This window comes from Oncorhynchus keta, chromosome 14 (genome assembly GCF_023373465.1).
Source record: "Oncorhynchus keta strain PuntledgeMale-10-30-2019 chromosome 14, Oket_V2, whole genome shotgun sequence".
NCBI classification, from domain to species: Eukaryota; Metazoa; Chordata; class Actinopteri; order Salmoniformes; family Salmonidae; genus Oncorhynchus; species Oncorhynchus keta.
The window spans coordinates 67,219,561-67,363,739 of record NC_068434.1 but is presented as its reverse complement, the minus strand read 5'-3'; the positions used below and the strand labels follow the sequence as shown (position 1 = coordinate 67,363,739).

The 144,179-nt window shown below is 41.9% G+C and overlaps 1 protein-coding gene across 1 annotated transcript; it reads right to left on the bottom strand.

Moving 5' to 3' along the window:
- Positions 1 to 27,079: 27,079 nt before the first annotated feature.
- LOC118393834 (polypeptide N-acetylgalactosaminyltransferase 18-like) lies at positions 27,080 to 110,549 on the bottom strand. The gene is made up of 11 exons (XM_035786949.2): positions 109,886 to 110,549; positions 68,274 to 68,469; positions 67,369 to 67,535; positions 58,868 to 59,051; positions 56,211 to 56,408; positions 55,612 to 55,726; positions 47,022 to 47,207; positions 44,066 to 44,203; positions 41,936 to 42,031; positions 31,586 to 31,750; positions 27,080 to 27,783 (listed from the first exon to the last, which is right to left on the bottom strand). Exons 1-11 carry the CDS (start codon positions 110,121 to 110,123, stop codon positions 27,637 to 27,639), a joined length of 1,830 nt encoding a protein of 609 aa, XP_035642842.1. The 5' UTR covers positions 110,124 to 110,549; the 3' UTR covers positions 27,080 to 27,636.
- Positions 110,550 to 144,179: the final 33,630 nt, after the last annotated feature.

The following is a 144,179-nucleotide window of genomic DNA, read 5'->3' as shown; positions in this document are numbered from 1 at the left end:
TTAAACCAGCATGGCTACCACAACATTCTGCAACAATATGCCATTCCATTCCATCGCATCCGCTACAAGACCATGGTGCTTGCCTACGGAGCTGTGAGGGGAACGGCACCTCAGTACCTCCAGGCTCTGATCAGGCCCTACACCCAAACAAGGGCACTGCGTTCATCCACCTCTGGCCTGCTCGCCTCCCTACCACTGAGGAAGTACAGTTCCCGCTCAGCCCAGTCAAAACTGTTCGCTGCTCTGGCTCCCCAATGGTGGAACACACTCCCTCACGACGCCAGGACAGCGGAGTCAATCACCACCTTCCGGAGACACCTGAAACCCCACCTCTTTAAGGAATACCTAGGATAGGATAAAGTAATCCTTCTCACCCCCCCCTTAAAAGATTTAGATGCACTATTGTAAAGTGGCTGTTCCACTGGATGTCATAAGGTGAATGCACCAATTTGTAAGTCGCTCTGGATAAGAGCGTCTGCTAAATGACTTAAATGTAATGTAAATGTAATCTGGTTTGTGCTGAGTGTGACTATATTTTATTTTTCAACAGGACAATGACCCAACACACCTCCAGGCTGTGTAAGGGCTATTTGACCAAGAAGGAGAGTGATGGAGTGCTGCATCAGATAACCTGGCCTCCGCAATCACCCGACCTCAATCCAATTGAGATGGTTTGGGATGAGTTGGACCACAGAGTGAAGGAAAACAAGTGCTCAGCATATGTGGGAACTCCTTCATGACTGTTGGAAAAGCATTCCAGGTGAAGCTGGCTGAGAGAATTCCAAGTGTGTACAAAGATGTCATCAAGGCAAAATGGTTTTGATGTCTTCACAATTATTCTACAATGTAGAAAATAGTCAAAATAAAGAAAACCCTTTAATCAGTAGGTGTGCCCAAACTTTTGACTGGTACTGTATGTTTTCCTAGAAAAAAAGGATTGCTCAACTTGCCCCTATGTTATAAATAATATTTCCTTCCAATCTTTCAAATTAATAATTACACGATGTTGATGTAAGCTAAATTAAGTCCAACTAAATTAGTTGAAAATGTGTCATTTAATGAGTATGAATGCAATACATATTTTAATATTTATGATTGAATATGTTTACCATAAGGAGGTTGTGCCTTGGAAAAGAACTAGGATATTAACCGCAGTGGGCAAAATCAGTGTTTATTGGTAGTCTTAAATAGATCAACTTGGAAACAAAAGTATACACCTCACACACATGGTTACGGGCTTAATTAAAATAAGATAGTTGTACCATGTCAAATAGAGTTGAAATGTATTCAATTTTCAGTTTGCATGCCAATATTTCACTTTATAAACATCACAGAAGACTGAAATTGTTTGACATAGAAACACCAGATTGTCAGCGTAAAAAATGAATGTTTATTCATTATGAAATTATGAAAAATATTAGTAACATTCCACCCATGAGGCCACTAGGTCATTTGACTGCAGGAAAGGGCTATTATTGTTCTCACATGGACAAGTGTGCCAAGCCAAATGCACCCTCATTCTCTAGATTACAGACACTGTAATCTCCCAGCATGCTCCATGGCTTTAGTGATCACCTCAGCATCTGGAAAGGATACAACAACAGGTATGATCTGAGTGAACCAAGCCAATTGATCAACAGTGATTTGATTTACAGTGAACTCTGCCGCTGAACTGACAAAGACTGTGACATGCTCTGTTTCCTGGTGATTATAGTGTCTCCAGAAAGTATTCGTACCCATTGACTTATTGCATATTTTGTTGGGTTACAGGCTGAATTCAAAATTGATTAAATATATATTTTTCTCACCCATCTACACACAATTCACCATAATGACAAAATGAAAACATGTTTTTAGAATGTTTTCTAAATTAAATATAGAAATACAGCATTTACATACAGTTGAAGTCAGAAGTTTACATACACTTAGTGTCACATCCTGACCGTAGTTCATTTTGTATGTTTCTATTTTAGGTTGGTCAGGGTGTGAGTTGGGGTGGGCATTCGATGTTTTTGTTCTACGTTTGGTATTTCTATGTGTTTGGCCGGGTATGGGTCCCAATCAGAGGCAGCTGTCAATCGTTGTCTCTGATTGAGAACCATACTTAGGTAGCCTGTTTTCCCACTCTTGTTTGTGGGTGGTTATTTTCTGTTTAGTGTGTCTTGCACCTGACGGAGCTGTTTCGGTTGTTTCTTGTTGTATTTACATTTACATTTACATTTAAGTCATTTAGCGGACGCTCTTATCCAGAGCGACTTACAAATTGGTGCATACACCTTATGACATCCAGTGGAACAGCCACTTTACAATAGTGCATCTAAATCTTTTAGGGGGTGAGAAGGATTACTTACCCTATCCTAGGTATTCCTTGAAGAGGTGGGGTTTCAGGTGTCTCCGGAAGGTGGTGATTGACTCCGCTGTCCTGGCGTCGTGAGGGAGTTTGTTCCACCATTGGGGGCCAGAGCAGCGAACAGTTTTGACTGGGCTGAGCGGGAACTGTACTTCCTCAGTGGTAGGGAGGCGAGCAGGCCAGAGGTGGATGAACGCAGTGCCCTTGTTTGGGTGTAGGGCCTGATCAGAGCCTGGAGGTACTGAGGTGCCGTTCCCCTCACAGCTCCGTAGGCGAGCACCATGGTCTTGTAGCGGATGCGAGCTTCAACTGGAAGCCAGTGGAGAGAGCGGAGGAGCGGGGTGACGTGAGAGAACTTGGGAAGGTTGAACACCAGACGGGCTGCGGCGTTCTGGATGAGTTGTAGGGGTTTAATGGCACAGGCAGGGAGCCCAGCCAACAGCGAGTTGCAGTAATCAAGACGGGAGATGACAAGTGCCTGGATTAGGACCTGCGCCGCTTCCTGTGTGAGGCAGGGTCGTACTCTGCGGATGTTGTAGAGCATGAACCTACAGGAACGGGACACCGCCTTGATGTTAGTTGAGAACGACAGGGTGTTAACCTGAAGTTAACCTAAGTTGGCTGTGCATTAAACAGTTTGAAAAATTCCAGAAAATTATGTCATGGCTTTAGAAGCTTGGCATGCTAAGCTGTCTGCCATCCAGGACCTCTACACCAGGCGGTGTCAGAGGAAGGCCCTAAAAATGGTCAAAGACCCCAGCCACCCCAGTCATAGACTGTTCTCTCTACTACCATATGGCAAGCAGTACCGGATTGCCAAGTCTAGGACAAAAAGGCTTCTCAACAGTTTTTACCCCCAAGCCATAAGACTGCAGAACAGGTATTCAAATGGATACCTGGACTATTTGCATTGTGTGCCCCCCCCCAACCCCTCTTTTACACTGCTGCTACTCTTTGTTAATAATATATGCATAGTCACTTTAACTATACATTCATGTACATACTACCTCAATTGTCCGGACCAACCAGTGCCCCCGCACTTTGCCTAACCAGGCCATCTGCATTGCGTCCCGCCACCCGCCACCCGCCAACCCCTCTTTTACGCTGCTGCTACTTTCTGTTTATCATATATGCATAGTCACTTTAACCATATATACATGTACATACTACCTCAATCAGCCCGACTAACCGGTGTCTGTATATAGCCTCGCTACCGTTATTTTTCACTATCTGTTTACTGTTGTTTTAATTTCTTTACTTACCTATTGTTCACCTAATACCTTTTTTTGCACTATTGGCTAGAGCCTGTAAGTAAGCATATCACTGTAAGGAACAATTGCAATCAATCTGTGTATATATATATATATTTACGCTCAGTGTGTCGTCTTGATAGCTGTTAAAGTTTTTATTTTGTAGAATTTTGAAAGATAGAAATTAAAAGAGCTTTCCCCTTAACACTCTTCTTTTATTGAAATATCTTTTTCACTCCCCCTATTGTATTCGGCGCACGTGACAAATAAACTTTGATTTGATTCTGACAGGCTAATTCACTTAATTTGAGTCAATTGGAGGTGTACCTGTGGATGTATTTCAAGGCCTACGTTCAAACTCAGTGCTTCTTTGCTTGACATCATGGGAAAATCAAAAGAAATCAGCCACGACCTCAGAAAAAAATTGTAGACCTCCACAAGTCTGTTTCATCCCTGGGAGCAATTTCTAAACGCCTGAAGGTACTACGTTCATCTATACAAACAATAGTATGCAAGTATAAACACCATGGGACCACGCATCCATCATACCACTCGGGAAGGAAACGCGTTCTGTCTCCTAGAGTTTGACCCAAGTTAAACAATTGAAAGAAAATGCTACCAAATACTAATTGAGTGTATGTAAACTTCTGACCCACTGGGAATGTGATGAAAGAAATAAAGTAAATAATTATCTCTACTATTATTCTGACATTTCACATTCTTAAAATAAAGTGGTGATCCTAACTGACCTAAGAAAGGGATTTTTTTACTAGGATTAAATGGCAGGAATTGTGAAAAACTGAGTTTAAATGTATTTGGCTAAGGTGTATGTAAACTTCCGAACTTCAACTGTATATACAAAGATTTTTTAAAGTGACAAGGATTGCACACTAAATTATTATTTCCATTGTGGTCCCCTTTTTTTTTACAAGAATACATAAACATTTACACAGATACAGACAGACACATTACATTGATAGAGATAAGAAATGCTCAACCTTTAGATGAGTATGAGGGGGAAGGTTAAGTCAAATTCTTACAATCATGTTTTGCTGGTAGCTTATTCTTTATACGTTTGGGGCTGCTGGTGAACCATGATGTGACGGCATAATAAAAGTTACACTGGACTTGCACACTTGCCAGTGTTTTTAGGATGTCTATAGCTAGGTTTCCATCCAATTGGTGACAGATTTTCATGTAAATAAATGTAATTTCAGATTTTCCTTTAGGACAATTTGCTGCTTGACAACATGAAAGGGAAGATTTTAATGTACTGGACATTTAAGAAATTTAACGGCCTTCCATATGCATTCAGAGCCAACCTGGCACAGCCAGCGGCGTCAATAAATAAGGGATGTTGGCCAATTAAGCAACATTTACATGTCCTTAAAAATAGCCTTTCTAATATTACAAAATTATGTGTAGCATATGCTAAACTTAATAGCCAATTTTTTTTCCATCTCATGGTTAAGCTGTCAGAGATTAGAGTACTAAATGTATCAGGACATTGCATGCAAAGGCTTAGGTGTCCACCGAATGCACTCTATATAAAGAAAGAGAAGCTCAGCCTAACCCCAGAGAGATAGAGATATACAGGTGGCATGCTATGGCATTGACATGCACTTCTTTATGTCATGACTACTGCGTCTGCTATACAGATATAGACGTACAGAGGGAGGGTAATTCTTACATTTTCGATTTGAATATTTTGTATGAACACAAGCATTATATTGTTAGGTTATAGGAATCACTCTCGTAGGCCTGAAACAGCCTTCCTCACCTCAAGTTCAACTGTCGGAGTCAACTGTTGCACTGCCTTCACGTCATTGCAGTGCTACTGTAGCTGTGCCACTAGAGATCCTGGGTTTGAGTCCAGGATCTGTCGCACCCTGCTGCGACCGGGAGACCCATGGGACGCATACAATTGGCTCAGCATCATCCGGGTTTGGCGAGGGTTTGGCCAGCATGAATGATCTTGTCCCATTGCGCACTAGCGACTCCTGTGGCGGGCCAGGCGCAGTGCACGTTAACATGGTAGTCAGGTGCACAGTGTTTCCTCCGACACATTGGTGCAGCTGGCTTCTGGGTTAAGCGAGCATTGTGTCAAGAAGCAGTGCGGCTTGGTTGGGTTGTGTTTCGGAGGACGCACGGCTCTCGACCTTCGCCTCTCCCGAGTCCATGCGGGAGTTGCAGCGATGGGACAAGATTGTAACTACCAATTGGATACCACAAAGTTGGGGAGAAAAAGGGCAAAAAATAAATAAAAATAAATAAATCATAGGCCTGCAATAGCTAAAGCTTAATAATAGCCAAACCATACCAAACCCTCACAAAAGTTTCTAAACTATATTTGGGTAATATCAAAAGTAAGTCAGGCCATTGTTTATACGGAAAATACGAGCAGAAGAGCAAATGTAAACCAGGGTAAAAACACACTACCCTACCCAGTTCCCCCCAAAAAACCACACAACCCTCCACAAAGCAAAAAGTACAACCCTCCCCAGTAAATTTGAATATGTCCTTTAGAATTACCTTTGACAGTGATTACAGCTGTGAGTCTTTCTTGGTTAGTCTCTAAGAGCTTTGCACACCTGGATTGTACAATATTTTCACATGGTTATTTAAAACATTTATCTATTTCAGTCAAATTGCTGGTTGAACATTCAATGTCATCCTGTTTAAAAAAAATACATGTTGACCTTTATTTGGTAAGCAACTCCAGTGTATATTTGGCCTTGCATTTTATGTTATTTTTTAGGTCATTTTAGGTACATTTGTCTCCTCGTGTCAGTTGGAAAGCAGACTGAACCAGGTTTTCCTCTATGATTTTGCCTGTGCTTAGCTCAATTCCATTTATTTTTATCCTAAGAGACTCCCTAGTCCTTGCCGATGACAAGCACACCCATAACATGATGCAGCCATCAACATGCTTGAAAATATTAAAGAGTGGTACTCAGTCATGTGTTGTGTTGGATTTGCCTCAAACATAACGCTTTGTATTCAGGACATAAAGTTCATTTCTTTGCCACCTTTTTTGCAGTTTTACTTTAGTGCCTTATTGCAAGCAGGATGCATGTTTTGGAATAATTTTATTCTGTACAGGCTTTCTTCTTTTCACTCTGTAATTTAGGATAGTATTGTGGAGTAACTACAAGGTTGTTGATCCATCCTCAGTTTTTTCCTATCACAGCCATTAAACACTGTAACTGGTTTAAAGTCACCATTGGCCTCATGGTGAAATCCCTGAGCGGTATCCTTCCTCCCTGGTAAATTAGTTAGGAAGGACACCTGTATCTTTGTAGTGACTGGGTGTATTGATACACCATCCAAAAATTAATGGAATATTCAATGTCTGCTTTTTTTTCTTCCATCTACTGATCGGTGCCCTTCTTTGTAAGGCATTGAAAGCGGTTGAATCTGTGTTTGAAATTCACTGCTTGACTGAGCCACCTTACAGATCATTGTTTGTATGGGGTGCAGAGATGAGGTTGTCAAAAATCATGTTAAACACTATTATTATGCACAGTGTGAGTTCATGCAACTTATTATGTGACTTGTTAAGCACATTCTTACTCCTGAACGTATTTAGGCTTGTCATAACAAAGGGATTAATACACATTGACTCAAGACATTTCAGCTTTTCAAATCCACTTTGACATTATGTGTAGGCCAGTGACACAAAATCTCAATTGAATACATTTTTAATTCAGGCCGTAACACAACAAAATGTGGAAAAAGTCCAAGTTTGAGAACACTTTCTGAAGGCACTCTATTTCAGTAAGGGACTAAACCACTCAGGCTGAACTAATCCTGATGGAGACAGACATTTTCCAACAGCGATGATATTTCAGGCCAAGAAAGGCTTTTGTTCATTGCTCTCTTTCACTTTTCCTCCCTTTCTTTCTCTCACTTCTGAGTTGATTGTCTCATCCTCCATGGTCGCTTCCCCCAATTACATAATATTAATCTACCACACTGTACAGATAAGAATCCTCAATACTGCTGATACCAGAATATACTCTGAATTGAAATAGTTTGCATTTCATTTTGAGTAATTTGATAAATCAGCATGTAACTATTCCCATACCATTACCCAATACCACTTTCATAGGTCGGTTGCCCTGCCCAGTAATTGACTACCACCTGATACATCTCAAAAAGGGAACAATTAGATTGATTCCATAATCATTCAATCATTTTCTCACATTCAAATATATTTTCTCACACTGTGCCATTTCAATTCACTGAGCCAGAGTTGATGGTTGATGCTGGAATCCGTAATTGTGAAACTGCCATGTCTGTTTGGGATATTAAAACAATAAAAAAGTTATTGCAAACAACAAACACAGTTTTTTCCCTCTCAGACATCTATTACAAGCGCAATAGAACAGCAGAATATGTACAGAGTTTTTAAAACATGCTGTTCACTTCCATCAGGATGCTCCTCACCTCTGTTTAGTCAACATAACAAAAAAAATCACAATCACCTTTTGTGGATCCCAGCTTTAAATAGTTATATATATATATATTCAGTATTGATCATGACACACAGAGATTTACAATGTTGGGCACGCATGTTTATCAAGGTTATCTGAATGAGCTGAAGTTTATTCATCGTAATTATCCAGAATCAGTAAGCACTAAGACTACGTTGTTTCCCAATCTCTCTTCTGCATGAATTCACACAGCATCTCAAAGACTTGGCAAGCAGAACTGTCTCTCAAAACATAAACCTTCTAATAATGTATTACATTTCCTAATTAGTCTATTTTGATCCCCTTCTCGTCTCAAAGATCAGAGTTTGAATTAGTAGGCAGGAGGACCCTCCGACCTTGCTGTAAAGGCACCACCTCAGATAGCAATGTTTGCCAAATACTCAGAGGAAAACTAAGCAATTTAGCTCGATTTCTTTTCCTTTTTATCCTAAAAGACTCTCTAGTCCTTGCCGATGACGAGCATACCCATAACCTCTTTCGGTTAAACCTGATGTCCTCTGCCGTTTAATGACTGTAAAGTAAACACATCTTCAGTAATAAACTTGAGTTAATTAAATTGACATTTCATATCTAATCTCAGTAATGAATTAATAGAAAAAGAACACTGTTTGACCCTACTCTCACCTTTCTGGATAATAAAGAGATATACAAATAAATAATTTGATGCTTTCTTGTTAATTCCTCCATTCCTTTCAATCATCTCTCTCTCTAATTCAGCAAAGTGACTACATCACTACAGGCAACCTGACCTGCCTCACATCATAAAAGTGAAGTCAAATTCAAATTTTTCTACCCCACAATACCAAACAACGACTGTAACTTCCTGATGAGTCAAGAAGTTACAAAAACATAAAAACTAAATCAAGGGAAAGTCTGGTAAGACTACTTTCAGTTTGACGGAATTCATCTCAGGTAGAGCTATAATGAAATATACATATCAGAAATGTTTACTCCCCATACTATTCCTTTAAGGCTATGACAGCTCCGTGTCAAATGATTTCCTGTCATAATTAATTGGTTGAGTTATCAAGGCCAAATACAGCTTGAGTAATGGATAATCAAAGAGATGAGGAGGCTCTGACAATCAAATCAAACCCACATCTTCAGATACTGAGACGGTTCCACTCCCTGCCTGCTGGAAAAGGCTGCTTTGAAGTTCACTGTGGTTGGGCTGTGCCGATCCAATATCCGGGAATGAGAAGTAGAGGAGAGGCGCTTGCTTAATTATTTCCTTTAGTACCATAACTCACTGTCGAGACAGGAGAGCTGAAGTTCCAGTTAAACATCGCTTGGTGAGAAAAACATTCTAATAAATCACAGGTGGTGTTAACACAGAAAGTATGAGACTGAGAACACAAAGGCAATTGGTCTGCTGAATGTTCAGTGTCAACCTTTTCTAAACAGAGGAAGTAAAAAAAACTTTTGGTCAAGTACCCCTCGCTCTGTGTGGTGTTCCGTTGTCTCTGTACTCTGAAACTGTGATTACAGCTCCTGTCAGGCTGGGCCGGTGATATTCTTGAACTACAATGTCTATTTATCTCTTGCTTTTCAAAGTAATACGGTAAAACAAGGTAAAACAACCATGCAGGCAGTGTGAAACAAACAATTGTTGCCAACAGGGGCGCAACTTTCACTGGAGACGGGGGAGACATGACCCCCACCCACATTCTGAAATTGTATTTTTGTCACCCCCCAGTTTTATCATTGCAATATGATACAAAAAGCTGTATCCGTGTGCTTTAGGACCATGCGGACGCCGCAGAGCGGTCGGGTTTCATCCCTCTTGACTGAAGTTCTGTCTGAAGTGAATGAACGAGCTAGCTAGCGAGCACAGCCAGTTCAGCTCCAGCATCTAGCTATCTGTCAGGTAGGAGTATCTAACAGCTGTTGTGTATATGGAAATGTTTTGTAGACTTTGTTTGTCCCATTTCAACAGAAGTAAATTTACTTGGCTCTTTTTTGCCAGTTGATATACCATTAGAGCTAGCCAAAAGTTGGCTAACGTTAGCTATTATTTATGCCTCAATAACACTCGACCTGAATCAAACGATGAAACCAGCGGCCAAATGATTGAAGACCGATATTCAGATGGTTTTTGACAGCGCAATGTGAGTTTTTGGTGGGTCGGTATAGCAATGTAATGTTATTGATCTGTCAGTTTCCCAAGCTAATTCCCTACTTTTCACACTGACACGGTCTAAACAGCTCTACAGGCTTCACTGTCATGGTGCACAGTTAGTACACAACACTATGCTCATCATGTCTTAGCAGGATCAGATGATGACAGGTATTCCCAGCCGGGTCAGACAGCCAGTGAAGACCAGTCTATGGAGCAGAATTTTGCAGTATATTATAACAATCAGTGAATGGATACAGAGTTCCATCTTGAGTTGATGGGTAGGCTACAGTCTGGAATCTGGGAATAATGGACATTTCAATTGTTGAACCATTGATTCTATTCCTGGATAATATAATGTATAAATGTACACCAAAGTAATTTTTGTCATGCCTCAAAGATTGAAACTATTTTAAGGCAGTCTGACAAACCTCTAAAGTTTCCAAACTGTATCAAGGGTTGATATATACTTTTACCAATAACACAAAACATGTCAAATAAACATGTAAAGAAGACCTGGTATAAGCTATTAATGATGATGAATGGATGCAGATATGTTAGAATGCCAAGTCATGTTCATATAATCACAGACATACATTACTGCAGTTTAAGACCACCCATAGAACATACTATATGCCAGTGAAACTGAATATCATGCACTCAGAAATGTTATTCCTCTGCTGGAGGTGTAAAACACAAAAGGGACATATTTGCATGTTATGCTCTTGTGAAGGCTGGCTGAATTCTGGCAAAGGGTATGTTGTTTTATCTCAGCATATCTACAGAGTCTCCCTTCTCCCTGTATCTGTTTGTTTGGAAATGTTGATACTGGAGACTAGTAGAAACTGTGTAACCTAGCATTTATAGCGGCTAAGAAATTCATTGCCATTAATTGGAAGGTTGATTATCCTCCCACAATGTCACAATGGATGGCAGAAATGGCAACATTCATAAGGTCTGGATGCCCTATATGGAATACTGTACGACAAAAATAGTCTGCATTGAAAACATGCCCACGTCAGGTGAGATACCTATTTAGGCAATCCCTAGCTGCTGGGCTCCTCAGTCCTGGCCCTGGGGGTCTGTCATACTGTTGGTTTGTCATACTGTTGGTTGCCACTCTGCCCTTGGCCTAACACACCTGAAACCAATAATGAATGTTTCACTCACTAAGATCCTAAAGCTGAGTGGGGTGTGTTGGGTTGGGGTGCTGTAGTGTGGTGGACCCCTTAGGGTGGGGTAGCCTAATGGTTAGAGCTTTGGACTAGTAACTGAAAGGTTGCAAGATCGACCCCCTGAGCTGACAAGGTACAAATCTGCTGTTCTGTCCCTGAACAAGGCATAACCCACTATTCCTAGGCTGTCATTGAAAATAAGAATTTGTTCTTAACTGACTTGCCTAGTTAAATAAAGGTTACGCATAATATAAATAAATAACATACTCACTCATCATTATTAACAATTAATTTGTTTTTGTTTTTGTATTTAACCAGGTAGGCTAGTTGAGAACAAGTTCTCATTTACAACTGCGACCTGGCCCAGATAAAGCATAGTAGTGTAAACAGACAACAACACAGAGTTACACATGGAGTAAACAATAAACAAGTCAATAACACAGTAGAAAAAAGAAAGAGTCTTGATACATTGTGTGCAAAAGGCATGAGGAGGTAGGCGAATAATTACAATTTAGAAGATTAACCCTGGAGTGATAAATGGTGAGATGGTCATGTGCAGGTAGAGATACTGGTGTGCAAAAGTTCAGAAAAGTAAATAAATAAAAACAGTATGGGGATGAGGTAGGCAAATTGGGTGGGCTATTTACCGATGGACTATGTAAAGCTGCAGCGATCGTTTAGCTGCTCAGATAGCAGATGTTTAAAGTTGGTAAGGGAGATAAGTCTCCCTTACAACTGATTCCATTGAGGAAAACATATAGACTTGATGTCGGAAGTTTACGTACACCTTTGCCAAATACATTTAAACTCAGTTTTTCACAATTTATGCCATTTAATCCAAATAAAAATTCCCTGTCTTAGGTCAGTTAGGATCACCACTTTATTTTAAGAATGTGAAATGTCAGAATAATAGTAGAGACAATGATTTATTTCAGCTTTTATTTCTTTCATCACATTCCCAGTGTGTCAGAAGATTACATACACCCAAGTAGTATTTGGTAGCATTGCCTTTAAATTGTTTAACTTCGGTCAAACGTTTCGGTTAGCCTTCCACAAGCTTCCCACAAAAAGTTGGGTGAATTTTGTCCCATTCGCCCTGACAGAGCTGGTGTAACTGAGTCAGGTTTGTAGGCCTCCTTGCTCGCACACACTTTTTCAGTTCAGCGCACAAATATTCTATGGGATTGAGGTCAGGGCTTTGTGATGGCCACTCCAATGCCTTAACTTTGTTGTCCTTAAGCCATTTTGCCACAACTTTGGAAGTCTGCTTGGCATCATTGTCTATTTGGAAGACCAATTTGCGACCAAGCTTTAAAACTTCTTATGTATTGAGTAGCTTGGATGAAAAGGTGCCCATTGTAAAACGGCCAGCTCCTCAGTCTCAGTTGCTAATATATGCATATTATTATTAGTATTGGATAGAAAACACTCTAAAGTTTCCAAAACTGTGAAAATATTGTCTGTGATTATAACAGAACTGATATTGCAGGCGAAACCCTGAGGAAAATCAAAACAGGAAGTGGCTTCTATTTTGAAAACTCCATGTTCCATAGTCTCCCTGCTGGATTTAAAGGGATATGAACCAGATTTCTTTTCCTATCTCTTCCTCAAGATGTCAACAGTTTCAGGCTTTTATTTTGAAAAATAAGCTAGAACGATAACATCGCGTCAAGTGGTCACATGAGTTTTGCTCGCGCAACAGAATTTGGATAGGTATTGCTTTTCCCTCTCTTACTGTGAAAGACATTTGCGGTTGATATATTATCGATTATATATTTTAAGGATTGATTATAAAAAACTTTTGACATGTTTCTGTGGACATTATGGAAACAAATTTTTGTCTGCGTTGTCGTGACCGCTCTTTCCTGTGGATATCTGAACATAACGCGACAAACAAACTGAGGTATTTTGGATTTAAAAATAATCTTCATGGAACAAAAGGAACATTTGTTGTGTAACTGGGAGTCTCGTGAGTGAAAACATCCGAAGATCATCAAAGGTAAACGATTCATTTGATTGCTTTTCTGATTTTCGTGACTGAGCCACCTGATGCTAAGTGTACTTAATGTTTATCGTGTGATCGATAAATTTACACAAATGCTTGGATTGCTTTCGTGGATTAACTAAAGGCTAATCTGTGTTTTCCTATATTGCACTTGTGATTTCATGAATATAAATATTTATAGTAATATTTATTGTATGTAGCACTACGCTATTCAGCGGTTGTTGATGACACTTATCCCGATATCGGGATTGCAGCCATAACAAGTTAAAGGAATCGATATAACAACAGCCAGTGAAAGTACAAGGCGCCAAATTCAAATTACAGATATCTCATAATTCAAATTCCTCAAACAGAAGTATTTTACACCATTTTAAAGTTAACCCTGTTGTTAATCCCACCACAGTGTCCGATTTCAAAAAGGTTTTACAGCAAAAGCACACCAAACGATTATGTTAGGTCTGCACCTTTGTCACAGAAAAACACAGCCATTTTTCCAGCCAAAGCGAGGAGTCACAAAAAGCAGAAATAGAGATGAAATTAATCACTAACCTTTGATGATCTTCATCAGATGACACTCATAGGACTTCATGATACACAATACATGTTTGTTTTGTTCGATAAAGTGCAGATTTTTATCCAAAAATCTCAGTTTACATCGGTGCGTTACGTTCAGTAATGTTTTGCTTCCAAAACATGCAGTGATTTTGCAGAGAGCCACATCAATTTACAGAAACAGTCATCATAAACTTTAATATAAGATACAAGAGTTATGCACAGAATTAGAGACATACTTCTCCTTAATGCAACCGCTGTGTCAGATTTTTAAAAAACTTTACGGAAAACATAAACCATGCAATAATCTGAGTACGGCGCTCAGTCAAGAAATCAAGCCATACAGATGTCCGCCATGTTGGAGTCAACAGAAGTCAGAAATAGCGTTATAAATATTCACTTACCTTTGATGATCTTCATCAGCATGCAATCCCAGGAATCCCAGTTCCACAATAAATGTTTGATTTGTTCGATAAAGTCCATCATTTATGTCCAAATATCTCCTTTTGTTAGCGCGTTCAGTTCACAAATCCAAACTCATGACGCACAGGCAGGTCCAGGCGAAAGTTCTGAAGAAAAGTCATATTACAGTTCGTAGAAACATGTCAAACGATGTATAGAATCAATCTTTAGGATGTTTTTATCATACATTTTCAATGGTGTTCCAACCGGAGAATTCCTTTGTCTTCAGAAATGCAATGGAACACAAGCTAACTCTCACGTGAATGCGCATGACCAGCTCATGACACTCTGCCAGACCACTGACTCATTCAGCTCCCATTCCCCCCTCCTTCACAGTAGAAGCATCAAACAAGCTTCTAAAGACATCTAGTGGAAGCCGTAGGAAGTGCAATATGACCCCATAGACAATGTATATTCGATAGGCAATGAGTTGAAAAACTACAAACCTCAGATTTCCCACATCCTGGTTGGATTTTTCTCCGATTTTTGCCTGCCATATGAGTTCTATTATACTAACAGACATAATTCAAACAGTTTTAGAAACTTCAGAGTGTTTTCTATCCAAATCTACTAATAATATGCATATATTAGCAACAGGGCCTGAGTAGCAGGCACCTTATTCATCCAAGCTATTCAATACTGCCCCCAGCCATAAGAAGTTTTAACTTCCTGACTGATGTCTTGAGGTGTTGCTTCAATATTTCCACATATTTTTTTTCCCTCATGATGCCATCTATTTTATGAAGTGCACCAGTCCCTCATGCAGCCTAGCACCTCCACAACATGATGCTGCCACCCCCATGCCTCACGGTTGGGATGGTGTTCTTCAGCTTGCAAGCCACCCCCTTCCCCTCCAAACATAACGATACTCATTATGGCCAAACAGTTCTATTTTTGTTTCATCAGACCAGAGGACATTTCTCCAAAAAGTACGATCTTTGTCCTCATGTGCAGTTGCAAACCGTAGTCTGGCTTTTATATGTCGGTTTCGGAGCAGTGGCTTCTTCCTTGCTTAGCGGCCTTTCAGGTTATGTCGATGGACTTGTTTTACTGTGGATATAGATACCTTTGAACCTGTTCCCTCCAGCATCTGGGATTGATTTGCACTTTTCGCACCAAAATATGTTCATCTCTTGGAGACAGAATACGTCTCCTCCCTGAGCAGTATGACAGCTGCGTGGTCCCATGGTGTTTATACTTGCGTACTATTGTTTGTACAGATGAACGTGGTAGCTTCAGTTATTTGGAAAAAGCTTCCAAGAATGAACCAGACTTGTGGAGGTCTACAACTTTTTTTCTGAGGTCTTGGCTGATTTCTTTTGATTTCCCATGATGTCATGCAAACAGGCACTTAGTTTGAAGGTAAGACCTTGAAATACATCCGCACGTACACCTTCAATTGACTCAAATGATGTCAATTAGCCTATCAGAAGATTCTAAAGCTATGACATCATTTTCTGGAATTTTCCAAGCTGTTTAAAGGCACAGTCAACTTAGTGTATGTAAACTTCTGACCCACTGGAATTGTGATCCAGTGAATTATAAGTGAAATAATCTGTCTGTAAACTATTGTTGGAAAAACGACTTGTGTCATGCACGAAGTAGATGTCCTAACCGACTTGCCAACACTATAGTTTGTTTGCAAGAAATTTAGGGAGTGGTTGGAAAACGAGTTTTAATAACTCCAACCTAAGCGTATGTAAACTTCCGACTTCAACTGCAGGCTTCTTTATGGAAGATTATGTGCATAAAACAGAATGCAAATGAATTAGTATCCCCTCCAAGTAGGTACCTGAACAATCAGAGCAATGGTTACCAAGGGACCATAGATTGCTATCCAGCATAGCAGGAACCCAGGAGGCCAAGCTTGCTTGGTGCATCTAAAGACTGGATACCGTGTTTCTGCGTTAGAGAGTTACATTGCATTTCAAATATTATTACGAGAAGCAGGAGTTCTTGGTTTTGGGTTTTCGTCATTAATTATTTGGAGAATCAGGATTGGGCGAAGACAGTGCTTAAACTGGTGCAGTGATTTTCAAGCCTGTGTATGGATAATAAATGCTTTCCACTAAATGTCACAGCCACACAGCCAAGTCAAAATTGGATATATTGTAAAAATTCATGAAAACAAACATTTCCATTTTGACCATGATAAATGCAGATGAAATTAGCGGAAGTAGGGGTTTGGCCGAGAGTTTCCGTTTGCGAGGGAGGAGACTTCGCTTCCTTCCTTAACACAAAGGTAATCCCAATTGTTAACGGCATTCCCCCCAGAAGTAAAACTGGAAATGACAAACTTTTGCGAGAGAATATTAGGTTAATTCTAATTCTCCTCTCATGTTTATATTTTCATTAACATGTTTCTCCCCCCTGTTGCCTGAGTAATAAAGTGATCCCAATATTCCCTCATCTCACAATGCTGGGGTAACATAGACATCACTATCTTAAATCCAATTATAATGAAGAATACACAGACTGTGTAATGGCAAATGTGTAAACATAGTAATCTAGTGGCTAACTCCTCTATCTAGTGGCCATCAGCTGACATTTCAGGGATGCATTAAAATAAAAAATGGAATAAAGCAATTTCTTGGTAGATATGTTGAAATTCATATTCCCAATTCGATGTGGAAAACATTTGAGATTTGACCTAATTCCTTATCTAATGAAGTCAATTACAAATCTGCACACTCTGATTCGGGCACCTTACTCACAGTCAGAGACATCTATAACACTTTAAACATGTATCCAGTTTGGTGAAGTACTATGTAAGAGAAACAAGGCTTTAAGACAATTTACCACCCCTCCTTCCTCTGGTTCAATTTGCTTTGCCCAGTTCCTATTGATTTTGTTTCCTCAAGATTGAGACTGATGGGCTCTAAAGTTACATTCAAATGAGATTCCAGAGGAGAAGTGTGGAAAGTTTTGCAGACTCATTCCCTGGGTGGCTTGTCTCTCACTTTCTTCTGAGCTCTGTGCAGTCACTGTATAATTAATTTTGCTCAGTGCGTTAGTCACTAGGAAACAATTTACTGCGGCTTAGGCTTTTTTCAACAACAAATAAGTGACTTTTCTCGTGTCATTAAATATATGGTTTCAGATAGTATTTTGAGTGACGCCTGGATAATAAAAAAACCAATACATTGCAGTAGGGAACTAATGTTTTAAGCAAATGTGAATTGAAAAGGAAGCATATAATGACAAGGCTCATGCTGTTAAACTGAAGAAGAGTAGAGGAGGGATGAATAAAGTGTTAAAATACACTTTAGTCTACCCTAATATAGGATACTCTGTGCACGGAGTGATACTGTGTGTATGTACCTAACTCTACTCAGAAGAAAACCCCAGGCCTCCCGAGTGGCGCAGTGGTTAAGGGTGCTGTACTGCAGCTCCAGCTGTGCCACCAGAGATTCTGGGTTCGTGCCCAGGCTCTGTTGTAACTGGCCGCGACCGGGAGGTCTGTGGGGTGACACACAATTGACCTGGCGTCGTCAGGGTTAGGGAGGGTCTGGCCAGTAGGGAAATCCTTGTCTCATTGCGCACCAGTGACTCCTGTGGCGGGCTGGGCACAGTGCGTGCTAACCAAGGTTGTCAGGTGCACGGTGTTTCCTCCGACACATTGGTGCGGCTGGCTTCCGGGTCGGATGGCGCTGTGTTAAGAAGCAGTGCGGCTTGGTTGGGTTGTGTATCGGAGGACACGTGACTTTCAACCTTCGTCTCTCCCGAGCCTGTACGGGAGTTGTAGCGATGAGACAAGATAGTAGCTACTAAACAATTGGATGAAAAAGGGGTAAAATTTTGTTTTTTTTTAATTAAAAGAAAAATACAATTTAAAAAAAGAAAACCTCTGAGATGTGTCTGTTACAGTACCTTGATTATTACTCAACTCAAAACATTCCAAAAGTCACACCCATATATCGCATATTAGAGTTCATTCAAGTACAACACACAGATTGTTTGACAGAATAAGACATTTTCAGATGTGGTGTCATGCTGTTGGAGTGGTGTGTCACTGAGCTGTCATCCCCCTGGCAGTGGCCTAATTCTCTGGGTGCTCCATTCCTGTAGACAGACAGGCGGTGTAGGAGGCAGACGCAGAGGGACCACCGTGTCTGTCTGCCTCTTCAAACAGCCACTTCACACACACACACACACACACACACACACACACACACACACACACACACACACACACACACACACACACACACACACACACACACACACACAACACACTTTGTTTGTCAAGGCTGGTGATGCCTGTCACTATATCTATCTCACAATACTAAAAAGGGCAAGGAAATAATCCTGGCCATCCAAACGAGCTCTCTCATGAGATGTGGCAAGGGCACAATGTGCAGCTCAATACGTGGCTCAATGATCAATATGTTTGATATACTGCTGGAGCACTCAGAAAGTTGATAGTCTGACTTCATCAGGCTGTCACTGTGAGCACCACTCTGAATGACCTCACAGCACTTGGCCTTGCACTTCATCCTTCCCTGGCTGGCACTCCTTGTGTGGTCATTCCACAGTCCTAACTTCAAGGGCTTCCATTACTGTGTCTTAGCGCTGATATGAGCACATCGTCCCAAATGAATTACAGTAATGACTTCTTATTTTCTCCTCTCTCTCTCTCGCTCTCCCCCGTCTTGTTCTTTCTGTCTCACACATTCTTTGTCTCTCTGGGTAGAGTGCTGGCATGGATCAATATATTGTACTTGCACATTGGTGTGTGTGTGTGTGTGTGTGACCTTGCCCACTGGTGTGCAGTAGCAAACACCCTCCTCTGCTTACAGTTTTCTCCTGACAGATATCATTAGCATATCAAACTATCTCAGCATCTGTCGCATCCCTTGTTCCTGCCAAGGAAACAACATCACAGCTGCTCAATGTGAATGACTCTTGTTTCATGCTACTCAGGTCAAATGGTTTCAGTGGGGAAGGAGGAGTGAGAGGCATATTAAATCTATGCCTAGTGTTTGGTTTTGACCTAGAGACTCTAACTCTATTCTTCTACCCAACAAACTCAACACTAATATGATCAGCATGTCTGTAAATGAATGTTTATCCCTTAGAGAGTGCAATTATTGGTTTCTTTAACAGTATCAAACCATAAATCCTTTTCATAATCAATACAATTGCATTGTTAACCCTGAGTGCAGCAGTACATTTCCAATATATACTGTATGTTTAGTTTAGCGGAGGTAATAAAACACAATCTCACACACTGACAATCTCAATAGCTATTATATTCTATAATCTAATTGTATTTATGGGTAACAATGGGCAACAAATAGTTTAATACCTGAACCCTTTTTTGTCGTATCAAAAGCTATCATCTTCTGGCTTGTGGGCAATTTGCTCCCTGGGAAACTGCGAATCTGAAACAATGTGTCAGAGGGCAGGTTTGTCTGCAGGCAGCTTAATCAGTTCTGCAGCCAGGTTGCATTAGAGGGATGAGGAGGATAAAACCTGCACCGCAGAGGGTAATACTGCAGCATCTATGAGGCATGGAGCTGTTGTTATCACACACAGTTCTATCAGCATATTAATACAAAGGTAACACTCCTTCCTCTATGCCCCAGTTTCCCCTATTGTGTTTTGTATCGCAGCCATCAGACAATCATCGAAAGTAAGGAGAAGGGATGAAAGAGAACCTGGGGTGATCACATGTGAAAATACACATATACAGTATCCACTTACTCATACCACACACCTCCTGGATCCTACTGAGGCATCTGTCTATGTGGAAATGTTCATATTGTTTGACAATACAAACCACAATATGAATGTGATTAATGCTGTGGTGAGGTTTGGTCCTGTGTCTAGCGTACAGAGTGAGCATGATTACTCAGGTTGCAATATCTGTCCAAGATGAAACCTAAATCAAATCATATCACACATACAGTACAAGGCAGACCATTTATATTGTGGGCCAAGTGTCTAACCTCTGTTTAAATATTTTGGCGCCCGGTCTGGTCAGCCTCAGAAGGCCAGCCGAGTAGGATGCCTCATTTAGTGTTGCCTTCTGTTTGTATCTATTCACCCCATGTCACTGTTATGTGATCCCTACTTGACACAAGCATGGGGATGTGCTGACAAATGTATTCCTGGCATATCCCTATTCATTTTCCAATTACAGCAAACCTTAGCTCAGCTGTATGAAAACACTGCCCCAGTGATTGAGCTGACCTGCCCCCCCCCCCCACCACTGAGAAATGTCAGTCTTCTAATGGGGGGCTAGACCTCCCCTGTACTCTGAATGTATAAACTAATGGATTTCTTCAAAGTTGCAGTATATTGCTTTCAGTTATCATCTATCCATGATAAAGGCCTGTTTTTCATTCCCTCGTAAATTGCAGGTTGACGTCTACTTTCATGAGTCTTGTCCTGGAGGCAGAACTGAGCGATTTCCACCAGATGGGCCAGCTGCTAAAATGTGCTTTTGTTCCTAATTTAAGGTTAGGGTTAGGCATTAGGGTTAGTAGAGTGGTTAAGGTTAGGGTTAGGTTTAAAATCAGATTTTATGACATTGTGGCTGTAGTGACCACTCTGCAGAACTGCTTCCAAAACAAGATTCATGATGAACGCTAAAAACGCTAACCTGCTCATAAATTAGGTTATGTCAAAGTGTCTCTAACTGTAAGAATTACAGCTCAAGTGAGAAGATTACTGATCATGCAAAGGCAGAGACGTAGATAAAGAAATAAATATTGTCATTGCATGAACTTTTACTTTAGAGGAAGATTAGTAGCCTACATAAAAGGTCAACCTAGCCTATAAAGGAGAAGTTCATCTATCATATGTAGATGATTTAATTACACAGACCGGTAAAGCGCACGGAAAACAAAGTTGAGCTGAGATGTTGATCAAAAGTATATTAACTAAACTAGGAACGGCAGGGGAACAGAAAGCTTCTGGTCGTGCCTCTGTTTTTGCAGACTTCAAGGATGAGGTTCACATTAAAACCCTGACAATTCTAAATGACTCAGACGTTTATAAATCATTGTACAAACTAGGACTCTAAACCCAATATGTATCGCCAGGAATCACATTATGTGTTTCAATGCCATAAGCAATGTATTTTATGAAGCTGAGTCACAAGGCCATTCAGAAGTATTGATGGGTTTCCTACTGCAATATACAGAGGATTAAGGCTTATTGTATTGTGTGCACCGCCGAGAGAAGTTCACCACCAGGTGGTCATAAAATGGGTCTTTATCCCTGTAAAGTAAACACCATTGAAATATTGAACTGCAACTTGAAAGGTGCTGTTTGCCTAACAGGCGATCTATGATTAATTTTGAATATAAGTCAGCATATTTGATTGCACTTTTTAAGATCAAACATTCAGTACAGCACCGAAATCTCAAGGTATTTTGCATGAAATATTCCTACACACTAATTGCAGTTGATATTTGGTTGTGTTGAGAGGTTTTCTGAGCTGTGTGCATGTCTATTTATTTCAATAAAGATCCACTCACTCTTTATATTGCCTCCCCGGATAGTCTCTCCAAGTGATGAGCTCATGCTGAACAGAGAAACGCTGACTCTTCAAAAGGTTCTCTCTCCTCTCAGTATGTAATGAATTCATTTGCAGACTTGCTCCAAATCTGTCTGCTTCATGACGCCAAGATACCTGTGTAATTTTCAGCTTGATTTATTCACGCAGAGCTTAACAGAGGGTGTGGTTATATACAAGAGAAAAGTAATTTCACAACAGTCCACAGGAGGGTTTGGTGCAATTGGAGGGCTGGTATAATAACTATAGAAATGTATACAGTAAGACTTGGCAAAAGAACAAAAGCAAAACGCACTGGTATAAAAAGATGAGACAACCTTTATTTAGAGGATTGGAACTCTTTATTCAAACACCATTCCATTGGGCAATGGCACAATCCGTCACTGCAGGCGCCGTCATACAACCAAATGTTCTTAGGCAGTAATTGAGGTGAACAGACATACTGTATATGCCTTGTGTTAATGTACACTGTCATCCAGCATACTGCTGTAATCCATAAGCATCAAGAAAGTGAGGCCCAGGAAATGAGCCTTATGATTTATCAAGGCTCCTTCTGCCTCTCTGTGAGGATCCAGAAGTTTGACAAATACAGAAAGCCGTACTATTCAGCTTCATTGCTCTATCTGGAGCAGAGAAGCGAACACCGACTGCTTCAACAACATGTATCGATCTACTGACAGACAGTCCACCTGACATTTGCTTTGGAGGAGCTTTGAAGTTGCACTAGTGGATGTCCAATCGAAACGAGCACTGTGAAAACAGTGAGGAAATGGGAAAGGACTAAAATAATACTTTCAGAGTAGTTTAGGGATGAGTTGTATGGCTTCAATTCACTTCAGATATGGTTTGAGTTTGGTCTGAGATGTACAAGGGGCCTAACCTAAAAAAAGCTGATGGTACTGCGTGCTATTGTGGTTGCCTTTTTAATACATGTGAACCTCTGGAAAGCTATCCATCCGTGCACAGCACACCTCGTGAATGTTCTTTTTTCCTCATGTCCCCTTTGTACCACACACAGACCACAATATACGCAGATATGTTTGTCAGTCAGTTCCTGTGCATAGCTCAAGGCATTCAAGGATAGTATTAAAAGGTCAGAGAAGAATCTTGTATCAGCAGGACATGTAGATTTGTCGTGTTTGTATGTTCACCTCTGGTGTGACGACTTGGGATCTAAAACTAAGGTGACTTAAATGAAGCATCCTCAAAGAGACGGTGTGGATAAAAATGCACTTTCGATTTGGAAAACAACTAACAGGGACATTTTACTATGCAAGTGAGTTAAGAACAAATTCTTATTTTCAATGACTGCCTGAACACGGGGTTATCTTGCCTTGTTCGGGGGCAGAACGACAGATTTGCACCTTGTCAGCTCGGGGATCCAATCTCGCAACCTTTCGGTTACTAGTCCAATGCTCTAACCACTAGGCTATGCTGCCACCCCTATGTGTTGGATGTATGTCCACACTAAACCAGTGTAAAGCTATGACTATAAATCAGTCTCTTTTACAGCTCAGCAGGCTTGAAATATATATGCAATATAGAGATGACAAATTACTTTACTTTGAGCAAGATTTAATTGAATTTTCAATTGAAAGTTGGCTCCCCATCGCCAGCCCCAGTTCTAATATGTCTCTCGTATCCCCTGGGCCCTCCTGCGGTGGCTCTTCTGCTTCACTTAGCCACCTGTATCTTACCTGCAGGATCCACAACTGATAAACTCTCTCCTCCAGCGAGTCCTGTGGGACATTTATTCATTCTCAATTCAGACAAGGTGCCGACTCCCTCCATTTGCTACCCAAACCTTTTTCTGATTCCCCCGATCACAGTGGGCTTGTTTTGTGCCGAGAATATATCTCTTCTCACTCTTTTTTTTATTGCGTCTGTGTCAGAGGCAGCCGTAACTGCAAGTGTGCATGATTATCGCTGTGCGCTCTCTCATTGCCTTTCTCCCAAGAGGCAGAAACCTGAATTATAAATGTGGGTAAGGGTAATGGGACTGTCTCACGCACACAGACCAAATACACCACTGCTTTACTGGGTTAGGAATTCTAGATTTCTCAGAAAGCTCTGGTTTTCAGATGAAAAAAAACAAAAAACAAGAAGCGATGCCATTCATAGAATCAAACCCGAATTTCAGATATTGGAAAAAATGTTCAGTTGTCAAAGCAAGATGGTCATTACTCAGTGACATATCCAGGAATGAAATCAGTATCTTTATGTAAAGTTTGTACAATGTCTGTAAAAAAAATATACACTGCTCAAAAAAATAAAGGGAACACTTAAACACAATGTAACTCCAAGTCAATCACACTTCTGTGAAATCAAACTGTCCACTTAGGAAGCAACAATTATTGACAATAAATTTCACATGCTGTTGTGCAAATGGAATAGACAACAGGTGGAAATTATAGGCAATTAGCAAGACACCCTCAATAAAGGAGTGCTTCTGCAGGTGATAACCACAGACCACTTCTCAGTTCCTATGCTTCCTGGCTGATGTTTTGGTCACTTTTGAATGCTGGCGGTGCATTCACTCTAGTGGTAGCATGCGATGGAGTCTACAACCCACACAAATGGCTCAGGTAGTGCAGCTCATCCAGGATGGCTCATCAATGCGAGCTGTGGCAAGAAGGTTTGCTGTGTCTGTCAGCGTAGTGTCCAGAGCATGGAGGCGCTACCAGGAGACAGGCCAGTACATCAGGAGACATGGAGGCCGTAGGAGGGCAACAACCCAGCAGCAGGACCGCCAACTCCGCCTTTGTGCAAGGAGGAGCACTGCCAGAGCCCTGCAAAATTACCTCCAGCAGGCCACAAATGTGCATGTGTCTGCTCAAACGGTCAGAAAGAGACTCCATGAGGGTGGTATGAGGGCCCGACGTCCACAGGTGGGGGTTGTGCTTACAGCCCAACACCGTGCAGGACGTTTGGCATTTGCCAGAGAACACCAAGATTACCAAATTCGCCACTGGCGCCCTGTGCTCTTCACAGATAAAAGCAGGTTCACACTGAGCACATGTGACAGACGTGACAGTCTGGAGACGCCGTGGAGAATGTTCTGCTGCCTGCAACATCCTCCAGCATGACCGGTTTGGCGGTGGGTCAGTAATGGTGTGGGGTGGCATTTCTTTGGGGGGCCGTATAGCCCTCCATGTGCTCGCCAGAGGTAGCCTGACTGCCATTAGGTACCGAGATGAGATCCTCAGATCCCTCGTGAGACCATATGCTGGTACGGTTGGACCTGGGTTCCTCCTAATGCAAGACAATGCTAGACCTCATGTGGCTGGAGTGTGTCAGCAGTTCCTGCAAGGGGAAGGCATTGATGCTATGGACTGGCCTGCCCGTTCCCCAGACCTGAATCCAATTGAGCACATCTGGGACATCATGTCTCACTCCATCCACCAACGGCACGTTGCACCACAGACTGTCCAGGAGTTGGCGGATGCTTTAGTCCAGGTCTGGGAGGAGATCCCTCAAGACACCATTCGCCACCTCATCAGGAGCATGCCCAGGCATTGTAGGGAGGTCATACAGGCACATGGAGGCCACACACACACTACTGAGCCTCACTGACTTGTTTTAAGGACATTACATCAAAGTTGGATCAGCCTGTAGTGTGGATTTCCACTTTAATTTTGAGTGACTCCAAATCCATACCTCCAAGGGTTGATAAATTTGATTTCCATTGATAATGTGTGATTTTGTTGTCAGCACATTCAACTATGTAAAGAAAAAAGTATTTAATAAGAATCTCTCATTCATTCAGATCTAGGATGTGTTATTTTAGTGTTCCCTTTATTTTTTTGAGCAGTGTATATAAAATGTAATACTATTTCTCATATGATGCACATGCTTTTTTAGGCATCTTAGAATCACAGTTACTGGGATTGATTGAACAGGTCCATGTTGTCATCATGTAATAAGTCACACTTACATTTCTCACGGTATGTGAATCCTAATGCTTTTACGGTCAGTCTAAAGAGGACATTTCAAAGCAGGTGCTCTCATCATTATGCCCATCTGAAAGGTTTTAAAGATTCACGATTAACATTATGCAAAAAGGCCACCTACTCTATGCGTTAACAAGAGCTCCAGTGTCATAAATAACTCAATGTCACACCGATTCAAAGATTTGAATATCTCACTGAACGTGAGATTTGTTTGAAGAGTTCACTGTGTGGTTCTGCATTATTTTATGAATTTAGAGCAATACAACTACTGTGGAAAAATTTGAGTTGATGAATATGGTTTTCCACATGAGGTTTGTGCATATCATTTCGCAACCTTTGGAAAATCAATTCCATTTTGAATTTGAGAACGCAAAAAAAATATTTTCCTGATTTAAATCTGTTGGCGAAGGAAGCTCTGATGAAAGTGGGTTTACATGTATATTTAATGGCACGCCTCCCCTGGCCCAGCATGAATGTGGATGTTAATGAGGACTGGCATGTTGAAAACGGAATGTGCCACTCCTCTCCTCCCCGGGTACACACAACAGTCAGAATAGAAAGGCTTCGACAGAAACAAGCCCTGATTCTAGACTGCTGTCTGCTTCTACTGATATCACTGAGAAACTGACAAGATGTAATTTCTCCAATTTTCTCCGTGTATAGTATGCATGTATGCATGTATGTATGCGTGTATGCGTGTGTGCGTACGCAAAATGTTTGATACATTATTGCACAAAACCATAAGAGTATACAGATGTAGGATATTATTTTGAAAATAATCCTGCAGCAACAGGAAATGTGAATTATTATGTGGATCATTTTTCATTAGGGCAAATCAAGTCTGACATTTGAAAGTGGAAATGTGACACTGCAGAAGACTTCTTAAACCTTGAATACGCTACAAGTTCCTGCTGCTCAACAACAAAAGAGTGATCACATAAAGATCCTACATCTGTATGTGATCATTAATAGAATTTGTGTAATCCGCATCCATTAAAAAAGTGAACAATGATTCACTTCTGTATGTTGAGAGAGCTATAACCTTAAAGGCATGAGCGTAAAGACACATTGATTACATGACATTTGCCTTGTGTCACATGGGACAGACGCACATACGGAACAGCTGGTGGCAGTTTACATGGAAAGGGCACACTCAACATTGTACCATTGGGAGAAAAAAAACACTGCAACACATTCATATAGCATCAGTACTTTTACTGGCATATATTATAAATATTTTGAATATTTACACTTAGAAAATAGTATATTATTTCCATATATATATTCCAACATGTTGGCAATTCCCCAAAACTGTACAGCTTAATCGCATAATAAACTTATCCTACGAACCTGAGACACTAGAAGAAAAGAAAACAGCAGAGAACTTTTCGTAATGCTTGCTACACGGTAGCAGTTATTTACCAAGTACAACAATGAACATATAGAACCCAGTACAACCTTCAAGTCAACAGAAAACCGACTACACTCTTAACAAAATATGTTTCATAACATTGTAGTATCTCATAATGCACAATATCAACCATCTATGGCTGATCCATAGGAGAAAGAAAATGTTTAACATTTATCATGTGATGTCAACTGGTGAACAAAAGACATCATGGTCCTCCAATGCCTGTCATTAACCATACACCATTCTCCTTTATCCACAACAGAAAGTCCATAGGAGCAACAGAATAAGCACCCCACCCAGTCCAGTGAGCTACAGTATATCCAGTGTTCTCTCAGAGGAGCCCATCATAGGGCACTGCCAGGCAGTGTGTTTGTGATGGACCATTTCTGTCCCGTGCATTTTTGAAGGGCCAGCTGGTACCCGAACTCGTTGTCATTGCTGGCCACCAGCTCAAGGCATCGCTTCGATTTCCTGTTCTGAATGGAACCTCCCTGAAAGGAAAATCGGGTAGATCAAATTACAGTGGGATGCGACAGCATCATTAGTGTGCATGTCGTTGATTGCTATGTCACCTTAACCCCACAGTGCTATGAATTAATGGATGGGGTTGATGTGTATAGCTTAACAAGCACCCGCAGCTCTGTTTTGTATGGATTTCCCTTTGGCGCCAGCACTGGGGCCTTCCCAGATAGCATCAGCATGCTCATGAAGCAAGAACAACACTATCTCTCATTATAGTCAGTAGCACTCAGTAGGAATGCCAAGATTATGTGATAACAGAAGAAGACAGCATTAGATGAGAAGAAAACATTTTCACACGTCACCTGAGGAAAAAAAACCTTACACTTTACACCTTCACTCTTTGTCACCTAAGGAATCATGTGCTTCGAAGTGTCTCTCCATCTCATCTCTCTTTGCCATCTGTTAGAGCGGAGAGTCTCTCACATGTATTGGAGGCCTTAAAGCTTTGGGTTGGACTCAACTGTTGGGACCAGTGCGATGGGAGTAACTGCACAGATCAGATACATTCCCTATCTATGTGTAGCTTCAGGGCCTGGGATCAGAAAATCTCCCGTCACCTCTCAGTCAGGAAGAAGGATGACAAACTGGAAAGGCAACCGTTTTAAAATGGGCTTTCGTTTTGGTTCAAGTTTAGATGCTCTAATAAGAAAGAGGCTAGGGCATGTTAAGGTTCAGAAATTCAGACCAATACACATCCTTAAGATTTGCACTTACCAATTAATAATTAAGAGGACATTGATGAGGGATTAATATTTATACGCAGAGTCAACAACCACCTCTAAGCGATCTCATTGTCAACTTGTCATTAATGTTTTGTTGCACATACAGCATACTGAGGATTTGGTCAGGTTAATTTGAAAGTGAATTAATCAAAATGACAGTCTAGTTGATGTCACTGATTCAGGATATGATAGGTTTTCATTAGAATAGAATACTGTCTGTTTAGTTAAGAGTGCTTGTCAGGTCTTGCATGCCTAAAAGCTATGGAATGAAACAATTATCTGCTTGAGTGCATTCTGTCAAATACATGGGGGACGGATACAGTTTACATATTCACTAATAGTCTTTCATCAGTAATCAACATCTCCACATGTAGTACTGGTTATCAGATGTACAGTAGCATGAAATATAACATGGTGGATTCCATATGTTCAACCAAATGAAAAAAACATTAGCCATTAGATACACCTCATTGGCCACATGGTGCATATAGCCTGGAATGAGTCCAAGGAAAACAACATTACCTGCAAATAAGATATGACAAAGAAAACTAATTGAGCTACACCAATGCAGTAGAACCAAAAAGTCCCATATGAAAAAAGTTGTGCATGTACATTTTTCTTATCATTGCTGCTGTATTTATTTCAGCTCATCAATTGTTAAGACTGTGTTTAGACATCTCAAGTTCTTTCAAAATATAAAACAATAATAAATTCATTTTTCATTCCGTCATTATCATACTTTGCCAGAGGCACTTCCTGAAATATTTACGAGGTGTCTACCAAACTGCTAAAACACGCATTTATTTACAGAAAATATTCATAATTTCATCCTGATTCTACTCATATTTGCAAGATTACCATCTTGCAGCATGAGGCCTGCCAAGTTACCCCAGGGCTTCGGCATAATGTTCTTGACCTGATGTTTTGGCTATACATGGCTAAATAGCAAATATTTTCTGAGGCAGTTGAATTCAAGTGAGTCACTGAACACTTCAGAACAATTTCACACGACAAAAATATCAGCATTACTCAGCCTTTCTCTATCTGGGAAGTCAACATCAAAAGATTCTAAACACCAATAACCATTATAACCTTCAGGGTGCTTAAAAAGCCTGAGGTTGAATTCTGTACTGGCAGAGGACCAGTCCTGTTTGCTCCCTGTGCTTGATCCCTTGGGCTGCTGCAAAACCAACATATTGATTTGCTATAGAGAGTGAACCAGCGAGTCAGAATGATAATGGTCCTGGGTTCACAAGCAGGGGTAAAAGGTTAACCAACTCTCCTGTGTTCTTTCATCTAATTGATTATTTTTGAGTAAACAGTTTGGGAGTCTGTGTGTGCATGCGTTTGTGTGTTGCATAAGGAGGACGTATTTACAATGGGTAGGCCAACATGAGAGGCAGAATATACACCATGTAGTAGAAAAGCACAAAGGATAGTAGAAAACAGAAGCACTTGTCATCGAGTCAGTGAAAGCACTGAGGATGAACAGAAAGCTAATTAGATGTGTTTAATCAGCGTGTTAAGACTGTCTCCCAAGCAGGGCTCTTTACACCTAAACCCTCTGTGTCTCCATACTTCAGCCCACGCTGCAGCCACCTTAACTGCTGACAAAATCTTTACAAATACAAAAACACCCACTTCTTTTCTTCTGCTTCCCAAGATACATCACAATTATTTCACTTGTTGAATTTCCACCAAGGCTCTAAAGCGAAGAAAAGTCACACAATTGTCAGGCACATTCAACCACAGAGAGAGGCATAGATTGCTGCTCTTCTCCTCCTCCTCCTCTCCATCTCGTAGAATTTAAGTGTGGTAATGCTTAAGCTAGAATGGGAACATTTCTCCTCGCTACAGCACCGTACAACCCTATGCTTGAGTTGTATCGATGCATCCTACTTCCTTTTGAGGTAAAACACATTTCACACTATGTCTAGCAGAAATGTGATCAATAATGCATGGTGTCTGACTCCATTCCTTCTTGAATAATACAAAACCAAGAAACCACCTACAGAAGAGTCATGTAGATAGCATTCAAATAATTTTACATCGCAGAGCTACCTATACTTCAGTGAAACCAGGTCGGTACATTCTAACTAAGAATTTGACACAGTTCCATCAACAATGATCTCTCCAACATAATCAAAGAAAATTTGCATTAAGATGTAAAACTGTGCTTAGCAGCATTTCAATGAAAACCTTTGAACGGAACATACAACAGGATTTCCTTCTCAGCGAGTTCACAAGATATCACACTAATGTCAAAACTATAGACGCAAATAGGTTGAATCCAATATTGACAATACCTTGACTTTTAGGCGTTTTAGTGCTAGAGGTTCAACCAGTCCAGGCATTTGACATACAGTACATACTACTGTATAGTATGTTTTCAATGTCTCACTCCTTATAATGTTTTGGGGGGATAAGGTACAGAACCTACAAGTTTGTAACTTGTGTGGGCATCCACCCAAAATAAATAAGCGATCCCCCAATGGAGAAAAAAAACATCTTTATCTGTAAACACAATTCCCAGAAGTTGAATTCAAGGTTAGCACCCCACTATTGAGGGGATATTTTGAGTGCATACATTATGACGACACTGAACATGATCAGAACGGTTTTAATTGCACCTTCAAAACTTCAGTACTCTTCAGGCCATGTTGATGTGGCCCTCATTACAGGCCACTGTGCTCAGTGAGCCAGTCCAATAATGAAGACAGAGAGAGTCATTATGATGTATTTACTGTTCACGTCTAAATGGTTTGGAGGAATGTGGAGAGGTCTATGGACCGTAAATCTCTTATTCCTGTGATACTCCTTAATGAGACCAACCCAACCACACCGAGCACAGAGCCATGGACTTCTGTGAATATTACACCCTAAAATGTACCCAAGATATCTACCTCCATTTGTGCCACATTTACTAATGATCCAAATCCCTTGCAACAAAGTATTAATTTAGATCATTGACCTGCCATTTTTGATCACTTGCTGGTCTATATTCAGTGAGCAGTCTGAGTGTGTTGGTCAGGTCTGTATGGTTTCTTACCTGAGTAAATAGCCAGTGGAGCTTCATGCGCTTGGCTGTGGCGTAGCTACACTCGATGAGGCGCGGTCGGCTGTTCACATCCACCAGGCACTTGTTGTCATCGTCGTCGATGGTGGGACTGAGCACCCCTACATGTAACTGCTGAGTGCTGGTGTAGTACACATTCTGGAATGACAGAAGAGACAGCACATACATAAGCTACTGAGAGCTGGAAGGCATTCAAGCATTTCACAAAATGTTGATTTGTTTTAGGCTTTTCACTCGGACTTACATCACCCATATGGCATGTCTATTCATGCAGCTAACCTCGCTGGACTGGAGCACAGGGCAGGAAATCGCAGTGTGGGAAATGGCTTATTGTTTATGGAGAGGAGCGCTCTCCATCAACAGTTCTAATCGACCAGCTAGTCCAAACACTTCTAATTACACTCTCTGATGCGGTCTTCCAGACCGTATTTTCCAAGGGCACTTGAGTGCCCATATTTAGCCAACAGGCCGTAAAACACCAGTGGCAGGAAAAAGCATCTGTTTGAACTGAGAGGAGCAGCAGAGTTAGTTGTGTGTGCTACAGATGGCAGCTACATCTGTGCTCTGACGCCATCGCAGTGCATATGAGGGATGAGGAGGCTTGTCTGCACATGTGGTGTAGCTAGACATGTTGGGTAGCTAGAACCCTGGGAGAGGCGGGGGAATGTAACAGCTGGAGGGGAGGGAGGACATCACAGCTGGATCGGGGTGTGGATGAAGGTGGTAGGTAGCACAGGATTACATTAGGAGGGGTTTACAGTTGTCATAAACACACTGTATGTTTGAAAACTATCCCATCAATCTTACAGGTAGAATAAATCTCTATAGAATGACATTGCTGCCAAAGTTCATATTTATTTTTTGGTAATACCAATTACCCCACCACCGACATTCTTTAAAAAAGCATACCTGGTCGTAGAATAAAAATTAAAAAGTGTTACCTCTTCCTAAGTCAGAGGGTGGTTTAAACCTTCCAGACTCGGGATTGTATCAACTCGCCACCCAAGGCTTTTACTTGCCACATATAGTTAAATGCACTAAAGAGGAAGAATGTGTACATATTGAAGATGCACATGCTCATCCCCAGAATCGTTTTACTTGTCTATTTTCCAAGGATAAAGCTAAGAACATGAACAACTTCATAGTTAAGAACACTATAATGATATGGAAGAAAATTAAACATTTTACAAGAACCAATATCACTCTAGAAACACAACCTTATGGAACAATCCTTGGATAGCTTTTCAGAATTCATCGTAAAATAGGCCCACATGGAAAACTAAAGGAAGAGAAACCGTAAATGACTTGGTAACAGGAAATACATTTATTTCCATGACAGAATTTAAAAGTAATTTTGCACTGACAAATGTAGATAGTTTCAAATAAATGCATCACTTTATTGTCTACATTTTGATGCAAAACAGATCTTCGTCAGGTCAAACAGATTGAGTGCTGACAACCCTATCATCCAATACATTTGCATACGCAGGATCTGTAGTACACAGAGTGACTATGACAAATAAGCCGACTGTCTGGACGAACTTTTCAGACAGCAGGGTTACCTGGTTACCTGAGGAATAGCTGCATGGCGCAAGGCATGATAAAAAAAAGGACCCAGAATGACATCCTCACACCCAAACCACCCTGCCCGCCTTGACCAACGAGTTCAGAGTTTCCTTCAATACTCCCCACTTAGCAAACAGTTTGACCATATCATTAAAAAAAAAACACTGGCACATCTTCAGCCCTGATTCACAACTGGAAAATACGCTTTTTAGAACCCCTGTGGGTAGTCTTTCGACCCCTCCTCAACATCCGTCAAATGGTGGTGACGTCTGATCTTCCACCGGTGCCACGGAGCACCTTCCTAGACAATGTGCTGGACGGTAATTACAGATGTGGCCGATGTACCCAGTGTAACTTTACGAACAATGCAGAATGTTCAATGACATGTCATGGCCAAGGCCATTAAGATGAAGGGCTGGTGTTCCACCATGAAACAGGGATAGCAGAACACAATAGTAATATCAGGACTCTTGATCAGAGAAACACTGTGGCTGTGGATTTCATGTAGTGCTCTCAGATACATTGGTATTGAACATGTTAAAACTCTTAGGGGGGAGGGGAATTGTGATAATCTATTACTATGAAGAGAATTGTATTGGATTCACTATTTGTCGGCCAGGTCTCCTAAAGGTCTGAACCAAGAGTAATGTATTAGACCATTACTTACATGAATATGTCACGTTGATTTGTTCTGGCATATTGGTCTCAACTTGGTCATTTTGTACGTAATTTAATATCAGTAGTTACAAGAAAATCTATTAGAGGTACACAAGTTGCTTTTGAAATAGGTCACTAATTTTATCTATGGCCACTGCTCGTTCCGCGTGTAATGGTTAAATGCGCTGGTAACAGTTTCCAACGTAATCTCATTACTGTTGCCTAGGTTTGAACTTGGACCCTTTTGTATGTATATACTACTTTATGTACAGTACCTATGTGATTAATTATGATGGACTATGTGCAAAAGTGAATTTAAATGGTTTCCACACCAAACATGCATCATGTGTGTAACGGTCATGTGAGGTGAAATGTGTATGTTTTTGGATGTGAGCACTCAGTCTGTTTGACCTGACGAAGATCAGTTTGAGATCGAAACAGTCTAAGCCGTGAATTGGGAGCAGAAAGTGTGCGGGCCTTCAGGTTTTATACTGGACGATTACTTTATCATCACTCATCTTGAAAAAATGTATACTATAAACTTCGAAGTCAATCAATCAATCTGCCATCTTTGACACAATGGAAAAAAATAAACATTTATTATTGAAATAGCATGGGTGACCAAGAAAAACGAATTGGTACAATTTAAGGCCATTTGGCAAACAATAATGCAGGTACTAGGAATGGAGGTATGGGCATGCGGATCTCGATAGAAAAGATGGCGCCATCGTTTGTGTGCGCCTGTAAGTTGATGATCGTATGTATAAGTTCGTTAAAAAAGTTTTTAAAAAGGGAAAATATAACAAAAAAATGAAAACTATCATTCAGTCCCTCACCATCAGTGGGAGGTAAAGCAGGAAGAAAACGGCATCCGTAGTGGTGTGAAATGAAACGGGATTCTAAAAAGAGTAACAGCACCGTAACCCGACAACTATTCAACAGAGACATCTGAACAGATTTCTAACATTAATGAGTTCTTAAATTAGCCTGCTCTCGGGATGTGAGATTTAGTGTCATGTTTTCTCTGAAGTTATTTGTTAAGAAAAGTGTGCAAGGCATCTTGGGAAAGATCAGCTCTGACTGTCTTTCTTGTAAGAGATCACAGGAGATTCCTCCAGAGCTATAATTTGCAAACCAGCGTAAACATCAATACAGGTGCAATGAGTGTGAATGGTTTACCATGGAGATGTTTGAATAGGCAAGGATGATAGTGGATGCAACTTTTAGGCTTCACTTTCAAGGATTAGACCACTTTTTACTACACATCTGACTAAAAGATTACTGTAGCTCTGTCGGCATAACTTTTATAAATAACGTTGACACCTTTTGGAAACAGAAGATACTCTACAGGAATGACAGAGTCCATCCAAATCATCTTGGTGCTTGGACCCTGTCCTCCCATTTCAAGGCTGCGTTGAGACAATGATTTATCAGTGACCCAAGCCCTGCTTAAATAATCCCTACCATTGTGTTGCTGAGATGTCGTAGTGCTGCTGCAAATGTACAGTTTCCCAAGAGAGTTATCAGTCATAATGTAAGTAACCTAATTTATGTTCCTCTAACTCCCCTGAATGCCTCCGTCAATCGGACAGCAATTGTCAGCAGTAATCATGCGCTTATGAAAACAGAGTTATACTGTTACCACTGATACGGTTTGCTCTAGTAGGAAGCCCACTGTGAGTAGTTCACCTGCACTCTCAGCTCAAATATAAATATCACTGTCATGTCTACCTCTGATAAACCTCCCAGTAAAGCAATAAAAACAATAACACAGAAAAGTGTCGAATTAGCCCACATTACCATACTGTATGTAGCCAAAGAAACAAGGTTGATGAAATCAATATTTTGCTAGTAACAGATAGCCAGTATATTAATGTTATCTCTGAAACTCACTTAGCTAATTCCTTTGATGATACAGTGGTAGCAATACTTGGCTATAAAACATACATTAGAGGCAGGAATACCAATGGGGGAGGTGTTGCTGTTTATATTTAGTCATATTCCTTTAAAACTTAGAGAGAATCTCATTTCAAATGCTGTTGAAGTAATATGGCTACAGGTTCACTTGCCTCACCTAATGCCTATTCTTGTGGGAAGTTGCCATAGATCACAAAGTACTAACGGTCAGTATCTGGATAATGTGTGTGATATCAACAGAGATATATTTTTGGGGTGACCTAAATACTGACTTTCATCAAGCTGTCCACTCAAAAAAAGCTTCAAACGGTAACCAGTGCCTGCAACCTGGTTTAGGCCGTCAGTCAACCTACCAGGGTATTTACAGAAATCCGCTCTAAACTGGATGTAGTGATCATAGTAGCCCTATCTAAGAACACCAACATGTGGGCATAATATAGTGTTTAAGAGCTCATACAAGAGGTTTTGTACTGATCTTATGTTGAAGATGTAAATAGTATTCACTGGTCGGTGTCTTTTATTGAGGGCCAACCAGACACTGAACTTTAATAATTTCTGAAATTGTTTATTCCAGTTACTAATAAGCATGCACCCATTAAGAAATTACTGTAAAAACTGTTAAATACCCATAAATTGATGTGGAATTTAAAAATTGTATGGTTGACAGGGAAGAGACATAAGCAATTGCCAAATTGGCAAACGTACTGTAAATTGAGAAATCGTGTGACTAAAATGAACAAACTGTACCATGAAATAAAGATAAAAAGGATGATAGTAAAAAGCTTTGGAGCACCTTAAATACAATTTTGGGCAAAAAGGCGAACCATTCATTGAATCAGATGGCCCAATCATCACAAAAACCCACTGATATTGCCAACTTCTTCAATGATTTTTTCACTGGCAAGATCAGCAAAATTAGGCATGTCATGCCAACAAAAAAACTCTAATCCTACACATCCATGCATAACTGACAAATTAATGAAAGACTTAGAGAATGGCGTTGGAGGGGATGGCTGCCGTTTTACAGACCATTAACCAACTGTGCTATTTTTGTTTTTTTCACATTGTTTGAAACTTTCATACATAATGTTGCTGCTACCATCTCTTATGACCAAAAAGAGCTTCAGATAATAACAGCGATTACACAAACTGGACAAAGATTTTTTCTTTAATGAATCCGAAGTGAAGGATACACTTTCTCCGAGACCAGGCCCAAATCCCAGTAATTTGCGTGAAGAAAAGACGGAGGTACAAGGGGCGGTAATCGGAGTGCCTTATGAGAATTTTTTGGTGAGTGGATAACCCACCTCTACCATCTGTTCTATTGGCCAAAGTGCAATCACTGGAGAATAAATTGGATGAGCTCCGTTCGAGACTATCCTACCAACGGGACATTAAAAACTGCAATCTCTCATGTTTCACAGAGTCGAGGCTGAACGACAACAGGGTTAATATACAGTTGGCTGGGTTTTCTGTGCATCGACAGGACAGAACAACTACATCCAGTAAGACGAGGGTTGGTGGTGTGTCTACTTGTCAATAACAGCTAGTGCACTGTGTTTAATATTATGGAAGTCTCGAGGTATTGCTCGCCTGAGGTAGGGTACCTCATGATAAGCTGTACTATCTACCAACAGAGTTTATCTATATTTTTCGTAGCCGTCTATTTACCACCACAAACTGATGCTGGTACTAAGACCGCACTCAAAGAGCTGTATAAGGCCATAAGCAAACAAGAAAATGCTCATTCAGAAGTGGCACTCCTAGTGGCTGGGGACTTAAATGCAGGCAAACTTAAATCCGTTTTACCTCATTTGTAGAGGGGGAAAAAAGACCACCTTTACTCCACACACAGGCGCATACAAAACTCTCCCACACCCTTCATTTGTTAAACCTGACCATAATTCTATCCTCCTGCTTACAAGCAGGAAGTACCAGTGACTTACTCAATACAAAAGTGGATGCCACACTACAGGACTGTTTTGCTAGCACAGACTGGAATAAGTTCTGGGATTCATCCAATAGCATTGAGGAGTATACCACCTCAGTCAATAGCTTCATCAATAAGTGTATCGATGACGTCATTCCCACAGTGACCGTACATACAGTTGAAGTCGGAAGTTTACATACACCTTAGCCAAATACATTTAAAGTCAGTTTTTCACAATTCCAGATATTTAATCCTCGTAAAATGTCCCTGTCTTAGGTCAGTCAGGACCAACACTTTATTTTAAGAATGTGAAATGTCAGAAAAATAGTAGAGAATTATTTCATCACATTCCCAGTGGGTCAGAAGTTTACATACACTCAATCAGTTGCATTTCCATTAAATTGTTTAACTTAGGTCAAACGTTTCAGGTAGCCATCCACAAGATTTCCACAATAAGTTGGATTAATTTTGGCCCATTCCTCCTGACAGAGCTGGTGTAACTGGGTCAGGTTTGTATAGGCCTCCTTGCTCGCACACACTTTTTCAGTTCTGTCCACAAATATTCTATAGGATCGAGGTCAGGGCTTTGTGATGGCCACTCCAATAGCTTAACTTTGATAATCTTCAGCCATTTTGCCACAACTTTGCTAGTATAATTGGGGTCATTGTCCAGTTGGCAGACCCATTCTCGACCAAGTTTTAACTTCCTGACTGATGTCTTGAGATGTTGCTTCAATATATCCACATAATTTCCCTTCCTCGTGATGCCATCTATTTTGTGAAGTGCACCAGTCCCTCCTGCAGCAAAGAAACCCCACAACATGATGCTGCCACCCCCGTGCTTCACGGTTGGGATGGTGTTCTTCGGCTTGCAAGCATCCCCCTTTTCCGCCAAACATAAATGGTCATTATGGCCAAAATGTTCTATTATTTTTGTTTCATCAGACCAGAGGACATTTCTCCAAAAAGTGTGATCTTTGTCCCCATGTGCAGTTGCAAACTGTATTCTGGCTTTTTTAATGGCGGTTTTGGAGCGGAGGCTTCTTCCTTGCTGAGCGGCCTTTCAGGTTATGTCGATATAGGACTCGTTTTACTGTGGATATAGATACTTTTGTACCCATTTCCTCCAGCATCTTCACAAGGTCCTTTGCTGTTGTTCTGGGAGTGATTTGCACTTTTCGCACCCAAGTGCGTTCATCTCTAGGAGACAGAACACATCTCCTTCCTGAGTGGTATAATGGCTGCATGGTCCCATGGTGTTATTACTTGTGTCCTATTGTTTGTACAGATGAATGTGGTATCTTCAGGCATTTGGAAATTGCTCCCAAGGATGAACCATACTTGTCGATGTCTACAATTTTATTTCTGAGGTCTTGGCTGATTTCTTTTGATCTTCCCATTATGTCAAGCAAAGAGGCACTGAGTTTGAAGGTAGGCCTTGAAATACATCCACAAGTATACTTCCAATTGACTCAAATGATGTCAATTAGCGTTTTCAGAAGCTTCTAAAGCCATTAAATAATTTTCTGGAATTTTCCAAGCTGTTTAAAAGGCACAGTCAACTCAGTGTATGTAAACTTCTGACCCACTGGAATTGTGATACAGTGAATTATAAGTTAAATAATCTGTCTGTAAACAATTGTTGGAAAGATTACTTGTGTCATGCACAAAGTAGACTTGCCTAACCGACTTGCCAAAACTATAGTTTGTTAAACAAGACATTTGTGGAGTGGTCTAAAAACTAGTTTTAATGACTCCAACCTAAGTGTAGTGGTGTAATAATGTGCTGTATGATGTACTGTTTTTGTGTGATGCAAATGCTTTAATCTCGTTTGGATCCCATTGGCTCATGGCAAAAACTTGACCTTATTCAAACAATTTGTTTTGTTGTTGTCCGTTTTAGTCAGTTACAAAACTACATTTAAGAAAAGTACACCATGTCTAAAGATTACTTTTAAATATTGCCTGCTCCCTAGTGTTCTCACTACTTAGAAAAAGTACTCACTACTTCTCTCAAGCCCCTTTTAATGACGGTGCTAGCAGCCACTAGTGCTAGCTAGCTACTGTAGCTGGCTACCGACCGAAACATTAAGCTAGCCAAGACCAACACCACAAACAAATAGACTATACAGCTACAAGTAGTGAGTGGAATTAACAAGCAGACTGTACTTATAAAGTTAAATGTCTTACCTGTGATTAAATGTTTTTTACACACATTGCTACGTGTAGCCTACTTGGACACCGCGTCCCCACATTTCCCACTCACCCACACCGAATAGCCTGAAGCCACAGGGCTCTTCTCGCAGGCACCATTTCCCTACGTGGGAGAATTACGAACCATAAATTGTGATTTTTGACCTGGCTACATGTACATTGAGCAATACAGCAGCTTTTCAGCATGTTTTGTTATTCATGTATAACAGAAAATAAATACAAATAGATTTCGAAGTTGCCTCTCTTACAATGGGGGTCAATAGAAAATAACGTGGTCGAGGGGAATTCCTTATTACGTGAATACCAACTGGGGATCATTAAAAAAATACAAATTCTAGTCTGGTTAAGGATCACATAAACATCTCAAGGCATTGTTCTTAGCCCCTGGCTAGCTAAACCACAGGCTAGTCTGGCCCTGGGCTAACTTAGCATGTGTTCACGCAAGCATTTGTTAACCCTGGGCTAATCTTGAGCCTCGGGCTAAGGATTCACACTTGTATTCCAAAGCCCTGGGCTAACAGACAAACACAACATGCAACCAACATTATATCTATGTCATGCGACCAATGTTATAAGCAATAAGACATTTATTAGCACATGATTTCCTCTTGCTTCTAGTCGATCATTTGATTTCCAACAGTGATGGTTTGTATAAAGCTTGCTGTCTGCCTGTCTAACCTCGGAAACCATGTTTTAATTTTGAAATTCGATCTTGCCCCTGTAGGTCTACACAGAGAATGCTGTGCATGAACAAAAATCAATAACTTTGATCCAGGCCAAATTATGCAACAATATTATTATCATCATGGATATATCAAATTAATTGTCAATACAAAACATATAAAAAGGCGAAGAAAATTAAGCAAATGCTGCCCTTCCAGCTGTAGTTTGTAGCTTTAGTTGGCTCAGTGAGAAGACATTAACCAGCCTGCATAGCAACCATTCCTTTGACATAGCAACCAAATATATCTATTTTTCCCTCAGATGGAAGGTTGAAATAGTATGAATTTACTAAATGTGTAGAATGCATTAGAGGCATCATCACAAGAATATGTAAATTAAGTGACCGTGCAGCTTTTGTGATTGGACAGTGAGCATTCCAGGCATTGTTCTTGACCCTGTTTCACACTGCCTATTTTGGTTGGCTATTCTGGAGCTAGCCCCGAAAAAGTCGATGCTAACCCTGCTCCGGAACAGGACCAGCTACAGTTGGCCTGGGCTAAGGTTGGTGCTAGCCGACTTTAGTATATGCAAGTATAAACACTCACCCTGGCCTAAAATCTCACCTTCTGCAAACTTGAGAGAAGTAAATTCAGAAACAATAGAACCAAAGCTCTAATAAGAAATTACTGCTGTGCATATTTATGGCAAAAAAGTATACAACTAGGTAGCCGTTGTAGAAAGTTGAGTTTCAATTTTTGTTTTAACATTTACATAGTCCATGGTTTCTCAGTTTTCACAACATTATGGAAATTTTTAGAGGTGAGATCGTGCAGAGACAGCAGTTGTGCTGAAATATGGCTGTATCATTCTGCCAGCCTGACCCAGATAGAAACAGTGTCAGGGGATGCTCTCCATCTCAACAGCACTGTAGTGGCTTCCTGGAATTAACTGCTAATGCCTGTCTGGAGACCGGGAAAGTATACCTTTTATAAACACTTTTGGATTATTTATTTATACTCTCTCTCTCTCTCTCAGATTGAATGAAGTTCAGATATAAATCCCATGGTGGATGTGGGGGCCCTTAGCAGTGTGGTGAATGATAAGTAGAGTCCTGCTGGTCAGCTGGTAGATCACAGGTGCTGCCCTTACTAAGCCATAAAAGAGACCAGACACATGTTTCATACAATAATAGCTCTTCAAAGGGACCAATCGTACTGTAGCAGAGTCGTGAATTTCACTGATAAGCCTTACGGAAGATAAGAAAGGGTCAAAAGGAGGGATAAGAAAAGGCAGGCTATACACGTGGGAGATTTGACACAGAGACAGATTTGATGATGTAGTGATGTGGGCTGAAGAGGGCTCGAGGGGGATCTAACCTGAGGTGTCATCCCATGACAGAGGTACAGGATGGGGACATTGTCGGTGTCCGGTCCCTGGTCCAGACACAGGTCACTCTTCAGAGAGTTCTTCAGCTGAGGGAGGAAATGATCACAAAGGGAGTCATAATTTGACATGTCACTCAATCGGCTAGTTCAGGGAGAGGTTAGCTGTGTGACAGAGAATCGATGAGACCTTGAAACGATTCAAATATTCCTGCCATCACAGCTCCCTATTCAATCAAACCAGAGAGCAGGTTTCCGCTATAACTTCAAAACAACATGGAGGGAACTATTTTCTGTTCTTAGCAGAACAACATGACATAGAACATAAATGGAACTTGTAATTCAATCATGAAGCCTGGTGTTTGCACAGTTATTTCAATATGTAGCAGTATTTATTTTACAGATATAGTCAACAGGTTTTTGTGAGGAGAGGGGAGGTACTCTGGAGGCAGGGATTGGTGGCTGGGCGGATTAAGATGTGTTTGCCTTGCTCTCCGTGAGGACAGGATTAGGTACGGATATGACATTACAAGGACACAGTCAGAGACTGTGCCTGTCAACTCCCCACTGGCACAGGATATGTCTCATTCTGTCAGCTGATCATTAAAATGCCAGGCAGCACCTGGGATACTTGTCAGGGACTGAACATGATGGAATAAAGTCTGACAGACAACATCTAACCATTCTACTCAGGTTCCATGAAATGAAAAAAACTATAACGTGCAAGGTTCATGCATGAGTGAATAAAACCTGGGGCTGCTTGTCAGTGTGGGGTGTAGCATGACCTTTGACCTCAAATGCTGTGCTGAACAAAGTCTGCATTCTCGATAATGAATTCTCTGACAAAAATGATTGACAAGTTCATAAAATGCACCTAGCAAATGCAGAGTAATGAGGACATTCTATTTTTGAACCCACTTACTACTTGAATTAATTTTAATAAGGCTGACCTATTTTCCTCTCGGTCTTACTACTTTTCATAATAATATGGAAATACAGAGAAAGAAACCAACCATGAAATGAAGACCGTACTCCAATGAGACTGATTTTTGGGTGTGTCACTGTAGATTCAGGCATATTGCACTAATGCACTGTGGCCCAACAGAAATAAAGCTGTTTGTGTTGAACATGAATTGCTAATATGAATACTGCCAGCGTGGCCTCATGGCCAGAATACAAATTCAGAAACATTTGTCTAGCATTGCTGAGAATTCCACACAGGCAGATCTCTGTGAGAGGAGGCGACATAAAACAAGCTCTGCTCACCAGCCCCACCACTGCACAACAATATGTGCATACTCAATGGTATAACCTTTTGGTGGTGGAACATTCTTGATACACACAGGAAACCTTTGAGCGTCAAAAATCCAGCAGTGTTGCAGTTGTTGACACAAGCCGGTGAACATGGCACCTACTACCTACCATACCCCGTTCAAAGGCACTTAAATATTTTGTCTTGCCAATTCATCCTCTAAATGGCATGCATACACAATCTAATAAAAATCTTTATTTTACCTGTCTCATCCTGTTCATCTGCACTGATTGAAGTGGATTTAACACGTGACATCAATAAGGGATCATAGCTTTCGCCTGGATTCACCTGGTCAGTCTATGTCATGGAAAGAGCAGGTGTTCTTAATGTTCTGTATACTCAGTGTATGTGCATACTATACAATGGTTTGTCTCTTACTGTATGCATGTGGAAACAATAGACTCTACTCTATGTGCATACACAATGGACAGATTCCTCTGAGTAGACTGGAAAAGTAAACCTTTAACACTTGGGCAGGTCTGTGTACTGTATAATCTCCAGCAAGTCTTCTGTCTTCTCCTGGAGTCTGAGTTCCTGCACCTTTTTCACATCATGCCCACATTGCCCAAGCTCAAGCATGCCACCCTGGCAGTACACACAAAGACTGAGGCTATGGTAGGCCTGTCCACGTGTTTTAGAGCCAAGCTGCCACAGAAATGCATCCCTCTGTGAAATGAATGTATTCCTAACTGCAGTCATCCAAATCGTAACTCAATGGATGATGATTATTTGTTCAGGCATGGACCGCATGTTTTTTTCTGTGGAGGCTTTACTTGACATCCCAATTCTTTTGCAGAGACCATGTTGCTTACCACTCCATATGCAATGGTGTCTGTGTACATCCTCATCTCTGGGTAGATGTTGACCAGGTACCACCGAAACGTCTTACACTGGAGCCTCTTCCTAAGGGCCTTCCTCTCAGAGATATCTCCAATGTCTATTCCTGAGTCCTACACACACACAAACAGAGATAAACAGATTGACCTTGATTGCTGTAAAGATACAAATTCATAAAGATATCATGCATAGGAAAGATTATATGTGCCAAGCTCTTAGGTGGAAAGAGGAATCACATTCCCAGTTTCACTGATTTCAGAGAGGCAATGTGACATAACTCCTCCATGTTCCTTGTATATAGAACCGCAGGACTCAGTGACTGACATCATTTAACATCATCTGCCATTTCCTCTGAGTCCTCACGCTGCAACAGTCACGCTCTGGCCCAGCCTTCCTTCTGCAGCAAGCTGCCGCTCCTGTCCACTCTACCCCAATTATCTTAATTGCTGCCTCACTGACAAAACTTAAAAGCTGAAGCAGACCTGATAGATCCAACATCAACTGCAATTGAGGAAACTTGCATCCTTCTGAGATACAATAAACGGACTAACGAGAGTCTAATAGACAAAACAGCAACAGCTGTGACTTGAAATGGAATAGGTTTCTAATACGTTTGGACATAATAAATTCATGAGGCTAATCCTGAGGCCACATTTCCCTCCAAGCTTGTTGAGTAGAATAGCAGAACTCAGTGTATCGATATCAATTTAGAGATTGCCTGCTGATGCTCATCCATTTGAAAGGAGTTTTTACATAATTGTGAGTATTGAGTGCAAATAGGAAAACTATAAAGCATCTAATCAACTCAGCCTTTGTTCAAAGAAAAACCAGGCATCTCTGCTAATATTTATATATAGTTGAAGTCGGAAGTCTACATACACCTAGGTGGCAGTCATTAAAACTTGTTTTTCAACCACTCCACAAATGTCTTGTTAACAAACTATAGTTTTGGCAAGTCGGTTAGGACATTTACTTTGTGCATGACAAGTCATTTTTCCAACAATTGTTTACAGACAGATTATTTCACTGTATCACAATTCCAGTGGGTCAGAAGTTTACATACAGTCAATTTACTGTGCCTATAAGTTAAACAGCTTGGAAATTCCAGAAAATGACGTCATGGCTTTAGAAGCTTCTGATAGGCTAATTGACATAATTTGAGTCAATTGAAGTTGTACCTGTGAATGCATTTCAAGGCCTACCTTCAAACTCAGTTCCTCTTTGCTTGACATCATGGGAAAATCAAAAGAAATCAGCGAAGACCTCAGAAAAAAAATTGTAGACATCGACAAGTCTGGTTCATCCTTGGGTGCAATTTCCAAATGCCTGAAGCTACCACGTTCATCTGTACAAACAACAGTACGCAAGTACAAACACCATGGGACGACACAGCAGTCATACTGCTCAGGAAGGAGATACATTGTGTCTCCTAGAGAAGAACGTAATTTGGTGCGAAAAGTGCAAATCGATTCCAGAACAGCATCAAAGGACCTTGTGAAGATGCTGGAGAAAATGGATACAAAAGTATCTATATCCACAGTAAAACAAGTCCTATATCGACATAACCTGAAAGGCCACTCAGCAAGAATGAAACCACTGCTTCAAAACCGCCATAAAAAAGCCAGACTACGGTTTGCAACTGCACATGGGGACAAAGATCGTACTTTTTGTCCTCTGGTCTGACGAAACAAAAATAATACTGTTTGGCCATAATGACCATTGTTGGAGGACAAATGGGGAGGCTTGCAAGCTGAAGAACACCATCCCAGCCCTGAAGCAAGGGGGTGGCAGCATCATGTTGTGGAGGTGCTTTTGCTGCAGGACGGACTGGTGCACTTCACAAAATAGATGGCATTATGAGGTAGGGTAAATTATGTGGATATATTGAAGCAACATCTCAAGACATAAGTTAAAGCTTAGTCACAAATGGGTCTTTCAAGTGGACAATGACCCAAAGCATACTACCAAAGTTGTGGCAAAATGGCTTAAGGACAACAAAGTCAAGGTATTGGAGTGGCCATCACAAAGCCCTGACCTCCATCCTATAGAAAATGTGTGGGCAGAACTGAAAAAGCATGTGAGAGCAAGGAGGCCTACAAACCTGACTCAGTTACACCAGCTCTGTCAGCAGGAATGGGTCAAAAAATTCAACTTCGTGGGAAGCTTGTGGATGGCTACCCAAAACGTTTGACCCAAGTTAAACAATTTAAAGGCCATGCTACTAATTGAGTGTATGTAAACTTCTGACCCACTGGGAATGTGATGAAAGAAATAAAAGCTTAAATAAATAACTCTACTATTATTCTGACATTTCACATTCTCAAAATAAAGTGGTGATCCTAACTGACCTAAGACAGGGAATTTTTACTAGGATTAAATGTCAGTAATTGTGAAACTGAGTTTAAAATGTATTTGGCTAAGGTGTATGTTAACTTCAACTGTATATATACACACACACAATGCCATATACAATTGGGATCTACAAAAATAACTTTAGTAACAGTTCTTTTCACAATACAGGTGTAGGATCTTAATTTGAGCCAGTTTGCCACAGCAGAAAATTAAAATGTCCTGTTGCAGCAGGATAATTTATGTTGATTATAATACATGCACATTTCTTTTAGGGGCTGACACATTTTTCATAAGGGAAAATTAAGTCTTACATTTCAAAGTGGAATTTACAAACGTCAGAAGCCTTTTTAAACCTCAGATACTCTACAAGTTTCAAATGTCCTGCATTGTATGAACATTCTCCTGCAACAGGGTGATCAAATGAAGATCCTAAACCTGTACACTAACATATTACACTATACATCACTCTTTATTTACAAATCCCCACTAGCGAGACAATATTCCTACCCTGACCTCTTGCCCACCCTCCATTAGACATGGTTCAGTAGCCCTGGTTCAGTTAGCAGCTGACAAACTCACCTCCTGAGGGATGTTCCAGGCCATATACACATGGCTCTTAAACTCATCCATCCAGACCTCCGCAACCCTCAGGGCATTCCGTCTCACGTGAGACGTCAGGTCCTCAGTGTAGGGCTTGTGGGCACGTTCTATATGGGCGATACGGGCACAGGGCAGGACTTCCACACTGCCCCCACACTGCCACACCTGGTATTACATATAAAAAGACAGAGCAGAGCTTGGTTAATCATGTTGCCGGGCAGGAAAAGACCTAGAGCAGATCTAGAGCTCCAGAGGGTGCTCCAGTAGAAAGACAGATCAGAAGCCTCTTACTCTGAGGCTGACAGGGCTACATGAGCTCCACCTGATCCAAAAAGCCTGTCAAATGCAGCCAGGAAGAGGAGAACCTGGAGACTCCTTCATCCAGATCGTACTGTGAGGTGTTGAGGGTGCCAGAAGCCTCATCAAAAAGGAGCACCATGTCTTCACTGACATCTGACATGCTGTGTCTGGCTTAGTAGTCTAACAGTTTTAATTGCTGATATGTGATGACATTTGGAGTCCCAGTGCCTTATGCTTAACGTCATGATTAATGGCTGCTAGGCATGTGAGAGAGAGCGACAGCAAGAGCGAGAGAGAGGGGAAGAGGAAGCGAGAGAGAGAGAGAGAGAGTGTTTGCGAATGAGAAAAAGGGAGTGGGAGAATTCAGCATGTCAGTAACAACATTCCTACAATATGGCCATATCTCCTGTTCTTTCTTAGACGTAGTGTAATGCTGTGATTCACAGTGTTGTGATAAAACTCTGCTCTTTGTCCCCTGTGGCTCTGTGCTTTGCCTGTTTTTATCTCTGGCCCTGAAGAGCTCATAGCCTCTCGGCTCCCTCCACAGCACAGCACTAACTGACATCTAACCGGGCTTCAACGGGCTAACATTCCATCCTGAGAATTCCTGCACACCGACATTCATTCCACATCTCCTCTTATCAGGTCCTATGTGCAAACATGTACTTCAAAGCTCTGATGTTGTTCCAGAGTTCTGATAGATTTTCTGGAAAGGTAATGCTCATTCCATAATGTTATCATTTCCTACATTGCTGCCCACAGCACTGCATGAACTGGCATGGAGAGTAGATCAGCTCCCGCTGTCTGCAAGGAGTTTACCTTCCTGTCTACTTATAGCACTCAGGGACAGCCACAGAAATCTCTAAGTCGTCTATCAGGGGATACGAAACAGGACACACACACACAGAGAGAGAAACAAGTGCACACAGTTACAGACCACAACAGTCAGACTACAGTGTTATAGGAGTGATACAGCTCAATGACGCAAGTCATGTAATTGATGATGTCTGTGACTGCTGTGCTGTGATCTATTTCCAAGGACGAGGCACTCTGTCACTTTCTCTCACAGAGGCGTTCAGTCTTGCTTTCCAGAGTCACCTCCTCGCCTCTGCTGTGCTCATTTCTCCATGGCAAACTAACCAATTGGCAATGTCAACACCCACAGTCCCATTGCCCCATCTGGAGATTCTACTAAACAAAGTGAAGGTGCAAAACAGGCATCTGTGAAAAAGTCACGTACATGTATGTCGATCTTTTCCCCTGACCTGAGTGAACTGGTGTTAATACACTACAGACAGAACTCTTCATCACTCTTTGATTGGAGAGGTGAAGTAAAGGTCCTCAGAAACTGCTCTCATCATCATTATCATCCTCTGATCTCTCAGCCCTTACGGCATTGTGCAGAGTATGGACACGCCAGATACAGAGAGATGATGACCTCAGACAGACAGATTACAGACACATGACCTCAGGTGAACCTTCAGGAAAACCATTTCACAACCCACTTATTCTCTCTCCTACATGTCAAGTTTGCATTTCATGCTACAGGAGCTGTGTATACTGTGTGTTATGACAGTTTCAGCCATTGGCTTATTGCGTCAACATTGTGAATAGGATGTTCACAACATACAGCGTGTAAGTGCCTTTGGAATCTATGGAATATTTCCTGCCTACAATAACTAATATAGTAAAACAGTCTTTTACCTGATGTTCAGTAAATTACTTCTGTGTGACACATAGGCTACATTAATATTCATTCTGTGCAGTATGTGTTGATTTTCCTAAATGTGCAGGTGTTAAAGAATATGTATGCAAAGCCATACATTCTCAATGGGGTTGAATGGGGGGGAACCCGGTTACCGGTGAATTATAATAAATAATTCATGTGAACAGCATGAAATGGAACTGTTAAATTATATGCAATGTCTAAACCTGGTTTCTCTACGGCCTCTGCATGGTAAATAAACACTCAGGGTGTGGACAGACAGGTCTACACGCATTGTGAGATGCGCTATCATTTCATCATAACTTTTTTTCTTATGACAGGAAGGCCTACAGTTGCTGCTGCATAGTCTATGCTACAGCAATATAGAGACAGAATGCATATCTAATTTACACATCTCCACCAGGCTTCAAATCGCATCCAAAATATAGTAGCTAATTCTGTTAGATAGATATATGTATGTATATATACTATATCTACAGTGCATCAGGAAAGTATTCAGACCCTTTGACTATTTACACATTTTGTTTAAGACAACCTTATTCTAAAATGGATAAATACAGGTTTTCCTCATTCATCTACACACAATACCCCATAACGACAAAGTGAACAGGTTTTTAGATTTGTTTTGCAAAGTAATAATAAAAACAACAAATACCTAATTTACACAAGTATTCAGACCCTTTGCTATGAGACTTGAAATTGACCTCACGTGCATGCCGTTTCCATTGATCATCCTTGAGATGTTTCTACAACCTGATTGGAGTCCACTGTAGTAAATTAAATTGGACATGATTTGGAAAGGCACACACCTGTCTGTATAAGGTCCCCCAGTTGAAAAGCCAAGGCATGTGGTCTAAGGAATTGTCCGTAAAGCTCCGAGACAGGATTGTGTCGAGGCACAGATCTGGGAAGGGCACCAAAAAAAGTCTGCAGCATTGAAGGTCCCCAAGAACAGTGGCCTCCATCCTTTTTAAATGGAAGAAGTTTGGAACCCCTAAGAGTCTTTCTAGAGCTGGCCATATGGCCAAACTGAGCAATTGGGGGAGAAGGGCCTTGGTCAGGGAGGGGACCAAGAACCCGCTGGTCACGCTGACAGAGCTCCAGAATATCTCTGTGGAGTTGGGAGAACCTTCAAGAAGGACAACCATCTCCGACAGCACTCCACCAATCAGGTCTTTATGGAAGAATGGCCAGGTGGAAGACACATGACAGCCCGCTTGGAGTTTGCCAAAAGGGACCTAAAGAATCTCAGACCATGAGTAACAAGATTCCCTGGTCTGATGAAACCAAGATTGAACTCTTTGGACTGAATACCAAGTGTCACATCTGGAGGAAACTTGGCACCATCCCTACGGTGAAGCATGGTGGTGGCAGCATCATGCTGTGGGGATGTTTTTCAGTGGCAGGGACTGGGAGACTAGTCAGGATCAAGGGAAAGATGAATGGAGTCAAAGTACAGAGAGATCCTTGATGAAAACCTGCTCCAGAGCAAAGGTTCAGCTTCCAACAGGACAACAACCCTAAGCACATAGCCAAAGCAACACAGGAGTGGCTTCAGGACAAGTCTCTGAATGTCCTTGAGTGGCCCAGCCAGAGCCCGGACTTGAACATCTCTGAAGAGACCTGAAAATAGCTGTGCAGTGACGCTCCCCACACAACCCGACAGAGCTTGAAAGGATCTGCAGAGAATAATAGGAGAAACTCACCAAATACAGGTGTGCCAAGCTTGAAGAGTCATACCCAAGAAGACTCGAGGCTGTAATCCCTGCCTAGGTGCTTCAACAAAGTACTGCGTAAAGGGTCTGAATACTTATGTAAATGTGATATTTCAGTTATATATTTTTTAAATTAGCAAACATTTCTAAAAATCTATTTTTGCTTTGTCATTATGGAGTACTGTGTGTAGATTGATTAGGATTAAAAAAATATTTTAGAATAAAGCTGTAACCTAACAAAACGTGGGGGGAAAAAATCAAGGGGTCTCAATACTTTCCAAAGATGTCATAGCCTACATCTTCGGGTAATACATTCAATGCAGTATTAGCCTTATATTTAGCTAATTAATGCTGGATTATGCATAATAAGCTTCTAATTTATAGCATCTGTCTCTTGCGCGATACACACATACCTGTGCTCGCTGGTCTCTCCTTAAAAAAATGCTCCTTAGCTCTTGGAGTTCCCTGCAGGAAAATCTAGACTAGAATAGTTTGCTGGATTAGCTTTTCTTATACCAATAGACTATTCAAAGAGGGACAGAAGCTCGTTTGCGGAATGTTAAATATAGCAGCCAGAAGAGTGAACACAATATGGTGGTAGGTTATAGCAGTTATTTATTCAGACTCATAATCATTCAATCTTCGTGAAGAGAAGTGAAAGCCTTCTGCATCTAATTCTGTCAATAGAATGATGAAGAAAAACAAAACTTATTTCATGTAACTGTTAGAAGTGAGGAAGGAATGAAGCAAAAATAGAGAGAAATAGGAGTTAGACTAATGACATTAAGGGGAAATATTATGCAAGGAATATACAGTGGGGCAAAAAAGTATTTTAGTCAGCAACCAATTGTGCAAGTTCTCCCGCTTAAAAAGATGAGGCCTGTAATTTTCATCATAGGTACACTTCAACTATGACAGACAAAATGAGAAAAAGAACATCCATACAATCACATTGTAGGATTTTTAATGAATTTATTTGCAAATTATGGTGGAAAATAAGTATTTGGTCACCTACAAACAAGCAAGACTTCTGGCTCTCACAGACCTGTGACAACTTATTTAAGAGGCTCCTCTGCCCTCCACTCGTTACCTGTATTAATGGCACCTGTTTGAACTTGTTATCAGTATAAAAGACCTGTCCACGACCTCAAACAGTCACACTCCAAACTCCACTATGGCCAAGACCAAAGAGCTATCAAAGGTCACCAGAAACAAAACTGTAGACCTGCACCAGGCTGGGAAGACTGAATCTGCAATAGGTAAGCAGCTTGGTTTGAAGAAATCAACTGTGGGAGCAATTATTAGGAAGTGGAAGACATACAAGACCACTGATAATCTCCCTCGATCTGGGGCAAGATCTCACCCCGTGGGGCTAAAATTATCATAAGAACGGTGAGCAAAAATCCCAGAACCACACGGGGGGACCTAGTGAATGACCTGCAGAGAGCTGGGACCAAAGTAACAAAGCCTACCATCAGTAACACACTACGCCGCCAGGGACTCAAATCCTGCAGTGCCAGACATGTCCCCCTGCTTAAGCCAGTATATGTCCAGGCCCGTCTGAAGTTTGCTAGAGAGCATTTGGATGATCCAGAAGAAGATTGGGAGAATGTCATATGGTCAGATGAAACTAAAATAGAGCTTTTTGGTAAAAACTCAACTCGTCATGTTTGGAGGACAAAGAATGCTGAGTTGCATCCAAAGAACACCATACCTACTGTGAAGCATGGGGGTGGAAACATCATGCTTCGGGGCTGTTTTTCTGCAAAGGGACCAGGACGACTGATCCGTGTAAAGGAAAGAATTAATGGGGCCATGTATCGTGAGATTTTGAGTGAAAACCTCCTTCCATCAGCAAGGGCATTGAAGATGAAACGTGGCTGGGTCTTTCAGCATGACAATGATCCCAAACACACTGCCCGGGCAATGAAGGAGTGGCTTCGTAAGAAGCATTTCAAGGTCCTGGAGTGGCCTAGCCAGTCTCCAGATCTCAACCCCATAGAAAATCTTTGGAGGGAGTTGAAAGTCCGTGTTGCCCAGCAACAGCCCCAAAAAAATCACTGCTCTAGAAATCTGCATGGAGGAATGGGCCAAAAATACCAGCAACAGTGTGTGAAAACCTTGAAGACTTACAGAAAACGTTTGACCTCTGTCATTGCCAACAAAGGGTATATAACAAAGTATTGAGAAACTTTTGTTATTGACCAAATACTTATTTTCCACCATAATTTGCAAATAAATTCATTAAAAATCCTACAATGTGATTTTCTGGATTTTTTTTCTCATTTTGTCTGTCATAGTTGAAGTGTACCTATGATGAAAATTACAGGCCTCTCATCTTTTTAAGTGGGTGAACTTGCACAATTGGTGGCTGACTAAATACTTTTTTGCCCCACTGTACAATTGATCAGAAATACAGTGTAGACATTGTTAATGTTGTAAATGACTAGTGTAGCTGGAAACAGCAGATCATTTATGGAATATCTACATAGACATACATAGGACCATTATCAGCAACCATCACTCCCGTGTTCCAATGGCACGTTGTGTTAGCTTATCCAGTTTATCATTTTAAAAAGGCTAATTGATCATTAGAAAACCCTTTTGCAATTATGTTAGCACAGCTGAAAACTGTTGTTCTAATTAAAGAAGCAATAAAATTGTCCTTCTTTAGAAGAGTTGAGTATCTGGAGCATCAGCATTTGTGCAGTGACAAATAACTTTCTTCTGAAACTTGTCAGTCTATTCTTGTTCTGAGAAATGATGGCTATTCCATGCGAGAAATTGCCAAAAAACTGAACGGCACACCCATTTGGGCTTTTTTGGGCATGGGCTCATTAAATGTCTTTAATGTAGGGCTCATAAAATTGATTTAATGGCTCAGGCTTGAATTCTTCGATCAAAGCTCTAATCAAATGCAGACATAGGCGAATTTATATACTTTATAATGCTTTTGAATGACACTCCCGGTTTTGGCGGGACAATCAAGGTTACCCGGGTGAAAAGTGATTTATGCTCAAGAAGTGACCCCTCATTTGTAAAATATTGGGAAAATATAAAACCCTAATTCTCACCATCTAGCACAACAAAGTACATTTCTGCTTTGTATTTAATTACCAAATTAAATTTGAGGGATTATCTTTCAGAAAAATAATTTAGATTTGGCCGCCATCTACAGCTGGGTTTTTCATCAGAAAGGACAGAAACATGTCGTACCCTCTAGCTCCTCTATTTCCATTCCCTAGCAACACATTCTGCAAGCTAAAGCAGCACACAGGGGACGATTACGTTAAGACTGACACATACAATAAATAAATGAACACCATTCATTGTAAATGCCATTCATATGACATTTCATGATCCTTGAATATTTTCTTCCAGTGACAGAATGTGAACATGGTGCAGCTGTCATCCTGATACACCCAGGACATCCCCCTACAGATTAAGCCCAAGCCTAGACCAGAGAGGTCACCTGCACTGTGCAGCAGTGTTGGCCTTGTGTGTGAGTATCTCTGTGAATGTCCCTTAGCGCTGTTCTGCTGTCAGCCCGAGTGTGTGCAGGCAGGTGGTCTGCAGGCAGGACCAATATGCTGCACGAGGCCGGCCCTGATGGAGCTCAGTGCGCTTGCTGATCTGGGATCAGTTCCAGGGAATCTATGGGCTCCAGTCCTGCAGCTCTCAATTCACTGCATCTCCTTCTGTCAGACCAATGCCTCCCATCAGTCCACACATCCAGGACACAGACAAGGGCTGCAAGCTACACCACATTAACCCTCCATCCAAGGAACAGGGGTCACTTCCTATAGGACTCAGTCCAGATAGACCCCAGCCATTAAAACAGCACAGGGTTCAAGCAGCACATCTGGAGGCACAGATTTCCCTTGTCTCTATTTTTAGAGGTAGTTACCTGAAATTATTCATCAACTGTTTGTACATAGCAGTATGCAGAACACTGATGTATTATGTAGGTGATAAAACTCACCAACATTTTCAGCAGAAAGCAATCAGCGGGGCCATTATCAAGCCCCAAATCTTAAAAGCATGTAATTTTTTGGAGGAAAATGACTTATGGGACTAATCTCCCTCCTCTTTCCTAAAAAGTGACTGATGATTACATCTGTCATTACAGAGGATGGATATTTCCCCACTTTGGCATCAACTCTCTCTCACTCTCTCTCTCTCTCTACTGTCATCTAAAAAGGTACAGCTGGAGGAAGACTGTTTGTCCCGTCTCTGGGTGTTATTGTTGGAGTTGATTGCGGTTTTAGTGGCAGTATGTGTACAGTGAGTATAGCAGGGTTATTATTAGACCTCCCTGGGGAAGTCGTGCCTCCTCTGGCCCATCTGCTCATTGTACTGCTGAGATCACACTGAGTCTGCCTCGGAGACAGAGCTGAGCAGGGGAATGGACCATCACTCACACATACAGGGAATATACTTGACTGGAGGTATGCTCGACAGTCTGGAAATATGACGTAAGATTAACACAAAGAAATATAACTGGCACAACCCAAAGCAGTCTTTGAAGTGTATAAAAGGTGTTGATTTAAATCTGACATTTTTCTTTGCTAGGAAATAAGGGGGCCTTTAAAGACTGAAATAGGAAAAAATGTAAATGAGTTTGGTGGTATAACTCCTCCTAGTCCTCTTACTATACATTGTTAATGTGTTCTAATTACAGACCGCACAACGCTTTGAGCCAGAGGACACTTTACATAAAAAGGTAGGGCTGCCAAAAACAGTGTGGATTATTATCGTTGTTAATTCTCCAGGATCAGAGCCATTACCTAAATGAACAATGCCCTGTGCCTGCGGCGTTATTACTCACCCTGACACCCAGCTCCACGTTCTCGCCCCCATACACCTCCATCCCCTCGTCAAGCAGGCCAATCTCCTCAAAGTACAGCCTGTCCACCACGAAGCAGCCAATCAGAGAAGGGCTCCTACACCATCACACATGGAATAGATACATGTATTTACATGTGTTAGTCGACCTACTGGATACTTTGCTGAACTAAAAAAAATAATAACTTGGAGGCATAAACAAATTAAATCAATCAATGTATATTTCAATGTGTATATCCTGTTTTTGTCCAACAAGAGGAAATAAGTGTTTTTACGCTTTCACGTGTCATCCTCTCGGTATCTTGTACTTAAATACTGTATTTTTTCATTTGTGCAAACTGTTACCCCAAATAAAATGTATATATCTATCAAAATAATATTGTGTTCCCATTACTTACAGTATATTCTAATATACCTGGATACTTAATTGGCATGTATACTGTATGTATGCATTTGCCTTGTAAATCAGAAAACACACTGCATGTTTTAACAGGTGTTATGAAACAACGCAACCATCACATTCTGCCTGCATACAAAAGAGCTGAAAGAATATATATTCATAAGTCTCATATTTCTACCCACCTAATTGGAGCACTGTTGTTGGCCTGGTGCCACCAGGACTTGGGTGGGTTGAGGTAGCGGCACCACAGCTCCCAGTCGAAGCCCTGAGCAGACAGTGGGTACTCTTCAATCTCAAACGTGTCGTATTTGATGTTATCAAACGACGGAGAGATTATGCGTGTTCTGTCCTCCTGAATTCTCATGAGAACAGGCTCAGCCCTTCAAACACATAGTAGAATGCAATTAAGTTAGAGTACATGAGAAGATCAATTACCTACCCTACACATGCACATGAGGACCATGTGCAATAAATAAAAACTCTGCAATTAACTTTCTGTAACAACCCCTAAAAAAGATCCAGGGTCCATTGTAACTATGGATCCAAAAATGTAAAATATAAACATGTGTATTATCCTACTAGCACTGACTTTGCTGATAACTACTTTAGAGGGAAAATGTATTTGTAATGACTAATATGTGGTTGTCTCACCCAGCTAGCTTAAGATGAATGCACTAATTATAAGTCGCTCTGGATAGGAGCGTCTGCTAAATGACTAAAATGTATATGTAAAGTTTAAGCCACTGGAAAAAAAGAAATGTGAGAATAGAGCATAGATGTGTTAATGATTCACTTCTCCAAATGAGCACAAAAAAACAAATGCAAACAGTATACAATAGTTGTGCAATCATGCTCAGTAAAGGCTTGGATTAGCTACATACCAATAGTTACAAGTAGAGACAGGGTGGCAGGTAGCCTAGCGGTTAGAGCATTGGGCCAGTAAATGAAAGGTTGCTGGTTCCAATACTTGAGCCAAGAAAGTGAACAATCTGTTGATGTGCCCTTGAGCAAGGCATTTAACCCTAGTTTGCTCCAGGGATGCTGTACTACTATGGCTGGCCCTGTAAAACAACACATTTCACTGCACCCATCTAGTGTGTGACACTAAAAACAGATTCTTTTGTAGAAGCTGATTTGGAAAATGAATCTATTGTATTCTGAACAAACCATGTGCGTAGGCACACCTGCCAAGTATTCAGACTGAAACAATGAATCGGCCTGTAGCAAGTGCACATCTAGGTAAAAGCATTCCTGAGGGATGCCATTTGTGCTATGTAGGTTTAATACCGAATCAGTACAGATTAAAAACAGAAATATTTTGGATGCTGTTCAAACGGCCCTGACAGATTTGGGTCAGGCTGTTGAGACCACAATTCGACGGTATGAGAACTCTGTCAGAGCAATGATCGCTGTACCCCAGGGAAGTATGTGTAGGGCCTACAGTAGGCATCGCACACTTCCTGCCACACTGTCATCATAGACATGTCATGCCACCACACTGGCAACTCTTACCTATACCTCAGGAGGCAAAAGTAAAATGAAATGCATGCTCTTCAACCGATCGCTGCCCGCACCCGCCTGCCCGACTAGCATCACTACTCTGGACGGTTCGAACTTAGAATATGTGGACAACTATAAATACCTAGGTGTCTGGCTAGACTGTAAACTCTCCTTCCAGACTCACATTAAGCATCTCCAATCAAAAATGTTATCTAGAATCAGCTTCCTATTTCGCAACAAAGCCTCCTCCACACACGCTGCCAAACATACCCTCATAAAACTGACCATCCTACAGATCCTTGACTTCGGCGATGTCATTTACAAAATAGCCTCCAACACTCTACTCAGCAAATTGGATTGCAGTCCATCACGGTGCCATCCGTTTTGTCACCAAAGCCCCTTATACTACCCACCACTGCGACCTGTATGCTCTCGTTGGCTGGTCCTCGTTCACTTATAGATGACCTCCTTCAGGTCATCTAGAAGTCTTTGCTAGGTAAAGCTCTGCCTTATCTCAGCTCACTGGTCACCATAGCAACACCCACCCGTAGCACACGCTCCAGCAGGTATATTTCACTGGTAATCCCCAAAGCCAACACCTGCTTTGGCCGCCTTCCCTTACAGTTCTCTGCTGCCAATGACTGGAACAAATTGCCAAAAAAATAAAATTAAAATAAATAAATCACAACAAAAAAAAACACAAAAAAAATAATAATAAATCACAGAAGTTGGAGACATTATCTCCCTAACTAACTTTACGTGTCAGAGCAGCTCACCGATCGTTGCAACTGTACACAGCCCATCTGTAAATAGCCCAACCAACCACCTACCTACCTCATCCCCATATTTGTTTTTGTTTTTCTGCTCTTTTGCCCACCAGTATTTCCACTTGCACATCCTAATCTGCACATACATCACTCCAGTGTAAATTGCTAAATTGTAATTATTTCAGCACTATTGGCCTATTGATTGCCTGCCTTCATTTCCACACACTGTATACAGATTTTTGTTATTGACTGTACGACTGTTTATCCCATATGTAACTTTGTGTGGTTTTTGTCGCACTGGTTTGCTTCATCTTGGCCAGGTCGCAGTTGTAAATGATAACTTTTTCTCAACTGGCCTACCTGGTTAAATAAAAAGGTGAATATTTTTATTTTTTTTATTAAAAAAAAGTATTCGATCAAATGTGGCTTTGAGCATGGCCATAGAGTGCTGTAGCTGAGAACCCATATGCTTCACAAATCAGTGTAAGGAAGTGTGTTAATGTACTGTGTGTGTGTGTGTGTGTGTGTGTGTGTGTGTGTGTGTGTGTGTGTGTGTGTGTGATGTGACTCACCAGCCTATGTTGAACTCCACGTGGGCGTCGAACAGGGCCACAACCGGAGCGGTGGCCGCCCTCCACCCACTCACCCTGGAGCGGATCAGACCCTCCTGTTTATCATGGCGCACCACCTTGATGAAGCCGGGACGCTGGCTGTTGGTCTCAGACACAAAGTCCTGTAGCTTCTCCTTCAGCTCATCTAAAAAGGAGACACACAGACACAAGGCATGAATGCGCACACACACACACACACACACACACACACACACACACACACACACACACACACACAATAATGTGTTAAACCTAGAGTTTCCTCAATCTCTGCTGAGGTAAGTAAGAAAGGCTACTGATGATACATAGCCTACACCACATCCAATAGACTCCATCTTCTCCACCTTGGGGTATTTAAGGGTAGGGGGAGGCAGCCAAAAAGCACTCATGCTCCACTGCTTTGATCACTAGACCAAAGAACTTGCCTCCAGTTGTAGGGCTCCATAGGGCTCGCTGTGCTTGAGGGGATATTGCAATCCTGAAGAATCAAACCGCAATTCTATCAAAAGAGTGAAAGTAAAAGCAGGAATTGGGCACAGTTGGTGCTTTTGGCCTCAGTAGAGTATTTAACTTTTCGACAAACCAACAAGTCACTACATCATCAGTTCAACATTAGGCTTGAGTCACACAAACTGTAGGTTTATGGAAATGAATGGGCCTAAATAAAGATGGTGGCATAGTGCCACAGCTTGTAAAGTGTTGCTATAGAGGTCAACCAAAGACTGTTTTTCTCTAACCCCTTACACTCATGGGTATTGGCCTATAGGGCCAAATTAAAATGTTCCTTACAGAAGAAACATGGAAAGCATACTGTATGCATAACCATGGTAGCATTTAAAAGGGAACAATTTGGAGATTATGGGGAAATTAGTGTTAGCCACTAAAGGTGAGGACACAACAGTTCACCTGACACAAGACTCAATACAAACATTACTGTTGATTTTATTTACTGTACTTTTTGCCACATTTGTTAATAACAAAATCTGTAAATACATTCAGTAATATGATAAGAATATTCATGGGAAATTTGGGGTAGATGCAACATAATTACAAGGGTTTGGGTAAGAGGTCTATCTGGTGTCTCAAAATGGCCACACACACACACACACACCTCTCCAAACTCTGCACAGTTCCTAAGTTATTTCAATGCACTTTTATGACTCAAAGAAGAGTCTTCAACTACAAGGTGCTTTTTATTGCTCTCCTAGATGTGCCATTGATGAACTTGAGCAAGCACACTTGGGGATGCAGGTCTGTGTTCCAAACAAAACTACGCCATCACACAAATAGTGCTGCTGTTTACTCAATTCAAAAACAATCCATTACAAATCAGAAGCTGAGTTAGGGTGGGCATAATTTGAAAGCTTGTTCTATTGCCAGCATGACTAGCTAAATTATAACACATGATCTTACAGTGTTAGGCTTTCACAAGGCAATTCAGAGAAGCAGATTGTCATTTGTGTGCGCATAGAATGGAGTCATAAGTGCATGACTCCATTCTGTGTGTGGTTCTGTGTGTGGTTCTGTGTGTGGTTCTGTGTGTGGTTCTGTGGAAAAAATGTATTCACAATACAACAAACATAAGCTCATTCTGTTTAGGACACCCCAGTGTATAATGCCATGGCATCTTGCAACTGATCATAAACCACTGTATATTACATGAGTTTTATGATATGGAAATGTGAAGTGCACATTTGGCTTGCTTGTTTGACATCAAAGCAGTATTTATTATAATCCTCAAAATCTCATCTTTCAAAAATACATTGAGTCCTCATCATATGCACACACCGTTTCCGTCACTCAAACAATAAAAAAGTTGCCCAATTAGCAGGAGTGGTGGGGGCAACTTTGACCCTTTTCACACCACGACAGATTCTCTAGAGGTTGAGAGAATACCCTGGCTATACTGTTTTTAATAATGTGAACTTGCAAACATTCTACATCTACATTCAGAGGGAGAGCACAACGCTCACCTGATAGTTGCCCCCCTTGAATCAAGGCAGTGGGAACAGAATTTCTTTGTTCAGCCCAACACTCCTAGAGCAATACTTTTGAAACCGCTAAAATTTAGACATTTTCCTAGTATTTGAGGCTGATTTTATTGAGTTTTTACCTGCACTGAGCCACGTAAACTATGGAAGCCCTCCCCCACCACCAAAATAAATGTATAATGTCAATAGTAGATCCTACAAAAAGGATATATACATTTTTAACATTGTGTGGTGATTTCAGAGGTGGCATCACAGGTCCCAGAGTAAAGTAAGTAAGTAGCCTTGGCTTGTGCAAGCTGGAACAGCACATAGGAGCCTATCTCCTGTTTCTGTAGCATGAGGCAGCTTGATGTACAAGTAAACCCCTTGGACAGGACACTAGTCTATAGCAGGGCCTTACCCCCAATATCCTTAATGTTGAGTGTCAATCAGAGACACATTTTTTATTTAAGCTTTATTTAATGAGGCAAGTCAGTTAAGAACAAATTCTTATTTACAAATGACAGCCTACCCCGGCCAAACCCGAACGACGGTGGGCCAATCATGCGCCGCACTATAGGACTCCCAATCAGGGCCAGACGTGATACAGCCTTGATTCGAACCCGGGACGCCTCAGAGATAGACATTTACATTTAAGTCATTTAGCAGACGCTCTTATTGGTGCAGACTTACAAATTGGTGCATTCACCTTATGACATCCAGTGGAACAGTCACTTTACAATAGTGCATCTAAATCTTAAAAGGGGGGTGAGAAGGATTACTTATCCTATCCTAGGTATTCCTTAAAGAGGTGGGGTTTCAGGTGTCTCCGGAAGGTGGTGATTGACTCCGCTGTCCTGGCGTCGTGAGGGAGTTTGTTCCACCATTGGGGGGCCAGAGCAGCGAACAGTTTTGACTGGGCTGAGCGGGAACTATACTTCCTCAGTGGTAGGGAGGCGAGCAGGCCAGAGGTGGATGAACGCAGTGCCCTTGTTTGGGTGTAGGGCCTGATCAGAGCCTGGAGGTACTGAGGTGCCGTTCCCCTCACAGCTCCCTAGGCAAGCACCATGGTCTTGTAGCGGATGCGAGCTTCAACTGGAAGCCAGTGGAGAGAGCGGAGAAGCGGGGATAGAGATAGAGATATATATATATATATCTCTCTCTCTATCTCTCTATATATAGTTGCCTTATTGTTGCCTTAACCAACGTCCACATCATCGGTGCCCGGGGGAGCGATTTTTGCTGGGGGGTTAACTGCTTTGCTTTTTCCACCTTTTACCGGCTCCAGGAGTTGAACCGGCAGCCTTTCGGTTACTGGCCCAACTTGACTGCACATGCTTGTGAATTGTTGCCTTATTCAAGAGTATAATGTGGTTTGGTTCCATTTTTCAAATGTGTAATCTGGTTAAGAAGAAACGTCACTTGCATAGTTGAAGCATACTGGTTGTGGCTATAGTCTACTGGGATAGTTCATAGGAATATTTACGGTAAAATGTCCGTTGCCGAGCGCCGAACCCTCTTGCGGCACATGACGTTCCATTGCAAATGTGAATTGAAAAGTGAATATACATATTATGTAAACTGAAATGTTGTCACGTGGCCTCTCCTTCAACTTTTGATAATGAGAAGAAAAACATTTGTCGTGCGCGGAGCTCAAATTCAGAACGGTAGTCATTCAAAACCCACAATGAGCTGTAAAGACCCTGAGCTCTGACATCATGTATAGCATGTAACTGTGCAGCCACTGCATTCCAATTTAGGCGCTTATCAGTGTCCAAATCTGCCATTTCAACCTGTAAAGGTCTTACTAATCAACATGCCAAGTTTCCAACTGAAGGAAACACAAGGTCAACCACCTGATATCAACTGACGTCAGCGGACAGATAGCACGCAGGTGAAACAACTTTGGCGTACCACTGACTTAACCTGAAACATTACAATTCACTCTACAGGACAGGAAATCTTTACATTCAGAGTAATCACACATTGGGGAATAGCAGCCGATGAAATGCCAGCCAATCCAAAGGTTTCAGTCAATTACAAAGACTATTAAACACACTTTAATGAGCTGTGTTGTGTAAACTTCCAGAGAAATGCCTACAGTATGAAGATGAACAAGGGCACGTTGGAAGAGTCCAAGTCTCAGCGTTCTGCTGCATCATTATAAAGTCGAAAGATGTGGTAAATGACTCTGCACACCCCCACCAGGCACCTGCTTGGTTGCATCTGACGTGCTATCATTCATCTCTCACAATGTACACCAGATGGTATGACTACAGGCCAGGAACAGAGGGACCCCTAAGCACTACAACTACTGTGCTGTGTATGGCTGGCAGCCATAATCCAATAATCACACATTTCACCATACTAAAACAGTCCACCTGGGAGTAATGACTTACTGTAAACACTAATGGATCCACAGAGAAAGGGACAGAAGGTCTCCCTGCCTACATTTTCTGGGTGGTTCCCTTTTCAGTCAGTACACTCATTACAACACAACGCTATGGGGATTGCGCTCCATCGAGATCGACTGAAGAACCTTTGAGAATGCATTTGTAGCGATCCAGCAAACTGGGAACATTCGGATGATAACATCCCAAAAGCATTAATTCAAAATGTTTTTGATGAAATATCCTTGGAATGTTCTCCTAACATTCACTAAAACATCTAACAACCACCACATATTCTCATTAGGTTTCCCGGTTATCCAGGTACTATAGAATCTCACTGAATAAAAAAAGCACATGAGATCTCTACTAGACCTAAGATACATTTTTCAGCAAATATAATACATGCAGCAGAATTTGAAAAAAAAGTACATGACTGAATTAGATTATTTTATAATACAATGGTACATTGCAGTCCCAGTTCAGGTCAAGTAGATCATGTTCTGAGAGAACCTTGTTTGCTGCCTTGAAGCACAACACCTTGCCCTTGAAATGGTTGTTCATTTTGGCTGAGCGCACTAGCGTTTTGTTTATCCTTGAGCAAAATTTGTCCCTCATCGATCTTTGGGGTAAGTTCAATAGCTCAACTGGACGTGCTGTGAATGGTGGGGCTGTTCTATTTCAGAAAATGAGCGTTGGTTACAAGCTGCTAGATGTTTCACAAATTGCGTTAATGCTTTCAGAGTGCCACATATCAGTTCAGTGATGGAATGGGGAGTAGCTAAATGACATTCTCTGTTCAGATCATTCCCTTTATCAGTCTCGTCAGGAAAGCAATTGGCACCTTAAGGGCACGTGCTGATGACGTTTCATCAGCCGCCTTAAGTCATTTGTTTTATACAATTAATAATTAAGAGATTCCGATGTGTGTGAATTGAGAAAAAGAATGATGAAGTTTAATGGTTTCTAATTAATCATAATAAAGCACATGGAGTTACACGTTCATTACCCTGGGAACGGCTGATGACCAAGAATATCAATCTTTTATGACTGATACCCTAACTGAAGCTCCCTATGAAATTCTCATGTTTGAATGTAATAGGCACAGTCCTACAGTTAGAGTCATCAAGTGCAAAGTGTTTTTCATATAGATTCAAAGTTCCTTTGATAAATATTCTGTTTTGTAAATTTGTGGAAAAAGCTAATGAAGACTGCAGAATCATGGACATAATAGGTTGCTATAAAAGCAAATGCACAGTACAGATGTAGGATCTTAATTTGATCACCCTGTTGCATGATAACTTTCCTTTAAAAGTGTTGAGGTTTAAAAAGTCTTCTGAAGTTTGTAATTTCCACTTCGAAATTTCAGACTTGATTTTTCTCTTACGAAAAATGTATTAACCCCTACAAAATATCAATTAATTACAATACACATCATAATTCACATTTCCTGTAGCTGCAGGATGATTTTCCTGCTGTAGCAAACTGGCTCAAATTAAGATCCTACATCTGTATAAGAAGCATAATGAATAGGTGATGATATACAGTGAGCTCCAAAAGTATTGGGACTGACTGTCGTTGCTTTGGCTCTGTACTCCAGCACTTTGGATTTGAAATGATAAAATGACCGTGAGGTTAAAGTGCAGACTGTCAGCTTGTTTAGTAAGCTGATGAAAATACCCTCAAATTAAAGCCGACACTTTAACCTTACAGTCATTGTATTATTTAAAATCCAAAGTGCTGGAGTACAGAGCCAAAACAACAACAACAAATTTGTCACTGTCCCAATACTTTTGGAACTCACTGTTAAGCCATTTCCTATATTCCAAATGTGTCTTTCTAAATTGGGCACCGTTGAGGAGTTTATAATCCAGGGGGGATGGGCCCAATCCTTGTTGTTGAGTCAAAGTTTCTGTATGTTCTGTAGTTAAAAGCTGGGAGTTGGCGAGACACAGAGGCTGCCATCCATCACTCATGAGCCTGGGTTGGCAACTCTGTCAGGGCTGTGAATGTAATACATGAACAAATCCTCGTCACTCCGCCCAGACCGAGAGAGCGAGGGAAAGAGAAAAGAAAGCGAGAGAGAGAGCGCGAGTGCGAGAGAGGACTGATGTGTGGAGTCTGAGAGACGATGAGGGACCAGAGAGCGACAGAGAGAGTAGATGGACAAAGATGGATCCTCCTTCATGCTTCTTGCTCTTGCCCTGTGATATAAGGCCTTTCTCCCTGCAATGGAGAGTAGCTGGATAACAAGGCATGACACCCTCATAGATATTCTACTCTCTGTTAGGATGTACCTAAGGGGTTCTCATTGCCTGTTCGTAATGATAATCATTTAGAAACTCACTCTGTGATACAACCCTGTCAGATGACCTCATGCTAATTTGAATAGAGAAATACACAAGATCACAGGTTCAACTAAGGACTGACAACATTCCAAACAATATAAGTTCTGCGGTTTACAATTATCCTTAAATACAGTAGTGTGTAGCTCAATGTTGAAACACTGAGGAGTCATTGGCAGACAATCCAAATCCTGCTTGGCTTCCAATGAAATCTTGAGCCTTCCTCCAATCAGTCAGATGATTGGACACCTGTCAGAGTCCCTGTGGCATGGAGACATGTCTTCCTCAGGCAGGGTACATCATCCAATCAGCCAGGCAAATTGGCCCTTCTTCCCCTCAACGGTCACATTGTCTCCTGCATGCTAATGCTGGGTGGAGGTGGAGGTGAACTCGCTCTGCAGACAGAGATTCCCATTATGATGCTCCTGGTGCTGGAGGACCGCAGCTAGATGGTGACCCCCTGAAACGGCCTCGGCAGCACCATGGGTCAACAGTCTGACAACGTTTAGTAGAGATAAGATTAGAAATCATGACGATAATGATAAGGGTAAATCTATCACAGTGAATCTGACAGAATGCCCTGGCAAACAGGTTGCAATGCCATTAGTAAAATGTCACAGCGTGACTAGCTTTCCTGAGGGACCTCAGGGGCGGCTCTCTGCCTCCCAATTACGTGATAAAATCAAAGACTCCATGGGACACGGTAATCCACTTGAGCTGAGAGAGGATGGCAACAACCTTTGGAATTTCACCTCACTTAGGGGGAACAGATGGCATCTCCATACAGGGGCACTCAGCCTACCCCCGCCCCCCATACCCAGGTAATAATGGACTGTCCCAGGAGGCTGTCAACTCAGAGGCAATAAAGTGTTCCTCAGGTACCTATGGATTAGCAGAAGGGTGCAGGAGGTTGAGTGCACAGCAGGATAGAGAGGAGAAAAGAGACGAGGGAGAAAAGGAAAGAGAAAGAGGGATATCTTTAAATTAGTTCTTATCCCAGCAGGGAGAGTATGAGGTTATTCTGGCTGACCCAACACACTGACCCACCCAACAGCATCCTTTCCAATCAGCAGTCTGCACCAACTGATAGCTGGCATTATTGACTTTTAGTGATGTCGTCCTGCACAAACTCTACAACAGCAGGAGGTTTGCCTACATCTCACAGCTGGCTTCATCTTTAATCAGCCTTCCCCTCCACACCCGTCTGTGTGACGGTGGTCATTAGTAACAGTAGACACAGGCCGCTCATCGATACAGCTGCACTGTTTAAAAGACTGTGCTTGTGGTGAGACTCCATAGGATCAGCTGGTGTTTTAAACCAGGCACAGTGTGAGACAGAGCTCAGAACCAGTGGACTCACACAGCTGGGAGGCCATAATACAATTCAAAATACTTAATTACCTCTGGATGGTAATCTACCATCAGGCAGATCTCCCTGCTTTTCCTGCTAATTAGTATTCTTTCACCTATCCTTTAAATCCAGTGAGCACAGCCCATAATTAAGGACATTAAAGAGCTAGATTAGAGATTAGAGATTAGAGAACCAAAGGGGTAATTACTAAGACTAGAAGATTCCCACAGAAACTGGAGGCCAACAGAGCCAAGGCCCAGAGCGAAAGAAAAGTACCACTGCTCAAGTTCTCAAAGGAAAAGGCAATTAAACAAAATATGGGCAAGCTACAGCTGCTTCAGACAAAACACTTGGTTGCAATACACTTTCATCATGGGTCATTTCAGTACTATAGTCTAATGATGCTCACCGTTGTCACTGTTGTCATCAACCAGGATGATCTCTTTGAGGAGGTAGGAGGGGGTCCTGTGCATAGCAGAGTGGATGGAACGCAGGATGACGGACAAGGCCTCGTTCACAAAGATAAACACAATGCTAACTTGAGGGAGGTTAGATGGATACGTGATGTTTTTACACCTGGGGAGAAAACAGACCTATTGTGAGCGGAGTGTGGAAAGAAGGGACCTGATTTAGAGAAGTGGACATTCATAGCAATAACATTCTAGCTATATTAAAAAGATTTGTATGTTTCTCAGAGACTTCGGCAATTTGTAGTCTCAATGTTGAGGTGGCTGTTATGTTAATGTCCCTGGCAGACCTCCAAACGCAACAGCAGATGTGACAGCAACAATACAATGTGATCCAGATAAAAGCATCTGTGAAGCAAACAATGGGATAAGATGACACTTTTCACAATGTAACTTTATAGTGTGAGAACCACAGATAGACAGAGGGGGAGTGAGGGTCTTTTATGCTCCTACTGGGTAGACAAGAGTTGGTAATCATGGGAGATAAAATTGCACCCCGCTGTTTTGAAGTAACACTTTCCTCCTCTGTTGCCTGTCAAAACAGTGAAGGCTTGAGTCAAATGCAGAGGCATATTCTCAACATGAAAACCCACTAGGCAGCTTTGTTTTTTATGCTCTCTACACAGTCAAACAAGTGGGGACTAATGCGTGCTCTTCCGAATCGTCTGTATCCAAAACGATCACAACTAGTGTGTTATAATAAGACCATAGTGAAATCAGACAGTCTGGATATGAAGGTCCTGTTAGCCCCCGGGCTACTGGTATGACTTGGATGGGGGACAGCAGAAGTTTAAGTGGGTGATATTCTCAGTGGTTTTCTGTGCTCTATTCAGATAGTTCAGCGTACCCATCAGGTCTCAGGTCTGGGATGGCTCTGTCCAGGGAGAGGCGGTCGCTGAGGTAGCCGTTGTAACCGTAGTACTGAAACATCTTCAGGGCCACCCTGCGGCTGTCAGCGCTCAGCTCCTGACCCCAGTGGGCAAACAGGGACGAGTCAGAAAACGATTTGTCTCCTAGAACATCCTCTCCTTTCAGGGGGGTTTCTGTGGGAGCCAGAGAGAGAGAAAAAAATATATATAATATGTGTATAAGCCAGCCACACATAGTCCCTGCCTGTTACTGAGGGTGAGGGGAATGCTGCAATAACAAGGTCAATGTAACTGCCCTTAGAACACTTAGTAGAGCTCTTACATTAATAAATGAATTGATGTTACACTGCTTATGTCCACACAGCTATCACACCTTAGAAAGCAGTAACAATACTCATATCAATATACAGTTCCGAATGTTGAGTAAATAATTGTATAGTATTACATTCGTATACAATGATAGAAAATAAATTGTATCCATTTATACAGCTTTTCAAGATAGATTTCCAAGGTCACTGAGAAAGATGTAGTCCAGCATTGTGATGAGAGCCCTCGCAGAACGCAGACACGGGCTAGTGGTTTGTGAACCAAAAGACACATTTAACCAAGTCGACAAAAATGAAGGCTCCAGTGAGCGTGATAGAGTGAAACATTAAATCTGTCAAACAGACTCTGTGTTGGTACGTGTGATTAGTGTTTACTCCTGGAATCCAATTGAATTTAAATAGATCCTGCGTCTTCCTCTATGACTCTCACAGCCACACTGCGAGTGCCCCAGGGCTGCCATTTAATGCAGTCATTCCTTTAAATCCCAGTGTGGAGGGATTCTACGTTAGAGTGAGGACAGAAGGATACATCTGAAAGCTCTGTAATGCTGAACGCTGCAGTGTGATTTGAATGTGACATTGTTGTACAGCGCGATGACATTTATGATCGCTGTGAAGACAAATATTTTTTTTTTAAAGTGTCTATCTAGGAGCTTTCAATGGATCCAGAATGATCCTAGAGAAAACTGCAGAAAATCAAGCTGAAGAGCTGTAGGTTTTCAATCTGCTCATTTTGTTTTGGCTGCTGTGATGACTTTAAGCCTACAAGTCTCCCATTTCTTGTCAAATACACATCTCACATGGTGACCACAGTGGGGCTCAAGTTTAGCAGGAGGACAGTCTTTGTTTAAGGGGTTTAGCCAATACCTTGTAACACAGGGGAGGTGGGAATGTCACTGAGTAGTCATTGGTTTCTATACACAAAACAAGGCAGAGTGTGCACGGCCATTATAACAGTAAGGGAGAGCAGCTCCAGAGGAACCGGTCAGGACGCTGAGACTGAGGGGTCAGGGAGGTCACTGAGCTGAATGAAAACCTGGTCTGTTAGATGTGGGCATGTGATAGGATGCACTACATGAAGAAAAATAAGGTATTCATATGCAAATGTAACTATTATACAGTGTTTTCTTTCTTCAGAAACCTGGGTAACAACATACTGTAAGAAAGAAATGAGATAACATGAAACCAAACAAAATGTCAAGGGCCAATGAATCTAGATTGCCTCCAGCTATTTCCAGATGAACTCAGCAGGCTAAAAGAATTGCTTTGACAAGACAAATTACATTTCCCCTAACATGAGGTCATATTGGGGGAAAAAAATGGGGTGAGAATTAGACTTGAAACAACACTATGAGAATCTTTTTGATGACTGCGTGACAATGAACCATTACCCTTTCACAGAAACCCACTGTTACTAGTTAAAACTAAAATTAAGCTTGACAGTGGGGGAAAAAAACCACTTCCATTTATTTTCCAGGTATCAAATGTGTTTTCCAAACCAAGAATAGATAAACATTAACAAGTAATGCTAAAGTTATACATCCAACAAATTCAGAAGGAAATACGTGCCTTTAATGAATTATCGAAAACTCAAAATAAACATAGCAGATGGTTGATTGTTTACCTCAGATTGAATGGTATACTTCCAGAGACAGAAAACAATACCTCCAATGGTCTGTCTATCTGTAGGTAGAGGTCTCCATCAGGAACACAGTGCTGCCTTATAAAATCAGTGCAGCATCTCTGCCCTTGCTAGCCTGCTATAGTGAAAGTATAGCATTTAATCGTATTACTTGAGTCAGTGTGCAGAGCGGCATTGGACTTTCCTATGAAACAAACAACCTAGTTATTGGCTGCATTTCAAACTCATAAAAGACACACCCCTCCTCCACTTACCCTGGCCTTATGCCCTTGGTGGAATCCCCGTGGCCATCTTTGCTGTCAGTCCAAACAATTAGCCAAGCAAGGGAAGTTGGCAACACATCATGTTGATGACACTGCCCGCGTTGCGTGTGCGAGCATTGCAAAATAAAATGTACACATACATGTTATTCAAATTATTGCACCCACACTGCTCGTGCGCCTCAGCAATCATCTGCGTGGCCAGGCGCTAAAACAGAAATTGGTTCTATTTTTGACACCCCAACGCCTGCAGGTCCGGCCTCTCCCATATCCTCATTGGTTTTTAGGAGCATATACCCACGTGCCATCTCCTCATTGGTTGTCAGGAGAATATACCCACGTGGGTGATTGAAAGATTAACTTAGGAACATAGGTTGTAGTAATGCTGTGAAGTCGGTTGCCAACCGCCATATCAAGTCCAAAGAAGAAAAAGAAGCCTGAAGGAAGGAGGAGAGATTACGAAAAACAAATTCGGTTTACCGTTTTTTCTGTGGATTAATTGTCGGAGAAGAGGCCCTTGTGCATTTTAGCTAAAATAAAACAATATTTCTATGCCAGGACAAATTAGCTAGCTAGCTAAAATTGCCATAAATGTTTAATCCTTTTTGACCTTACCCAAATTCATATAATTGGTTCAGAGTTTGTTTTGATATTTCACCCTGCGTGCCCTGATCGCTTCTGGTGTGGGTGAACAAAATCAACGTGCGTGCGATGGAGCACACACATGTCCGGTTTGGTCAGCATGTAAACCCCTCAGCCCTAGTTTGAGATCAAGTGTGCGAGTGTACAATTCTGTTCACTCCAGGGCCAGAAACAGCCCATAATTCAATTTGCAATAATTGTACATTCGCTAAGAAAAGTTTACCAAAACTTTTTATTATTAAACAATCAACATAAGTGTTAAGTAAAAAAATACATTTAAAAAAAGTTAGAAATTGCTACTAATGCACGATGGCAAAAAAAGTACTTTGTAAAAGTAATGTTTATTTTTGGTTGTATGTTAGCTAGCACATATAACTTTCCCTGCCATCAACAGTAATACATTGGATAGAGAGGATAAAAAAAAGAGGATAAAAAAAAGTTTTTGCTATTATTTACCAAGGGTGTCAATATTAGTGGAGGGCACTATAATGCCTGGAGCTGTGTACCGTAAGTTAAACATGCAGCATTGAACATGTCGCTTGCTTTGATGAACAAGGGAATGCCTCCATTCTTGATGGGAGAAGAACACCGTGATTAGGCTCAGACAGGGATGAAGTTCTAAAAGTCTGCCAATCCCAGCAAACATGCCTCCAGGATCATTCATGTGACCACTTGTGTTGGTGATTAATTAGGCCTTCTGAGACGCTCTCCTTGGGAGTGAAGCCTAGAGCCCCGGCTGGGTAAGGGGGTTGATGTTTTGCAGACAGGGTAACCTAGGCAACTTGTACTGGCTTAGTCTGGGCAGTGTGTCATCCCAAAGGCTCTTTTGTTGGGACAAGAACTCAGAAACCCCTAAAACATGTAGGCAGCCTCTCATGCCCATTGGACACAGTAGAGGAACTCAACTACTGCATGCTCAGTGCTCTGACAAAAGAAAAATGGTACAGTAATTCAGTGATGATCGCCTCAAAGACAAAAGATTGTGTTACTGAGTTTGACACTATGAACCAAGTCTGTAATGAATAATAAATTAATGCATTCATATATTTCTAAACGCTTATTACTAGTCATGTTATCCCACTTTTTTTACACCTTTTTCTCTCCGATTTCGTGGCGTCCAATTGTTTAGTAGCTACCATCTTGTCTCATCGCTACAACTCCCGTACGGGCTCGGGAGAGACGAAGGTTGAAAGTCATGCGTCCTCCGATACACAACCCAACCAAGCCGCACTGCTTCGGAAACACCGTGCACCTGGCGACCTGGTTAGTGCGCACTGCGCCCGGACCGCCAGAGTCGCCGCTGGTGCGTGATGAGACAAGGATTTCCTTACCAGCCAATCCCGGACGACGCTAGGCAAATTGTGCGTCGCCCCACGGACCTCCCGGTTGCAGCCGGTTATGACAGAGCCTGGGCGCGAACCCAGAGTCTCTGGTGGCGCAGCTGGCACACCCGTAACCACTGTGCCACCCGGGAGGCCGTATTATCCCACTTTCTGCTGACACATACAAGTCCCAATCACAGTTCAACAACTCATAGCACTCTGGCATCAAAACAAGACTTTTAAAAATGTAGAAGGCAGAAGAAATGTATATCTCAAAAACACGACACGAAGCAGATAAACTGATCTTTCAGTAGGAGAAGAAGAGTGAGAGTAGAAGGAAAGGAGGATGCATGTCAATACATGTCTAGCTATGGAATGCTGCGTTTTGATAGCATGTCGCACAATTTGCTAACAACAACATTGAGTTACCAAGCGCATTTATACTGACATGAGTAACACAAATGAGGAAAAAGTTGGTGGTTGTATTCAAAAGTTATTAAAAGCATGAATTTAAGCACACAGTGGAAGGACCACAGTTGTACAGGACAAACATAGGTACAAGTAAGCGTTTTCAGAATTTACATTTTAACAAGTATCGACTGATGGTGGCTCAATGTTGTTGATAGCAAATCACGCGACCAGTTGTCAAAACGCTACCCCGCCTCATTATAAGAGAACAGAGTTGAGCGTTCCTCAGGTAATACTGAGTGGTTCCATTTAAGTAGCCTACAACTGCAACTCCTGTAATAGGAAGAGAAACACCCTGCCGGTCTCTCGCTCCTGGCTTGTTTCTCTGTGGGTGGGAGTGTGTGTGTGTGTGTATGCGGTGGGTTCTGAAGGGCTCAGGAAGGGGGACCCAGCGGGGTTTTGCTTTAAACTGTGATGGCTCTGGTCCAGACAGAGAGCAGCAACATAGGCCCAGACCTTATCAGCAGCAGCCCAGCCTGGTGAAGTGAGTCAGTCAGTGCGCTCCATTGTGTGTACATCGGGACAAGTCAGTTAGGGCCATGTGCTTACTGTGGCACATCCACAGAGGAGGAAGGCTGAGAGACAACATGAAGAGGGAAACAGGACACACAAAGTGCCTTTATTCCTGGTTCAGGAAGGCAAACGGCACAATATAGCGAAGGGATTATGGCAACGAGAGGCGAGGGGAAGGTTTACAAAAGGAGGTCCACCGCAGAGGGAGACATAGTTAGATACAGTGAACAGGTCTGTACGCTGCAGCAAAACGTGTTCCCTATGCTAACCTCCATGACAGAACACACAGAATCAACCCAGGGCGAACCGTACAGAGGGAGGATTTCTGCTGTATTATGGGAAAACAGGGATTTCAGAACAATAAGAGCTCTGCTTTTGCCTGACGATCACTGTTCCCCTCAGTTGTTCAGTGAGATGAATGTCTTGTCTGGGGTATAATAGGCAATTAAGACTCAACAGCACTCATCTGTGCTGCTGTACCATGAGGCACCATATCAAACACTATCAGATGATATACATGATGATGGATTAAAGCTGCTCTCGAGCAGAGTGAGGAGGTCAGCAGAGACAGAGGGAAGAAAATACACTGAAGGTTTACATGAACCCTTTACATCCCCTTTCCAACCCAATTAAATAATTATTATATTTTAAAGCCATCATATCAAGCCATCATTTTCAATTATATTTTCCCCACAAAACACTAACAGTGAAATCACTGTGATAAGAGTACTCTGAAGATGATGAAGAGATAATGTGAAGAAATCACATTTACAACTCCCGGTGGCCTCGCAGGGGGAACATATTTCAACCAGGAACCGTTTGTCTTTGACACATTCAACGTGAGGCCCTGCACACAATGTAACTCACTGAGGCGAAGTTGTGTTGACAAAAACACTGTAAATCTTTACCTGTCGAGAAAAAAAGAAGGAAAATGTACACCCTCAGTACACACATTAGGCCCTCATAAATTGCCCTTGTGTGTAACTTTATTACCCAGAAATCCGTCCGGTATGACGCATCACTGTGATTAACTCGCTCGCACTACACTAGAACTTAATAGGAATACGACTTTTAGATTATGATAAACGTTTTTTTCGCACGTCAGATTTCAACACTAGCCGATGCCATAATTGGAGGATGTCTTCTCTCGAATGACCCATTGGTCATATTTCTGCGATATTCCAACCTCGAGAAATGTGTAATTTAATGGAGGGCTTAGCGCATTTTACTTATTTGTCGGCCTCTTTAGTCCAGGGTGCATTGCATGTTGCCTTTGCCAGAGATATTATAGACAGGAGATAGGAATCCATTGAATGATGGACCTGATAATGCCCCACCCAGCATACTGTCAACCAATTGTGCTCATGTTGTTATGCTGTGTCACGCAGTTGCTAAGCCCTTCTCAAAGTCAGTGTATATGTCGAGAAACGTGCCTATTGTCCTCCAAGGTCCCTTCTGGCACGATTCCAAAACTATACAATATTACAGATTACAAATTAATCTCACATCTCTGAAAATATTAATAATGTACTTCTTGTTGCCAAAATTCGTGCTAATGTTGGGTTTATGAGCTAGCGCCCAATAGACTCACATTCACTCCTTGAAGGAGAGCGCTCCTTGTCCCAGAATTTCCCAGAATGCACCATGCTGCTCATTGACATAGCATGGGCAACGTTTCCCCATCTTCTCAAAAGTATATCTGCTGTTGCAAATGTTGACCCCACTCTGAGTCACATCGATCTGCAGGTTGAACATGATGCTATTGTAGGCTAAATTGATAGCTGTAAAATTGCCAAAACAAATTACACTAACTAGCTACGTTACATGCTGATAGTCTTTGGTATTATTGTGTGTAGTTTGCTAACTAGCGAGCCACCAGCCAGTCCGTAGAAAGAGCATAGCATTGCTTTACTCTACACACACAGGAGAGGGACACTAATCCGGACACTTATAAGAGATCCCGCTATGCTCTCAGACAAACCATCAAACAGACAAACCATCAAACAGGCAAAGCATTAATATAGGACTAAGATTGAATCCCTACTACAACGGCTCTGACACTTGTCGGATGTGGCAGGGCTTGCAAACTATTACGGACTACAAAGGCAAATCCAGCCGCGAGCTGCCCAGCGAAGCGAGCCTACCAGATGAGCTAAATGCCTTTTATGTTGGCTTCAGGGGAAGAAACACTGAAGCATGCATGAGAGCACCAGCTGTTCCAGACGACTGTATGATCACACTCTCCGTAGCTGATGTGAGCAAGACCTTTAAAACAGGTCAACATTCACAAGGCTGCGGGGACAGATGGATTACCAAGACGTGTACTCAGAGGATGTGCGCACCAACTGGCAAGTGACTTCACTGACATTTTTAACCTCTCCTTGACCGAGTCTAATACCTACATGTTTCAAGCAGACCACCATAGTCCATGTGCCCAAGAAAGCGAAGATAGTCATTTAGGCAGGTTAACACCCTGTAGCACTCACGTCAGTAGCCATGAAGTGCTTTGAAAGGCTGGTCATGACTCACATCAACACCATCATCCCGGAAAACCTAGATCCACTCCATTCACATACCGCCCCAACAGATCCACAGATGACACAATTTCAATCGCACTCCTCCACACTGCCCTTTCCCACCTGGACAAAAGGAACACCTACAGCTCAGTGTTCAACACCATAGTGCCCACAATGCTCATCATTAAGCGAAGGACCCTGGGACTAAACACTTTCCTCCGCAACTGGATCCTGGACTTCAGGTGGTAAGGGTAAGTAACAACACAGCTGCCACGCTGATCCTCAACACTGGAGGTGCGTGCTTAGTCCCCTCATGTACTCCCTGCTCACCCACAACTGCATGGCCAAGCACAACTCCAGCACCTTTTCCCCCTCAGCAGACTGAAAATGTTTGGCATGGGACCTCAGATCGTCCAAAAGTTGTACAGCTGTACAATCGAGAGCATCCTGACCAACTGTTCGGCATCAGACGGTAAGGCGCTACATCGACTGTTCTCTCTGCTACCACACGGCAGGCGGTACCAGAGCGCCAAGTCTAGGTCCAAAAGGCTGCATAACAGCTTCTACCCCCAAGCCATAAAACTGCTGAATAATTAAAATGGCAACCCAGACTATTTACATTGACACCCCCCCTCTCCTTTGTTTTTACACTGCTGTTACTCACTGTTTATTATCTATGCATAGTCACTTTATTCATACCTACATGGACGAATTATCTTGACTAACCTGTACCGCCACACATTGACTCGGGACCAGTGCCCCCTGTATATAGCCTCGTTATTGTATCGTGTTACTTTTCTTTTTTACTTTAGTTTATTTTGTAAATATTTTCTTAACTCTTTCTTGAACTGCATTTTTGGTTAAGGGCTTGTAATTAAGCATTTCACAGTAAGGTCTACCCCTGATGTATTCGGTGCATGTGACAAATAAAATGTGATTTGATTTGTGGATTTTGTAGTCAACTTAAGCTACAACAGATTCCCAAAACCATTTTCCATGTTGCTACCAACCTTATTGTAATACCAAAATTAAACATTTGTGTACATATTAAATGTTAAATAACACTCAATTAAAGGAATTCGTGTTGTTTGGTGGATTTTCCATTTAATGTGTGTGTTTGGCTGTGCAGGTGTTCAGGTGAGCTGGGGTGTTGAAAAGACACTAGTGTGCTACTGAAACAAGAGGGGCACCTGGCCCATTGTACAGCATACCATGTGGACAGACAGATGGAATACTTTGGCTTATGCACACTGCCAGGAATTATTACCAAAAAAAACTTGGACCAGAACACAAACATTACCTTCAACATGCTAAATTGATGCTTAAATAAAGAACCAATGGTGCTGCCATTTTAAATGTACTGCATAATTATGTATTGACATGGAAAACTCTAGTATGTGTGGGATAAGGAGGTGGAGTACTGTTGTTCCCTGTGTGTACAAAGCCACTACTTCTACTGCTCATCTATTCATGCTACAAGGTTACATAACTCCAATCCAGCTATCAACCCCCTCCCCCCCCTCCCCTCTTCAACAGTCAAAGCCCTTTACCACTTACATCTTCACAGAACAAGACTTCTCCTGTGAAAATAAATGCACAATTAGCTTACACTCCCAACTCCACACGGCTCAGCTCAGTGCCGTGACATACTGCATCACTTCTCTCTCTCAACGACTGTAGTTTGGTTGGTGCCAGAGCCCGCTAGCTTGAAAGCTCATTTTACAGCGAATAGCCAATTAACGTGCTCACAGGTTGGGAGGCTGTGTACTCTGTCATACTGGGCCCCAGTGGAGACTGATGAAGTTCTGACTGGGTCTGTAAAAGGGGCACTCTCTCATTAGAACACATCAGCAGCTGACACATCTTCTTTCTCTGGGAGTAGGGGAGGAAGAATCAAATCAAAGTTTCACATGTGCCGGATAAAACAGGGGTAGACATGAGTGAAATGCTTACTTACAGGCTCTAACCAACAGTGCAAAAAAGGTATTAGGTAAAAAGACAGTGAAATATAAAAGTAGCGAGGCTTCATGCAGTAACGAGGATATAAAAGTAACGAGGCTACATGCAGTAACGAGGATATAAAAGTAGCGAGGCTACATGCAATAACGAGGATATAAAAGTAGCGAGGCTACATGCAGCAACGAGGAAATATAAAAGTAGCAAGGCTACATGCAGTAACGAGGATATAAAAGTAGCGAGGCTACATGCAGTAACGAGGATATAAAAGTAGCGAGGCTACATGCAATAACGAGGATTTAAAAGTAGCGAGGCTACATGCAGTAACGAGGATATAAAAGTAGCGAGGCTACATACAGGCACCGGTTAGTTGGGCTGATTGAGGTAGTATGTATATGTAGATATGATTAAAGTGACTATGCATATATGATAAACAGAGAGTAACATAGCGTAAATAAAGGGGTTGGCGGGTGGTGGGACACAATGCAGATAGCGAATGTGCGGGGGCACTGGTTGGTCTGGCCAATTGAGGTAGTATGTACAGTGGGGTAAAAAAGTATTTAGTCAGCCACCAATTGTGCAAGTTCCCACACTTAAAAAGATGAGGCCTGTAATTCATCATAGGTACACTTCAACTATGACAGACAAAATGACAACAAAAAAATCCAGAAAAATCACATTGTAGGATTTTTTTATTCATTTATTTGCAAATTATGGTGAAAAATAAGATTTCTGGCTCTCTGAGGCTCCTCTGTCCTTCACTCATTACCTGTATTAATGGCACCTGTTTGAACTTGTTATCAGTATAAAAGACACCTGTCCACAGCCTCAAACAGTCACACTCCAACTCCTGTTGCCTCCTATCATGTTGACAGTCAGGAAGAGCTGTCAAAGGTCACCAGAAACAAAATTGTAGACCTGCACCAGGCTGGGAAGACTGAATCTGCAATAGGTAAGCAGCTTGGTTTGAGGAAATCAACTGTGGGAGCAATTATTAGGAAATGGAAGACATACAAGACCACTGATAATCTCCCTCGATCTGGGGCTACATGCAAGATCTCACCCCGTGGGGTAAAAATGATCGCAAAAATCCCAGAACCACACGGGGGGGACCTAGTGAACGACCTGCAGAGAGCTGGGACCAAAGTAACAAAGCCTACCATCAGTAACAAACTACGGCGCCAGGGACTCAAATCCTGCAGTGCCAGACGTGTCCCCCTGCTTAAACCAGTACATGTCCAGGCCTGTCTGAAGTTTGCTAGAGAGTATTTGAATGATCCAGAAGAAGATTGGGAGAATGTCATATGGTCAGATGAAACCAAAATATAACTTTTTGGTAAAAACTCAACTCGTCATGTTTGAAGGACAAAGAATGCTGAGTTGCATCCAAAGAACACCATACCTACTGTCAAGCATTGGGGTGGAAACATCATGCTTTGGGGCTGTTTTTCTGCAAAGGGACCAGGACGACTGATCCGTGTAAAGGAAAGAATGAATGGGGCCATGTATCGTGAGATTTTGAATAAAAACCTCCTTCCATCAGCAAGGGCATTGAAGATGAAACATGGCTGGGTCTTTCAGCATGACAATGATCCCAAACACACCGCCCGGGCAACAAAGGAGTGGCTTCGTAAGAAGCATTTCAAGGTCCTGGAGTGGCCTAGCCAGTCTCCAGATCTCAACCCCATAGAACATCTTTGGAGGGAGTTGAAAGTCCGTGTTGCCCAGCAACAGCCCCAAAACATCCCTGCTCTAGAGGAGATCTGCATGGAGGAATGGGCCAAAATACCAGCAACAGTGTGTGAAAACCTTGTGAACACTTACAGAAAACATTTGACCTCTGTCATTGCCAACAAAGGGTATATAACAAAGTATTGAGATAAACTTTTGTTATTGACCAACTACTTATTTTCCACTATAACTTGCAAATAAATTCATAAAAAAAATCCTACAATGTGATTTTCTGGAATTTCTTTCCTCATTTTGTCTGTCATAGTTGAAGTGTACCAATTATGAAAATTACAGGCCTCTCTCATCATTTTAAGTGGGAGAACTTGCACAATTGGTGGCTGACTAAATACTTTTTGCCCCACTGTACATGAATGTATAGTTAAAGTGACTATGCATATATGAAAAACAGAGTAGCAGCAGCGTAAAAGAGGGGTTGGGGGTGGCACACAATGCAAATAGTCCGGGTAGCTATTTGATTACCTGTTCAGGAGTCTTATGGCTTGGGGGTAAAAACTGTTGCGAAGCCTTTGTCCTAGACTTGGCACTCCGCTACCGCTTGCCATGCGGTAGTAGAGAGAGCAGTCTATGACTGGGGTGGCTGGGGTCTTTGACAATTTTTAGGGCCTTCCTCTGATACCGTCTGGTGTAGTGGTCCTGGAAGGCAGGCAGCCTAGCCCCAGTGATGTACTGGGCCATACGCACTACCCTCTGTAGTGCCATGCGGTCGGAGGCCGAGCAATTGCTGTACCAGGCAGTGATGCAACCATGCTTTCCATGTTGCAGGTTTAGAAACTTTTGAGGAACTCAGGATCCATGACAAATCTTTTTTGTTTCCCGAGGGGGAATAGGTTTTGTCGTGCCCTGTTCACGACTGTCTTGCTGTGTTTGGACCATTCTAGTTTGTTGGTGATGTGGACACCAAGGAACTTGAAGCTCTCAACCTGCTCCCCTACAGCCCCATTGATTAGAATGCAGGCGTGCTCGGTCCTCCTTTTCCTGTATATTGACGGATAGGTTGTTATTCTGGCACCATCTGCCCAGGTCTCTGACCTCCTCCCTATAGGCAGTCTCATTGTTGTCGGTAATCAGGCCTACCATTGTTGTGTCGTTTGCAAACTTGATGGTGGTGGAGTCGTGCCTGGCCATGCAGTTGTGGGTGAACAGGGAATACAGGAGGGGACTGAGCACTCACCCCTGGGGGGTTCCAGTGTTGAAGATCAGCGTGGCAGATGTGTTACTACCTACCTGCAGTGTGGAGTGCAATAGAGACTGCATCAAATGTGTATCTGTTTGGGCGGTATGCAAATTGGAGTGAGTCTAGGGTTTCTGGGATAATGGTGTTTATGTAAGCCATTACCAGCCTTTCAAAGCACTTCATTGCTATGGACGTGAGTGCTACTGGTCTGTACTCTTTTAGGCAGATTGCCTTTGTGTTCTTGGGCACAGGGACTATGGTCGTCTGCTTGAAACATGTTGGCATTACAGACTCAAATCATGGACATCAGACCATGCCCAGAGCACACGTCCTGGTAATCCGTCTCGCCCTGCAGCCTTGTGTATGTTGACCTGTTTAAAAAGTCTTACTCATGTCGGACCACTGCTTTTAATCAGGGCAAGGTGTCTGGTAACATGTCCGAATATAAACAATGCAGCTATTCCCTCCGCAAGGCTATTAAACAAGCTAAGCGTCAGTACAGAGACAAAGTGGAATCTCAATTCAACGGCTCAGACACAAGAGGCATGTGGCAGGGTCTACAGTCAATCATGGACTACAAGAAGAAACCCAGCCCAGTCACGGACCAGGATGTCTTGCTCCCAGGCAGACTAAATAACTTTTTTGCCCGCTTTGAGGACAATACAGTGCCACTGACACGGCCTGCAACAAAAACATGCGGTCTCTCCTTCACTGCAGCCGAGGTGAGTAAGACATTTAAACGTGTTAACCCTCGCAAGGCTGCAGGCCCAGACGGCATCCCCAGCCGCGCCCTCAGAGCATGCGCAGACCAGCTGGCCGGTGGGTTTACGGACATATTCAATCAATCCCTATACCAGTCTGCTGTTCCCACATGCTTCAAGAGGGCCACCATTGTTCCTGTTCCCAAGAAAGCTAAGGTAACTGAGCTAAACGACTACCGCCCGTAGCACTCACTTCCGTCATCATGAAGTGCTTTGAGAGACTAGTCAAGGACCATATCACCTCCACCCTACCTGACACCCTAGACCCACTCCAATTTGCTTACCGCCCAAATAGGTCCACAGACGATGCAATCTCAACCACACTGCACACTGCCCTAACCCACCTGGACAAGAGGAATACCTATGTGAGAATGCTGTTCATCGACTACAGCTCGGCATTCAACACCATAGTACCCTCCAAGCTCGTCATCAAGCTCGAGACCCTGGATCTCGACCCCGCCCTGTGCAACTGGGTACTGGACTTCCTGACGGGCCGCCCCCAGGTGGTGAGGGTAGGCAACAACATCTCCTCCCCGCTGATCCTCAACACTGGGGCCCCACAAGGGTGCGTTCTGAGCCCTCTCCTGTACTCCCTGTTCACCAACGACTGCGTGGACACGCACGCCTCCAACTCAATCATCAAGTTTGCTGACGACACAACAGTGGTAGGCTTGATTACCAACAACGACGAGACGGCCTACAGGGAGGAGGTGAGGGCCCTCGGAGTGTGGTGTCAGGAAAATAACCTCACACTCAACGTCAACAAAACTAAGGAGATGATTGTGGACTTCAGGAAACAGCAGAGGGAACATCCCCCTATCCACATCGATGGAACAGTAGTGGAGAGGGTAGCAAGTTTTAAGTTCCTCGGCATACACATCACAGACAAACTGAATTGGTCCACTCAGACTGACAGCGTTGTGAAGAAGGTGCAGCAGCGCCTCTTCAACCTCAGGAGGCTGAAGAAATTCGGCTTGTCACCAAAAGCACTCACAAACTTCTACAGATGCACAATCGAGAGCATCCTGGCGGGCTGTATCACCGCCTGGTACGGCAACTGCTCCGCCCTAAACCGTAAGGCTCTCCAGAGGGTAGTGAGGTCTGCACAACGCATCACCGGGGGCAAACTACCTGCCCTCCAGGACACCTACACCACCCGATGTTACAGGAAGGCCATAAAGATCATCAAGGACATCAACCACCCGAACCACTGCCTGTTCACCCCGCTATCATCCAGAAGGTGAGGTCAGTACAGGTGCATCAAAGCTGGGACCGAGAGACTGAAAAACAGCTTCTATCTCAAGGCCATCAGACTGTTAAACAGCCACCACTAACATTGAGTGGCTGCTGCCAACACACTGTCATTTACACTGACCAAACTCCAGCCACTTTAATAATGGGATTGATGGGAAATGTAAATATATCACTAGCCACTTTAAACAATGGTACCTTATATAATGTTACTTACCCTACATTATTCATCTCATATGCATACGTATATACTGTACTCTACATCATCGACTGCATCCTTATGTAATACATGTATCACTAGCCACTTTAACTATGCCACTTTGTTTACTTTGTCTACATACTCATCTCATATGTATATACTGTACTCGATACCATCTACTGTATGCTGCTCTGTACCATCACTCATTCATATATCCTTATGTACATATTCTTTATCCCCTTACACTGTGTATAAGACAGTAGTTTTGGAATTGTTAGTTAGATTACTTGTTGGTTATCACTGCATTGTCGGAACTAGAAGCACAAGCATTTCGCTACACTCGCATTAACATCTGCTAACCATGTGTATGTGACAAATAAAATTTGATTTGATTTGATTTGGAGTACAGGTTATCTAGAATGTTTTTCCCTCTGGTTGGACATTTAACAGGTTGATGGAAATTAGGTAGAACTGATTTAAGTTTCCCTGCATTAAAGTCTCCGGCCACTAGGGGCGCCGCCTCTGGGTGAGTGGTTTCCTGTTTGCTTATTTCCTTATACAGCTGACTGAGTGTGGTCTTAGTGCAAGCATCCGTCTGTGGTGGTAAATAAACAGCCACGAAAAGTATAGCTGAAAACTCTAGTAAGTAGTGTGATCTGCAATTAATCACAAAACACTTTACCTCAAGCGAGCAAAATCTAGAGAGACTTCCTTAGATTTCATGCACCAGCTGTTTACAAATATGCACAGACCCCCCATCTTACCGGAGTGTGATGTTCCATCTTGCCATCCCGCTAGCTGAATATCCATATCATCATTTAGCCACAATTCCATGAAAACATGGGATATTACAGTTTTTGATGTCCCGTTGGTAGGATATTCGTGATCGTACCTCGTCTAATTTATTGTCCAGTGATGCACGTTGGCGAGTAATATTGACGGTAACGGCAGCTTTCCCACTCGCCTTCTGTGGATCCTTATGAGGCATCCCGCTCTGTGTCCCCTGTACCTGTGTCTCTTCATCTTGCAAATAACTGGGATGTTGGCCTTGTCGGGTGTTCGGAGAATGTCCTATGCGTCCTGCTTGTTGAAGAAAAAAAATCTGTCTAATCCGAGGTGAGTGATCGCTGTCCTGATATCCAGAAGCTCTTTTTTTGCCATAAGATACGATTTCAGAAACACATAAGTTAAAAAAGCCGACCCCCCCCCCCACATAGTAGCACAATTGGTTGGGCGCCAGTAAAACTGCTGCTATCTCTTTCGGCACCATTTCTTCCGGTGTGGTGGAGAGTAGGCCTACTCTCTGGGTTTATTCCTTGGGGCGGTACAAATCTGTCGTTCTGCCCCTGAACAGGCAGTTAACCCACTGTTCCTAGGTCGTCATTGAAAATAAGAATTTGTTCTTAACTGACTTGCCTGGTTAAATAAAGGTAAAATAAAAATATATATTTAAAAAATTACTGAGGGGGGAAATACACACTGGCAGAGTTTGGATGTAGGGTTGTCTCTGCTCCCCACAAACTATTGTTTACCTTGCTCCTTCTTACTTTCTGCTCATTAAAGTAATACAATCACAAGGCCCTTCAGGAAGGCACTCACATTTCCATCCCTGACATCCCTTAGGAAACCAATGGGTGGTTCACGCATGATAGATATGACCTATTCTAACAATTCCAGGCTACAAAATGAAAAATAATGTAAAAATAAACAAGAGAACATCAGAAGGGGACATTTCTCTCCCCAAAGCAAAGTACATGTTAAAAAAACAGCACAAAAACATTGTTTCGTTTCTTATGTTTGTGTACATTTTTCAATGAAGTAGACAGCAGTCTTTGAGAGACTAGATGTTAGATGTGTCACTCTATTAAACCAGTCAGTGGAGTTAAGTCTCCTGTTGCCTCCTATCATGTTGATCTGACTCCCACTACACTTGGCGCCTGTGGATTAGTGCTCACTCTCTGAAGAGGGGAGATTTTTAAAAGAGATTCTGTTTTTGCTTTGTGAGTCTCATATGCACAGCGCTCTGAGCATGATTTCTCATGAAGGGTTTCTATTTTCAGTGTAGGGTATGGCCTCTGCTCAGAAACAAACTCACCACCGCAGGAAACACATCAAAACATTTCACAGCAACACATTACAGAGGCTGAACAACAGTGGTTGCCAAAGGCATGCGAAGACAGTCAGGAATCAATATTAAAATACTGTGCGTGTGTGGGCGTTGTTAGAAATCTGTTGCACTGGTGCTATTTATATCTCCTTGAGTCATTCATTTGATTAAATGTCACATGGTCACAGATGGAGAGCACCGAGCATGCTTTATTGAGTGCAAATTAGCATGGAGGTGTGGTTACACTTTAAACTCTCATTTCCTTTGGCTACGCCACAAAACTGCAAACCTACAAACCTAGAGGGGTATCAAGAAACACTGCTAACTTTATGGGACAGGCATATCCCCCAAAAGTCTCATTTCTTATGTAAATGATCCTGTGTCTCATTTGCTCAGATCTATACTAGCCTATTGGGAATCATCTAACGGATTTAATGTCCTCAGTTGCCAGACAGTCTGACTCACAGCGCATCACTCAGCTAACAAGTTTGGCAGGGCTAGAGCAAATACACCAATGACATAAAATAAGCTCTAGGGACGCACTGAATATTCCTCAATGAAAGACCTATAAAAAGTCAACATGGCTCACATTTACTTTGTATCAAATTAAGTTCTAGTATGTGCACCTTAATGTTTGACTACATTGATTTCCAGTAAGCTATTACTCGCCTTGATTGCTCACCACCTAAACCTCATTGAAAATGTTTCTCCTCTGCCACAAATGACATATTGTAATGGAAATCAAAACACTTTTTCAAAATTGAGAACATAACTTTTAATCAAAGTTTCAATAATAGCCAATTCATCAAAGAAATATAATGCTGGGAGGATAAGAGGATAAAGACACCCAATAACAAAGCATACTTGAATGCTTTTAATTTTAATGCACGAGAGAGCAAGCGAGAGCGAGAGATGCGCCTCCCTAAAGCTTTTGAATATTTTCCAATATGGTAATAAGACTCTGAAGCTGGAAAGAGGCAGAAAATGACTTTCATGCCCATAATATTTCGCCTTCCCTTAACTTTTAGATTGGATCACAAGATTCAGGAAATAAATACTTGGCTGAGCCAAATGAAATGAGATCAAGGCGGCTAAAGCTGCCAAGATCTGTCTGATGATAATAGAGAATTGTGGTCAAAATATTTTATAAGTACAGAATTATGGTGCTTGATCCATTACAGAACATGAATTTCCACTAACTTGGATCAAAGCCCTGCAGGTTAATATGTTAGGTATTTATATCAGAGATAATACAAATATTTTGCAAAGGATCCTGCTAAAGAAAAGTTCATCTAAGAGCAAGACAACTTTGAGTGACATTGTTCATATAATGGGTCTGCAAGTCTGCTATGATATCTAAACTAGAGATCGATTGATTGATTTTTCAATGCCGATACTGATTCCGATTATTGGAGGACCAAAAAAAGCCCATACCGATTAAATTGGACGATTGTTATATATTTATTTGTAATAATGACAATTACAACAATACTTTATGAACACTTAACGTAATACATAAAAGTAAATTTAGTCTAAAAATTACAAAACATGTTCAATTAGGATTAAATAATGCAAAAATACAGTGTTGGAGAAGTAAGTAAAAGTGCAATACAGTTGAAGTCGGAAATTCACATAAACCTTAGCCAAATAAATTTAAACTCAGTTTCACAATTCCTGCCATTTAATCCTAGTAAAAATTCCTTGTCTTAGGTCAGTTAGGAGCACCACTTTATTTTAAGAATGTGAAATAGAGAACGATTTATTTGAGCTTTTATTTCTTTCACCACATTCCCAGTGGGTCAGAAGTTTACATACACTCAATTAGTACTTGGTGGCATTGCCTTTAAATTGTTTAACTAGGGTCAAACGTTTTTTTTTAGCCTTCCACAAGCTTCCCACAATAAGTTGGGTGAATTTTGGCCCATTCCTCGTAAAGGAGCTGGTGTAAGTCAGGTTTGTAGGCCTCCTTGCTAGAACACACTTTTTCTGTTCTGCCCACAAGTTCTCTATAGGATGGAGGTCAGGGCTTTGTGATGGCCACTCCAATACCTTGACTTTGTTGTCGTTAAGCCATTTTGCCACAACTTTGGAAGTATGCTTGGCATCATTGTCTATTTGGAAGACAAATTTGTGACCAAGCTTTCACTTCCTGACTGATGTCTTGAGATGTTGCTTCAATATATCCACATCATTTCCCTACCTCATGATGCCATCTATTTTGTGAAGTGCACCAGTCCCTCCTGCAGCAAAGCACCCCCACAGCATGATGCTGCCACCCCCGTGCTTCACGGTTGGGATGGTGTTCTTCAGCTTGCAAGCCTCCCCTTTTTCCTCCAAATATAAATGGTCATTATGGCCAAACAGTTATATTATTGTTCCATCAGACCAGAGGACATTTCTCCAATAAGTACGATCTTTGTCCCAATGTGCAGTTGCAAACCGTAGTCTGGCTATTTTATGGCGGTTTTGGAGCAGTGGCTTCTTCCTTGCTGAGCGGCCTTTCAGGTTGTCGATATAGGACTTGTTTTACTGTGGATATAGATACTTTTGTACCAGTTTCCTCCAGAATCTTCACAAGGTCCTTTGCTGTTGTTCTGGGATTGATTTGCACTTTTTGCACCCAAGTACGTTCATCTCTAGGTGACAGAAAGAGTCTCCTTCCTGAGCGGTATGACGGCTGCATGGTGTTTATACTTGCGTACTATTGTTTGTACAGATGAACATGGTACCTTCAGGCATTTGGAAATTGCTCCCAAGGATGAATCAGACATGTGGCTGATGGCTGATTTCTTTTGATTTTCCCATGATGTCAAGCAAAGAGGCTCAGAGTTTGAAGGTAGGCCTTGAAATACATACACATGTACACTCATATGATGTCAATTAGCCTATCAGAAGACTAAAGCCATGACGTAATTTTCTGGAATTTTCCAAGGTGTTTAAAGGCATAGTCAACTTAGTGTATGTAAACTTCTGACCCACTGGAATTGTGATACAGTGAATTATAAGTGAAATCATTTGTCTGTAAACAATTGTTGGAAAAATGATTTGTGTCATGCAAAGTAGATGTCCTAAACGACTTGCCAAAACTATAGTTTGTTAACAAAAAAATTGTGGAGTGATTGAAAAATGAGTTAATGACTCCAACCTAAGTGTATGTAAACTTCCGACTTCAACTGTATGTGCCATGAGAACATATGAAAGCTGGTGGTTCCATTTAACATGGGTCTTCAATATTCCCAGTTAAGAGGTTTTAGGTTGTAGTGATAGGACTATTTTTCTATACCATTTGTATTTCATATACCTTTGACTATTGGATGTTCTTATAGGCACTTTAGTATTGCCAGCCTAATCTCGGGAGTCGATAAGCTTGAAGTCATAAACAGCGCTGTGTTTCAAGCATTGCGAAAAGCTGCGGGCAAAAGCAGAAGTGCTGTTTGAATGAATGCTTACGAGCCTGCTGCCTACCACCGCTCAGTCACACTGCTCTATCAAATCATAGACTTAATTATAACATAATGAACACAGAAATACAAGCCTTTAGGTCATTAACATAGTAAAATCCAGAAAAATCATTTTAAAAAACCATATAGTTTATTCTTTCAGTGAAATACGGAACAGTATTTTATTGAATGGGTGGCATCCATAAGTCTAAATATTGCTGTTCCATTGCACAACCTAGTTAATATTGCCTGCTAACATTAATTTATTTTAACTAAATATGCAGGTTTAAAAATATATACTTGTGTATTGATTTTAAGAAAGGCATTGATGTTTATGGTTAGGTACACAATGGTGCAACGACAGTGCTTTTTTCGTGAATGCGCTTGTTAAATCATCACCCGTTTGGCGAAGTAGGCTGTGATTCGATGAGAAATGAACAGGCACCACAATGATTATTTGCAACGCAGGACAAGCTAGTTAAACTAGTAATATCATCAACCATGTGTAGTTAACATAATCACTAGTTAAGATTTTTTTTATTTTTTATAAAGATACGTTTAATGCTAGCTAGTCTCCTTGCTGCACTCAGCCGGTCATGCAGTCTCCTTGTTGAGTGCAATGTAATCGGCCATAATCGGTGTCCAACAATGCTGATTACCAATTGTTATGAAAACTTGAAATTGGCCCTAATTTAAAAATATATATATATTTTTTTTAAATCAGCCATTCCGACCGCTAATCTAAACCATATCTACATCTTAATTATTGTAATCAAGCAAATGAGACAACATAATATTTTATAAAGAAAACTTTGAACAGAAAGAACAAAAAACACAAATCTAGAATTCAAGTCATGCTCCACCATGACCTATTCCTTTACCTGTACCAATCCATGAAGACACCAGTAGATAAAGTAAAAAGGAATTTGAGAAGACTCATTTAGACACCAGTAGGTAAAGTGTAAAGGAACTTGAGACAACTGAAGGTTTCTATCTGCTGTGTTAAAATATTTCATTTACAGACTGCTGTCTTTAAAACAGCCATTCTACAGATGTCACACCAACCACTTGTGATGTGCTCCTGAGCTGGAGTCGTTTCTCACTGCAACTAAAAACAGACTTCACTGGCCTATATACTAGAACACTAGGTCCACATGGATTTGGATTGCAGGCCCAATCACTGGGATCTCTCATCATCATAACATCAGTTATTCCAGCTGGTGTTGGTTTTCAATTAATTATTCAAGTTGGGAGAGCTCAGATTTTTACTGTGGGAATGTTGATGAGAATCTGGTACAGGTCAGTCCAGACTGAGCCTTTTGCAATTACTTCAAATCAGACAAACTGCTGCTCTGTTGGTGCTTGACTTTTGGCAAGGAACATAAGTTCCTAGATGGCAGAGGCTAGGATCACACGTACACCACCCTGCTTCATCAAAGCACAGAGTTGAAGTACAGTAAGCGTGTGATTTGTCTGGCATTATATTCTGCTAACCCAGCTCTACTGAACCAGCCTCCTCTGTTCTGCTGCCGGTGTCAACAGGTTTGCTGCATGAAGGAGAGATGGGATGGGTGGAATGATAGCCTGAGGTAGTAGTGTTGTTGTTGTTGTTGTTGTTGTAATAGCAGAGCCTCCTTAACTGAACCAGCAGGCTGAATGTGTCACAAGCCATTGAAGGTAGAAAACAAGCCCCAGAGCCCAAGTCACCCATAAGGGTGCATGCAGTCTGAAAATAAACAGCTTTCTCTTGAGTCCTGTCTCCACCTCCTCCCACTCTCTCGGAGGGAGTAATATGGGCACAAGGAGAGCAGAATTTAAATGATTACCCCTCTCCAAATGAACCTGCCCGCTCCCCTGTACCACAGAGCCACTAACTTCTTGGCTAAGTTATTATTTTTTTTTAAATCTGACACAGCGGTTGCATTAAGGAGAAGTATATTTCTAATTCCATGTATAATAACACTTGTATTTTCATCAACATTTATAATGAGTATTTCTGTAAATAGATGTGGCTCTCTGCACAATCACCACATGTTTTAGAACAACTGAATGTAATGCGCCAATGTAAATTGAGATTTTTTTATATAAATATGCATTTTATCGAACAAAACATACATGTATTGTGTAACATGAAGTCCTATGAGTGTCATCTGATGAAGATCAAAGGTTAGTGATTAATTTGATCTCCATGTGTGCTTTTTATGACTCCTCTCTTTGGCTGGAAAAATGGCTGTTTTTCTGTGAGTTGGTGACCTAACATAATCGTTTGTGGTGCTTTCGCTGTAAAGCATTTTTGAAATCAGACACTGTGGCTGGATTCATGAGAATTTTATCTTTAAAAATGGTGTAAAATACTTGTATGCTTGAGGAATTTTAACTGAGATTTATGTTGTTTTGAATTTGGCGCCCTGCACTTTCACTGGCTGTTGGCGAGGTGGGACGCTACCGTCCCACATATTCCAAAGAGATTAATGAACTGTCTGGTGACTATGGAAACCCTGTGACAGGACCAATGGACACAGCACTTCCACTTCCCCCAAATGAAAAGGCCCGTCCTTCTCAATGAGGCCCAGATCCCCTCTTCCAGAAGCTATTAGCTCTCTAACCAGAAGGAGCAGGACTGGAGGAGACTGGGGAAGACTGGGGAAGGCTGGAGCAGGAAGGAAGTGGCTGAAGCAGGAAGAAAGAGGGAGGAGGCTGGGGGTGAATGGATGAGACTGTCCTTTAAACAGGGCCTGACTGACTGGGGGGGCTCTGTGCTGCTGAGTGTGCTCAGTCTGTGTGCTGCAGAGACAGACATCCAGCAGGGAGCTTTAGGCTCCTCTCAGAGGGAGAAGTGCTTGGCTGAATCTGCATTGTATGTACCAGACAAACAACGGTATGCTTTGTTTGCCTGAGGTGGAAGGCTACTCAATGAGGCTACAAAGATGTGCATTCAGATGTCTTATATTTTTTTCATGGATGTTTTTCCTCTCTAAATATTTATGGAAAGGTGAAAGCGTTCTCATTTGTGATAATTACCATTTCACCAACCTTGCTACAGCAGACAACTTTCATTTCTCTCAAAGCTGGAGGGTTTGACCTATCTCCTTAGCAAAGTTTCTTTCAGACACATCAAACAACACATTCTTTAAAGTGAATCACAACAGGGAACTGCAGCTGCATGGACCACCAGTTAATGCCGCGTTCATGTGCTAGTCGGATGTAGGGAAATGTTCTACTTGCTAACTGGTTGGACACGGAACATGTATAACCACAACCTGTTAGCAGTAAATGTACGAGTTTCCTAGTTACGACTAGCACATGAACGCGACATTAGATTATGGGAGTTCTGAAGAGTTTGAACAGTTATGAAAACAAACTTATATTCATACACAGCCTACTACATCTCAAGAAAGCAATAGATAACCATGGAAGAAAAGACATTTCAATTGTTGACATCACCTACCGTTTACATTTTAATTCATTGAAGAAACTTCCGATAGTATGTAGTCCCTGGAAGTCTTTGCTTTTTGGAGAATAAAGCATTCTACATCATGCTGTTTCTGTCTCCTGGCATAGAAAACACTAGAGCAATCATTCTTCAAACTATTTACACAAGGATATGTTACCTTCAAAATCATTAAAATGGAGTAAAACTCCCATGTGAGGTGAACTTGATGAATTGAAATTGACTAGGGGATGTGAAATTGGCAGTAACACTGATACTCAGATGCAATAAGATTACGTTTAAACTGTAGCTCTAATTCAAAGAAAATTGCAGTCTCCTGGCATATGCAGCACAGTGAGAGGGAAGAAATGCTTAGATGTTCAATTCTGTAATCAGAGTAAAGCACATCCATGCTAAACTTACTGTTGGAGGGGTTTACGACAATAAACCCAGCTATCATTTTACAACATGTTCTATCACGACTGGGGTTGCAAATTCTGAACCAAACAATTGCCCTAACTTAAAATTCTAAAAAGTGCTATGAGAGATTTAATTGACTCGAAACTGTCTCCAGTGAGGGGGGGGGGGAAATTAAACAGTCCACTCCTTATCACCACCCTGCAGATGCCCCACTAAAGCACACGAGAGGGAAGGTTTTCGCTGTGCTGCTTCGCTAACCCCTTAGGTCAGACAGAGTGGTTGGCTGCTGACGGCTGCCATTGCCCTCTGTGCCAGACTGACAAAGCACTGCCTGGTGGCTATATTCCTCCTATCAAGTTGTCAGAATATCTGTTTTCCAAAGCTTCAAACTGGGTTTTTATGAAAGGCAGCTCAGAAGTCTCCATTTAGAGCCTTCAGAAGTAACACACAATGCCCTGTAGCCTTTCAAATCAAGACCATTCTCTTTTCTGTTCTTCTCAAGCTGCTGGTGGCTCGTCAATATTCACCAACCATAGCATGAAGACATTCAACGCTGTGACCGGAGAATGAATATCTGGTTACGAAATAGGCATTATTTGCATTGTGCTCTGTGCAGCATGCCTGCTGTAGAGTTATTACTAGAGATAGCAAAAAAAAAAAAGTATACAGTTAAGGTTTAAAGCACATCAGGATATTATATCATATCAGTTTGAATATATCGCAATATTATTTTTGCACTAGTTGGCTGTACCTGCACCAGCTTGTTCTCCATCTCATTTTTAAAGTAGGGAGCTAATTTGTTTTTAGCACTTTCATTTCCATGGCTCACTCTTGTCCCTCTGTAGCAGATGTAATAAAATAACAATTTGTCAGTTACAGAGCAGTACAGTACTATCCTTTCTACAAATTCTCAGAGTTGATAAACCTGTAATAAGAGAATACAATACACTGTTGTGGAACTAACTTTAGAATGCAATACCTGCATCAGGTTAGTTAACATTCCTCTAACCTTCTCCACGCCGTGCTATTTGTCTTCACATAGATATTTATCTGAATAATTGCGGTTTAGGGAATTTATTAAATAACTGATAGAGAGCGGGAGTAGCTAATGAGGCAGAACCTGAACCTGAGACCTGAGGTCTGAGGGGGCATGTGTGCGCAAAGTACTAGCAGATGCACATCATACACTTCAGGCTATCCTCTTTGATGAATGCACCACTACCATTTAAAGGAGCTTTTTGTGGGTCCAACAGAATCAGACTGCAGCGAGCCAACACTACCGCTGTTGGAATGCTCAGCCTGAGTTCATTAGAGTTCCGCACACAATTCAGTGGAGGCGGTCAGATGCAAACACAAACAGCATTTTAAGCATCTTTGGGGAGAATGTGTAATGACTCGTTCCTTCCAGTATCACCAACTTAAAACATTTTGGATCTATTTTTACACTTTGCATTCTAAAGGCAGCAGTGAATATTTGATGGCTTGCACTTGTGCAGTGAGGAGGCGGAACAGAGAGGCAGAGGAGAGAGGCTGGCAGAGCAGAGCAGAGCACTCCAGGCATAAACTCCTCTTCTGACCAAAGTTTCTGGCTCCACTTCAACCTCTGACTGGCGTAGGCTACTTTTCTATAGAGGCTGATGGCCTTGATGAACATAGGAGAGATTCTAAATCAATAGAAAGAATAGCAGCTCAAAAAGAATGTTTAGCAGAAGCAGGTTTCATAAGGATGTAGAATATAGAAACCACACATGCTAAAGATATCAGTAATGAGGTTTACAGATCCATACCTCTCAAATGTGCAAAACCTCATGCTGATTGAGAAACACATATGTGATGCCTGTGTGCCAGACGCATTTGTTGGAACAAGTAAAATGTCAGACTATTTCAGGAGTAGAGACTACATGTTTCAGAACACCACTCATCTCGCTGGGCATTCCTTGAGGTATGGCCTGCAGTGACATAGTGACACCTCTAGAGAGGTGGATAGGACTTAACCAGTGTTGACAAGTTGAAGAGACCTTTTCAGACAGCATTTAAAACAGAAAAAAACATTTGATACTCCTGAATATTGTGTATGATAAATACCCCCACATGGTTTCTGCCTGATGCACCTGCTGTAGTCAATGTGGAAGATGTCCCCTGTGACACTGACGCAATTCAGGTGCAAGCTCTGAGCTTCAAAGGGCCTAATAACTTCACCGAGCATCACGTCCTACAGTAACAGAGTAGTCTCTGTATTGGTTCCCTGTGAAAACAGATGTATAAAGGGGTTCTCCTCCTCCAGCCCTGTGGTCTGTGCTCTTCAACATGAGGCATCTGACACCAACACCCCAAGTGTAAGAGTTTACTGAAACAGCAGAGGAACAGGCTGCTATCTGTCCTCACATCTGACGTACGCAAATGCCAATGTCACAGGCGCTTTCAATTTCAACTGGAGAGAAGAGGAAGAGGGAGTTGAACCTGAAGGCTAAATAGATTATCATTCTCTTAAAATAAGAATTTAAGGCTACTGTCTTTCATGCTAATGTCACAACTTAAAGTTAAAATAATTAGGGCTTATCTTTGATGTAAGGTGAATGAAGCAATCAAAACAGGATGGGATAATGAGAGTGGTTGATATTCTTTGAAGCAATTTTATCTCGATTCAAAAGGTTACAAGACGCATGGTAATGCCAGAGGCGAAACATACCGACACAGGTGGCAAAGTTAACACAGTGGGAAAGTTTACACATCATTGAGTCTTCTTTCTGAGCAGAGCAGATTATGAGCTTGCCTTGAAGCCTACCTGAACCGTTCTTGGGAAACTGCTTTAAAAATCTTTAAAAAACACGAATATTAAACCTAATCCAATGTTTTGTTTCAAGACAACAGTCTCTTGAGTGAGCTACGCTGAATTTGAGTGTGTTAGCTTCTACAGCTCTGTTCTTCCTTACGAGATGAGTCAGTCTATGAGACAGAGATGACTAAACCGCTGCCCTCCGCCCACTGGCCAGAATCGAGAGGTTTGATAGTGCAGGCATGGATGACTTCCCCCTCATAATTACATCTGTTCAAAGTTAGTCTTTTGAGTCATCTGTGGTTTACAACAAAAAACAGCAGCAGGTGCCCTCAATTAATTTTTTTATTTTTCTATTTTACCTTTATTTAACCAGGCAAGTCAGTTAAGAACACATTCTTATTTTCAATGACGGCCTGGGAACAGTGGGTTAACTGCCTGTTCAGGGGCAGAACGACAGATTTGTACCTTGTCAGCTCGGGGGTTTGAACTCGCAACCTTCCGGTTACTAGTCCAACGCTCTAACCACTAGGCTACGCTGCCGCCCCTCAATGGGCTTCAACCGAACCGTGCACGTTGCTCTGGCTTCAAAACAAATCATTAGGATCGGTCACTTAGAAATGGCCTTGTTTTTGAAAGAAAAGCACATTTTTGTCCATTAAAATAACATCAAATTAATCCGAAATACAGTGTAGGAAAGCTACCGTTACCATCGATATTACTCGCCAATATGCAATCATTGTACAATAAATTAGATGAGGTACGATTACGAATATCCTACCAATGGGACATGTTTCACAGAATCGTGGCTGAATTACGACATGGACATTCAGCTAGTGGAATATACGCTGCACCGGCAAGATAGAACAGCACACTCGAGGCGGGGCAGTCCGTGCATATTTGTAAATAACAGCTGATGCACGAAATCTGAGGAAGTTTCTAGATTTTGCTCGCCTGAAGTATATTGATATAAATTGCAGCCCACACTACTTAGAGTTTTCAGCTATACTTTTAGTGGCTGTTTATTTACCACCACAGACAGATGCTGTCACTAAGACCTCACTCAGTCAGCAAATGAAGGAAATAAGCAAACAGGAAACCACTCACCCAGATGCGGCGCTCCTAGTGGCCGGAGACTTTAATGCAGGGAAACTTAAATCAGTTCAGGGCTTGCAAACTATAAAACGGAAGCACAACCGCGAGCTACCCAGTGACACGAGCCTACCAGACGAGCTAAAATCACTTCTATGCTTGCTTCGAGGCAAGCAACACAGACACGCATGAGAGTATCAGCTGTTCCGGACAACTGTGATCACACTCTCAGTAGCAGATGTGAGTAAGACCTTTTAAACAGGTCAACATACACAAGGCTGCGGGGCCACACAGATTACCAGGACGTGTGCTCTGGGCATGTGCTGACCAACTGGCAGGTGTCTTCAATGACATTTTCAACATATCCCTGATTGAGTCTGTAATACCAACATGTTTCAAGCAGACCACCATAGTCCCTGTGCCAAAGAACACAAAGGCAACCTGCCTAAATGACAAGACCAATAGCACTCACGTCTGTAGCAATGAAGTGCTTTGAAAGGCTGGCTCATAAACACCATTATCCCAGAAACCCTAGACCCACTCCAATTTGCATACCGCCCAAACAGATCCACAGATGATGCAATCTCTATTGCACTCCACACTGCCCTTTCCCACGTGAACAAAATTAACATATATGTGAGAATAACCATTCATTGTACGCTGAGCTGTAGTCAACACCATATTGCCCTCAAAGTTCATCACTAAGCTAAGGATCCTGGGACTAAACACCTTCCTCTGCAACAGGATCCTGGACTTCCTGACGGGTCACCCCCAGGTGGTGAGGTTAGGTAGCAACACATCTGCCACGCTGATCCTCAACACTGGAGCCGCTTAGGGGGTGCGTGCTCAGTCCCCTCCTGTACTCCCTGTTCACCCACGACTCCAACACCATCAATAAGTTTGCAGATGACACAACAGTGATAGGCTGATCACCGACAACGAGACAGCCTATAGGGAGGCCAGAGACCTGACCGGGTGGTGCCAGAATAACAACCTATCCCTCAACGTAACGAAGACTAAGGAGATGATTGTAGACTACAGGAAAAGGAGGAACGAGCACACCCTCATTCTCATCGACGGGGCTGTAGTGGAGCAGGTTGAGAGCTTCAAGATCCTTGGTGTTCACATCACCAAACAAACTTGAATGGTCCAAACACAACAAGACAGTCGTGAAGAGGGCACAACCAAGCCTATTCCCCCTCAGAAAACTAAAAAGATTTGTCATGGGTCCTCAGATCCTCAAACGGTTCTACAGCTGCAACATCCTGACTGGTTGCATCACTGCTTGGTACGGCAATTGATCGGCCTCCGACCGCAAGGCATTACATAGGGTAGTGTGTACGGCCCAGTACATCACTGGGGCTAAGCTGCCTGCCATCCAGGACCTCTAAACCAGGCGGTGTCAGAGGAAGGCCCTAAAAATTGTCAAAGACCCCAGCCACCCCCAGTCAGACGGTTCTCTCTACTACCGCATGGCAAGCGGTACCAGAGTGCCAAGGCTTCTCAACAGTTTTTACCCCCAAGCTATAAGACTCCTGAACAGGTAATCAAATACCTACCTGGACTATTTGCATTGTGTGCCCCGCCCAACCCCTCTTTTACGCTGCTGCTTCTCTCAGTTTTATCATATATGCAGTCACTTTAACTATACATTCATGTACATACTACCTCAATTGGCCCGACCAAGCAGTGCTCCCACACATTGGCTAACTGGGCTATCTGCATTGTGTCCCACCACCCACCAACCCCTCTTTACGCTACTACTACTACTCTGTTCATCATATATGCATAGTCACTTTAACCATATCTACATGTACATACTACCTCAAATCAGCCTGACTATCCGGTGTCTGTATGTAGCCTCGCTACTGTTGTTTTTCACTGACTTTTTATTTCTATACATACCTATTGTTCACCTAATACCTCTTTTGCACTATTGGTTAGAGCCTGTAAGTAAGCATTTCACTGTAAGGTGTTGTATTCGGCGCACGTGACAAAAACTTTAATACGGCAGATTTTTTATGGAATATCTAGGCATACAGAGGCTCAATATCAGCAACCATCTCTCCTGTGTTCCAATGGCACGGTGTTAGCTCGTCCATGTTTCATTTTAAAAGGCTAATTGTTCATTAGAAAACCCTTTTGCAATCATGTTACCACAGATGAAAACTGTGGCTCTGATTAAAGAAGCAATAAAACTGGCCTGGGGCATCAGCATTTGTGGGTTCGATTACAAGCTCAAAATGGCCAGAAACAGAGACCTTTCTTCTGAAATTCGTCAGTCTATTCTTGTTCTGAGAAATTAAGGCTATTCCATGTGAGAAATTGCCAAGAAACTGAAGATCTTGTACAATGCTGTGTACTACTCCCCTCACAGAACAGTGCAAACCGGCTCTAACCAGAATAGAAAGGGCGGGAGGCCCCGGTGCACAACTGAGCAAGAAGACAAGTACATTAGAGTGTCTAGTTTGAGAAACAGACACCTCACAAGACCTCAACTGGCAGCAGTTCATTAAACAGTACCCACAAAACACCAGTCTGAACGTCAACAGTGAAGAGGTGAATCTGGGATGCTGGCCTTCTAGGCAGAGTTGAAAAGAAAAAAGCCATATCTCAGACTGGCCAATAAAATGAAAAGATTAAGATGGGCAAAAGAACACAGACACTGGACAGAGGAACTCTGCCTAGAAGGCCAGCATCCCGGAGTCAGACCTGATCACGTGAAGGGCATTGGTTAATAAGAATTTAGATATCCGAGAGAGCCATGTGAGTGAGAGGCGCTTTGGAGTGCCACAGCCAGGGGGAGGGAATTATAATTGTTATATTCAGCCCAAGGGCACAACGGCCAACGCAAAAGGCATGGATTTTTTAGGTGGCATTATGGCCACACAAGGGGGATGCCACTGGGAAATTCATTTTTTTATTTCACCTTTATTTAACCAGGTAGGCCAGTTTACAACTGCGACCTGGCCAAGATAAAGCAAAGCAGTGCAACAAAAATACCACAGAGTTACAAACAAACGTAGAGTCAATAACACAATAGGAAAATCTATGTACAGTGTGTGCAAATTTTATTTTACCATTATTTAACTAGGCAAGTCAGTTAATTACAAATTCTTATTTTCAATGACGGCCTAGGAACAACGCCTTGTTCAGGGGCAGAACAACAGAGTTTTACCTTGTCAGCTCGGGGAAATCGATCTTGCAACCTTTCAGTTACTAGTTCAACTCTCTAACCACTAGGCTACCTGCCAAAATATAGAAGAGGCAATAAATAGGCCATAGAGGCTAAATAATTACAATTTAGCATTAATACTGGAGTGATAGATGTGCAGATGATGATATGCAAGTAGAGATACTGGGGTACAAAAGAGCAAGAGGATAAGTAACAATATCAGGATGAGGTAGTTGGGTGTGCCATTTACAGATTGGCTGTGTACAGGTACAGTGATCAGTAAGCTGCTCTGACAGCTGATGCTTAAAGTTAGAGAGGGAGATATACAACTCCAGCTTCAGCGATTTTTGCAAATCGTTCCAGTCATTGGCAGCAGAGAACTGGAAGGAAAGGCGACCAAAGTAAGTGTTGGCTTTGGGGATGACCAGTGAAATATACCTGCTGGAACACGTCCTACGGGTGGATGTTGCTATGCTGACCAGTGTGCTGAGACAAGGCACGGGGCATTACCTAGCAAAGACTTAGACGACCTGGAGCCAGTGGGTTTGGCAACTAGAGCATACAGGTCACAGTGGTGGGTAGTATATGGGGCTTTGGTGACAAAACGAATGGCACTGTGATAGACCGCATGCCGAGTAGACTGTGGGAGGCTATTTTGTAAATGACATTGCCGAAGTCAAGGATCGGTAGGATAGTCAGTTTTACGAGGGTATGTTTGGCAGCATGAGTGAAGGAGGCTTTGTTGCGAAATAGGAAGCCAATTCTAGATTTAATTTTGGATTGGAGATGCTTAATGCGAGTCTGGAAGGAGAGTTTACAGTCTAACCAGACACCTAAGTATTTGTAGTTGTCCACATATTCCAAGTCAGAACCATCCAGAGTAGCGATGCTATTCGGGCAGGTGCGTGCAGCAATCAGTTGAAGAGCATGCACTTAGTTTTACTTGCATTTAAAAGCAGTTGGAGGCCATGGAAGGAGTGTTATGGCATTGAAGCTTGTTTGGAGGTTTGTTAGCACAGTGTCCAAAGAAGGGCCAGATGTATACAGAATGGTGTCGTCTGTGTAGAGGTGGATGAAGAATCATCAGTAGCAAGAGCGACATCATCGATGTCTACAGAGAAGAGAGTCAGCCCGAGAATTGACCCATGGCACCCCCATTGAGACTGCCAGAGGTGCGGACAACAGGCGAGGCAGTCATTTGAGAAGCCAAGGCTAAGAATGCGGTGATTGACAGAGTCGAAAGCCTTGGCCAAGACGATGAAGACGGCTGCACAGTACTGTCTTTTATTGATGGCGGTTATGATATGGTTTAGGACCTTGAGCGTGGCTGAGGTGCACCCATGAGCAGCTCGGAAACCAGATTGCATAGTGGAGAAGGTACAGTGGGATTTGAAATGGTCAGTGATCTGCCTTTCTGAAATCTTCAAACGCCAAGTTAACAGGGCAGGATTGATATAGGTCTATAACAGTTTGGGTCTAGAGTGTCTCCCCCTTTGAAGGGGGGATGACCGCAGCAGCTTTCCAATCTTTGGGGATCTCAGACGATACGAGAGGCTAGTAGTAGGGGTTGCAACAATTTCAGCAGAAGGTTTTGAAAGAGAGGGTCCAGATTGTCTTGCCCAACTGATTTGTAGGGATCCCAATTTTGCAGCTCTTTCAGAACATCAGCTGTCTGGATTTTGGATGGGGTAGGGGTAGCCAGGTGGAAAGCATGGCCAGCCGTAGAAAAACGCTTATTGAAATTATTGATTATCGTAGATTTACTGGTGACAATGTTTCCTGTCCCCAGTGCATTGGGCAGCTGGGAGGAGGTGCTCTTATTCTCCATGGACTTTACAATGTCCCAAAACATTTTGTAATTAGTGCTACAGGATGCAAATGTCTGTTTGAAAAAGCTAGCCTTTGCTTTCCTAACTGACTGAGAGATCGAGATCGAGATCTCAACATACACACACACAGTGGGGAGAACAAGTTTTTGATAACCTGCAAAATCGGCAGTGTTTCCTACTTACAAAGCATGTAGAGGTCTGTAATTTTTATCATAGGTACACTTCAACTGTGAGAGATGGAATCTAAAACAAAAATCCAGAAAATCACATTGTATGGTTTAAGTAATTAATTTGCATTTTAAAGAAAAACGAACAGGTCTGTGAGAGCCGGAATTGTTAATGGTTGGTAGGTGATCAATAAAATGCTGTTCTTAGCTCTACATTTTTTGAATGGGGCATGCTTATTTAAGATGGTGAGGAAAGCACATTTAAAAGAGCAACCAGGCATCCTCTACTGATGGGATGAGGTCAATATCCTTCCAGGATACCCGGGGCTAGGTCGATTAGAAAGGCCTGCTCGCTGAAGTGTTTTAGGGAGCGGTTGTCGCACGCAGGCAATGAGATAGTGATCGCTGAGATCCTGGTTGAAGACAGCAGATGTGTATTAAGAGGGCAAGTTGGTCAGGATGATATCTAAGAGGGTGCCCATAGTTACGGATTTAGGGTTGTACCTGGTAGGTTCCTTGATAATTTTGGGCATAACAGTATGTACCTAACAGTACAAACTCTGAAGATAGACGGGGGGGGGGCAATCAATTCACATATGGTGTCCAGGGTACAGCTGGGGGCTGAAAGGGGCCTATAACAAGCAGCAACGGTGAGAGACTTGTTTCTGGAAAGGTGGATTTTTAAAAAGTAGAAGCTCGAATTGTTTGGCCACAGACCTGGATAGTTTGACAGAACTCTGCAGGCTCACTCTGCAGTAGATTGCAACTCAGCCCCCTTTGGCAGTTATCTTGTTGGAAAATATGTTATAGGGATGGAAATATCAGGATTTTTGGTGGCCTTCCTAAGCCAGGATTCGGACACGGCTAGGACATCTGGGTTGGCGGAGTGTGCTGAATCAGTGAATTAAACAAACTTAGGGAGGAGGGTTCTACTGTTAACATACATGAAACCCAAGGCTTTTACAATTACAGAAGTCAACAAATGAGAGCGCCTGGGGAATGGGAGTGGTGCTGGGGGCTGCAGGGCCTGGGTTATCCTCTACATCACCAGAGGAACAGAGGAGGAGTAGGATAAGGGTACGGCTAAAAGCTATAAGAACTGGTCGTCTAGTGCGTTCGGAACAGAGAATAAAAGGAGCAGATTTCTGGGCACGGAAGAATAGATTCAAGGCATAATGTACAGACAAGGGTATGGTAGGATGCGAGTACAGTAGAGGTAAACATAGGCATTTAGTGATTATGAGAGAGATTGTGTCTCTAGGAGGCACCATATAAACCAGGTGAGGTCACCGCATGTGTGGGGGGTGGAACAGAAGGACAAGCTAGGCATATTCAGCAGGGCTGGAGGCTCTACAGTGAAATAAAGGCAATCACTAACCAAAATAGGGGACGTCGCAATGGAAGAGCCTGTTGAAACCACCTCGGACGGTTACGTTGGTGGACCAGTCATGATGGATTGGGCTCCGTGTCGGCAGCAACGGGTCCAGGCAAATTGGCAAAAGAGGTATTGTAGCCCAAGAATTGGCTGATGGACCTCTTCGGCTAGCCGGGAGATGGGCCTAGCTCCAGGCTAACAGGAGCTTGCTTCGGGACAGAGACGTCAGCCAGGAGTAGCCACACGCATAGGAGCTAGCTAGCTGTGATGATCCGGTGTAAAGGTCCAGAGCTTGCAGTAGGAATCCGAAGCGGTAGTAGAGACTGGCAGGAATCGACCGGACTGAGGCTGGCTGATGTCCGAGTTAACGGTGATGACCGCTAGCAGTGGCTAACTGACGACTAGCTAGTAAGCTTCTGATGGGGGTTCCGGTTCTAAAGTATAAAAAAATTAGCAGATCCGTACCACATTGGGTGAGGCGGGTTGCAGGAGAGTATGTTCAGTCCGTAGATGGAAATTGAGATTAACAATATATACGAAATATATATGAAGAAATTATATATACACGGGACAAGACAAAACACATTTCCGACTGCTATTGGAACAATGGGCTGTTGAGAATATTATCAAATGCTTGTCAAATTGTGAATGAGTGATTGACGAAGGCAGTTATTTGCTTGACAATCACCGACTGACAAAATGTCATGACCCCCACAGCCCTACTTGGAATATGTTCAATATAATGATAGTAATGTGTAGTCTATTATTGGTAGTAATAATGTGCACTATAAGAAAACACAACAGCATGAATGAGGCATGTCTTTAGGGCAGATTGTGATTATATGGATTGGTAATAACTATTATGAATAACAGGACGTGTTTCAGCCCAGTGGACAAAAGTGGCCAGATGCTAATTGCTCTAGCGATTTTAATAAACATCTGAAAATAAACCTGTGTGGTGTGGGTGTTGCCTTCAGGTGTTTTGTGAGGAATACTGAAAAACAATTAGATAACAGGAGAATTTAGCGGCACTAAGTAATTAAGTTCCAGGGTAAAAATTATCAAATGAGACATGGTGATAATTGAGGCTGATTTTCAACATCCTGTGGGTATTAGATGCCTTAGTAGCACTCTCTTGCAATACATCAGCACAACTGCCTGTCTGCAGTGGAGCGCTAATTTCTGTCAGGATCAGGGAATGTTCAACTCTGGCTGATTGGGCCGATACTCACAGCTACTCACAGGTTCCTCATTCCCTCTAATTAACCAGCAATTAGGTCCCATTGCCGCTAATTAGAATCCCCTGCTCAAGGTATGGGTGCAAAAAAAGTGGCTTCTCTATAATTGGCTGCGTCATACACTCAATAGTTAGTAGAAGTTAGAAAGCCTCTCCACTCAGTACACTCCGTAATAAGAACACTGATGAAGGAGGGAGTTGTTTCACTCACTGACTGTTAAACAACAGCCTCAATAGTCTCACAGCTACGCATGTGCCAATGAATAACGACCATAGAATAACACACAATGACAGTTAGTTAGGTCCATTCGGTTCACTTCTATATCAGTGATGGATTATTATTGTTGTTTTATGAGCCCTGGGAGCCAGTGAGCTGGGGACATGATGAGACATACGCGTTTTGATTAACATCCCAATTAGGATTAACAGCGATGAATCTACGGGCAGGTCACTGGTGAGGCAGCCTCCTGCTGAGTATCCTCCTTCCTTCCTGTCATCTCTTCCTTCAGTCTCTGGGTTATCAATCCACAGTTTACACCAACATTCAGCAGGATACAGATGTAGGATCTTAATTTGAGCCAGTTTGCTACAGTGGTTAAAATATCCTGCAGCAACAGGAAATGTGGATTAGAATTAAGACATTTTTGTAGGTTGATACATTTTTCAAAAGGGTAAATCTAGTCTGAAATATCTGAAAATGTCAAACTTCAGAAGCCCTTTTAAACCTCAAATACACTACATTTGAAAGTTCACCTGCAACAGGGTGATCAAATTAAGATCCTACATCTGTAGTCTGCTGATTCACAAGGGAGAGGTGCAGAGTAATTAGGCATGCAATAAAGAACAACTCTTCTTTTCCTCTTTGCCAATAGACTCCAGCAATACCCTACCTTAAATGTCTTAACCTGCAGACACTACCTACGGAATAATATCTTCATTACAGATACAGGATCTTAATTTGATCACTGTGTTGCAGGAGAACCTTCCTGAAATGCAGAAAATGTAAAATGTGTAGTGTATTTAAGGTTTAAAAAGGATTCTGAAGTTTGGAATTTCCCTTGTATTTTCCCTTTATTCCCTTGCTTTTGCCTTTGAAAAATTGCATCAACCCCTACAAAGATGTGAAGTATTATGTGGATTATCACGAATGGACATTTCCTGTTGCTGCAGGATTATTTTCCTGCTGTAGCGAAATGGCTCAAATTAAGATCCTACATATGTAAATATCTTAAGACCCGTTTTTGAATGCAGCCAGACTGTGCTGTGCTCCGCATGACCTCGATTTGCACCACTGTGCCAACCCTTCCTTCATGCTTGTCATGGAGTTTCTATACGAATTCCTAAATAAGAAAATGAGTTTGTGCATTTCCCCTGTGTAGTACATCCTGGTATGTTTCCTGCTCTATGAGAAAACATTCCTACTCATAAATGAATACAACAAAGACTAACAGGGTATTAGAAAACTAGAAAGAATGTATAACTCCAGAAATGTTTTTATTTTTTGCTCAAACCAAAATGTTGCTTTCTTACTGGGAGGCATGAATTATGAAGTATATAGGATGGCAGATGAATATGGGTAGACAATCTAGCATGTAAAAACAAAGCTCTCCAATTTGTCTAAGTTACTGTCACCGTCACTCAGCTTCCTCATTTCGCCACATGGAGATGAGCCTTCCCTAAAAAGCCTGTCTGGTGGAACACAAGCTGTCTTTGTGCCCATGTGTGCACTTAGCAAATAGACCGGGCAGATATGAGGGACTGAAACAAATTGCTTTGGATGATGGTGGGGTATAGAGGAGAGGAAGAGTCTGCATTGGGACCATCTTAATCAAGGTAAAGCCAGAGAGGGCTGTCAAACGCTTTTGTTTCAGTGGGGCACTTCTAAACGCTGTCCTGAATTATCTGCACGTTGCTTTCTAGATATTATAGCAGATAGGGAGTAAACCGTAAAAATAACCCCCTCCTTACACTTCTCCAGCAATGAGACATGAATCTACCTCAGAATCAGAGTAGTGACTAACAACAATTACATGACACTATTTTATCATTTAATTCAAATAAACAAGGAACAGCAGCCTTGAAGAAGTGCCATAGATATTTTCCTGTTTAGAGTAAATTGTCAGGGGAAACTCAGAACTGAAATACTTGCAAGGGAGGTTACAATTTATCATTTATTCAGATTTTCTTCTTCATGATGCTTTTGCCCTCTGGATACATTGTAATTAATTGTTTTCATTAGCAATCGTCCTCCTGTGCATTTGTTTAACTGTAATTTAATAATCATTCCTTTACTGGTAAAGGAAATCAACATTCTGGAGACTCCCTTTCCCCTCCCTATCCACACTTCAGCTCTGCTTCAGCACACTTTCACTGACACCACATTCACTTAGGATTGGTAGATCTTGGTCATTCCAGTAAGTTTACAATCCCAAAACCACTACATACATTGAGGCTGTGCTCTGTAAAGAACAGACACGCTGTAGAGAAATGACAACATTTCTACTTGATTATGGTGGCACTAATGTTACCCTGACACCCGCATTCTACCAATCCACAATCTGCTAAGAGAGTTGTGGGAGTTGCTAAGAGGAATTCTGAGAGGAGAAAAAAAAGGAAGTATGGGAGAATGAGATGCTGTATCTCCACTTCCCTTTGAGGGAAAAGGGTTACAGCATATCTGCATTCTGCTCTGAAATGAGGATATTCATTGGTCTCTGAAGAGTAGGCTACATAAAGATTATCAGTGAAAGGAAGCAGGGTACTTAACTAAATATCTAAAATTAACCTGGCATTGCCAATGACTTGATTAATGTTTTGGGCAGCTTCCCAACAGTCAGCAGATCAGCGGAACACGACCAGTTCAGCCCTAATGTTAGATCAAGAACCACTTGTTTGCGATCCATATTTAACCTATATTCAGCAAGTTAAGCATTATGTATTATTATGACACTTGGTCAACGCCTGCAGCCTCTTGCAGTCGTTATGTGTCATTCAATATTTCATTGAAAGGATATAGGGGCAAACTGACTTGGCATGGCAGATTATGCGGAGTGATATTTTAGTGGAAGCAACAAGGCAGATAAGTGCTCTGTAGCCAAAACCAAGCAAAAAGATAATACCATCGGATATACATTTCTTGTTCCATTATACAATAACACACACTCTCACACTCCTCTTCTCAAGAGTAAACACTCATTATGATTTAGAGGGCTTTTCAATTGATTTGACAGGTTGATTTGATTGAGGCATCATCATCTCACTCTGAATCAGCGCCATATAATTAGTTATCCCCAGGGGTTAAATCAACCAGAGGACCACTGCATTCTCACAAAAACAATCACCATTAAATAGACCCATACTCTGTCTTTTCTTTCCTCATGTTCAGAGGGGAGATTTATAGTATATAAAAAAAAAGGTCTGAGGCACAACTGTACTTTATGGAAGAAAACTCCTTTGGAGTTCTGTCATGTCTAAATTCATATTCACTTTTTGATGACTCAAGAAGACCTCTCAGGTGAATTCGCAGTTACCTGTGTAGAGGAGCACTCGGAGTGGCTCAAAATGTGAGCGCTGGTATGCTCATAAAAAGCCAGGTAAATACACTGCAGGAGGAAAGACACTTCACACTTACAAGACAAACACCATAATTCGGAGTGGTTGATGCCTGAATGATGCCCAGTGTTATACAGTGCAAGACACATTTCTATGTCTCTGTACAAGAACACTCCGTCCATACTTGGTTGTCACATACTAAATGGTTTAGAACGATAGTCATTTGTTCAAGGTAAACAAGTGTCATGGCAGCGCATTTATTAATAGAAGAATGTGTAAGTTGTTGTCCGTTCAGTACAGCAGCACCCTCACACACATGCATTATCAGTATGAAGCCTTTTGGGAGTATGAGGAAAGCCATAGAGTGCAGTAACAGCACTTATGGTGGGCGTGTGTGGACTTGTCAGCTACGCAAACTAGAAATGTTTTCATTCTTGGCACTTACATTGGCAAGATAAACAGAACTCTAGATGTGTTCTGAGTAGTAGTCTTCCTAGTTTACTATTCTACAAAATGAATCCAAATATTTTATGCCTGCCCAAGCCGTGTCTTCAAACCGCTCTCAAACCTGAGGCCCACCTCTAATAGGCTGATTGATGATACATTCCAAATCAACATGCATGTACAGCTGAGTTACAGTGCATGTTTTATCAGTCCACCCTCCATCCATGCAGTATAGTGCTATAGACAGAGGGCATTCTGTCCTTCCAGCCGTGTTCTGTGCCACATTGAATTGATCTTTACAATCTGACCTAATGCGACATTTCCCCTTTTGAGTAACAAAAATAGTCAAAACATTTCCTGAGGAGATAGGCAGACACTCTTACACAGAAAACATACAGAGCACTGTTCAACAGGCTGCTCTCTGTCAGTGCCAAACAGTGAAATGTAGTCTCGGCACCACAAAGAATGTTTACTCAACTGACCAGCCAGGCTTGACTATGTACGGTGCCTCACAGCTCAGTGAAGTCCACCTCTGCCCGTGACCTAGGGATGGGTGCCTCCCTGTCTGTCTGTAACTCATACTCTACTTGTCCTCTCTTCAAATCAGAGCCTGGGTAACATTCTCAAGTTGACAATAGTAAAGCTCAAATCATGATACAGAAAGGGAGGGAGAGAATTACAGTAAGAGTATGGAGTAATGCTGTAGCGAGGTGCAAAGCCTGAAGGAATTTGAGAAGGGAATTCCAGACATTCCCTAGAACACAAGAGTAATCCAAAGTCAAAAGGATATTCAAAAAAATATATATATTATATCAAATTCCCATTAGATTAACTGAATTAATGGCACCATTATGTTGCATTTTAGCTTGTGAGATAACACTATAAAGTACAGTAATAAAAAATTGTCTGTGGAAATTCACTTGTTGCAAGTTCAACAGTGTCTCCAACGCTATGTCTGGGGAAGACAGACCACAACGTCTGTTTGGGTACAGTTTATACTGTGTGTGCCGTATTACATTGACATAACATCCTTCAAAATGTAGTCCCAGTACATTTGACATTGAGTTTATAGCTCAAAATAGATGACATTGTAGCAGATACGTACAGTATATGCTGGGCTAGTTCACATTCTACACTACAAACTGTAGACAGTCTTGAGACAGTCTGAGAGAATTAGACCGTTTTCTACTATTGTCCTAACAGAAAAACAAACTTCAAGAGTTTCGTAATAAACCTGATGAGCAGATGCAAAAAAATAGACAATTATGCCAAAATGTATAAGGAGACAGACTTGGGTTTTGAAAAAGGTTTCAAGCTTCAGCATGTGAGAGACAGCAAACTGAACAATAAGGTTGAGTATAACTGCAGCTATACATTTATTATATGTATATTTCACATGGTGGGAGAAGTTATTATGGTCACCAACACTGTTCAAATTATAATGCATAGACTACTAGGAATTTTGCCAACAGAGTATCAATGGCCTTTGCAATGATCTCATTGTCCTTTTCCCTTTCTGTCACATGTTCCAGACAGGCAAACCATTCGAAGTAAGGAGATGACAAATGGCGGTCACATTATTCATAAAGGACAATGTTATGGTCAATGTCATTATTTGCTGCGTTTGGAGATATCGACCTATGTGAACGAGCCTATATCATGAATAAATCACAAACCATGCATTCAATGCAATTAAACATATGCAACTCAGAATCTATCAAATGCCAATTAAAGGATACTTGCTCACTGTAGTGGTTACTTTACCTTGTATGTGCTGGTTGACCACATTCTCAAGTCGATCAAGTCGTTCTATGATCCGTAAGGTTTCCCCCTTCTTATCGCCTTCTAACTTTTTCTCTGGGACAGGCATAGGGACTTTGATGTATACATTCGCGATATAATTAGTGACCCATCCAACATAGAGGAGACACACGATGTTGGTCATGCCACTCAAGATCACGCATGTAGACACCAAAGTTTTGGTTCTCCTGGTGCAAGCCATCCCGACATCCCTCCATACAGCCAACGAAATTCAGTATACCAGAGGACAAGTGCGACTGTCGCCCACCAAAATCATAGAATGTGCTATGCGCGTCACTTGAGAGCAACCTGGATAAATTACAACAACTCCACAACGTTGCAATTCGTTCTGCAAACGCGGGCAAAGGAGCCAATAACCGCACTGTGTCTTCACACGCAGAAGGCTATGATTTAATCCAAATAGGTAGGTCAAAGATTTAAAAAATATCTCAGTTGTTGGAAAGTAAAGTTGATTGCCTTGGTGACGAACGTTCCCTATTTCGCTTAATTTACAAGTCCACACCAGTCGCGATTTCCCCGACCGACAGAAGGCGAGTGGAACATACGTTCAACCGCTGTCCAATGAGATACGATAGTGAAATTGTGTAATCGGCTACTGTGCATTAATTTCCACAATTATCCATTTAGATTAGAATGTGGGAGGGTTTTATTGTGAACGTTTTCAATTGTGCTAATAATTAATGGATAGTAATTGCTCGTTTACAATGTCGCAGCAATTATTAACTGTAATTGTTTCAATATTTTCCTATTTTGACATAAAGGGAGGCTACTGTACAGTCCAAGAAGTCATACAATGATTCAAGTTTGACTTTACTGTTTTCCAATCAAGGAAAAGATTAAAACCTAGGCTACAATTTATATAGCGAAATGTGACGTTTACATTCTTGTCAAATACTTATTTATTGTCACATGCATTCTTGTCATCTACAACCTGTCACATACTAAGAGTAGGCCTAGTAAACGTATCCTAGAGATGACAGCATATTAAATAGTGCCACCTTTACTGACAATCAGACTGACTGGCTTGGAGAAAGCACTCCTCATGTTGAAAAGTGGAATCAGTTGGTATGTCATGAACTTGTGATAAAAGTATCCCCGTATTGCTTATGGTAATTTTTGTCACCTAATGGTTTCTGTATCCAAATAAATGATTGACCTAGTTTTTTTTATAGTGTCTCTCCCTGCAAATTGAACATTCAACTTTGTTTCCAATGGATGAAGCACTGAGCATTAGAGATCACTAGCAATACTTAATTAAGCCACAAGATAGAGACACTGGGACCTAAATGACAAGGTGTATTATAATTGTTTGTTCACACTACTTCATCAGTTCGACAGGAGAGGTTCATGTTAGAAAATGAACACGTTTATCTCATAACAGTGTCCTGCTTGTTGCTCGTAGATTAAGTCTATTCTCTGTCCAAAGGGAGGAACACTGGACAACCCAATTACTAAATTTCGGTTGATCATCACAGGTACGCTATATGAGGACACAGAGTACACAAACAGACAGCCAAACAAAACAATAAGGTGCTGAAATACATTCCCATTTTCATCCTCATCGTCATCATTATTATTATAATCAAAGTCGCTTAGAATACACATTATCCTTGCATGCACAGCAACATACTTAATTACACAATGGCACAGAAATCAATATTTGCTGTGTGCATTTAGGTGTCCCTGAGTGAGAAGCCTACTTGAAACAGGCTACAACTGTTTGGGTAGGGACCATGGTGAAAGCATTTGGCCCAGTCCTTCCATCAGTGGTCTTAGAACTGACCCCATCATGCACAGTGACTCCTTCTGGAGGGAACCCAGTGTGCCCAGTTGCTCCTGCTGTGTGCATATCAGACAGGGCCTGATCCCTCTCCCCCTGTATTCCTCTGGAACATGAAAGCATGAGAGCAATGTCATCCCTCAGGCCTAAAAATGATTTCACCCCTGCAGGCCTGAAAACGGTAATAAGCACTGAAACATCTCAACAGCCGCTCAATGGGGGGCATCTTAGAAGATGGATATAAAATATTATATTTTAGGGTTGAGAAGGCTATTGATCTCTGATGCCAGCGTGAGTTCAGTGGGACATTGAGACTTTGACTTTATGCCTCGTAGGGATGCAAATGTGCTGGTGCAAGCTATTATTTCCTCCCCTCTAACGAGTGATTCAGTGCTTGAACGATATGGTGTCATTATTTTGTAAAGTACTGGATTCACAGTAAAGCAAAGATAACATATTCAGCACCACAACGATTTATTGACGCATGGTTTTGCATTGTCTTTTTCTATCGACACTGCATTCTGAAAGTATTCAGACCCCTTGACTTTTTCCACATTTTGTTACGTTACAGTCTTATTCAAAAATGGATTCAATAAAAATGAATCTACACACAGTACCCTATAATGTAAAAGCGAAACAGGTTTTTAGAAATGTTTGCTAATTTATTACAAATAAAAAACAGAAATACCTTATTTACATAATTATTCAGACCCTTTGCTATGAGACTTGAAATTGAGCTCAGGCGCTTTCTGTTTCCTGTTTCCATTGATCATCCTTGAGATGTTTCTACAACTTGATTAGAGTATACCTGTGGTAAATTCAATTGATTGGACATGATTTGGAAAGACACACATCTGTCTATATAAGGTCCCACAGTGGAAAGTGCATGTCAGAGCAAAAACCAAGCCACGAGGTTGAAGGAATTGTGCTAGAGCTCCGAGACCGTATTGTTTCTAGGCACAAATCTGGGGAATGGTACAAAAACAATTAGGCAGAATTTAATGTTCCCAAGAACACAGTGGCCCCCATCCTTCTTAAATGGAAGAAGTTTGGAACCACCAAGACTCTTCCTAGAGCTGGCTGCCCGGGCCAAACTGAGCAATCGGGGGAGAAGGGACTTGGTCAGGGAGGTGACCAAGAACCCGATGGTCACTCTGAAAGAGCTCCAGAGTGTGGAGATGGGAGAACCTTCTAGAAGGACCGCCATCTGTGCAGCACTCCACCAATCAGGCCTTTATGGTGGAGTGGCCAGACGGAAGCCACTCCTCAGTAAAAAGCACATGACAGCCCACTTGGAGTTTGCCAAAAGGGACCTAAAGACTCTCAGACCATGAGAAACAAGATTCTCTGGTCTGATGAAACCAAGATTTAACTCTTTGGCCTGAATGCCAAGCGTCATGTCTGGAGGAAACTTGGCACCATCCCTACGTTGAAGCATGGTGGTGGCAGCATCATGCTGTGGGGATTTCAGCGGCAGGGACTGGGAGACTAGTCAGGATCGAAGAAAAGATGTACGGAGCAAAGTACAGAGAGATCGTTAATAAAAAACCTGCTCCAGAGAACTCAGGACCTCAGACTGGGGGCAAAGGTTCACCTTCCAACAGGACAACGACCCTAAGCACACAGCCAAGACAAATCAAATCAAATCAAATGTATTTCTATAGCCCTTCGTACATCAGCTGATATCTCAAAGTGCTGTACAGAAACCCAGCCTAAAACCCCAAACAGCAAGCAATGCAGGTGTAGAAGCACGGTGGCTAGGAAAAACTCCCTAGATAGGCCGAAACCTAGGAAGAAACCTAGAGAGGAACCAGGCTATGTGGGGTGGCCAGTCCTCTTCTGGCTGTGCCGGGTGGAGATTATAACAGAACATGGCCAAGATGTTCAAATGTTCATAAATGACCAGCATGGTCGAATAATAATAAGGCAGAACAGTTGAAACTGGAGCAGCAGCACGGCCAGGTGGACTGGGGACAGCAAGGAGTCATCATGTCAGGTAGTCCTGGGGCATGGTCCTAGGGCTCAGGTCCTCCAAGAGAGAGAAAGAAAGAGGGAAGGAGAGAATTAGAGAACGCACACTTAGATTCACACAGGACACCGAATAGGACAGGAGAAGTAAATAAATACTGGAGGCTGAGACAGGAGAGGTCAGGAGACACTGTGGCCCCATCCGAGGACACCCCCGGACAGGGCCAAACAGGAAGGATATAACCCCACCCACTTTGCCAAAGCACAGCCCCCACACCACATTTGGGTTCAAGTCAACACAACACAGGAGTAGCTTCGGGACAAGTCTCTGAATGTCCTTGAGTGGCCCAGCCAGAACCTGGACTTGAACCCGAATGACATGCCCCACTGTACACTAATTTCCTTTCTGGGCCTCCCTTTTGTTGTGACGCCATTAATGGAATTCAAATCGTCTAGTCGTATGAAACTTTAATTTGGAAAATTGGTATTTGCATCTGCTCAGAGTGCAGGCCCTTTGTGAATGGCTTCAGTGGCAGTTTTGTAAGTGCCAAGCACACTGCAGCTGTGGGAGAGAATGGAGACTCAATTAAGGGGCACAGCAGAAAGCCAGGCTTATTCCGCAGAACCTAGTCAGAGTGGAGAGGTTTTTGTAAAAATCTCAGTCCAAAGCATCATGCTGTAATTCTCATATCTGATGGAATATAATGTTCTTGGTGCAGTGGGGCCAATGGATTTTCTGTTGTGTACCTGTTGGAACAAAATGTCCCCAAAACCCATTCTGATTCCCTCTTCATGCTGGCTGCTTTTAGAGATGACAGAGCTCTGTGTAATGCCTCAACTGTTCCTCTGATACAAGCAGCTTCCAACCCCCTTTTCCTGTCGCCAATCAAGAAGAACTAATTTATACCATTTTACAGGTCAGCCCACTCTATACGTTGTATTCATAGATCCTGCTGGCCGCATGGTCCTCTTGTGAGGTTTGTTGCAGTGTGACCAGAATATTACTTTTGTGTAGCTCCCTATTGCTAAAGCACCGAGTTTCTCAGCCTCCTCTCCCTCTGGATTCCTAATGGGCATAAATGGCAGTATCAAAGTCTGGTATCAGCATCCAACCAAAAACTACATTTCTCAATATGATCTGAAGGAGAGCTAGAGGGTCATTGGCACTCAGTGTCTTTGTCATCACAAGCACCAGTCAAAGATTGCAGCAGGGCCAGACTCACAATAGATGTGATGAAAGAGAGGCAGGGAATGTTGCCCCAGCAGGCCAGTTGTGTTTTCAACACCAGATTAAAGGCGGATAATTATGACAGGTCTTTGCCCCTGACAGACGTCTGCACTGCTTAAGGAGTTTGACCAAACATATTTATGCCACAGCAGGGAGGTGGCGGGTGCCCTCTCAATTTTCGTTGTGGGACACTCACAGTCCATGCCTCTTCAGAACAGAATGAATTACTGGCCGCCTGTGTGGCTGGCCTCGATTACAAACTTGATTAGAGAGAGGATGCCACAAGTAGAGAGCACCAAGCAGCCTCAGCATCTCTGAGAATTAAAAAGCTTTAACAATTGCGTTGATGGGGAATTTGTAAGGATCAGTAGGGGAAGACATTATGCAAACACAATTAGAAGATGTACCATCTGCTTATCATTTGATATCAAATGTATTCCTTTATAATCCCATTAGAATCACATCACATTTGAACATAGAGGGCATTGTTATTTAAATATATTTGATCATCAAGATTTTAATTTATTTTTTATTTCACCTTTATTTAACCAGCTAGGCTAGTTGAGAACAAGTTCTCATTTACAACTGGGACCTGGCCAAGATAAAGCAAAGCAGTTCGACACATACAACAACACAGAGGTACATATGGAATAAACAAACATACAGTCAATAATACAGTACAAAAAGTCTATAGACAGTGTGAGGTAGGATAAGGGAGGTAGTAAGGCAATAATTAGGCCATGGTGGCAAAGTAATTACAATATAGCAATTAAACACTGGAATGGTAGATGTGCAGAAGATGAATGTGCAAGTAGAGATACTGGGGTGCAAAGGAGCAAGATAAATAAATAAATACAGTATGGGGATGAGGTGGTTGGATGGGCTATTTACAGATGGGCTATGTACAGGTGCAGTGATCTGTGAGCTGCTCTGACAGCTGGTGCGTAAAGCTAGTGTGGGAGATATAAGTCTCCAGCTTCAGTGATTTTTGCAGTTCGTTCCAGTCATTGGCTGCAGAGAACTGGAAGGAAATGCGGCCAAAGGAAGAATTGGCTTTGGGGGTGACCAGTGAGATATACCTGCAGGAGCTCGTGCTACGGGTGGGTGCTGCTATGGTGACCAGTGAGCTTAGATAAGGTGGGGCTTTACCTAACAGAGACTTGTAGATGTCCCAGAGCCAGTGGGTTTGGCGGTGAGTATGAAGCGGGGGCAAGCCAACGAGAGCGTACAGGTCGCAGTGGTGGGTAGTATATGGGGCTTTGGTGACAAAACGGATGGCACTGTGATAGACTGCATCCAATTTGAAGGCTATTTTGTAAATGACATCACCAAAGTCGAGGATCGGTAGGATGGTCAGTTTTACGAGGGTATGTTTGGCAGCATGAGTGAAGGATGCTTTGTTGCGAAATAGGAACCCGATTATAGATTTATTTTTGGATTGGAGATGCTTAAAGTGAGTCTGGAAGGAGAGTTTACAGTCTAACCAGACACCTAGGTATTTGTAGCTGTCCACATATTCTAAGTCAGAACCATCCTGAGTAGTGATGCTGGATGGGTGTGCAGGTGCGGGCAGCGATCGGTTGAATAGCATGCATTTCATTTTACTTGCATTTAAAAGCAGTTGGAGGCCACGGAAGGAGAGTTGTATGGCAAGATGGGATCCATTTGTTTTGGATCCCAGTGTCAGCCCTGAGGTGACATGACAAACAACCACTAGTCTCCTATGCTGCTCCATCTCATCAGCTTCACACTCATGCGAGAATGAGTCAGGCCCTTATACAGTATGATCAGTGTGGTCCATTCCTCCCAGCTAACAGGCATACAGCCCACTGCATCTGTGATTTACTACAGTGTGGAGGCAGAGGTTTGTAAGGCTATCTGGGTGTGATGTAAAATGGCAGTGCTTATTTTCATCTGGCTCTGCTTATTTACACTTACATCAGAATGAATGTCAACCCCACCACTCCAGCCCAGCCTCCATTCCTTTCATTTAACCTTGCCATATCTATCTACATTACAGTATGTGTCTTGGAAATCAGTCTTCAGACTATCCTAAAAAAAAACATAGACTTGGATTTTTCCAGGTCAGTTGAAGTGTTTTTTAAACTAAGTTCTAACCCTGCACAGTTCATAACAAGGTACAGAACTGGCCTTAAGCTCTTCTGCTTCAAGTTATGGCATTAGCGTTTTAATCAAAGCGTATAGAAAGCAGATGGCAACTCTCCTTGGGTTTAGACCACCATATTATTAATATGATATTCTCTGTCTTTAATCACTCTGATGACAGACATGGCTGACAGATGGCCCTTAGGTTTTGAGGCCATTAAATCATGAAGTGCTAATGTCTAAATAGTTTTATGCTTATTCCAGCCCATGCTGCTTATTCCAGCCCATGATGCAAATATACTCCATCCTCTTTAACCCAATACATCTAGTCCTGACAGTGCATACAGTAGATGCCTGTATTTTCCAACATAGGATTATCTCACATGTTGTGGTCAAAGTATCCTCAAACAATCTCTGACTACAGGTATAATAATGGCTGAGGATGCCAACCTTGGAAACCTTGCCTCCGCAGTGACATAGCAGTGTGTTGTCATTAAGCTTGGGGCCCATGCGCCTGTCATATCACATTTATGTCTAAATTGTATATATATATATATTTTTTTATAAATAATTTTGACAGTAACCCTCCTTTTTCATTTTCACATGTAAATTAAAAAGGAGGGTTACTGTCAAAATTCTTGTGTTGTCCAATCTACAGTAGGTGAGTCAGACAATATAGTTTCCATGAATCGAATTAGCCTATTTCTCAACGGCGCCGGCGGCAGCCCGCCTCGGCCTCATCACCTTATTGCCTATCAACTTCAAAAAAGTTAGGTGAATCGGATCGAACTCGGATGGAGAGTGAGTGAGTTGTTCAAGGTGGATAAACAATAGTCAAGACCAATTGGTGCACAAATACGCCGCCAAAAAAAGCTTTATCTGATCAAGCTCGTGCCAAATTATCACATCAGCAAAGCTACCCCCTTGTCCTCGTTTGATGAAACACCATCACAGCTGGAAGCTAGTAGGCCTAGTCATGCAGCAGCTAACACTAGCAGCCTCCCAATCTCAACAGAGACCCGGACTTTGCAGGGTTCAGAGAAACTGCCCTAAGCCAGTAGAGACAGGGTCCATTAATCAACATACCTTACACTGGAGCGGGTGCTGTATATTTATAGTCTGACCTTTACATTACAGAGAGAACAATGATTCACTGTGAACAGATGTAGGAAGTTTTATGTCTATTGTCTAAGTACCAAGGACGCAATCTGAACTATAGCCTGCAAACATGGATGTGACTCAACCCATGGTGCTTCTAGCTAGAAATTAATTTCCTCTTTGCGAAAACTTGCTAGAGAGGAATATTGCAAAACTAAAAAGTCTTGCCAGACACAGAACAATACTTAACTAAACTATGCTTGTCAAACTACATTATGCAGTGGTGTAAAGTACTTAAGTACAAACACTTTAAAGTACTACTTACAGTAAGTCTTTTTTTTGAGGTACGGTGCATTCAGAAAGTATTCATACCTTTTGATTTTTTTCCATATATTACAGCCTTATTCTAAAATGGATTTAGTTTTTTTTTTACCTCATCAATGTACACAAAATACCCCATAATAACAAACAAAAACCTTTTTAGACTTTTTTTGACCATTTCTTTTGTTGTTGTTGAAATATCACATTTGCATAAGTATTCAGACCCTTTACTCAGTAATTTGTAGAAGTACCTTTGGCAGCGATTACAGCCTTGAGTCTTATTGGGTGTGACGCTACAAGCTTGGCACGCTGGTATTTGGGGAGTTTCTCCCAGTCCTCTCTGCAGATCCTCTCAAGCTCTGTCAGGTTGCATGTTGAGCATCGCTGCCCAGCTATTTTCAGGTCTCTCCAGAGATGTCGATTGGGTTCAAGTCCGGGCTCTGACTGGGCCACTCAAGGACATTCAGAGACTTGTACCGAAGCCACTCCTGTCTTGACTTGGCTGTGTCCTTAGGGTCGTTATCCTGTTTGCTCTGCTCATCTTTCCCTTGTCTCGCAGTCCCTGCTGCTGAAAAACATCCCCACAGCATGATGCTGCCACCACCATGCTTCACCGTAGGGATGGTGCCAAGTTTCCTCCAGACGTGGCGCTTGGCATTCAGGCCAAAGAGTTCAATCTTGGTTTCATTAGACCAGAGAATCTTGTTACTCATCATCCTTTAGATGCCTTTTGGCAAAATCCAAGCGGGTTGTCATGTTTGTTTTACTGAGGAGTTGCTTCCGTCTGGCCACTCTACCATAAATTCTTGATTGGTGGAGTGCTGCAGAGATGGTTGTCCTTCTGGAAGGTTCTCCCATCTCCACAGAGGAACTCTGGAGCTCTGTCAAAGTGGCCATCAGGTCCTTGGTCACCTCCCTGACCAAGGCCCTTCTCCCCCGATTGCTCAGTTTGGCCTGGTCGGCTAGCTTGAGTCTTGATGGTTCCAAACTTCTTTAATTTAAGAATGATGGAGGACACTGTGTCCTTGGGGACCTTCAATGCTACAGAAATGTTTTTCTACCCTTCCCCAGATCTGTGCCTCGACACAATCCTGTCTCTGAGCTCTACGGACAATTCCTTTGACCTCATGGCTTGGTTTTTGCTCTGACATACACTTTCATCTGTGGGACCTTACATAGACATGTCCAATCAATTGAATTTACCACAGTTGGACTCCAATCAAGTTGCAGAAACATCTCAGGGATGATCAATGGAAATTCTCAAAAGGTTTTGAATACTTATGTAAATTAGGTATTTATGTTTTTTATATTTTATACATTTGCTGAAACTTCTAAAAAACCTTTTCGCTTTGTCATTATCAGCTTTTGTGTGTAGATTGATGAGTAAAACAATTAATTTAATACATTTGATAATAAAGCTGTAATGTAACAAAATGTGGAAAAAGTGAAGGGGTCTGAATACTTTCCAAATGCACTGTATTTGTACTTTACATTACTATTTATATTTTTGGCAATTTTTACTTTTACTCCACTAATTTCCAACAGAAAATAATGTACTTTTTACTCCATACATTTATCCTGACACCCAAAAGTGCTCATTACATTTTGAATGCTTAACAGGTTAGAAATATTGTCCAGTTCACACACTGATCAAAATAACCTCCCCGGTCATCCCTGATGCCTGTGATCTGGCAGACTTACTAAACACAAATGCTTAGTTTGTAACTTAGTGTTGGTGTGCCCCTGGCTATCTGTAAAAAAAAATGGTGCCTTCTGGTTTGCTTAAGATAAGGAATTTGAAATTATTTCTACTTTTACTTTTGATACTAAAGTATATTTTGGCAATTATATTTACTACAGAGATGGAGGGGGAGAGAGAAACACAAAAAGATAAAAGATAGAGTTAGATAAACATGGATTTTTCGGCAGGGACATATACAGCCCTCCACAGCATAACATTCATTCCAGATCAAAACTCCAAATGTATTACCTAATTTTGGGAAAAATGATCTGGAAGGATTAATACATCATGTTTTTACCTTTATTTAACTAGGCAAGTCAGTTAAGAACAAATTCTTATTTTCAATGACAGCCTAGGAACAGTGGGTTAACTGCCTGTTCAGGTGCAGAATGACAGAATTGTACCTTGTCAGCTCGGGGGTTTGAACTTGAAACCTTCCGGTTACTAGTCCAACGCTGTAACCACTAGGCTACCCTGCCGCCCCAACCTGGAAATGAGACAGACCAGACAGACTAGATACAACTTCAATTAGCACTGAGGTGTGAAGTGAGAGGTTTCGAAGCCTATGAGCCCAACACATGGCAGGCTACCCCACCCAAATCCAGAGGCCCTTTCTACAAGAAATCTGCCTCCAGAAATAAAAGCTTGGGCGTGACACCTACTCCCGTTGCCTGCTGCACTCCTGCTGTTCAGTCCATCCACTCGCATTTTCTACAAGAAATCTGCCTCCAGAAATAAAAGCTTGGGCGTGACACCTACTCCCGTTGCCTGCTGCACTCCTGCTTGGATTCCACCTGGTGATCCGTCACCTTCTGCTCTGGTTGTCTCCCCCTGTCTGGTACAGGTACACCCCCCCCCCCGAGTGGGGGAGAGTGACTCTGCACTCACAATAGCTAGCCCCAAGTCGTTATCTTTTTTTTCTTCTGCATTTTGCTTTTTGCTATTTTCCTCATGACTACTGCATGCTTTGTTGACTTTGTTGTTTGCCCAACTGTGGGACAGACTATGTTTGTTCCCACACTCTGGATTCGGACTCTCTATTGGTTACACTGACTTTTGGCCTCCCATCCTATTCTAACCACCTCTTGCTGGCTTTGTAATCATGTTACCTGATGAAATTGCTGTATAATATAATCTTGTTGCCATCAAATGCACATTCAAATGTCATAAATCAACACTGCAGAGCTCTCCCTGTCCTTTGCCGGGCTTTGATTGTATTACTGTTGATGATATCTGGAAATGTGCATGTACACATACATCCTGGCCCATCTACTGTTACTAGCCCCAATTTTCAAATAGCTCTTCGTTGACTGTTGCTGGGTGTTATCGTCCTCCATCAGCACCGGCCTGTACCCTACCTGCCCTAAGCTCTCTCCTGGCCCCTTACACTAAGTCTGAGTGTGCCCTGCTAGGTGACCTAAACTGGAACATGCTTAAACCATCTGACCAAGTCCTAAAGCAATGGGACTTGCTAAATCTTTCTCAGATTATTACCAATCCCACAAGGTATGACTCCAAACACCCAGAAAAGGCTAATTTCCTCTGTTATCCTCACAAATAATACTGATAGGTATCAGTCTGGTGTTTTCTGTAATGGCCTTAGTGATCACTGTTTTACAGCCTGTGTTTGTAATTGCTGCACAGTGGAATTACCTTGCCTGATTTGTCATAGACGCTTGCTAAAATGTTTTAATGAGCAAACCTTCCTTCATGGCCTGGCCTCTGTAAATTGGTATAGAATCAAATCAAATCAAATGTATTTCTATAGCCCTTCGTACATCAGCTGATATCTCAGAGTGCTGTACAGAAACCCAGCCTAAAACCCCAAACAGCAAGCAATGCAGGTGTAGAAGCACGGTGGCTAGGAAAAACTCCCTAGAAAGGCCAAAACCTAGGAAGAAACCTAGAGAGGAACCAGGCTATGTGGGGTGGCCAGTCCTCTTCTGGCTGTGCCGGGTAGAGATTATAACAGAACATGGCCAAGATGTTCAAATGTTCATAAATGACCAGCATGGTCCAATAATAATAAGGCAGAACAGTTGAAACTGGAGCAGCAGCACGGCCAGGTGGACTGGGGACAGCAAGGACTCATCATGTCAGGTAGTCCTGAGGCATGGTCCTAGGGCTTAGGTCCTTGCCTAGTTGTTTCCTCCAACACATTTGTGCGGCTGGCTTCCGGGTTGGGTGCGTGCTATGTTAAGAAGCAGTGCGGCTTGGTTGGGTTGTGTTTCGGGGACGCGTGGCTCTCAATCTTCGTCTCTCCCGAGCCCGTACGGGAGATGTAGCGATGAGACAAGATAGTAACTACTAACAATTGGATACCACTAAATTGGGGAGGAAAAGGGGGTAAAATTCCCCCCCAAAAATGTACAAAATAAAAAAAATACTTTTGATACTTAAGTATATTTAAAACCAAATATTTTTAGACTTTTACATGAGTAATTTTCTATTAAGTTATCTTTACTTTTGTTCAAGTATTACAATTGGGTACTTTTTACACTATTGACAATACGATACTTGATCCTACAGATGTGAACAGTGCTGATGTAATTGTATTCCTCTGGCTGCTGGTCTGCAGACACTCTCCTTCATCTGAGCCCCAGAAAACACTCATACTTCGTTATCATGTCAGAAAATGTTCAGTGATGGCCAATCTCCATGATCAATACTTTGATGGGACTCATACAGGTTAATTATGGGGTTATGGCATCCTCTACTGTGATGGAAGCTCTGGGGTCCCATGAGTCCCTTTAGTAATCAACCGATTGATTCTTAGCTAGGGAATGTGGTGATGGGGTGATTCATAGAATAATTCATCGGACTAATCCTCTCTCTGCATGCATGAACAATCCACACAGTTTATAGGCCACAGGCACAGATGAAATAAATAAACTCAAGGAGCTTGAGTAATTTTTCTAAATGTCTCCACATTGTGCATATTAATTATTAAGAGTGGACTAGGGTTTTATATGGAGGTTTTAAAGATTTGAAATTGATCCTCTTAATAGTAAACACAAACACACAGCTCCACGTTAATGAGCTCACAGTTTATTACAGCGTGAAAAACTGAAAGGCAACAGGAAGGAGCCAGGTGCTATGTGTACCTTTTGTGCATCTGCAGGGATTACGGCGCTGCGTTTGGCATACCTAACTAATTCACTTTATACAGTATCTTCCCTAACACCTTTAAAGAGATCTGTGTAGGGTGTTTGAATAGCTAAGCAGTTTTATTGGCCTTCATGGTAGGTCTTTGTGGGATGGACTCCAATTTCCTCTTTGGACAGTATAGATCAGTGTGTGTGTGTGTGTGTATGTGTATTTTGGAAGTCTGGCATACTTCTAAACTGCTGTTGCAATGTTTAGAGATATGTTTTTTTACATTCAAAATTCACATGCAAGTCATACGTCTATAATAATATCAGAGGCAGAGCTCTGAGTTTTACGTCATCTTGTTCTAAGCTGTAAATGGACCCAGAGGAGAATGTCTGTTTGTTTTTCATTACTATCTGTGCCCAATTCTGTTGAGCTGTTGGATGGGTGGTCACAGATTAGATTAAGGTGGAACGGGGATATTACATTTCCTGCCCTTGGCCAGTCTCTTCTGACTTCACTGGCTTCAGATAAGTTCACAATACATGAGCCCAGAGAATGGAGGGAAACAGAGGCCTTCAGACAGGAGGAACAGACACTTTAGGTCACCAACGAGGGGAGTTAGCAGGGGACATGTTTTAATTTTCTCATCATGCTGCATGCTGGGAAAGCTCAGTGGGGCCAGATGTGAGCCTTTAAAAAGAATTGCTTCAGATTGTGGAAAATAATCAGGAAACAAGGAGAAACAACAGGCGGGAAAATGAATATGTGAAGAGAATCATCTGTGATGTCACAGGGGATTTGAAGGTAATAGCATTAACGGGCATAGTTGGGTCCCCTGGAACAAAAGTCTGGGGCCTTTCTCTCTGCAGGCAGTCAGGAGTCAAATAAGGATAACTTATCACTGAGCTCGAGTTATTGAGACAATGCTACAGCAAAGGACATTGAATCTTAATGGTATCTTTTATTTAATTAATTTCAGTCCCTAATCCAAGAGTTGAACGAGTTGAACATTTTTGAAGCCCTCTCAGTTGCTGAAATAAAAATATAGGACAGAGAGAGAGAGAGAGAGATAACACTAGCTACCAGTCTGTAGACATGATGCCAGGCTAAACCTGACAGGATTACCCTTAAAAATACCCTGTGTAGTGAAGAAAACCAGTCTTTGCTTGAATGATGTAGAAAGGGAAATCATTTTGACTTGAGAAACATTGTTCTTGAACTACAGTATGAGACGTAAGTTACATCCATGAGGTTATAAAATAGGAGAAAGCTTCACTTGCTGAGGGCACATGTTTAGTTGGTATATGATTGTTTTCTTCCCGTCTCAGTCATCACCCAAGCAATGTTAAATACATCATATGGGTCTCTTGTAATAGAATCAAAATAAGACTAAAGTTTTGGCAAATAAACTGCAATTTATCACTGAGGCGTTGTAGTACTGAATGTCGCTTTGCATCATGTAGGAACAACCGCACACTTGTGCTGCGTTCGTCCCACATAGATATATAAAGATGCTTGTCAGGTTCATCTGTGCTGGATGTGTGATGTATTTGTTTGAACCATTATGTGCTTTTTTTATGTGGAGGAAAAACAACCAATTGATAAGCCTTGTCAAGTACAGCTTTGGGTTAATCAATTATTCTAATCCAATCCAATGAACTCTCCTCCTGATCAACAGACTTCGAGTAACCGGCCAACAATGCATGGAGACAGCTGCATGTCAGTTCTATGCTACTGGAATGTTATGTGTAGATAGTGCTGTGCTTATAGCTTGTGGTTCCTGCTGATACTGCAGGTCTTTACCTTGTATGGCCCTTTATGAGATAATGCGACATTTGCATTCACAAAAATTGTACACATTCTGCTCTGCTCTCTCCCAGTAACCAGAAAATAGCAATAATAACATGATAACAGTAGTGAACTAACACCTGGGTGAAAATCCCTCTTTTTCAGTTGGAGTTGCAGGCGGAGGCAGCAATTCCTCTCCATTTCTCTGGTGTATACAGTAAGAAGAGCACTGAGGAGAGGACACAATCTGCTCCATTTCTCTGGTGTATACAGTAAGAAGAGCACTGAGGAGAGGACACAATCTGCTCTTGAATGTACTATTGCCTCTCACATTTTCACTCACATGTCAGGGTGAGCGGTGAGTCACATATCAGCAGTGCAAGGAGCAGCCAGACATCATGTGGTCAGAGTAGATCAGCGTCTAATTACTGACCTCCCATGATTCTCAGTGCCTGATCTCTCAACAGACTCCTGTCGGCCTCATCTGAGGAAATTTCCATTGTCAAGAGGATCCTCTTCAGGAGATCATGTCAGTAATAATGACTGCATGGGGGTTTTCTATAGCGTAGAGACATTTAGACAGGAAAGGAACACTGCTGCCTCTGTCCTAATGCATCGCCATCTCTGCAAGGGGGAAAGGACATTTTTACCAAATATTGTACACTAGGCCTATTTGAGAGTGATCTTCCAAGCCCCTGGTCACTTTTGCCCTATTTCACTCCTGAATCTTACCTCAGTAATTTCTCGGCACCCAGGGGTCAGGGTAAATGTAACATTGTTCTAATACCTGACTGTCATTGCTGCATCCACCGTGACTCAGATCCTTCTCAGCGGAACTTGTTTTTATTTCTCCCTAGACCTATAAAGCGATTGACATACATATCAGATCAATATAGCATATTCATATAATGTTTGACAATATTACAGATGATATCACTCATTTATCTTCAGTGAGTGTCTTTGTAATTACCACGGTATGGTGATTAGCTAGCTTGCTGTTGAAAAGCTCTTTACATATTGTGGAAAGCTTGTAAAGCTTGAGAACTGTGACCAAGAAGTCTGCGACAGGCCTTGGTGAAACAAAAGCTTTTAGGGAAGCCTACCAGTCGGTGCTTGCCGCCAGCCTGCCCGTCCTTGTGTCTGCCACTTCATCTCTCATATCAATTTGTTACTGTCACTTAGCTCCATGTTCTCTGTGGGCAGCAGAAAACAAGGACACGAGAGGAAACTCTGTCCCTGAAGAGAGGCTTTTACAAATCAGTGTGTGCAAATAACACTTTGTCTTTGACTGAACACCCAGTAGCAATGGTGAGTATATTTAAATGCAATTTTAAAGGAAAATTCCATTTTGAGGATATAACCAAGCGGCTATGGGAGGATTGAACAACAATAGCATTTTCCTGAGAAATGTACTGAATTTCCTGATCAGGTCACCATGGTCTTTGATAATCTAATAGCCTATGGGTTTGAGCGGTAAGAGCATCTAAGTACAGGCATAGCAGGAACACTTGAGAAGAAAATCAATTGTGAGGATTCTCCTGGCTCTGACTTCTCGACAATTTAATGATTTAGCCCATTAGATTGATGCTTTTTGAGTCTCTGAATTATTAACCCAATAAAGATAGACCCATGAGCAGGGATAGAATTACATGAACAGATTATTAGTGTTCTGACCCATGTGCATGGGGGATATTATTTAACTGAACAACCAGTGCTTGACTTGAGCTCACCGACACCTAAAAAGTTCTACTGCTTGAGCTCCTGTTCCTCCTACAGATTATAAGCACAAAAGTACTGTTGAGCTTCTGCACCTAAATATAAACAGTAGCTGCACCCAAAATGAGTACCGGAACCTATTTCATTCCAAGTCGAGCACTGTGAACAACAATGACACTATCGTGTACATGAGGCATTGTATGTTATGCCTGATTCTGATTTATGCTACTAACTGAATCTGATACGTTTTGGTAGCTATACAAGACCTTTTCAAATCAAAATCAAATCAAATTGTATTGGTCACTTGCGCTGAATACAAGAGGTGTAGACTTTACAATGAAATCCTTACTTATGAGCCCATTCCCAACAGTGCAGAGTTAGTTGAAAGGCAAGACAAGTGTTTGCTAAATACAAAAAGGAAATAGTAATACAACAAAACCAATAATGGGGCTGTATGCAAGGAGTCAGTACCCAGTCAATGTGCTGCCGGGGTACGAGATATCTGAGGTCATTGAGGTAATACAGTATGTACTGTACATGTGGGTAGGGGTAGAGACAAACTTTGGAGGATAGCCGACTGCATGCATGAACCCATTAAATGAATCTTAGTTATCAAGTGTATCTTCTGAAGCAGAATGGAAATATATATGTTATGGAAGTCTGCATTTGTTTCATGTCGAGGCTTTAACAAACCCATTCTCTACGATGTCCCTTTTGACAGAATAAACACACATTTCTTTGAAATGTCAAACCTATTTAGACGAGGAACATTTGCTCGCGCAGTGCAAATTGAGGTCACAAAACAAACTGGCTCAGAGCAAAGTTGAAGTCTACCCTCTTGGGAGAGTGCCGCATCACTAATGAAGACATGTAGTTGCTCTCTCCTTAAAATTAAGGCAGATGGATTTCTTGTGAGGCATCTAGACGACAAAGGGGTAAGTGTAGTAAAGATCACGATTCATTAGGAATAGACATAGGTCACTTCCCACTGAAAACAACTGGTTGAATCAACATTGTTTTCGCGTCATTTCAGCAAAAACAATTCAATGTGATGACGTTGAATCAACGTGGAAAACTGATTGGATTTGCAAGAAGTCATCAACGTAATTTTGCATTTTCTTCACCCAACTTGGAACCTAAATCCAATGTCATGGTGAATTCTTGTTGAATTCACATTAGTTGACAACTCAACCAAGTGTAAAGCCAAAATAGACGTTGAATTGACACCTGTACCCAGTGGGTTCTTATCTTGTGCTTCTCCATTTCCAATGGCAAGTATGACCAAATGCTGAGTGATGTGCCTTTATTTAACTAGGCAAGTCAGTTAAGAACAAATTCTTATTTACAATGACGGCCTAGGAACAGTGAGTTAACTGCCTTGTTCAGGGGCAGAACTACATATTTTTACATTGTCAGCTCAGGGATTTGATCTAGCAACCTTTCAGTTACTAGTCCAACACTCTAACCACTAGGCTGCCTGCCGCCTGAGTCATGTATAACATGACAAGCCCTCTGCTAGTTGATGGGGTTGTTAGTGAAGATCATTGGATGAGCAGTAGCAGCAGGTGTTGGGCCTGGATTGTTAAATGCTAACTAGTCTTGACATCCTCTCTCCGGGGGACTGTGCGAGCCCATCAGGACGCCTTGATGTCTGCCGGTTTTGTCATGGACCACCGAGCACATCATGTTTACGCTGTCAATCACATGGTGATTCCTGTCACTCACTGACGTGTTAGTGTGTGTGAGTGTGTGTTTTGAGGCCGAACGACAAACCTGCATTATTGAAAGAGCTCCAGCAGCACAGGGGACAGATGTCATCATGGAGGAATCAAATGAGGACATCACTGTCTGTGTTGTCGTTTTGTTCTTCTCTCTATAAATGGATGCAAGTGCAGGAGGTGGGATGGCTAATTCATTAGATCTTATCACACATCGGCGTTGCACCCATCTTTTATTGCCAGAAAATAATATTACAGACATTATGAACTGAACAGGAGACCGTAATATATGGTACAAAAAGGGAATTATGTACTGAAGTGGAGGAGTCAAGGAGCAAACACTGATCAAATCCACTCCTGAAAAAAGTCTGAAAAGAACCCCATTTATGTCAGCCAAAGACCTTCAGTGGCCGTCAACCATAGTTGTATATCGTGCTAGGTTACATAAACTATAGAATACGGGCCTCGGTAAGTAACCAGTAACTAGTCAATTTTAGGCCTAATCAGGGCAACCCTTAATTCTGTCTTTTCTATTCTGTCCATTTCTATGGTGAACCATCCAACACAAACTCCCTCTTTTATCCAACAGGAACACCATTTATAGTTTGGGGAACTGGAAGCCCACACATCATTAGCAGTAATCCAGTGATAAGGATTATCTCTAAATTGTATTGTTCCACTGGCATTGAACACTACCCAGTGGCCATAGGCTTGTATGTCTGAGCCAATTTTGTGGTGTTCTTGTAGAAGTTAAGCAGCCTGCCCTAATGACCGCATTATCATGCTGTGTGAAGTAGTTACATACAAAATGTAATAGGGCATGCTTAGTCATGTTCTTTAGATTGCTCATACATTATACCCTAGTACAGTTGTGAGCAGTCTACTGCATTTGGCTGTTGACATTTTTCTATCCTATGTTCGCACCACTGAATTTCTGAACTCCGTCTCTGACTCACCAGTTGCCCTTAGGGTGGATATTGACTATCAATTTTAAGACATTTTCCACCATCCAGATTGAATCACATGGAACAACCAATCCTCTAACTCTCAGGCATTAAGTCCATATACTTATCAGAAGTAACAAGTCTGAGAGGACCATGTCCTGATCCGGTGCCCTGCTGATAGTGTAATGTGGACCTCTCAGAACTATGCGTCTGGTGAAATAGATGCACTCTGACACCCGCCGACCTCCTGCATGCCCTCTGCCCTTTAAAAGGTCTCTGGTGTACGATCTGAGCTTTCTGCTTTCATGTAGCAGTCCAATCTAATTTAAACTTCAAAGCAACAGCAACAGCAAAAAGAAGAGAGAGAGAGAGAGCGAGAGAGAGAGAGAGAGAGAGAGAGAGAGAGAGAGAGAGAGAGAGAGAGAGAGAGAGAGAGAGAGAGAGAGAGAGAGAGAGAGAGAGAGAGAGAGAGAGAGAGAGAGAGAGAGAGAGAGAGAGAGAGAGAGAGAGAGAGAGAAGAGTGAAGAGAGAGAGAAAAGAGAGAGAGCAATTGAGAAAGAGAGAGAGAGAGAGAGAGAGAGAAAAGAGTGAGAGAGAGAGATATTGAGAAAAGAGAGAGAGCAATTGAGAAAGAGAGAGAGAGAGAGAGATTGAGAAAAGAGAGAGAGAGAGAGAGAGAGAGAGAGAGAGAGAGAGAGAGAGAGAGAGAGAGAGAGAGAGAGAGAGATGGGGACAGAAAGCCTTCCAGATTTGGTTCTGATTTCATTAAGTCTGAGAAAGAGGGGGAAATCAATTGGAGTGAGGGTGATGGTTCCCCCCAGTTACTCTGGGCCAGCGTCTCTCTAACATTAGGACTGCCGGGCAGGTGCTCTCTGTGCCCAGTTGATATGGTTAGGGATTCAGACTGAGGCTTTGATGAGCAAACGAGTCCTTAGCTGTCACTCACAGCACTTGCTGTGTTTGTCTCCTTTGTGTTGGGGGAACATCAAAAGCTGACGGGCAGCTCCCTGCTCTGTTTCCTGTGTGCTAGGCCGCTGACCTCCTGATGCTGTGTCTGCTAGAGATGTCACTATGCTATTGCTCTGTGCTGTGGCCGGATCAAAAGTGCACTGCTTCCTCTCATTAGTCAGAGTTATAAAGTGGGGAGTGCTGACTGGGTGCCTCGTCTATTAAAAACCTCAATTTGACTAAGCTCAGAGGCTTGTTGTAGAGTTGCTTACTACGCAAAGTTGTTTGAAAGCGTAGCCCTGACCTTGATGTCTTATTTAGAAAATAAAATACATGGATTTTGTATAGAGGTGGATCATAGACTGTTTTAGCGAGACCACCCTTGAGATTTTAACTGAATTTGCATGGCTACAGGGTGAAATACAGAAACACAAAGAGGATGTTTTCTCATGTTTTACAACAGTGTGGTACAACACTCACCGGTCAGTAGATTGAAATCCAACAACAATCCCCTCCACAAAACAAACTAAAAAAATCCTCTCTCAGAGAAGGTGATGCGTCTCTCCTCACTAAAACAGTGTTCCGTCAGCCTACAGCTTCACTATATGACTCTAAATGAAGTCCCTGGAAGCACAGGCAGAAATAATGTAGCTTTCTTCTCTCTCAGACAGAGGAACCCACAGAAAACAGCATTAGACCATACATCAACTACACTCACCCTCATTTGTAAGGCATTGGCAGAAGCTCCCCAGACAAGCAAGGGACCCTGTCTGTTCCATATTCCAGTGTCACCAGTATCCAGTGTAAACGAAGGCCGACACCTACTTTGGTGCCACATGTATGTCCAATCAGGTATATCCAATCACAGCCAGTAAGGTGAGACAAAGTTTGTGAGGTGAGACAAAGGAGACATTAGAGAGGTGGATGAGGCTGGGAAACCTGGGGAAGAACATGTGGATCCATGGGAGTTTGGATGGATCAGCCAAGAGGAGAGGCCGGAAACAGGTGTCTATGTGGACATGTTGTGTTTGTGTCTCAAAGATCAAAGCTCTGAAGCTGAAACAAAGGAATATGGAATAATTCACAAGCCTGAAACTATTAGCAATAATTCAACTGAGCACAGAGCACTGCTTACCTTTCCTTTAATCATCAGATATCGACTGTGATTGTATAATTCTCTGTGGAGTATTTTGCAGTTCATTTACCCTCTTCTGAGACACAATAACTCCATTAATAGGAGCGAGCATGCACTGTACAATTCACAGTCATTAGGAAGATCCTCTATTCTATTAAAAAGCAGTGCTTGAATTGACCTGACAGCCCACTAAATAATAAGCTTGGCTGACACAGAGCATCATTCATCTCTATTATAAATGTTCACATGTGCAATCAGTGCAAACTGTAATCTTGAGTTAGAGCCACTACACCAGTATTCTATGATATTATAGGGCAGTCCAGGCATGCCTTGGCTTAATTAGGTTCTTTTAACATTAGAAATTGGGGTTACACGCCTGTGGCATATCCAGTTCATGGCTATTGGTTCTCACTGTCTCACTAGCTTCTGATATTCTCTGAAGCACTCTAGGAATGGAAAGAAGTGGATTTAAACACCAAAAGGGACACCGCCATAGTGATTACATTTTCCAGCTGCATATACTTGTAATTAAATTGTAGGTTTAGCTGCAGAGACAATAGCAAAACCCTGAAAGGTGTGGTATTTCTAACTTCCAGACATGGACTAGACTACAGTACAAACAGAAAATATTAAACAGTGACTTTATACTGCACATTTTACCAATTGTGTTTGTGTGCTGGAGAGTTACTATGGCAAAGGATGATTTATGCTATAACTGAACACAATATCCTTATAAATGGTCTGTGATTCCACAGGGTCTTTGATTTATCCTATCAGTTTCTCTCTCACACGCACACTCTCTCTCTCACTCTCTCTATCCTCTCTCTCTCTCTCTCTCTTTTCTCAATCTCTCTCTCTCTCTCTCTCTCTCTCTCTCTCTCTCTCCTTCTCTCTCTTTTCTCAATCTCTCTCTCTCCTTCTCTCTCTCTCCCTCTCTCTCTCTCCTTCTCTCTCTCTCCTCTCTCTTTTCTCAATCCCTCTCTCCCTCTCTCTCTCCTTCTCTCTCCTTCTCTCTCTTTTCTCAATCTCTCTCTCTCTCTCTCTCTCTCTTCTCTTTTTCTCTCTCTCTCTCTCTCTTCTCTCTTTTCTCTCTCTCTCTCTCTCTCTCTCTCTCTCTCTCTCTCTCTCTCTCTCTCAATTGCTCTCTCTTTTCTCAATCTCTCTCTCTCTCTCTCTCTCTCTTTTCTCAATTGCTCTCTCTCTTTTCTCACTTTTCTCTCTCTCTCTTCTCTCTCTCTCTCTCTCTCTCTCTCTCTCTCTCTCTCTCTCTCAATTCTCTCTCTCTCTCTCTCTCTCTCTCTCTCTTCTCTCTCTCTCTCTCTCTCTCTCTCTCTCTCTCTCTCTCTCTCTCTCTCTCTCTCTCTCTCTCTCTCTCTCTCTCTCTCTCTCTCTCCTCAGGGTTTGTTTGCAGGAGGAGGTTAATTGCCACAGACATGCCTCAGCAGGCTGTACAGAGCACCAGAGCACCAGAGCATCCAGACTGCTGCGCTGCATTTACTTCTGCTTTGGGGGTTGATTCATACAGAGTCAGAATAAAGGCCATGGCTTTTCATGACCTGGTATATTTATAGGCTTAAATATGCTGTGGGGGTTTAAGACATCATATTATTATTTGTGTCTCAATGTTGCTTCTCATGCATTTGTGTCATTTAAAAGTATTGTCTAACAGCCGTATGTGACCAAATATCCACTGCAGCTACTGTACTCCTGGCAAAAATGCAATAGCTCCAGTGTGGTTCAAATCCAATGTTCTTTGCCTTCACCTTAGATTGATGCTGTGCCAGAGGTGGCATGATGTAACCATTCCTCTCTACCTGAGTTCTATTGTCTATTCTACAGAGTAATGATATTTCATTGTATTATTTCTACAGCTGTAAGAACTCTTATGTAACAATTGTAGTAATTGTCTGTCTTGAAATAGACAGTCCTTTGAAAGGCTACATAGCCACTGGTCATACCCATCAGTGATGTAGAAGTCCACTGCAGTGTGTCCATAACTCCCCTTGTGTGATTCAATGGTCATGAACGCTCCCATCCTGTATGCCAGACCAGACTGCACCACACAGGGTCTGAAGCCAAAGCAATACTACAGAATGCTCTCCTGTGAGAAATGAACTGAATCTGTTCATCAGGACATCTGATCTAGATGTATGCGTCCATGAGCTCCTCCGACACAAAGTGGAGAGATGTGCAGACAGAACACCAACACTGTCAGAACACATATCCCCCCACGAACATGACAAGCCATTCAGACTGTCCCCCGGGTCTGATAAATACAGGAAGAAGTGTGACATGGTTCACATCTCAAACCGCTGAGGGACTGCCGATTTACTGCCTGCTGTCTGGGATTTGTAATCGGCCTCTTCTTCCTCCGTGCCTACACTCACCACACGCTATCTCTCTCTGCAGAACTAGTACTGCATATGCCATAACCTGGAGGGACTACTGGGACACTGTTTGTTTACTGGGCAGTTTTTTGTTGACTTGGATCAACATTCACTCTTCATCATGGACATCAGGCCCTGAGAAACGTCGCTGTCTTGTACCAGAGTCCGAGTCAGGGTTCAGAGTAGAGCTTTAACCCAGGCTATCCTCTTCCCCATGCCTCTGTCCTAGCCAAAACATGACATCACATATTCACTGCTGTCTTTTCAATGCAAACTCTGGAGAGAATAAATAGCACCAATTCATTTTAGAGTGATGTTTAGCATAAGCATAAGGAATAATCAAAAATTCCCACAAATTGCATCAAAATAATGTTAACTTTGCCCCAGCAAGTCCAATCTGAACACTGCAGAACTGGCAATGGCTATGGACTCCTTTTCCTAAATAATATCAGCAGCCTGAAATGACATTTTCCAACAACCACAACCAGAAACATAACATTTATAGAAATGTTTTTCCCCACAGCATTTCACTTTGTGATTCCTTTTGGGCTGTGTACTATAGTTAGCCAGTTAGACTGGGAAACAATTGAACAGAAAACTATTGAATCCCAGATGTGTGAATGAAACTATTTCAAAGTGAACTTTAACAAGTGTCTTTCTCCTACTGTTTAGTCAATCTAATTGCAAATGGGGCATGTTATAGCCATTGCGCTAACCTTTGTTGTTACGATACTATTGACTCCTTTCTGAATTGTAGACCTTGGCTGTATGGGCCCTGGGGTAATCGATAGCAGTCTGGGCTCATTATTCACCAGGGTCAGATGGAGGGGAGAGAAAAAGCATCACACCACCAAGGAAATGGGAATGCAGGAAAGCAATAGCAAAGCCATTCATGTAGAGAAGCTAAATGATATTGTCCTCGAGGCACACAATGCAGTAAGATAAAATTGTCTCACTAACACAACAACATCCAAATCCCAGTACCTGTGTTTGCAAATTAAGCGTATACTGGTGGCTGCCTGGGACACACACAGAGTCACCCAAGCAGCTTCTCCCTCTGAGGGTAGCCTAAAGCTTTTCTGTCTCAGCAGCACAGGACCTCCATTTTCCAGCCTCCCCCAGTCCTGCTCCAACTTCCTGCTTCTTCTTTCCTGCTTCAACTTCCTCCCTATTCCTTCCTGATTCAGAATCATCCCTCTTCCTTCCTGCTCCAGCAATTCTCCAGTCTCCTCCAGCTCTGCACCAGCCTCCTCCTATCTCCTTCAGCCTCCTCCTGCCTCCCTCATCCTCCTCTATTCAACCCCAGCCTCCTCCCTCTTCCTTCCTGCTCTAGCTTCCTCCAGCCCTGCTCCAGCCTCCTTCCACCTCCTCTTGCCTCTCCCAGTCTCCTTCAGCATCCTCCTGCTTCCCCCAGCCTCCTCCCTCTTTCTTCCTGCTCCGTCCTCCCCAGTCTCCTCCAGCCCTCCTCCTTCCTCCTCCAGTCTCCTCCAACTGTGCTCCATCTGGTTAGAAAGCTAATAGCTTCTTTAAGAGGAACGGATCTGGGCCTCATTGAGAAGGACGGGCCATTTCATTTGTGGAAATGGAAGTGCTCATGGGTCCAATGGTCCTGTCACAGGTTTCTACAGTCACCGGAATGTTCCTTAGAGTGGCTGTGTGGTCGAGGGGAGGGGGCAGGTTCATTTGGAGGGGGAATCATTTGCATTCTGCTCTCCTCATGTCCATGCTATTCCCTCACACTCTCACACTGAAGTCTAACTGGAGTGGAGTGTGCCTGATGAGTGAAGATACTGGAAGGACAATGGATATGAAAAACATCCTATTTCTCCTTCCTCATTATCGTGTCAAAGTCAGAGAGAAGGGCATTGTCCAGTGGTTTAGGTGGAGAGAGAGGTAATGATGCATTATCTACAAATTGCTTCAGCAAATTGGAGACCATTAGTAAAATGGATGTCCACACATAAAAATTGAACTGTAACTGTACTGATTAAAAGCATACATTTTTTTTAATCAACAACCTACTTAAAGCACTCAGCTCGGTTATTGTCTTTCTCCTGCCAGAGAGTGCAATTAGCTGTGCATTAAAACCAATTACTGTCTAACGGCAAGGAGCGCAGTACAATGAAAAGGCCAGCTCGTCTGTTCAGCAAGGAAAACTTTCAGCTCTAAAATATCTTAAATGTCTGAACATTATTCATTCAGGCACTACACCAGCGGCTAAAATAATTTATGGACCTACTGTTATGGCTTTTAGGCCATGGTGACATTTCCTCAAGACACAAGTCATTCATCATCCATTTAACAAAGTGGCGCCTCACTCAAGCAGAACTGGGAACTCACACTTGGTCCCTTTCAGACATTTTTTGGGAACTCAGTGCGGTTCGCTTACCTTTTTGTGCATTGTGAATGCTCCAAAGGAACTAAGAGACCCGTCAAAAGAGCCCACAAAGTGAACCGAACTGAGAACATCCTCGAGAGGTGGTCAGAGTTCGGGAAACTTGAAGTCTTTTGTTTGGTTCTCTGTTTTAGTGCAATGTGAACACAAAGCTCTCCAGGTTCACTTATTATTTCCACATCAAGCACCATAAGCTACTGCAACACGTTTCCCCTGCCACAGCCCCTCTCCTTAGTGCCACCAACTAAAAAAAAGATGATGTGCAGGTTAGTGGTAAGATTTTGAGTATAACATTTTCAATTTAAGCATTATTTAAACCTACAATTATTCTTCTGCTATTTATCACGCTACCAGTAATTTTTACATGTAAACATTATATTTTGATTATAATTAGTACGTCTTATTTTGTAACTAAATACAAACTATTACCTTTCAAAATGTATGTAGGTACATCCATGGCTGTGTGATAACAGGTTCTGATGGTATGGTTTGTCCTGCAGTGTGCCGTCATTGTAAATAAGAATTGGTTCTGAACTGACTTGCTTAGTTAAATAAAGGAGGAATAAATAAAATAAATAAAACATGTTTGAAAAAGATCTTTGTTCTTTTCTAAACATAGCAAAGTGAATGCAGAGGACTCATATCACAAACATTTTGAAGTGAACTGGCAAGGGAGCTTTAGTTGAGTTTGAGTTGAGGTTTTCACCCCAGAGTTCACTTTAAATTAATTGATTTATTATTTATTTAACTGGACAAGTCAGTTAAGAACAAATTATTATTTACAATGACGGCCTACCTAAAGGAAAAAGGCCTCCTGCGGGGACGGGGGCTTGGATCAAAATTAAAATAAATTAAATTAAAATATAGGATAAAACACACATCACAACAAGAGAAACAACATGAAATAAAGAGAGACCTAAGACAACATAGCATGGCAGCAACACAACATGAAAACAACATTGCAGCAGCACAACATGGTAGCAGCACATAACATGGTACCAACATCATTGGGCACAGACAACAGCACAAAGGGCAAGAAGGTAGAGACAACAATACATCACGCAAAGCAGCCACAACTGTCAGTAAGAGTGTCCATGATTGCGTCTTTAAATGAAGAGATTGAGATAAAACTGTCCTGTTTGAGGGTTTGTTGCAGCTTGTTCCAGTTGCTAGCTGCAGCAAACTGAAAAGACGAGAAACACAGGGATGTGTGTTCTTTGGGGACTTTTAACAGAATGTAACTGGCAAAAAGGGTGTTGTATGTGGAGGATGAGGGCTGCAGTAGATATCTCAGATGGGGGGAGTGAGGCCTAAGATGGTTTTAAAAATAAGCATCAACCAGTGGGTCTTGCGACGGGTATACAGAGATTACCAGTATAGAGTATAGAGTGCAGTGATGTGTCCTATAGGGAGCATTGGTGGCAAATTTGATGGCCGAATGGTAGAGCACATCTAGGCGCTCGAGAGGACTCATACCGGCCAATCTATAAATTACGTCTCCGTAATCTAGCATGGGTAGGATGTTCATCTGAATCAGGGTTAGTTTGGCAACTGGGGTGAAGGAGGAGCGATTACAATAGAGGAAACCACGTCTAGATTTAACTTTAGTCTGCAGCTTTGATATGTGCTGAGAGTAGGACAGTGTACCGTCTAGTCATACTCCCAAGTACTTGTAAGATACTCAAGCTCTAAACCCTCAGGGGTAATCACACCTGCGTTAGAGGTGCACTTTTCTTACCAAACTACATGACCTTTGTTTTGGAGGTGTTCAGAACAAGGTGACGGACAGAGAAAGAATGTTGGACACTAAGAAATCTTTGTTGTAGAGTGTTTAACACAAAATCCTGGGAGGGCACAGCTGAGTATAAGACTGTATCATCTGCATATAAATGGATGAGAGAGCATCCTACTGACTGAGCTATGTTGTTGATGTAAATTGAGAAGAGGGTGGGGCTTAGGATCGAGCCTTGGGGTATACCCTTGGTGACAGGCAGTAGCTGAGACAGCAGATGTGTGAGAGAAGTAGTTAGCTAACTGACTTTAAAGAGGACCGACAGGTTATTTTAAAGAGGACTTTACAGTGGGCTCCATAAGTATTGGGACAGTGACACATTTTTGTTTTTGTTTTGGCTCTGCACTCCAGCACTTTGGATTTGAAACGATACAATGACTATGAGGTTAAAGTGCAGACTGTCAGCTTTAATTGTAGGCAATTTTAATCCATATCAGGTGAACTGTTTAGAAATGACAATACTTTTTGTACTTACTCCCCTTTTTAACCTCATAGTCATTGTATTAATTCAAATCCAAAGTGCTGGAATGCAGAGCCAAAGCCAGTGGTCTAAAGTACTTAAGTAAAAATACTTTAAAGTACTATTTAAGTTGTATATTAGGGTATCTGTACTTTACTATTTATATATTTGACCATTTTTACTTCTACTTTAGTACATTCCAAAAGAAAATAATGTACTTTTTACTCCATACATTTTCCCTGGCACCCAAAAGACAGGAAAATGGTCCATTCACATAATTATCAAGATAATTTCCCTGGTCATCCCTCCTGCCTCTGATCTGGCAGTGTAACAGTTTTCTATGTGTGGTGAAGGAGAGTTGGACCAAAACGCAGCGTGTAGATTGCGATCCATGTATAATGAACAAAAAACATAACACGAATCTAAAATACAAACACTACAAAACAAAGAATGTAACGAAAACCGAAACAGCCTATACTAGTGAAAACTAACACAGCCAAGAACAAGGACACTAAGGACAATCACCCACAAACCAACCAAAGAATATGGCTGCCTAAATATGGTTCCCAATCAGAGACAACGATAAACACCTGCCTCTGAATGAGAACCACTCCAGACAGCCATAGACTTTGCTAGATCACCCCACTAGCTACAATCCCAATACATACCAAAACCCCAAGACAAAACACACCACAATACAAAAACCCCATGCCACACCCTGGCCTGACCCAAACATGAAGATAAACACAAAATACTTCGACCAGGGCGTGACAGGCAGACTCACTAAACACACATGCTTCGTTTGTAAATTATGTCTGAATGTTGAAATGTGCCCCTTACTACCAGTGAATGCAAAAAACAAGAAAATTGTGCCGTCTGGTTTGCTTAATGTAAGGAATTTGAAATGATTTATACTTTTACTTTTGACACAAGTATATTTTAGCAATTACATTTAGTTTTGAAACTTACGTGTATTTAAAACCAAATACTTTTACTCAAGTAGTATTTTACTGGGTGATTTTCACTTTTACTTGAGTCATTTTATATTAAGGTATCTTTACTTTTACTCAAGTATGACAATTGGGTACTTTTTTCACCGCTGGCCAAAACAACAACAAAACGTGTCACTGTCCCAATACTTTTGGAGCTCACAGTATGTGAAAACCCTAAGAAATAAGTGAGAAATCTATTCTGTCTTGTGTTGAATTAATAGCTTCTTCTGTCTCCAACATCAACCACAGGCTATGCAATTTGTCTAAACCCATACCCCTACTACAAAGTCATGAAGCAGATGGAGAAACGTGAACTTCCAATTAGGCTTTTTACATTTACATTGTTGTTCAATTCCTTTCCAACCGATTGCAGGTGTCCCCAAGGAATGTATTTACCTATTTCCTTTGAAGCACAGTACACATCTAATTTGTCAGCTTTCGTTACAGTGACATTTGAATTGCATTTTCTCAACCTACACTCTCCGCAAAACAAGAGTAAAACAAATAAATCTCATTTAAACATTGTTTTCCTGTAATACTGCTGCTTCTGATCAGAATCCTTCTGTCATAAGACAAGACTGGTTAGATGAATACATCAAACGGCAGGTCTATTCTCCTGACTGTTCAACAGGAGCATGGTACATCATTAGGTCAGACCCTCCAGGGTGAGGATCAAGCTGTCTGGGTCGGCCCCACACAGCAGAGAGAGCAGGATTTGTTGGAATCTAATGTCCATTTGCAAAGAGGGATAAAGCCCTTAACACCTACTGAGCTAAAGAGGGTTTAACTTAGCTTGATACAGCCAAACAGATCCCCCTAAAATTCCCTCAACATCTTACAGGGAAGTAGATTCTGACCATTCTCTCCACAGAACCTGGTGTAATGACTTAATCTTTCAGGTTATTTGCATTGTCGGGGGTTGTGAAACAATGGCCAACACGTTTATATGTATTTTAGGTTTTATTGTGACCTTACTGTACAAAGTATGTTTGGACGCTAACTGATGAATGATGATTCACTCTAGGATATGTCCTTTGTCTTTAAGATGCATGTCATTCTCAGACCTTCAGCCAATAAGTTTTGATACACAACAATGATTCACATTCCCTTTGATATCTGATGAAAGCGTCTTTCATTTTTATCACAATCCTTTCCCCTTTTTAGGGGAAGATATTTGATCTTCATCTTGAACATGAATCTATACCAATAAGTCATTATAAAATGTAAATCCAAGAGGAAAGTGTCACTGACTCTGTGTTCGTTTTTAATATGTTCTCTTTTTACGTCTAATGTTTTTGACAGAAGACATAACGCAGGTTTATCTTACTGCCTATTATTAGGATAAATCATAAATCCCATTCATAAAATTGACAAACGTGGAGGTGACACATATTTCCGAAATGATATCGATACCGAAGGTCTTGGAATGTCCATTTCCTGACCACTCCATTCACCACCACTCAGATTGGATTCTATAGAGATTTACTGCGTGAGACCAATTTATGGGAACCTAATGGACAATGACCTTGAACAGGACATCTTAACAACTGAATTAATTAATGATCATTTCCCAAGTCCCATAAATCAAGCAGTCAGTTCACACTTGGAAGCAGATGTAGAGGGGATGGAGGACAACCATTATCATATCCAACTATAATGGCTGATAAATCAAAACTGATCAGGGAGCCAGATAACTATTGGGAATTACTGTATGTTACATTCTGTACTGTCAGCTTCTTGTGATCTGATTTAAGATTCTGAAGCTGCATTTTGATGATACATACTATCACTCCAAGGACTGGCTAAAGTGACATTTTCAGGTGTCTTCTTAAAATGCTATAAAAAAGTGATTTTATAAAAACAACACAGCCATCATTCATTTCCAAAATTCCTTATAAAAGGCCCAGTGCAGTTAAAAATGTGATTTCCCTGTGTTTTATATAGATTTCCACAGTATGAGCTGGGAATAATAAATTCCCTCTGCACTCAGACCACTCCCAGGCAGTCCTAGTAAAAGTCTTGCATGACAAATAGCTTTTTGCAAATAAGCTATTTATGTTCCCTTTCTACCATTTTAATTGAAAACAATCCCAGTAAGGTACGTAACTGTTAGCGAAAAATTATTTGATATTGAGATGAAAACATCTGCATTTGACCTTTCATTACTAACCCTTTAAAGTTGGTGGGACCACACTGATAAATCCTATATATCTATTGTGATGAATCTATTGTGATTGGCTCTCTCTCTCTACCTGTCTAATATCTACATATATTATACCTATGGTCCCAAGCCGAATTAAATGCTCTCTGTCAGCCCAGTTTAAGCCAGGTAAAAGAAAGTCTGGCCTCAGTTTGTTTCCAGGTTGGCACACCGCTCATCTTCATCACTGGCCACACTGTTGAACAGAGTGAGGGCTATGCTCCTCTGATAAGTGGATTGAACCTGGGTACTGCTGTATCACAAATGAATGAGAGAGAGAGAGAAGGAAGAGGAAAAGAGACTGTCATTATCCACTTGCTCCAGATGGTGGAATCCCTGAGTTACGGTGTAGTCCAGAAAGCTGATGCAGCTGCAATGCACACAGGCTGGTGATGCACTCTTTTTTATTGCTGAATGAATGGCCATAATCAGCAGTCTTACATTTCAAATCATTCTCACTGAAACAAAGACTGTGAAGAATGTGGTGATGCAGAATCATTATGAAATGGAACCTATTGGGATTTTCTCAGAATTGCTGTGTGTTCTTTGTGTGAAAAGGCAACTCTAGTCCCTCCTCACGTGCTGTGGATCACCTGGTTATGTTTGATGATTTGACTCGAATTCAGGACAGATGGGAGCTGTGGAGTCCTAATAATTTGTTAGAACAAGAGAGGTAATTAGTCACTGTGGTGAAATGACAGGTAGAAGAGAGGAGAAGAGTGATAGAGAGGAGGGCACCGTGAATTACTGTGCTTATGGCCTTCTTCATAATATGCTGAGTTTGTATTAGAATTTTGCATTGTTGCAGGTTTAGAGGGGGTATAATACTTCCTCCTTCATTAAGGGTAGTAAAGGATATCCTTTCCATCTAAGCTTTCCATACAGAAGGCTAAAAGTACTTTTAGTGGAATACAGGCATGTGGTGTTGGACATTCTGGGTGGTCAGATTGTAATTCTGTCTGCTTAGCCAAACTCAGTGACTCTAGATGTGGTATTAGATTCAGAGTTAAGGCTTAATAAAGGCTGAGTTGTCACAATGTTCCCACCAGTACCCGATCATATTACTGAGAAACTTGGAAATGGACCTGAAGCATAATTCCGATTTCCTTTCCCTCGCTGAGTTTCTGTTGGAAGGAAGTGATATACACTTGGTCTTTGGAGAATAAAGAATAAACAATTGAGGGCTGGGTTGGTTGATGAACTTCATACAAGATGAATCATGTCTTCAAACAGATTTGATCTATTTTTCCCTATCATAAAACAAGAGTATAACATTTTTTGCAGACTTGCCTGCCATTGGGATTATGAAAGTCAACAAACTCTGAACAAACAAACAACAGTCCAGTTCTAGGTTGCATAGCCTTCAGCTATCACATCAAACACTAGGATGTACAGAACAATAGCCCTTTCAGCAATATATCTACTGAAATCCTTGTGATAGTGCATCCATAGATTAGTAGTTTCTGTTTTTCCTGGACTCTCCAGGCAGTGTGCACATCTGACAGACCAGGTTTTCATTCATCCCAGCACCCTCCCTGACCCCACACTCTCAGTTTCCTTTCGGGTCCTCTGGAGCTGCTCTCCCTTGTAGGACTGAGTTACAATGGCCTTGACCTGCCTTGTACTGTGTATGAAACAGTAGCCTACCTTCCAAGCCCATCAGACTGCAGGGTAACCAAGTACACCATAAAACAAAGAATGCCCTTTGGGTAAACTTTGCAGTCCAGTGGCCTTGTAAGATGTGCTTTTGGGTATAAATGAGAGACCGTGTAAAGGGGGTCCAAATACATTCACACACACCCACACATGAAAGGAAATGAGAAAACACATAGGGTCTTGTTGAGTGTACCCATGGATATTTGGGGCAGCACTCCTTTTCAGTGTAACATCCTCCCAAGTGTCAGTGTGCAGGATTTAAATGCGACTGATTTAGGCTTGCATATTTTGATAAAAAATATTTTGTGTGTTTTCGCTCCCCTTGCTGAGGGTATAATTGCAATAGCTATCACATCATATAAATTGCTGATTTTGGACAAAATAAATCACTGAAATATCTTGCAAAAAGCAGCAAACAAACTTGAAAGCTCCAGACAATTGCCTGACAGTTTGAGTTTAAATACATTCGACTCGAATGAATTCCAATTTGTCTAGATATCACATTATGAAAGAGAAAAGGGTCTTTATTCCAGATTCATTTAGGGCTACATGTTTTGTTGTAAATATTTCATGAACATGGTTTATTTGTCCTTTAATAAGTGAAGCGTGACGTTGTTTGGTTAATTGTATCCCTTAGAGAATATATGTTTATAGAAAGCTACTCAGTGAGAGACGGAAGTGAATAGATCATTTTTGGTCATTTTATTTATCCATAATGGTTTCCATGGAGATGCCTTTGGAGCATCCATGATAAGAGCTTATAGGTACTGT

Coding starts and splice junctions, on each gene's coding strand:
- LOC118393834 (XM_035786949.2), bottom strand. CDS start 110,123: ATGGCTTGCACCAGGAGAACCAAAACTTTGGTGTCTACATGCGTGATC. Junction 59,052..67,368: donor TGATGACAACAGTGACAACG/GTGAGCATCATT, acceptor TCTCCTTTTTAG/ATGAGCTGAAGGAGAAGCTA. Junction 42,032..44,065: donor ACACCATTGCATATGGAGTG/GTAAGCAACATG, acceptor TTCCTCCCTCAG/CTGAAGAACTCTCTGAAGAG.